The sequence below is a fragment of the Lethenteron reissneri genome, chromosome 53 (genome assembly GCF_015708825.2).
Source record: "Lethenteron reissneri isolate LAM-NWPU_2019-01 chromosome 53, ASM1570882v1, whole genome shotgun sequence".
Lineage (NCBI taxonomy): Eukaryota > Metazoa > Chordata > Hyperoartia > Petromyzontiformes > Petromyzontidae > Lethenteron > Lethenteron reissneri.
This window is the reverse complement of record NC_083831.1, coordinates 471,812-606,027: the sequence shown is the minus strand read 5'-3', so window position 1 is coordinate 606,027 and position 134,216 is coordinate 471,812. Positions and strand designations below refer to the sequence as shown.

The following is a 134,216-nucleotide window of genomic DNA, read 5'->3' as shown; positions in this document are numbered from 1 at the left end:
CACTGTCACTCCCTCCCTCTCACTGTCACTCACCTCCCTCTCACTGTCACTCACCTCCCTCTCACTGTCACTCACCTCCCTCTCACTGTCACTACTCACCTCCCTCTCACTGTCACTCACCTCCCTCTCACTGTCACTCACCTCCTCTCACTGTCACTCACTCCCTCTCACTGTCACTCACCTCCCTCTCACTGTCACTCACCTCCCTCTCACTGTCACTCACCTCCTCACACTGTCACTCACCTCCCTCTCACTGTCACTCACCTCCCTCTCACTGTCACTCACCTCCCTCTCAGTGTCACTCACCTCCCTCTCTGTCACTCACCTCCCTCTCACTGTCACTCCACCTCCCTCTCACTGTCACTCCCTCCCTCTCACTGTCACTCACCTCCCTCACTGTCACTCACTCCTCCCTCTCACGTCACTCACCTCCCTCTCACTGTCACTCACCTCCCTCTCACTGTCACTCCCTCCCTCTCAGTGTCACTCACCTCCCTCTCAGTGTCACTCACCTCCCTCTCAGTGTCCTCACCTCCCTCTCACTGTCACCACCTCCCCTCACTGTCACTCACCTCCTCTCACTGTCACTCACCTCCCTCTCACAGTCTCACCTCCCTCTCACTGTCACTCACCTCCTCTCACTGTCACTCACCTCCCTCTCACTGTCACTCACCTCCTCTCTCACTGTCACTCACCTCCCTCTCAGTGTCACTCACCTCCCTCTCATGTCACTCACCTCCCTCTCAGTGTCACTCACCTCCCTCTCACTGTCACTCACCTCCCTCTCAGTGTCACTCACCTCCCTCTCACTGTCACTCACCTCCCTCTCACTGTCACTCACCTCCCACTCTGTGGCACTCACCTCCCTCTCACTGTCACTCACCTCCCTCTCACTGTCACTCACCTCCCTCTCAGTGTCACTCACCTCCCTCTCACTGTCACTCACCTCCTTCTCACTGTCACTCACCTCCCTCTCACTGTCACTCACCTCCCTCTCACTGTCACTCACCTCCCTCTCACTGTCACTCACCTCCTCTCACTGTCACTCACCTCCCTCTCAGTGTCACTCCCTCCCTCTCACTGTCACTCACCTCCCTCTCACTGTCACTCACCTCCCTCTCACTGTCACTCACCTCCCCTCACTGTCACCTCACCTCCCTCTCACTGTCACTCACCTCCCTCACAGTCACTCACCTCCCTCTCACTGTCACCTCCCTCTCACTGTCACTCCCCCTCTCACTGTCACTCACCTCCCTCTCAGTGTCACTCACCTCCCTCTCACTGTCACTCTCCCCTCTCACTGTCACCCTCTCACTGTCACTCACCTCCCTCTCACTGTCACTCACCTCCCTCTCACTGTCACTCACCTCCCTCTCGTGTCACTCACCTCCCTCTCACTGTCACTCACCTCCCTCTCACTGTCACCTCCCTCTCACTGTCACTCACCTCCCTCTCACCGTCACTCACCTCCCTCTCACCGTCACTCACCTCCCTCTCACTGTCACTCACCTCCCTCTCAGTGTCACTCACCTCCCTCTCACTGTCACTCACCTCCCTCTCACTGTCACTCACCTCCCTCTCACGTCTGTCACCTCCCTCTCACTGTCACTCACCTCCCTCTCACTGTCACTCACCTCCCTCTCACTGTCACTCACCTCCCACTCAGTGTCACTCACCTCCCTCTCACTGTCACTCACCTCCCTCTCACTGTCACTCACCTCCCTCTCAGTGTCACTCACCTCCCTCTCACTGTCACTCACCTCCCTCTCACTGTCACTCACCTCCCTCTCACTGTCACTCACCTCCACTCACGTCACTCACCTCCCTCTCACTGTCACTCACCTCCCTCTCACTGTCACTCACCTCCCTCTCACTGTCACCCCTCTCACTGTCACTCACCTCCCTCTCAGTGTCACTCACCTCCCTCTCATGTCACTCACCTCCCTCTCAGTGTCACTCACCTCCCTCTCACTGTCACTCACCTCCCTCTCACGTCACTCACCTCCCTCTCAGTGTCACTCACCTCCCTCTCCTGCACTCACCTCCTTCTCACTGTCACTCACCTCCCTCTCACTGTCACTCACCTCCTTCTCACTGTCACTCACCTCCCTCTCACTGTCACTCACCTCCCTCTCACTGTCACCTCCCCTCACGTCCTCACTCACCTCCCTCTCAGTGTCACTCACCTCCCTCTCACTGTCACTCACCTCCCTCTCACTGTCACTCACCTCCCTCTCACTGTCACTCACCTCCCTCAGTGTCACTCACCTCCCTCTCACTGTCACTCACCTCCCTCTCACTGTCACTCACCTCCCTCTCACTGTCACTCACCTCCCTCTCACTGTCACTCACCTCCCTCTCACTGTCACTCACCTCCCTCTCTGTCACTCACTCACCTCCCTCTCACTGTCACTCACCTCCCTCTCACTGTCACTCACCTCCCTCTCACTGTCACTCACCTCCCTCTCACTGTCACTCACCTCCCTCTCACTGTCACTCACCTCCCTCTCACTGTCACCTCCCTCTCACTGTCACTCACCTCCCTCTCACTGTCACTCACCTCCCTCTCACTGTCACTCACCTCCCTCTCACTGTCACTCACCTCCCACTCAGTGTCACTCACCTCCCTCTCACTGTCACTCACCTCCCTCTCACTGTCACTCACCTCCCTCTCGTGTCACTCACCTCCCTCTCAGTGTCACTCACCTCCCTCTCACTGTCACTCACCTCCTCTCACTGTCACTCACCTCCCTCTCACGTCACTCACCTCCCTCTCAGTGTCACTCACCTCCCTCTCACTGTCACTCACCTCCCTCTCACTGTCACCTCCCTCTCTGTCACTCACCTCCCTCTCACTGTCACTCACCTCCCTCTCACCGTCACTCACCTCCCTCTCACTGTCACTCACTCCTCTCAGTGTCACTCACCTCCCTCTCACTGTCACTCACCTCCCTCTCACTGTCACTCACCTCCCTCTCATGTCACTCACCTCCCTCTCACTGTCACTCACCTCCCTCTCACGTCACTCACCTCCCTCTCACTGTCACTCACTCCCTCTCACTGTCACTCACCTCCCTCTCACTGTCACTCACCTCCCTCTCAGTCACTCACCTCCCCTCAGTGTCACTCCTCCCTCTCACTGTCACTCACCTCCCTCTCACTGTCACCTCCCTCTCAGTGTCACTCACCTCCCTCTCAGTGTCACTCACCTCTCTGTCACTCACCTCCCTCTCACTGTCACTCACCTCCCTCTCACTGTCACTCACCTCCCTCTCACTGTCACCTCCCTCTCACTGTCACCTCCCTCTCACTGTCACTCACCTCCCTCTCAGTGTCACTCACCTCCCTCTCAGTGTCACTCACCTCCCTCTCACTGTCTCACCTCCTCTCACTGTCACTCACCTCCCTCTCACTGTCACTCACCTCCCTCTCACTGTCACTCACCTCCCTCTCACTGTCACTCACCTCCCTCTCACTGTCACTCACCTCCCTCTCACTGTCACTCACCTCCTCTCACTGTCACTCACCTCCCTCTCACTGTCACTCACCTCCCTCTCACTGTCACTCACCTCTCTCACTGTCACTCCCCTCCCTCTCACTGTCACCCCCCTCCCTCTCACTGTCACTCACCTCCCTCTCACTGTCACTCACCTCCCTCTCACTGTCACTCACCTCCCTCTCACTGTCACTCACCTCCCTCAGTGTCACTCACCTCCCTCTCACTGCACTCACCTCCCTCTCACTGTCACTCACCTCCCTCTCACTGTCACTCACCTCCCTCTCAGTCACTCACCTCCCTCTCACTGTCACTCACCTCCATCTCAGTCACTCACCCCCACTCACTGTCACTCACCTCTCTCACTGTCACTCACCTCCCTCTCACTGTCACTCACCTCCCTCTCACTGTCACTCCCTCTCCTGTCACTCCCTCCTCACTGTCACTCACCTCCTCTCACTGTCACTCACCTCCCTCTCACTGTCACTCACCTCCCTCTCACTGTCACTCACCTCCTCTCACTGTCACTCCCTCTCCTGTCACTCACCTCCCTCTCACTGTCACTCACCTCCCTCTCACTGTCACTCACCTCCCTCTCACTGTCACTCACCTCCCTCTCACTGTCACTCACCTCCCTCTCACTGTCACTCACCTCCCTCTTACGTCACTCACCTCCCTCTCACTGTCACTCACCTCCCTCTCACTGTCACTCACCTCCCTCTCACTGTCACCACCTCCCTCTCAGTCACTCACCTCCCCTCAGTGTCACTCACCTCCCTCTCACTGTCACTCACCTCCTCTCACTGTCACTCACCTCCCTCTCAGTGTCACTCACCTCCCTCTCACTGTCACTCACCTCCCTCTCACTGTCACTCACCTCCCTCTCACTGTCACTCACCTCCCTCTCACTGTCACTCACCTCCCTCTCACTGTCACTCCCTCCTCTCAGTGTCACTCACCTCCCTCTCACTGTCACTCACCTCCCTCTCACTGTCACTCACCTCCCTCTCACTGTCACTCACCTCCCTCTCACTGTCACCTCCCTCTCAGTGTCACTCACCTCACTGTCACTCCCCTCTCACTGTCACTCACCTCCCTCTCACTGTCACTCACCTCCCTCACTGTCACTCACCTCCCTCTCACTGTCACTCACCCTCCCTCACACTGTCACTCACCTCCCTCTCACTGTCACTCACCTCCTCTCACTGTCACTCACCTCCCTCTCACTGTCACTCACCTCCCTCTCACTGTCACTCACCTCCTCACACGTCACTCACCTCCCCTCACTGTCACTCACCTCCCTCTCACTGTCACTCACCTCCTCTCACTGTCACTCACCTCCCTCTCACTGTCACTCACCTCCCTCTCACTGTCACTCACCTCCCTCTCACTGTCACTCACCTCCCTCTCACTGTCACTCACCTCCCTCTCACTGTCACCTCCCTCTCACTGTCACTCACCTCCCTCTCACTGTCACTCACCTCCCTCTCAGTGTCACTCCCCTCCTTCTCAGTGTCACTCATCTCCCTCTCACTGTCACCTCCCTCTCACTGTCACTCACCTCCCTCTCACCGTCACTCACCTCCCTCTCACTATCACTCACCTCCCTCTCACTGTCACTCACCTCCCTCACACTGTCACTCACCTCCCTCTCACTGTCACTCACCTCCCTCTCACTGTCACTCACCTTCCTCTCACTGTCACTCACCTCCCTCTCACTGTCACTCACCTCCCTCTCACTGTCACTCACCTCCCTCTCACTGTCACTCACCTCCCTCTCACTGTCACTCACCTCCCTCTCACTGTCACTCACCCTCCCTCTCACTGTCACTCACCTCCCTCTCACTGTCACTCACCTCCCTCTCACTGTCACTCACCTCCCTCTCACTGTCACTCATCCTCCCTCTCACTGTCACTCACCTCCCTCTCACCGTCACTCACCTCCCTCTCACTGTCACCTCCCTGTCACTGTCACTCACCTCCCTCTCACTGTCACTCACCTCCCTCTCACTGTCACTCACCTCCCTCTCAGTGTCACTCACCTCCCTCTCACTGTCACTCACCTCCCTCTCACTGTCACTCACCTCCCTCTCACTGTCACTCACCTCCCTCTCACCGTCACTCACCTCCCTCTCAGTGTCACTCACCTCCCTCTCAGTGTCACTCACCTCCCTCTCACTGTCACTCACCTCCCTCTCACTGTCACCTCCCTCTCACCGTCACTCACCTCCCTCTCACTGTCACTCACCTCCCTCTCAGTGTCACTCACCTCCCTCTCAGAGTCACTCACCTCCCTCTCAGTGTCACTCACCTCCCTCTCACCATCACTCACCTCCCTCTCAGTGTCACTCACCTCCCTCTCAGTGTCACTCACCTCCCTCTCACTGTCACTCACCTCCCTCTCACTGTCACCTCCCTCTCACCGTCACTCACCTCCCTCTCACTGTCACTCACCTCCCTCTCACTGTCACTCACCTCCCTCTCAGTGTCACTCACCTCCCTCTCAGAGTCACTCACCTCCCTCTCACCTGTCACTCACCTCCTTCTCACTGTCACTCACCTCCCTCTCACTGTCACTCACCTCCCTCTCACCGTCACTCACCTCCCTCTCACCGTCACTCACCTCCCTCTCAGTGTCACTCACCTCCCTCTCAGTGTCACTCACCTCCCTCTCACTGTCACTCACCTCCCTCTCACTGTCACTCACCTCCCTCTCACTGTCACTCACCTCCCTCTCACCGTCACTCACCTCCCTCTCACTGTCACTCACCTCCCTCTCAGTGTCACTCACCTCCCTCTCAGTGTCACTCACCTCCCTCTCAGTGTCAAATACTTATTTCCCTTATTTAAATGCAAATCAATTTATAACAATTTTTGACATGCGTTTTTCTGGATTTTGTTGTTGTTATTCTGTCTCTCACTTTTCAAATAAACCTTCCATTAAAATTATAGACTGATCATTTCTTTGTCAGTGGGCAAACGTACAAAATCAGCAGGGGATCAAATACTTTTTTCCCTCACTGTACCTCCCCTTCGTCGTCAATCCCTCCCCATGCTCCCACCTGTCTTCCTTAACCCTTTGCTTCACCTCTCCCCACGCTCCCTCCCTCTCTCCTCCAGCCCCCCCCCCCCTCTAGCCTCTCGCCCCCCTTCTCTAAATCAGCAGCAGCGAGAGGAGGAGGATGAGACCGCGACTCGAGGCGCCGAAGGCACGGCGCCCATCTTAACTGCTGCGAGTCCGCCTTTGTCTCTCTTCACACATATACACAACGTGCACAATACGCATCCACAACACATATACACAACATACACAATACGCATCCACAACACATATACACAACGTGCACAATACGCATCCACAACACATATACACAACGTGCACAATACGCATCCACAACGTGCACAATACGCATCCACAACACATATACACAACGTGCACAATACGCATCCACAACACATATACACAACGTGCACAATACGCATCCACAACACATATACACAACGTGCACAATACGCATCCACAACACATATACACAACATACACAATACGCATCCACAACACATATACACAACGTGCACAATACGCATCCACAACACATATACACAACGTGCACAATACGCATCCACAACACATATACACAACATACACAATACGCATCCACAACACATATACACAACGTGCACAATACGCATCCACAACACATATACACAACGTGCACAATACGCACCCACAACACATATACACAACGTGCACAATACGCATCCACAACACATACAGCACATACACCACGTATGTTAATACAGTATATACACATACAGGCAGATATACTTGAGATTCAAATATATTACGCATAGACGCACACACGAACATAGACAGTGACAGCCTTGAACAGACTTGGGTCACGTGCTGAAAGCGAATACCTATTAAGGCACGCGAGGAGCTGGGTGAGCAGCTCTACGCCCGGCCGCCTTTGTCTCCCCAGTGCTGATGTTCGCACAGCGCACCGGGTACTCATTTGAAGCTGAGTCGACCTTGGGGAGGCTCAGGACCGGTTCAGTCATTCGCACAAACGCGTACTGTACACGTACTCAAGAGACACACACGAAAATCCCATGCACGCACATAGACATAGACCCGCACGCACGCACACAGACACACGGAGATCCACACAGACATAGACACACACACACAGAGACACAGACACACGGAGATCCACACAGACATAGACACACACACAGACACACGGAGATCCACACAGACATAGACAGACACACAGACATAGACAGACACACACCCAGACACACGGAGATCCACACAGACATACACACACAGACACACGGAGATCCACACAGACATACACACACAGACACACGGAGATCCACACAGACATAGACAGACACACAGACATAGACAGACACACAGACATAGACAGACACACACACAGACACACGGAGATCCACACAGACATAGACAGACACACAGACATAGACAGACACACAGACACACGGAGATCCACACAGACAGGACACGCACACAGACAGACACACAGACATAGACCCGCACGCACACAGACAAGCACACGGAGATCCACACAGACAGACACACACACACAGACACACGGAGATCTACACACAGACACACACACACACAGACAGACACACGGATATCTACACACAGACAGACACATACACACAGACACACGGAGATCCAAAGACAGACACACAGACAGACACACGGATATCTACACACATACACACAGACACACGGAGATCCACAGACATACACACAGACAGACACACGGATATCCACACACAGACAGACACACACAGACACACACACAGACAGACACACAGACAGATACACAGACAGACACACACATAGACAGATACACAGACACACACACAGACAGACACAGACAGACACACACACACACAGACACACAGACACACACACACGGGCACGCCGCGCACACGGCACTGCTGGAAGCATCTGTTGATTCAATTCCCTCCTCACGACTCCCGCGACAAGACGGCTGATCTCCCCCACCCCGCGATGCCCCAGACGCTGATGGAGTGTGGGGGGGCGTGAGGGGGGGGGGGCGTGAGGGGGAGCGCCGGACCCCCCCCCCCCCCCCCCACATTCTGCACAGTGACGCAGCCAGGGGTCGAACCGGGACCCAAGCAGCGGCAGGAGCAGCAGCAGGAGCAGCAGCAGCAGGAGCAGCAGCATCAGCAGGAGCAGCATCAGCAGCAGCAGGAGCAGCAGCAGCAGGAGCAGCAGCAGCAGTAGGAGCAGCAGCAGAAGGATGGACTTCTCATTCAACGGCGCCTCGGTGAGATCACAAACCATCATCCCCATCACGCGACCCCTACGATCACCTCCACCACCACCATCGTCACCACCAGACAAAGATTCCCCGTGTAGCCTGAACAGACTGTCCGGGCAAGTGCTGTGAGCGAGTAGCAGCACCTGTGAAGGCCTGCACGGCACACGAGGGGGTGGGTGGCCAGCGCCCCGGCCGGACGCCTTTGTCTCCCCAGCGGCGATGTTTGCACACCGCACCAGGTACTCATTTGAGGCCGAGTCGACCTAGGTGAGGCCCGGGACCGGGCACAGAATAACCGCCGCTGGTGTTAGCGGTGGTCGTAAGCGGGAATCCAACCCGGGTCGCCTCGGTTGGGATCACGGCAGCTCCCGGGGACGCTCCTCAGAATCATCGCAATCTTTATTTAGACTGCAGCAGGAGGAATCCGATGAGCTATGAAGCTCTTTTCCATAGATGTGCAGTAGGGGGCAGGGGGCTCACGACGTTTTATCAAATCCTCCCTGGCCGCCTCTCGCCCGCCACTTTAGCAGCGCCGACTCGGCACCCGCTCACGGCTCTCAGTCTTGTCGGCCGGTCAAGTGCGGTGGGGGTCAAGTGGTGGGGGGTGGTGGGGTCAAGTGGTGGGGGATGGTGGGGTCAAGTGGTGGGGGATGCCCCCCACCGCTGTCCCAGACGAGCGAGTGGAGGCCAAACCACTGCTCTCGGAGACCTCCTCCCTCGGAGCGGAGTGAGCAGGGAGCGCGCCTTGGCACTGGGGTGTGCCGCCGTGCGGTTTGTCCGCTCGCACGCGCCAATCGGGTGAGTCCGCTATTGACCTGACACTGAACACAGCGGTCGCTATGAAGGAGTTGGTGGTCGTGGTGGTGAAGTAGGGTTACATAGTGGTGGTGTTGAAGTTGGGTTATATAGGAGTGGTGGTGATGTAGGGTTTTAGATTTGAAGCTTTCGTGACTGCAAGGATTCATATTCTTAGGTTTTTTCGGTAAAGTCACGTAGGTAAAAAAAAAATTATTCATAAAAGTAAAAACAGGGCAAAACTGATTCTTCCGCCGTTGCCGATCATTGCTACAACGCTGTGGGCTCTCATGAAATTGTCTTTTCCGAGACCAAGGTACTCTGCAAACCTCCTGGCTACCATCAAAGGTTTGTACACGAAGCCATCCAAATATACAAACACAGACATAATTTCAACCGTGATGATGGGTACAAACTGAGTAATCATTGGAAAGATGTTATTAACCATGCAAAAAAGGTTTAACCACACATATTTGGACCATCTTATTTGACAGGCACTATTCTTCAGTTACCGTACAGTTTCTTCTTTTTTGACACACTGGTTTCCTGCTTTAAGTTTTACCACACATTTGGCAAATCTAGAATTAATCCCAGCAACATAGCAAAGGGCTGTTTCATCTACATAACAAAGGCTCAGTCCCATTTACAGCAGCCGCACCTTAACAACTCTGGTACCTCCCAGTTCAACCAGTCTACACAACAAATGCTCATTCCTAACAGCGGCCTCAGAAGCACCAACCTCACAATAATAATAATACAAAACTCCGATCTAGGTGCCTGCCTTGGCTCCTCCCACCCTCAACCAGTATATATGTGTAATAAAGGTCGTGGAAGCGACTTCTGGAATCCGGTCTTTATTTTTCTTTCGTTCACAACACTCCTGTCTTACTCCTTCACGCTGCTAACAGACAGCGTGAGAGGGAGAGAGACTCTCGCTGCCACGTGGCAGGCCTGGACCCCCCGCTCCAGCATGGCCTCACCCTTCGTTCGTTCCAGATCTGACCACGTGTTGTCCGTCTCCACCCCTTTTAATACCCGGGTCACGTGGTACCTTTCCACCAGTCCTGGTTAACCTCCATGGAATCTTCCAGACTCCATCGTACGATCCCAGGACCACGCCCCCGACTCGTCCCCCCATTGGCTGTGGCTAAAGCCAGCAGATCCAATCATCTACTTACAGATGCCACCTTCCCATTACGTTAGGGCCACGCCCCTAGACTTCTCCCCATTGGCTATGGGCCAGGACCGGTAGAGCCAATCATCGTAACGAGGTGTGATCAATTAACCACCCGGATATATCCTCACATTACATCACCCCCCCCTTCCCCCCCCGGTGTAAAAAGTCAGCCATCTCGGCTGGGAAAAGAGTGACGGCCCCACTCCTTTAAATAACATTTTAGGGCGTCCATGACGCATTAACAAGGTAAGGGGAGTAGGGCGCCAATGCGCAGAGGAATTAAAACATTACAGACATAAAAACCACCGACATACATTAGGGCGTCCCTGTAGCGCAGTAACACCAGGGCGACAGACCGTAAGGACAACAGTATTAGGGAAATGGGAGAGACTTCGACCGCGTACACCACACCGGACCCTCTCCTCCCCTCGCGTGTGGTTGCCTCGCCGACTGTTCAGCAGGAGGCGGGTGCAGTGCAGAAGAAGAAGAATTTTCGCTGTCCCCTGTGGCTGGGACAGGCCCCGTTGGAGGTAAAACATCCGGGGTCTCGTCGACCTTCAAAACCTGTGCGTCTGTGGGGGGTAGAACACGGCCCCGCTGGGGATCAATCGGCGAGGCAAGTGGCACATTCGGCACGCCAGACCCCGGTAGGTCAACAAGTGGGGATGAAGGGCCAGCATGCGGGTCAACATAGGGCTTGAGCCGCGACGAGTGAACATACCAACGACGTTGGCCGTACTGGATGCGAACACTCTGGGGATTCCGAATGTCCACCAACCTCACGGGCCCCCGCCAAGGCCTGTGCAGTTTAGGGGACGTACCCACCGGCACCTGAGGGCAATGGAGCCATACCATATCGCCCACCGACCAAGGTATGTCAGTTCGCGATCGACGCGCACACCTCTCGTTCCGTGCCTGTGTACGGGCCGTCGCACATCTGGCGGCCTCTCGCGCCTCCGTAACCCGTTTAAGCGAGTCCCACACGTGGTCAGGCAAGGAAGGGGACGGTTGTTTCCCCGCTGCACCAAGTTGCACATCAATCGGGGGTACATTCTCACGGCCATAAATAAGGAAAAATGGCGAATATCCTGTGGACGCGTGCGGGACCATGCGGTATGCCACCAGGACGCCCGCTATGTGCAAGTCCCAATCGGTTTGTTTTTCACTCACCGTGTGACAAAGCATGGCCGAAAGGGTGCGGTTAAATCGTTCCACCATACCATCCGTTTGCGGATGGTAAGGGGAAGTGCGGATTTTCTTTGTACCCAAGGCAGAGCACACGTCTTTGAGCAATTTAGAGGAGAAGTTACGTCCTTGATCCGTGAGCAGCCCTTCAGGTGCTCCCTTATCCATGACATACCCATTCAAGAAAGCCTCGGTGATGGATGAGGCCGTTTGGTCAGGTAGAGGCCAGGCCATAGGCCAGCGAGAAAAATATTTGACCCCGACCAAAAGGTATTTATTGCCCCTAGCCGATGGAGGGAATGGGCCCAGGATATCCAGAGCAACCAGCTCATTAATACGGATACCTCGATCGATCGTAGGGGCGGGACATAATTTTGACGTGGCGGTTTCCGCTTCGCACAATCATGGCATGACCAGATAAAGCTGGTGACATCCGCTGTCATGCCTGGCCAAAAAAAATCTTGCTGCATTGCGGCCAATGTTTTCTGCACGCCAAGGTACATCAGCTTGTCGGCGTGCAGCGCGTGGATCAGATCGTGGCGAAGGGACATCGGCACAACCAGGCGTGAACGGTCTGACAACCCATCCGTACACATTAGTAATCCCGCCTGGCCCCGAAACAACTGCCATTTCCATCCTGCCAAATGAGATCTCAGTTTCCCGACCAATTCCCGCAGTGGAGCCAAAGAGGCATCGGCCTCTTGCTCGCGTAGCTACACCGAGTGCGGCAAATGCAGCGTATAGTCGGCTCCAACGGGTATATCCTGGCCTTCATCCTTTGACATTGCCCCCATGACTGGACAGGGCGGAGTAGGCAGCGCCGCACAGCGGTGCGTACCCGTCAGACAGGCGCAGGGAGGGGTCGCGGGCAACCTAGACAGAGCGTACCCTTGCGGTACGTGATCTCGAAGGAAAACTCCTGCAGCGATTCCAACCACCAAGCCAATTGATCGGATGGTTGTTCCAATTTCAATGAATACTGCAAGGCAGCATGGTCAGTGCGCACGAGGAATTCCCTTCCATACAGGTACGGCCGGTACTGGCGAACAAAATGGACAATTGCCAGCAATTCCCGTCGCATCACGCAATTGCGCGTCTCGGCAGGAGACAGAACCCTGCTGCCTTATGCCACCACTCGCTCGACCCCGTCTTTCCGTTGTGACAAAACGGCCCCTATGTTGATGTCGCTAGCATCCGTGTCAAGGATGAACGGCTGGGAAAAGTCTGGGTAGTCGAGTGTCGGAGCGGTGGCCAGGTGATCCCGGAGAGACTGAAAAGAGCGCTCCTCTTCCGGGCCCCATTTAAATCTCTGATTCTTCCCTGTTAGAACATGCAGCGGCTTAGCCAGCGTCGCGAAATACTTAACAAATCGGCGATAGTAGGATGTGAACCCTATAAACCGCCGTACGTCGCTCACTGAAGTGTGCGTCAGCCACTCCAGGACACAAGACGTTTTCTGAGGGTCCGTGGACACAGCGTCAGAGCTGACGATGTGTGCAAGGTAGCGGACAGATCGTTGCAAAAGGTGGCACTTCTTTGGTTAAAATTTTAGGTCAGCCGACTGCATCCTCTGAAAGACAGTCTCCAGCCGTTGGAGGTGTTCTTCGAAGGTGCGACTGAATACAATGATATCGTCCAAATATATGAGGCACGTTTCCCACTACAGCCCCGTTAGCACCAGTTCCATCAGACGTTGGAACGTCGCCGGTGCTGCATTCAAGCCCATAGGTAGGCGGTTAAACTCAAAGAGGCCCTGCGACATGCGGAACGCCGTTTTCGGTCTGGACGTGTCATCGAGGGAAAGCTGTCAAAACCCAGACGACAGGTCGAGGGTAGAGAAGAAATTTGCCCCCGACAAAGCGTCCAACGAGTCGTCCATCCGTGGCAAGGGGTATGCGTCCGCCACGGATATCTTATTCAATCGGCGGAAGTCTACACAAAACCTTGTTCCGCCATCCTTCTTTTTAACCAACACCACCGGCGCGCCCCAAGGACTGTTGGACGGCAAAATTATATCGGCCGCCAACATGTCGTCCACCGCGCCACGCACGTGTTCCCTTTCTGCAGGGCTCATGCGATGCAGGTGCATACAAATCGGTCCCGCCGCACCGGTGTCGATATGGTGCGACAAGAGCGAGGTATGGCCCAAATCCAAATCGTTTCTACTGAAAACGTCAGCGTACTCCGACAATAGTGAATGCAAGGCGCTCCGCTGCATGGCTGACAAGGACGTATTTTCCCGGCACAATTCGGCGATCCATCGATCGTCCGAACAATCAGATTGTGGCACGCCAGCAGCCATTTTTGTGGGTTGGTTGCCCTCAAAGCTGGTGAAATTGGTAGTGGCGTGAGCCAATACCAAGCCAACCGGAACGACCACCTGGTCCGAGCCCCCATTTAACACGAGGGAAAACGATTTAGCCACAGAGTTTGACGGGGACAACAACACACCCGTCGCATCGTCCGCGGCTTCCAATCGCTTCCGGTAATGCAGCGGGATAAGCATTTGTGTGCCCGATGGTATTTCTACCGTGACAGCAACAATAGCATTAATAGCGTTTCCTGGGGGCGAACGGCCCAGCAGGGACGGCAGGAAGGACATTCAAGCAACCTTGATTGAGGAGTATTTTAACGGGCATCTGACGAAGGAAATCGGTGCCCAATAAGCATGGGACGGCCAACGAACGCGAGATCAAAACTAGTCCCAACGCGGTGATATTCCCTATAGCAATGCGCACATCTACTCGTCCCAAAATACCCATGCTACCCCCATTCGCAGCAACGCATGCATCGTTAGCCGGTCGGATCCGCGATGTAGGAATGGACAGGAGATGAAAAATAACATCGGAAATTATGGTTGCAGACGCGCCGGTGTCCACCAAAATACAGACATCGATCCCATCGATAGTACCCCGTCCCGTCGAGGACCCCGACGTGACTGCCATCACCCTTCGAGCCAATTTTTTCCATTGTGTAACCGAGTGCGGCATCACCCCAGGTGACCCACAATTCCCTTCAGGAGTGCAAACATGGCGGCGAGTGGATGCGTGATGTGTCAAGACCTGCCGGGTGTCCGATGTGTGCCGACTTGCCCATGGGTGCCGTGGATCCGCGTCCGGTGGAGGAGATGGAAGTCGGCCCGACGGGAGCTGAGGAGGTTGGAGTCGGCAGCGACAATCCCGGGCGAAATGGCCTCGTCGGCCACACTTGAAACATGTGGCCGCCCCCGCCCGGCGGTCGATCGCCCCGGTCCCCACTCGTGGACGTCCGGCCCCGTCGCGCTGCTCGCGCGGCCGTCGTTTCGGGACCCAGCGAGGAACGGCTGCAACCACCTCGCCGTTGCTGGAGTCGTTGGAGCCGTGGACGACACGACGTGGAGCCCATCCCAACGGTGGCCCGTCTATCTCAGGGTCTCCCGTCCATGCCGCCATCTGGTCCCAGCATTTGAGGTTGAACTTGGCGTCCAAATAGCACGCCGCCCATCGAGACGTTAGCGGTTCGTGGCCGCACACCGGCAATGATATGTTAAGTTCCTGGGACAACTCAATCATTCTAGAAAGGATGAGAGGATCCAGGAGATCGGCTGATGAAAGAGGGTAGGCGGCCATGGCAAGCGCCAACAGCGCCCCACGGTAGGCCAAGGGCGATTCTTCCGCTCCATGAATTTCCTGGTAGCCGCCGTTGGTGGCTCGTAGAACTCCGCCATTTCCGCGAAAGCGTCACGCAGAGTCTTTTTCTTACTCGCCGGGATGCAGTGGAAGACTGCCAAGGAGACGTCGTCCAACAGCGTGGGCAGAGCCTCCAGCGCTTCTGCCTCCGTCCATCGCACCGACCGGAAGGCTGACTCGAACCGCCACGTGAACGCGCTCCAGTCGCCCCCGGCGACAAATTCTTTAATTTGAGGAAGGCGATGGCGGCGGTGAATATCCGAGGCCTCGGGCGTGTCAGATCCCGCTCCCCACGCAGCACGCGGCTCCGTAAAGATGGCGTCTGGCGGCCGCGTGGCAGCAGCCCCGCCCAAGATGGAGGCCTCCCCCTCCGCCGCAGGAGCAATGGCGGACGGCGTTTCCCGCTGAAGATCTTGATCGTCGGCCCTTGGGTGAGTTCCACACGGCCAACCGAGGGCCGCAGATGACGCGACCGCCGTTGCAAGATTTAGCAGGATCGCACGGAGCGATTCTATCTGCTCCGCCACCCAACGCCACCCCTCGTCCGCAGCCGGAGACGTCTCCTCGCCGGCCTGTCGTCGATGCGTGGCGTCGGGGAGAGCGGCAGACGGCGGCAGAGGACCCGTGGCTCCCAGCAGCTCGTCCTCGTCCGCCTCGTCATCTTCATCCGACGGAGGATCCGGTGGGTTTCTTTTCTTGAGGTGCTTGGACATTTTTTAATAATTGTCCAAATGGTCTCAATGTAATAAAGGTCGTGGGAGCGACTTCTGGAATCCGGTCTTTATTTGTCTTTCGTTCACAACACTCCTGTCTTACTCCTTCACGCTGCTAACAGACAGCGTGAGAGGGAGAGAGAGAGAGACTCGCGCTGCCACGTGGCAGGCCTGGACCCCCCGCTCCAGCATGGCCTCACCCTTCGTTCGTTCCAGATCTGACCACGTGTTGTCCGTCTCCACCCCTTTTAATACCCGGGTCACGTGGTACCTTTCCACCAGTCCTGGTTAACCTCCATGGAATCTTCCAGACTCCATCGTACGATCCCAGGACCACGTCCCCGACTCGTCCCCCCATTGGCTGTGGCTGAAGCCAGCATATCCAATCATCTACTTACGGATGTCACCTTCCCATTACGTCAGGGCCACGCCCCTAGACTTCTCCCCATTGGCTATGGGCCAGGACCGGTAGAGCCAATCAACGTAACGAGGTGTGATCAATCAACCACCTGGAATTTCTCTTACTTGATACAGCAATCGTGCTGTGACGATTCCACCTGAAGACGGAAGCTTGTGTTGCCTCCGAAACGTCGTGATTTTTATTAAATTTTTTTATTTTACTTTAATTAATTTTAATTTGAATTACGTGACTTTACCGGTGGTGGTGGTGAAGTTGGGTTATATGGGAGTGGTGGTGGTGGTGGTGAAGTTGGGTTACGTAGGAGTGGTGGTGGTGGTGGTGGTGAAGTTGGGTTATATGGGAGTGGTGGTGGTGGTGGTGAGGTGGGGTTACGTAGGAGTGGTGGTGGTGGTGGTGGTGAAGTTGGGTTATGTAGGAGTGGTGGTGGTGGTGGTGAAGTTGGGTTATATGGGAGTGGTGGTGGTGGTGGTGAGGTGGGGTTACGTAGGAGTGGTGGTGGTGGTGGTCAAGTTGGGTTATGTAGGAGTGGTGGTGGTGGTGGTGGTGAAGTTGGGTTATATGGGAGTGGTGGTGGTGAAGTTGGGTTATGTAGGAGTGGTGGTGGTGGTGAAGTAGGGTTATATGGGAGTGGTGGTGGTGAAGATGGGTTATATGGGAGTGGTGGTGGTGGTGAGGTGGGGTTACGTAGGAGTGGTGGTGGTGGTGGTGAAGTTGGGTTATATGGGAGTGGTGGTGGTGGTTAAGTTGGGTTACGTAGGAGTGGTGGTGGTGGTGAGGTGGGGTTATGTAGGAGTGGTGGTGGTGGTGGTGAAGTTGGGTTATATGGGAGTGGTGGTGGTGGTTAAGTTAGGTTACGTAGGAGTGGTGGTGGTGGTGAAGTTGGGTTATGTAGAAGTGGTGGTGGTGGTGGTGAAGTTGGGTTATATGGGAGTGGTGGTGGTGGTGGTGGTGAGGTGGGGTTATGTAGGAGTGGTGGTGGTGGTGGTGAAGTTGGGTTATGTTGGAGTGGTTGTGGTGAAGTTGGGTTATGTAGGAGTGGTGGTGGTGGTGGTGGTGAAGTCGGGTTATGTAGGAGTGGTGGTGGTGGTGAAGTGGGGTTATGTAGAAGTGGTGGTGGTGGTGGTGAAGTTGGGTTATGTTGGAGTGGTGGTGAAGTTGGGTTATATGGGAGTGGTGGTGGTGAAATTGGGTTATGTAGGAGTGGTGGTGGTGGTGAGGTGGGGTTACGTAGGAGTGGTGGTGGTGGTGGTGGTGAAGTTGGGTTATGTAGGAGTGGTGATGGTGGTGAAGTTGGGTTATGTTGGAGTGGTGGTGGTGGTGGTGAAGAATTTCGCTGCTCACCCCAAACTATGATGAATGCTCTGATTGGTGCATTGTGTTTGTCCTGTTTGTCTTCTCTCTGGTCTGGCACTGGTGTATGCCAATCGGTTTCAAAGACAATGTGCACATTGTCAGAGCATGCTTATTCGCATGTTCACCACAATTACGTGTGATTAATGCAGATTTGCTTCATTGCGAAAGGTATGTATTTGGTGTTTGAACATCTTAACACCTGTTTTATTGCTTGAAAGGGTAAAACCTATTATTTTTCATGCTAGAGGATATTGGGACACCCGGAGAAAACACAAAAACACTGTAAGCCATACAGATGGAACAGATGTGGATTCGTCTGCACTGTCCCGCCTTCTCGTGGCGAGCCAGTGTACGGCTCCTCGATGCATCATCAGTGTGTGGTGATCCACCAACCCTCGCTTTGCCTCCACCTCACTGGGTTACAGCAGCCACATGAAGCAGCGTGGCCACCGGCACCGCCGCCACCATCACTGCCACCACCGCCACCATCACTGCCACCACCGCCACCGCTGCCACCATCACTGCCACCGCCCGTCTATCGCACCGGCCAGCAGGGAGGGATGATTCACTTTCGGTTTTGACTGAGTGAGTGGGCGGGCGGGCGGGCGGGTGACAGCGATGACGACGACCCCTCTCCCCCCACTCTATCCCAGCACATGCCTGTCATGGCCGCCTCCTTCATCGACTTCCCGGCTGGGACCGGCACCTTCGCCAACGATGAGGAGGACGAGGAGGAGGACGAGGAGGAGCTGGCAGAGGTGACCACCGTCTCCAGCGCTCACCACCACCACCACCACCACGGCCACCACCACCACGGCCACCACCAGCAGCAGCAGCAGCACGGCTCCGGCCCCAACACTGTCTCCGGTGCTGGGGCCGCTTCGACCTCCGGCTCGGGGCTGGCGCTACTGAGCGGCCACCGCGGCGCCGAGGACCCCGCCGGCCCCGCCGGGGCAGGGGCCGGCGGGGCAGGGGCCGGCGGGGCAGGGGCCGGCGGGGCAGGGGCCCGGCCCCGGCGAGGACGCCTCGACCGCGGCTCCGTGGGCCTCTGGGTGGCGCTCATCGCCACTGCCGCCAACATCCTCGTCATCGCCATCGTCTACGCCAGCACCTTCTGAGCCACCGCGGAACCACCGGTGGAACCAGCGGTGGAACTACCGGTGGAACCGTCGGTTGAACCATCGGTGGTTCCATCGGTGGAACTACCGGTTGAGCCATCGGTGAAACCATCGTTGGATCCACCGGAGGAATCACTGGCAGAACTACCGGTGAAGCCATCGATGGAGCCATCAGTGGAACCATCAGTGGAACCACCGGTGGACCCATCGGTGGAATCACCTTGGGAACCATCGGTAGAACTACCGATGGAACCAATTGTGGAACCGCCAGTGGAACTACCGGTGGAACTAACTTCCGGTGGAAGTACCGGAGGAACAATCGGTGGAATTTACACTTATAATTCTTCACTTCCATTCCAGGAAGCAAGAGGCATCGCGTTGGGACAAATCGCGAACACACAACAGGGTCCTCGCCGGAAAGCGACCACCAGCAGTTCACCAGCACCGTCTCGAGCAACGCCCACGAGACACTGAATGCCAAAACCGGTCTCGTGTTTGGTGCTCGTGAGATAAGATGCACCGCCGGAAGGAGAGGGGCCGTGTGGCCGATGGGACGTTTAAAGTAATGCTCGCATCTTTGTTTGCACAGGGGCACTGGCAGTTGCCCCGCCGGTTCACGAGCTGCGCAATCCCACCTGCTCCTCCGCAAGTCTCTTAGGTTCCCGTTCCCGTCCGTGACCGACGCCGCGGCGGCGGCGAACACTGATGACCGACGAGTCCACGCGAGGACTACGCCAGCCCGCTGTCTTGTGTTTCGCTGCCCGCCCCCTGTCGTCGGGATGTGGCACGCGCCGTTCTCAACCCTCTGGGTCGACGGTCTCAACGGCGACAAATGGCCACGCGTTCAGTTCTTTTGAGCCGGTGGTCTGGACAAGGCTGAGAAGCTACAAACGCTCCCCCGGGTCACGTGCTGTTGAGGGGGAGCGGTGGGACGGCGGTTAGCGTATTGCATTAAGTGTTTCATTCGGGGTCGTTAGCTGTCGTCGGTGACAAGCGCGTGAACCGTTTCTGGGCCTCCCTACGTCGACTCAGCCTTAAAATAGGTACCCCGTGCTGTGTGTAGACAGTGCGGCCGTGGAGACAGGGAGACGAGGCGCGTGGCCTCGGTGGGTGACGACGCTCGTCACCTCGGTGGGAGACGAGGCACACGGCCTCGGTCGGCTCTGGCGACATCAACTGTGACAGCAGAGCTGCGCGGCATTGGTCCTGTGCTTGTTGTTGTGCGTTGTCAGTAATAAATAGAACAGACGCAAAGCTGAAGGAGTGGCCTCTGTCGAACTCCCCGAGCGCAGGGTGGCCGCATTCTGCTGATGAGGTGCTGAGAAGTTGAGACCGCTCCACGTTTGTTTTGACCTTTCTAATGAGCGCTGCCCGGAGATTCTGGGGCAGGAGAATTGCTGTTCGCGAGCACCTATGATGGCCAGCACGGCACACGAGGGGGTGGGTGGCCAGCACCACGCCCCCCCCCCCCGGCTGCCTTTGTCTCCCCAGAGGGGACGACTTAATACAACGCAGTAGGTACTTATTTGAGGCTGAGTCGACCTAGGGTAGGACCAGGACCGATTTAGATAATCGTCACTGGTGTTGGTGGCCGTGATGTGGGATTTTAACTTGGGTAGTCGGGTTCGTGGTGCAATGCGCCAACCTCTACACGACCACACCCCGCACAACTATCACCAATACCAACACCCGCCATTTACCACGAAGTGATGATGACGTCAATGTGGCGCCTGTGCCAGGCTAGGTGCAATTTGAGGCCACTTGAAGTGTCGAAGGCTCGCTGACAGATCCAGCAGGTGCCACGGGTTGACTGGTAAATTCACCAGCTGTACCCCCTACTGTGCCAACCTGATGCATTTTATCCGCCCGGCACTCCGCTCGTTGTTGTTAGCGTCGCTCCTCTGCCCTCCGTTTTTGCTGGAGGGCGACTGCCTCCAACTTCCCAGCAGCAGCAGCGTCCTTCACGAGCCTCCTCCACAGAGGCCGATCTTGACACCGCTGGTACCAGTCATCGCCTAGTCCACTCAGCTCCACATTGCCCTGTACCGCATCGGTCCACCTCTTCTCTAGCCCATGTCGTGCCCGTTTAGCCCCCTCTATGCGGCCAAATAAAATCTGCTTGGGCATGTGGTGGCTGGGCATGTGGTGGCTGGGCATGTGGGCTACATGACCCAGCCAAGGAAGCCTTGCCTGCTGGAGGAGCTCACTGATGGGAATATGTCCAGATCTTTCAAGGACAATCCTGCCTGCAGGTTAAATCCAGGATGGATCGTAGGCATGCCAGCAGCCTGAATGTTTCTAACCGGCGCAGATTTTCCATCATCACCATCACCGCCACTACCACCAACATCGCCACCACCACCATCATCATCACCACTGCAACGTACTGGTACTGGTTATTCAGACCAAGCCACTGCCTCTCTGTGTGGAGTTTAACACGTAGGCTTTCGCGACCAGTATTATTCATAATAAAGGCTTTTTGGTTAGATTGCGTAATTATAGATGTGTCGCAACCCTCCACCACCCGACACGGCCAATCAAGAAAAAATGTGTCACGTTAACAAAACGCCAAGTAGTTACTTCTTCAGCCCACCGGTGTGTTTGAAGAGTGAATACACAACATTTAGAATTTGAGTACGACGTTTCGCTGGTAATTACATCCAGCATCCTCGGGCGATTTACTAATTAACTGATTACTAATCCATTATATAATTACAATACCCCCCCACCTCCGCCTCTGATCTCGAAACCTGATGGGGTTCAATGATGACGTCGTCCTGCACTATCTAAGACTGGTAGCAGGTGGATGGCTTCACTATTCTGGCAAATCGCCTGAAGATGCTGGATGTAATAACCAGCGAAACGTCGTACTCAAATTTTAAATGTTGTGTATTCACTCTTCAAACACACCGGTGGGCTGAAGAAGTAACTACTTGGCGTTTTGTTAACGTGACACATTTTTTACTGATTGGCCGTGTCGGATGGTGGAGGGTTACGACACATTTATACTTATGCGATCTCACCAAAAAGCGGTATTCTTTCCCCCTTTCCGCGTTGGTTTCCTTCAGGTTCTCCGGTTTCCTCCTCCCTACGCGTTAAACGTCCTCCTCCCATAGCTAAACCCCACACCCACAGTGGCACTGCGATTGAGCCAAAACCACAATCTCCAATGCTGAAACATTCCCTGCAAATCGCTCCGCTGGGATCACGCAGAGCAGCAGCAGCAGTGACATCGCCGCCCCCCTCCCCGGCCACGAAGACTCGGCAGGGCATCTCCTGAGAGAGACGCGGTGAGCCTCTGCCCTCGGGTCAGCGAGCGGCATCTCAACAATTGTCGTCTGAGCGTGTGCGGAGCGGCGGCGGCGGCGGCGGAGTGGTGAGAGCACTGCACCTCGAGCCCGGGGCCATGTGAGTTCGATTCCCACTCACGGCCGCCATCAGTGACGATTACCTGAACCGGTCCTGGGCCACGCCTATGTCGACCCAGCATTAAATGAGTTGCGGTGTGAACATCATCACTGGGGAAACAAAGGCGGCCGGGCGTGGTTCTGGCCACCCTCCCCCTTCGTAGGTGCGCTGTGCCGACCTTAATAGGTGTTCGCTAACAACACTTCCCCCAATAGTTAGAGGCGATATGGGGGAATCTGTGTCCTGTGTGTGTGTTGTGTGTATGTGTCTATGTGTATTGCGTGTCAGTGTCTATGTGTGTCGTGGTGGGTATTGTACACGGCGTGTCTGTAGGCACGTGCATATCCAGGTGTGTATTGTATGTGTGCAAGGGAATGTTGCTGCGCGTTTGAATACGTGATCCATCAACCCCATTCCTACGTGACCCATCAACCTCCAGTGTGTCTGTGGGATGACTCAATCCACACACATCCCTCCCTCCCCACGCCGTCTTTGTCTGCGGCGCTGCCTGTGCGTAATGACACCACTGTGTCAATTGTCCCGCCGGGGTGGTTATTGTGGAGGGGTGAGTGGGGATGAGAGGCCCGCGTTGATCACTGGACAATGGTTGTTTGTTGTGTGGTTAATTAGTCCACACGATCCGACCGCCCCCACCCCCCATCACCCCCAGTCTCAGCATCTCGGCGGCTCCGCGTCCTTCAGAGTTTGTGAGCTCCGAGCGGGGAAGGTCGCGGGAGTCGGCGTCTCTCGTCTCAGACGAGGGTTTCGAAGTCTCGACGGGGAGCGCGGCCGCCCTGGGGTCCACGGCGCCGTAGAAACTCGGCGTAGCAGGCGGCCAAATTGGCATCGGTGCCAAAGGCAACCCAACAGGGACCTCAGTCGCGGCTGCGGGGGTCATCATCGCGACCCGGTGTCTCTTCTCAAACGACCGCCGCAAAGGTACGAGCTCGCGCGTGTCACAGTCTTCTCCCATCTCCTCTGCCGCGCCTGATGATTGTGAACGCCAGTCAGCAGAATGATGGCGATGCCGCCGTTGTTAAATGACCCGTCACTGTGACGCACGCGCTGGCGAGACCCTGCACGGAGCGGTGGCGCAGTGGTTTCCCCTTTCCGCTGCGAACCCAGCGACCCGAATTCGATTCCCGTCCACGGCCACCAACACCAGTCGCGAATATTTTAAAGTTGTCATGGGCCCTCCCCTAGATCGACTCGGCCTTAAACGAGGACCTGGTGCGGGGTGTAAAACACCACCTGCTGGACATCTGTAAAGAAGAGCTCCATAGGTCATCGGATTCCTCCTGCAGTATAAATAAATTGATTTTGATTCAGCACTTAGAGATAAATGTGGCCGTTCCGCCCTTAATAGGTGCTCGCTAATAGCAAGAACCCGATCAGTCTAAGTAGGCTACGGTGGCGGGGGGAGGGGGTCTTTGTGTGTATGGGAATGGTGGTGAGTGAATGTGAGCGCGGGTGTTCAAACAGGGGTGGGCTGTTGATTGGGGTTGTTGAAGGCAACAACCCCAATCAATGTTTTGTGTGTGGGTGAGTGAGTGTTTTGTGTGTGTGGATGAGTGTTTTGTGTAGGTGGGTGAGTGTTTTGTGTGGGTGGGTGAGTGTTTTGTGTAGGTGGGTGAGTGTTTTGTGTGTGGGTGAGTGTTTTGTGTAGGTGGGTGAGTGTTTTGTGTGGGTGGGTGAGTGTTTTGTGTGGGTGAGTGAGTGTTTTGTGTGGGTGAGTGTTTTGTGTGGGTGAGTGTTTTGTGTGGGTGGGTGAGTGTTTTGTGTGGGTGGGTGAGTGTTTTGTGTGTGTGGGTGAGTGTTTTGTGTGTGTGGGTGAGTGTTTTGTGTGGGTGAGTGAGTGTTTTGTGTGTGTGGGTGAGTATTTTGTGTGGGTGGGTGAGTGTTTTGTGTGGGTGGGTGAGTGTTTTGTGTAGGTGGGTGAGGGTTTTGTGTGGGTGGGTGAGTGTTTTGTGTGGGTGGGTGAGGTGGGTGAGTGTTTTGTGTAGGTGGGTGAGTGTTTGTGTGGGTGGGTGAGTGTTTTGTGTAGGTGGGTGAGTGTTTTGTGTGGGTGGGTGAGTGTTTTGTGTAGGTGGGTGAGTGTTTTGTGTAGGTGGGTGAGTGTTTTGTGTGGGTGGGTGAGTGTTTTGTGTAGGTGGGTGAGTGTTTTGTGTAGGTGGGTGAGTGTTTTGTGTGGGTGGGTGAGTGTTTTGTGTGGGTGGGTGAGTCTTTTGTGTGGGTGGGTGAGTCTTTTGTGTGGGTGAGTGAGTGTTTTGTGTGGGTGGGTGAGTGTTTTGTGTGGGTGAGTGAGTGTTTTGTGTAGGTGGGTGGGTGAGTGTTTTGTGTGGGTGGGTGAGTGTTTTGTGTAGGTGGGTGAGTGTTTTGTGTAGGTGGGTGTGTGTTTTGTGTGGGTGGGTGAGTGTTTTGTGTGGGTGGGTGAGTGTTTTGTGTAGGTGGGTGAGTGTTTTGTGTAGGTGGGTGAGTGTTTTGTGTGGGTGGGTGAGTGTTTTGTGTAGGTGGGTGAGTGTTTTGTGTAGGTGGGTGAGTGTTTTGTGTGGGTGGGTGAGTGTTTTGTGTGGGTGGGTGAGTCTTTTGTGTGGGTGGGTGAGTCTTTTGTGTGGGTGAGTGAGTGTTTTGTGTGGGTGGGTGAGTTTTGTGTGGGTGAGTGAGTGTTTTGTGTAGGTGGGTGGGTGAGTGTTTTGTGTGGGTGGGTGAGTGTTTTGTGTAGGTGGGTGAGTGTATTGTGTGGGTGAGTGTTTTGTGTGTAGTTCAAGGCCGTAGCCATGGAGTCAACATTGGGGGGGACCAAATTTTCCAGGGGGTCTGGGGGTCCCAACCCAGAAAAATATCTAAATTTTAAAACTCATTTTCTGCCATTTCCTGCCTAAAATGTTTAAAAATGCACTGACACATGGGATGGACTTATTTTTTTATTTTTTACAATATTGTCTAATAGTGTATCGTATTATATTGTTCTGTTTTTACTTTTTTTACCATTTCTTGTTTCATTGTATTTAATGTTTGAGATTAGGGATTAATAAAGTACAACCATAACCACAATCATATAAACAGAAATCTATGCATTAATTTATATGAAGACAGGTCCAGATATTGTGGCTAAGGTTGAGCTAATTGTTGTTTTCATCTACATAGCATAGCAATTATTATAAAAAAAATTATATTTTTATAGCAATATATTGGGGGGGGACATTTTGAGCATATTTGAATATTGGGGGGGATGTGTCCCCCCCAATATATATTATAATTACGGCCTTGGTGTAGTGCAGTGGTTTACGCACTTGCTGCGCAACGAACCCGGCGACCCGTGTTCGATTCCCGATCACGGTCAACACCAGTGGCGATTATTTGAACCGGTCCTAGGCCTCCCCTAGGTCGACTCAGGTGGCAATGTGTTATAAGGAAATCATCGCCACTGGGGAGACAAAGGCGGCCGAGCGTGATGCTGGCCACCCACCCGCTCGTGAACCATACCGACCGTCATAGGTGCTCTGTAACAGCATTTGCCCCAACAGCCTTTAAGGCTACACGGGGCATCTTTGTAGCTGTCCCAGGACTGGGTCACGTCGCCCGCATACCCAACCACCGCATGGCCAAGCAGCTTCTGTTTGGCTGCATAGAGGGGAGTGCTAAATGGGCGCGGCACGGGCAGGAGGAGCTGAGTGCACTTGCTGAGGACCGGTACCAGCGGTGTCAAGATTGTCCTCGGTGGAGGACGAGACTCGTGAAGGACGCTGATGGGCAGTTGGAGGAAGTGACCCTCCAGCAATAGCGGATGGCAAAGAAGCGACCTCACAACAATGAGCGGAGCGCCGGGCGTCTAAAACGCAGCAATATGGCACAGCTGGTGCATCTGCCATTCAACCCACGGCACTTGGGTCTGTCCCGTGACCTCTTACCAACGAGCCCTCGACACTCCGCGTGGCCTCAAAGTGCACCTAGCCTGTCACAAGCACAGTGGAGACGTGACTGCCACTTCATGGGGAATGGCAGCTGTTGTTGTTGCATGTGTGAATGTGCACAGGGGTTAGCGCACTGCGCCAATAACCCGGCGACCCGAGTTCGATTCCCGCTCACAGCCATACACCAGTCCCGGGATGTCGCGGTGCAGGCCCGAGCCCTGCGAGGCTGTGAGCTGCGATGCAGGGCGAGCCGTCTGTAGTGTCTCTCGCTCGCCGCTCTCGCGCAGAGACGTCGCCATGCAGGCGCCGGCGACTCGCGACGCGCACGTGGCAACGGCGGCGGCGTCGACGGCGGCGACCGTGGCGGCCGTGGCGGCCGCGACCCTGGGGGTCGTCGCAAACGGCACGGACGCGAGCGGCTGCTCCGAGGAGGCCTTCGAGGCGGCGCTGGAGAACGGCACGCTGCCCCCCGACTGCGGGGCCGACCTGTCCGCGGCGGCCGTGCTGCTGCCCGCGGTCCACTCGTTGGTGTTCGCGCTCGGCCTGCCGGGGAACGTGGCGGCGCTGTGGCTGTCGGCGTGGCACGCGCGCCGGGGCAACGTCCTGGCCGTCTACCTGCTGGGCCTGAGCGCCAGCGACCTGCTCTACGTCGCGGCGCTGCCGCTGTGGATCGAGCACGCGGCGCGCCGCCGGCTGCGCTGGGCGTGGGGCGACGCCGCATGCCGCGCCGCCGCCTTCCTCCTGGACGCCACCAACGGCGCGGCCGCCCTCTTCCTCTGCTGCGTCGCCGTCGACCGCTACCTCGCCGTGGCGCACCCCCTGCGCTCGCGGCCCCTCCGCCGCGTCCGCGTCGCCCGCGCGGTCAGCGCCGGCGTGTGGGCGGCCGCCGTCGCCGAGCACGTCCCGGCGCTCGCGCGCCCGGCCGTGTCGCGGGCCCACGCCACCTGCCTCGACCGCTTCCCGCTCGAGCGATGGGCGGCCGGCGCCGGCCTCGCGGTCGCCTCCGTCGGCTTTCTGCTGCCGCTGGCCGGGACGGCGGCCGCCTACGCGGGGGCGGTGCGCGCCGTGCGCCGCTGCCCCGCGGTCGGGCGGCGGCGCGGGCGGCGCGTCCGGAGGGTCGCCGTCGCCGTGGTGCTCATCTCGGCCTTCAGCTTCGGGCCCTTCTACGCGGCGCTGCTCGTGCGCGCCGCGGCGCGCCTCGCGCTGGGCCCCTGCGCGGCTTGCCGCCTCGACGCCCGCGTGGCGCCCGTGTACGAGGCGGCGTTCGCGCTCACGGCCGTCAACAGCGCCCTCGACCCCGTGCTCAACGCGCTTGCCGTGCCGAGCGCCCGCGAGCCGCTGGCGCGGGCGCTGGCGTCGCTCGCCGGGCGGGCCAGGGAGGTGGCGGCGCGGTGGCCGTGGCGGAGACGAAGTGACGTGCCGGACGCCGTCCCCCCGTGCCCCCCACAGAGCACCCCCACGTGCCCCCCACAGTGCCTACCCCCGTGCCCCCCATCGTGCCCCCCACAGAGCACCCCACAGAGCACCCCACAAAGCACCCCCCCGTGCCCCCCACAGAGCACCCCCCCATGCCCTCCACAGTGTCCACCCCTGTGCCCCCCACAGTGCCCCCCACAGAGCACCCCACCGTGCCCCCCATCGTGCCCCCCACAGAGCACCCTCCCGTGCCCCCCATCGTGCCTCCCACAGTGCCTACCCCCGTGCCCCCCACAGTGCCCCCCTCAGAGCACCCCACAGCACCCCACCATGCCCTCCACAGTGCATCCCCCCGTGCCCCCCACAGAGCATCCCACCGTGCCCCCCACAGAGCACTCCCCCGTGCCCCCCACAGTGCCCCCCACAGAGCACCCCTCGTGCCCCCCACAGAGCACCCCACCGTGCCCCCCACAGAGCACCCCACCGTGCCCCCCACAGAGCACCCCACCGTGCCCCCCACAGAGCACTCCCCCGTGCCCCCCACAGAGCACCCCACAGAGCACCCCACAGAGCATCCCCCCCGTGCCCCCCACAGTGCATCCCCCCGTGCCCTCCACAGAGCACCCCACCGTGCCCCCCACAGAGCACTCCCCCGTGCCCCCCACAGAGCACCCCACAGAGCACCCCCCCGTGCCCCCCACAGTGCATCCCCCCGTGCCCCCCACAGAGCACCCCACCGTGCCCCCCCACAGAGCACCCCACCGTGCCCCCCACCGTGCCCCCCCACAGTGCATCCCTCCGTGCCCCCCACAGAGCACCCCACAGAGCACCCCACCGTGCCCCCCACAGAGCACCCCACCGTGCCCCCCACAGAGCACCCCACCGTGCCCCCCACAGAGCACCCCACAGAGCACCCCACCGTGCCCCCCACAGAGCACCCCACCGTGCCCCCCACAGAGCACCCCACCGTGCCCCCCACAGAGCACCCCACCGTGCCCCCACAGAGCACCCCACAGAGCACCCCACCGTGCCCCCCACAGAGCACTCCCCCGTGCCCCCCACAGAGCACCCCACCGTGTCCCCCACCGTGCCCCCCACAGAGCACCCCACCGTGCCCCCCACAGAGCACCCCACCGTGTCCCCCACAGAGCACCCCACCGTGTCCCCCACCGTGCCCCCCACAGAGCCCCCCACCGTGCCCCCCACAGAGCACCCCACCGTGCCCCCCACAGAGCACCCCACCGTGTCCCCCACCGTGCCCCCCACAGAGCACCCCACCGTGCCCCCCACAGAGCACCCCACCGTGTCCCCCACAGAGCACCCCACCGTGCCCCCCACCGTGCCCCCCACAGAGCACCCCACCGTGCCCCCACAGAGCACTCCCCCGTGCCCCCCACAGAGCACCCCACCGTGTCCCCCACCGTGCCCCCCACAGAGCACCCCACCGTGCCCCCCACAGAGCACCCCACCGTGTCCCCCACAGAGCACCCCACCGTGTCCCCCACCGTGCCCCCCACAGAGCCCCCCACCGTGCCCCCCACAGAGCACCCCACCGTGCCCCCCACAGAGCACCCCACCGTGCCCCCCACAGAGCACCCCACCGTGCCCCCACAGAGCACCCCACCGTGCCCCCCACAGAGCACCCCACCGTGTCCCCCACCGTGCCCCCCACAGAGCACCCCACCGTGTCCCCCACCGTGCCCCCCACAGAGCACCCCACCGTGTCCCCCACCGTGCCCCCCACAGAGCACCCCACCGTGTCCCCCACCGTGCCTCCCACAGAGCACCCCACCGTGCCCCCCACAGAGCACCCCACCGTGTCCCCCACAGAGCACCCCACCGTGCCCCCCACAGAGCACCCCACCGTGCCCCCCACAGAGCACCCCACCGTGCCCCCCACAGAGCACCCCACCGTGCCCCCCACAGAGCACCCCACAGAGCACCCCACCGTGCCCCCCACAGAGCACCCCACCGTGCCCCCCACAGAGCACCCCACCGTGCCCCCCACAGAGCACCCCACAGAGCACCCCACCGTGCCCCCCACAGAGCACTCCCCCGTGCCCCCCACAGAGCACCCCACCGTGCCCCCCACAGAGCACCCCACAGAGCACCCCACCGTGTCCCCCACAGAGCACCCCACCGTGCCCCCCACAGAGCACCCCACCGTGCCCCCCACAGAGCACTCCCCCGTGCCCCCCACAGAGCACCCCACCGTGCCCCCCACAGAGCACCCCACAGAGCACCCCACATAGCACCCCCCCGTGCTCCCCACAGAGCACTCCCCCGTGCCCCCCACAGAGCACCCCACCGTGCCCCCCACAGAGCACCCCACCGTGCCCCCCACAGAGCACCCCACCGTGTCCCCCACAGAGCACCCCACCGTGCCCCCCACAGAGCACCCCCCCGTGCCCCCCACAGAGCACTCCCCCGTGCCCCCCACAGAGCACCCCACAGAGCACCCCACAGAGCACCCCACATAGCACCCCCCTCGTGCCCCCCACAGTGAGTGGGGGAGAAGTCAGCCCCAGCACCGCTGTCCAGTGACACGGAGACGGTTGCCTGGAGACGGTTGCAGTGACGATGTCTTCGCGATGTCGGAGTAGCCACTGTGATGACTCTGGTGACGGTGGTGGTGATGCTGATGGTGGTGATGGTGGTGATGGTGGTCGTGCTGATGGTGGTGATGGTGGTGATGGTGGTGATGGTGGTGATGGTGGTCGTGCTGATGGTGGTGGTGATGCTGATGGTGGTCATGCTGATGGTGGTGGTGATGCTGATGGCGGTGGTGATGCTGATGGTGGTGGTGATGCTGATGGTGGTGATGGTGGTGGTGATGCTGATGGTGGTGATGGTGGTGGTGATGCTGATGGTGGTGATGCTGATGGTGGTGATGCTGATGGTGGTGATGGTGGTGATGCTGATGGTGGTGGTGATGCTGATGGTGGTCATGCTGATGGTGGTGGTGATGCTGATGGTGGTCGTGATGCTGATGGTGGTGGTGATGCTGATGGTGGTGATGGTGGTAGTGATACTGATGGTGGTGATGCTGATGGTGGTGATGGTGGTGATGCTGATGGTGGTGATGGTGGTGATGCTGATGGTGGTGGTGATGCTGATGGTGGTGGTGATGGCGGTGATAGCGATGATGGTGGTGGTGATGGTCGTGATGGTGGCGGTGATGGTGGTGATGGTGGTTCAGGGTTAACGTCGAGCTGGGCCATTGATAGGCGGGGTGCGTGATGGGGTTAGGGCCAGGGCCGTGTCTCACGCTGCGATGTGATTGGTCGTGTCGGCAGACAGGGATATCCGTCACGTGTCACTCTGCTCACCCTCCGGCGTCTCCTCCTCGCTCACCCGAGGATCTCCACTCTCGGACCTCAGCCGACGGTGGGGATTTCTCATTCCTATGGCGGGGCCGAGTTTATCAGAATCAGAATCTTGATGTAGACTGGAAGAATCCGATGAGTTGTGAAGCTCTTTTACACAGATATCCAGTAGGGGCGGATCAGAAAGCGCAACAAACAGTACAACAACCAAAGTCTAGGAGAGCTACGTCACTAAATATAAAAACAGTAAAGAAAGCTGACAAGTACAAATTGCATAAGCACTTCAATCCCTGCCGATTATCCAAATGACAACCACTGCTGACTTCCTCAAAAAACGGTGTTCACGTTATCGACCCCAGAGGGAGGGATGGTGATGATGGGCTGCGTCAACCACCAACCAGGATGTGAAGTCTCAACCCCTTTCCACTCGCTCTGCGACCGCGGTGCCGCCTGCCCGTGGGGGGTCCCCACCACCAAAGAAGCTCAACTCACATCGCAGGCGACGCGGTGGCGACACCGGCGCCCCCCACACAGCGAAACGCAACGCCTCGGTTCGATGCCCGACTGGGACGCTGCTCCGTGTGGCGTTTGTATATTCTCGCCCTGTCCTGCGGTGTGAGTGTGTGCGCCATGCCAGCCTTCATAGGCGCTCGCTATCAGCACTTGCCCCAACAGTCTGTTCAGATTATGCGACGGAACTTTGCCTTTGTGAGTGGAGTTTGTATTCTCTCCCCTGTTCTGCAGTGAGTGAGTGGAGTTTGTATTCTCTCTCCTGTTCTGCAGTGAGTGAGTGAAGTTTGTATTCTCTCCCCTGTTCTGCAGTGAGTGAGTGGAGTTTGTATTCTCTCTCCTGTTCTGCAGTGAGTGAGTGAAGTTTGTATTCTCTCCCCTGTTCTGCAGTGAGTGAGTGGAGTTTGTATTCTCTCCCCTGTTCTGCAGTGAGTGAGTGGAGTTTGTATTCTCTCCCCTGTTCTGCAGTGAGTGAGTGGAGTTTGTATTCTCTCTCCTGTTCTGCAGTGAGTGAGTGGAGTTTGTATTCTCCCCCCTGTTCTACAGTGAGTGAGTGGAGTTTGTATTCTCTCCCCTGTTCTGCAGTGAGTTGGTGGAGTTTGTATTCTCTCCCCTGTTCTACAGTGAGTGAGTGGAGTTTGTATTCTCTCCCCTGTTCTACAGTGAGTGAGTGGAGTTTGTATTCTCTCTCCTCTTCTGCGTGGGTTTCCTCCGGCTTCTCCGCGTTCCTCCTCCCAGATAAACACACGCGCACAGTGGAAGCGGTGTCGGCCAAACCACATCCCAATGCTGACACATTCCCTGCAATCACTCCATTAGGATCACGCGCAGCAGCAGTAATATCCCCCCCACGCCCCTACTGTGAAAACTTGGCAGGACCCTCCTGAAAAAGAGCCTTGAGACTCGGTGAAACCTTCCCCGGTAATACAAATAATCTGAGGGTTGGCTTGTGAGCATCAGGTGTGGTTGTTGATGGTGGTGGTGGTGGTGGAATCGAGGAGCGGATGCGCCCTACAATCGGTGTGGGAGGCGGGGAGATGTTAACAACCTCGCCTAGTATACAGGAAGTGGTGGGATCGATCCTGACCTTGACTATGCCTGATGTATATTTGGAATTCGCGTGTCTTTCTCTCTCCCTGTGGTCGCGTGAAATTTTCTCTGGGTCCTCTGGTTTTTCCCTCCACATTCACAATCAACGTGCGTTTCGAGTCCAGTATTTGACTGTCTTCTTGGTTCTTTCGGTAAAGTCACGTAGTCTACGTGACTTTACCGAAAGAACCAAGAAGATGAATCCCTGCAGTCACGAAAGCTTTAAATCAGTATTTGACTGCTTTCAATTTGCATTTGTGGCTTTTGAAAAAAAGAGAGACGGAGCTCAGGGACTCTTACCTGGTTAAAAAAGTTTACTTTTAGTTTAGTTTAAGAGACGTTCATCAGTTAATTGATTTGTTCGGATGACGACGACGACGATGATGATGGTGAAAGGGAAGTGGGTTGTGACCTGCAGTGTGGTGAGTGGGTGGGTGAACGGGTGAGTGTTTGAGTGGGTGAGTGGATGAGGGTGAGTGTATAAGTTGATCCTCGCATGTGCCACTGTGCGAACTCCGCCGTGCCCCAGTGGGGTCCCGAGGCCTGAACCCTTTGACCTTTGACTCTGTCCACAACCACCAAAGGCCTCCCAGGAGGCAGTGGCAAGTCGAGAACGAACGCGCGCTGTGCGCCATCGCCGTTTTGTGTTTTGATAATAAAACTTTTCATTCGCATGCGCCGCGTGCTGTCCCTCCACTGCTAGATGAGTGCTGTGGGTGCGGGTTGTTGTTGTCGCCATGGGGAAGAGCGGTGGCGCAGTGGTTTAGCGTTGCGCTACGAACCCGGCACCGACCCATAACAGTAAACATTCGATCCGGTCTTGGGCCTGCCCTAGGTCGACTCGGCCTTAAATGACTATCCAGTGCGGTGTGTGAACATCATCGCTCGGGAGATAAAGGCGGTCTCAGGCGACAGAGAGTCGGCTGCGGCCAAACCACACGCGGTCGTTCCCTCCCATCGCCGCTGTCCAGCCGCGTGGTGGCGCAGTGGAGACACCCGGCGACAATCGCCTCGGCTCGATTGCCGGGCGCCTCTTTGTGTGAAGTTTGTATTCTCTCCCCCTGTCCTGCGGAGGGTTTTCTTTGAGTTGTCTGGGTTCCTCTCATAGCTAAACCCACACCCACAGTGGAACTGGTAACTCCCCAATGCTGAAACATTCCCTGCAGATCACTCAATTGGGATCAAAGTCGCAACGCCACACCACGGGGTGGGTGGCCAGCAGCCACGCCCGGCCGCATCATCATTATTATTATCATCCCCTAGTGGCGATGTTTACACACCGGATCAGGTGCTCATTTGAGGCTGAGTCGACCCTGAAGAAGGGGGCATTGAGACTCTCGGTGGAGGCTTAGTGGCGATACTCTTCTAATGATCAACATCGATCCACTGCTGGATGAAGGCCTCCCTCCCAAAAGTCTCTGACATTTCTCAGAATCGCACGATGCAAGAATCCCCACACGCAACAAACTTTAAACTGTTTCTTTACTTTACAAGGTCTAAGCCCCACTGAGCTGCGTAGCTCTTCTTCAGAAGCGGCCAGGCTATCGCAAATGATAGACCGACGAAGAGGCCAATCACGTGGACATTTATAGCAGCCGCATACTCTAAACGTCGGGAGAGAGAGAGACGCAAACTCCAACTATACAGCAGCAGCAGGCGTCGTCAGTGTCAGGATGGAACCCACGACCTCCTGTAGACCAGGCGAGGTAGTCAACATCTCCTGGTCACCGTGGTGGTGATGATGATGAGAGAGACGCAAACTCCAACTATACAGCAGCAGGCGTCGTCAGTGTCAGGATGGAACCCACGACCTCCTGCAGACCAGGCGAGGTAGTCAACATCTGGCCACAGTGGCGCCCTCGGCAACCCCGGGACGCTCGTCCACAGCACTGCGTTGTGGCCTTCAAATAAATACTGCGTGTAAGAGGCAACGTTTCGGGCAATGGACCATATTTAGAGCACAGCTGCTGTTGGGCGCTGCCGGGGGAGGGAGTGGAATGGGGAAGGGGGTCGGGGGGAGGGATCGGGGGGAGGGGTCGGGGTGCTGGGGTGTGAGGGGGAGGGGCTGGCGGGGGCGAGCCCTGCGCATGCGCACTCAGCGCGGAGTCCTCGAGCAAGACGAGGCCCGCCAGCCCCGGGTGGACGCGCAGCCCCCCCCCCCCCCCCGGCAGGGGAGCGAGCGGGGGACGTCGTGGACCCCCCCCCCTCACCGCGGGGTGAGTGCCGTGACCCCCCCCCCCTCGTGGTGGTGACTGGTGGTGGTTGTTGTGACGCGTGGTGTTGTTGTTGCTGCTGCTGTTCGGAATTATTGACGGGCAATGCAACTCGGGGAAGGGCGCCACGGTGGCTATGAGATGTTAACTCCATCGCCTGCTGTGCAGGAGGTCGTGGGCTCGATCCCGACCCTGACGACGCCTGCTGCTGCTGCTGCTGCTATTTGCAGGCTACTGCTGCTATTTGGAGGCTACTGCTGCTGCTGTTGCCTCTCTCTCTCTCTCTGTGTGTTTCTCTCTCCGGCTCCTCCACATTCGGAGTCGACGTCACCACGCGCTCGGAGTGTTGTAGCCGCTGCTCTAAATCTCCACGCGGCGACGAGGACGATGATGGTGGTGATGATGACGATGGTGGTGGTGGTGATGAGCCGCCTCAGTCATTTGCGATGGCCAGCGGCGCTTGTGATAAAAGAGCTACGTAGAGCAGCTCGGTCACATTAACAGCGGTGCCGATTCACAGCCATTGCCTCCGGGCTGTTTCGATTCCTCGCCGCGGCGGCGTCGGTGATGTCAAAAGCAGCAACGTCGACTGTTTACACTGGGAGCTTTGTTGTTGTTGTCGTTGTTGTGTTTACAAAAAGCCTCGACCGGCGGTGTCAACCAGACGCAGGCCGTAAGCGGTGCTGTGGATGCACACGCGGGGGAATCGAAATGATCGATTGCGCACGCGCGATTTCACGCGCTGTGTCCTTACGGAATAGGAATCGAGCGGGTCTCGCGGAATCGATCCATGTTGACAAACTCGCAGCTCGGTGATAACGCGTCACGTGTCTGTGTGTGGGCACGTGTCTGTGTGTGGACACTGTGTGTGTGGACACGTGTGTGTGTGGACACGTGTGTGACATGTGTGTGTGTGGACACGTGTGTGTGTGACACGTGTGTGTGTGTGGACACGTGTGTTTGTGTGTGTGGACACGTGTCTGTGTGTGTGGACACGTGTGTGTGTGTGTGGACACGTGTGTGTGTGTGTGGACACGTGTGTTTGTGTGTCTGGACACGTGTCTGTGTGTGTGGACACGTGTGTGTGTGTGGACACTGTGTGTGTGGACACTGTGTGTGTGTGTGGACACGTGTGTGTGTGTACACGTGTGTGTGTGGACACTGTGTGTGTGTATGTGGACACTGTGTGTGTGTGTGACACGTGTGTGTGTGACACGTGTGTGTGTGGACACGTGTGTGTGGACACGTGTGTGTGTGTGACACTGTGTGTGTGTGGACACGTGTGTGTGTGTGTGGACACGTGTGTGTGTGGACACGTGTGTGTGTGGACACTGTGTGTGTGTGTGGACACGTGTGTGTGTGTGTGTGTATGTGTGGACACGTGTGTGTGTGGACACTGTGTGTGTGTGTGTGGACACGTGTGTGTGTATGACACGTGTGTGTGTGGGCACTGTGTGTGTGTGTGACACTGTGTGTGTGTGGACACTGTGTGTGTGTGTGACACTGTGTGTGTGTGGACACGTGTGTCTGTGTGTGTGGACACGTGTGTGTGTGTGGACACGTGTGTCTGTGTGTGTGGACACGTGTGTGTGTGTGTGGACACGTGTGTGTGGACACGTATGTGTGGACACGTATGTGTGTGGGGACACGTGTGTGTGTGTGTGGACACGTGTGTGTGTGTGGACACGTGTGTGTGTGTGGACACGTGTGTGTGTGGACACGTGTTGTGTGTGGACACGTGTGTGTGTGTGGACACGTGTGTGTGTGGACACGTGTGTGTGTGTGGACACGTGTGTGTGTGTGTGGACACGTGTCTGTGTGTGTGGACACGTGTGTGTGTGTGTGGACACGTGTGTGTGTGTGTGGACACGTGTGTGTGTGTGTGTGTGGACACGTGTGTGTGTGTGTGGACACGTGTGTGTGTGTGTGTGTGGACACGTGTCTGTGTGTGTGGACACGTGTGTGTGTGTGTGTGGACACGTGTGTGTGTGTGTGTGTGGACACGTGTGTGTGTGTGTGACACTGTGTGTGTGTGGACACTGTGTGTGTGTGTGTGTGGACACGTGTGTGTCTGGACACGTGTGTCTCTGTGTGTGGACACTGTGTATGTGTGGACACGTGTGTGTGTGTGTGACACTGTGTGTGTGTGGACACGTGTGTGTGTGTGGACACGTGTGTGTGTGTGGACACGTGTGTGTGTGTGTACACTGTGTGTGTGTGTGTGTGGACACGTGTGTGTGTGTGTGTGGACACTGTGTGTGTGTGTGTGGACACGTGTGTGTGTGTATGACACGTGTGTGTGTGGACACGTGTGTGTGTGTGTGACACTGTGTGTGTGTGGACACGTGTGTGTGTGTGTGTGGACACGTGTGTCTGTGTGTGTGGACACTGTGTATGTGTGGACACGTGTCTGTGTGTGGACACTGTGTGTGTGTGTGGGCACGCGTGTGTGTGTGGACACGTGTCTGTGTGTGTGTGTGGGGGTACTGTGTGTGTGTGGACCAGTGTGTGTGTGTGTGAACACGTGTGTGTGTGACACGTGTGGACACGTGTGTGTGTGGACACGTGTGTGTGTGGACACGTGTGTGTGTGTGACACGTGTGTCTGTGTGTGTGACACGTGTGTGTGTGTGGACACTGTGTGTGGACCAGTGTGTGTGTGTGAACACGTGTGTGTGTGTGTGACATGTGTGTGTGGACACGTGTCTGTGTGTGGACACTGTGTGTGTGTGGACACATCGCCACTCGGAAGACAAAGACGGGCGGGTGTATTGCTGGCCACACATCCCGTCGTGCCGTGCCGGCCTTCATAGGTGCTGCTACTCGCTAACAGCACTTGCCCCAACAGTCTGTTAAGGATATACAGGGGACCTTTGTTTTTTTATGTAAAGGTGTCTGACCTCTCACGATATATACACAGGCAGTTCGCCTCCTCCCGTCGTCCCCTTGTCACTCAGCTATTGCTACTACTACCTTGGTCCCTGTTCCCATGATAATCACTCTCCCGTTCATCCTCCACCCGTGTTGAGGACTCTAGGTCACAGCTTGACTCGGCCATCTGTCCCACCGCTCGCGAACTCGCCCACTCACTCGCCTGCTCACAGGCTCACCCGTCACCTCGTCCACCCACTCACTCGCACACTCATCCGCTCACCCTCTCATCCACTCACTTATTCATTCACCTTTTAACCAACTCACCCACTCAATAACTCACCCATTCACTCACCCATTCACTCACTCGCCACACTACAGGTCACACGACTGCACTCTCGGATTCACTCTTCCCATCATCATTATAGTTATCCGGGTACCAAATAAACTCATCAGCGTCTCTTAAACTCAACAGTTATTTTTATTTTACCAGGTAAGGGCCACTGAGCTACGTAGCTCTTTTTTAACAAGCAACCTGGTCACAAATAGTCGCTCAACGACGTGGCTCGTCATCATCATCGTTTGTAAATGTGGAGCCGGCAAACACTCTAAACGCGTGGCGACGTTGATTCTAAATGTGGAGGGATAACACGCGGCCACGGCGAGAGAGGCACGCAAACTCCAACTAGACAGCAGCAGCAGCAGGCGTCGTCAGGGTCAGGATGGAACCCACGACCTCCTGTAGACCAGGCGAGGTAGTCAACATCTCCTGGTCACCGTGGCGCCCTCGGCAACCCCGGGACGCTCGTCCACAGCACTGCGTCGTGGCCTTCAAAGGAATACTGCGTGTTTCAACGTTTCGGGCAATGGACCATATTTATAGCACAGCCGCTGTTGGACGCTGTGTTACACGACACAAGGGTGCAGGGGGCTCGTCTTTTACTGCTTCCCCCCAGTCCACACTCGTCCCCAGCCTTCTCGATCCGGTTTTCGACAATTCTCCCCCTTTTCCCCGCCCGTTCTCTCTCATATCTCCTGCCACTGTCACCGTCCCACTCCCCCTTCCTTTTGGTGGGAATCCTTCCTCCCCTGACATCCCTTACACACTCATATATGCACACGGGTGCTGTCTGTTGCTGGCCGCTTGGCGTTTATGGGACTGGGCCCCGTGCCTCGCAACCGCAGTGAAGAAACAAGCCCCCACGTGACCAATACAGAGGTGGTACAACCTCTGAGCTGGCAACACGTCTGGGCTCGGTTCACGTGCCACGTGGGGGTTGGGGCTGCCCCCCCCCTCTTCCCCTCCGCCCCTCTTCCTCCCAGGTCCCCCATTACAAAGCTCCCCCGTGCAGCCTTAACAAACTTTCCGGGCAAGTGCTGTTAGCGAGTAGCAGCAGCACCGATGAAGGCTGCCGGCACTGGCACACGAGGCGGTGGGTGGCCAGCACCGCGCCCGGCCGTCTTTGTCTCCCCAGTGACGATCTTACCAGCTGCTCATTTGAGGCTGAGTTCGTCTTAGGGGGTGCCCAGGACCGGTTCAGATATTCGCCACTGGTGTTGGTCGTAGCCATGAGCGGGAATCGAACTCGGGTGGCCTGGTTTGGTCGGGCAGCGTGCTGACCACTGCGCCACCGCTCCCCATTACTCACTTCCCCAGCCACACCCTGCCCCCGGGGCCCCCCCTTCCCCCCATCTGCCACTCAAGTTGCCAGACAGAAGGTTTTCCCTCTAGATCCCATCTTGTGTTCGTGTGTTGGGGGTGGTGGTTTGTGGGGAGCGGTGGTGTAGCGGTTAGCGCGCTGTACTACGAACCCGGCGAACCAAGTTCGATTCCCACTCACGGCCACCAACATCAGTGACGATTATCTGAACCGGTCCTGGGCCTCCCTAGGTCGACTCAGCCTCAACAATTAGTATCTGGTGCGGTGTGTAAACATCACCACTGGGGAGACAAAGGTGGCCGGGCGTGGTGCTGGCCACCCACGACCTCGTGTGCCGTGCTGGCCTTCATAGGTGCTCCTCGCTAACAGCACTTGCCCCAACAGTCTGTTCAGGCTACACAGGGCATCTTTGTCTTTGGTGTGTGTAGGAGTGAGCTCGAGCTCTGTGAAGGGGAGGGGACCCCGGCAGGAATGCAGCAGCCACACCCTGTGAATCCACGATCTCATTCATCATTTGTATTCGTTCTGAAAATATTTATCTTTAGATCGATCGTGGAAGATCCTTGGAGAGGGAATCGATTGGTCACCACGATCGTGGTAATAATCACCGCCATCATTATCACTGCCATCATCACCATCATGGTCATAATCACCACCACCGATGTCACCTCCATCATCGCCATCATTACTCCTGACAAGTCGTCCACCGTCCCTCCTGGCCCGTGGCACATCCTGCCCAAGCGCACTCATTCCTGGTCACCGTCCACTCCGCTTGCTCCTCTGTCTCTCGGTGTCATCTCTCCACACTTCCTTGTGCACTCTTCCGCTGTCGTCGTTGCCGCCGCCGCTGCTGCTGCTGCTGAGGCTACCCCACCGGAGGGGGTGGTCCGTTGCCTCCCGCTCACTCTGCTTTCGCTGCTACCACTGCTACTGCCGTGGTCGCCGTGAGCTTCACTCTCGATTGATTGCCCCACCCGTGTCGAGGTCGAGACCAGTCACTGAACTCTGTCGTCTCATCCACCACCACCACCACACTGCAGGTCACAACCACGCACTCACCAACCCACTCACCCACGCACTCACCAACCCACTCACCCACCCACACACTCACCCACTCACCTACCCACACACTCACCTACTCACTCACCAACCCACTCACCCACCCACACACTAACCTACTCGGCGCACTGCAGGTCACAACCACGCACTCACCAATCCACTCACCCACCCACACACTCACCCACCAACCCACTCACCCACACACTCACCCACCAACCCACTCACCCACACACTCACTCACCAACCCACTCACCCACCCACACACTCACCCACCAACCCACTCACCCACCAACCCACTCACACACCCACACACTCACCCACCAACCCACTCACCCACCCACACACTCACCCACTCACCCACCCACACACTCATCTACTCGGTGCACTGCAGGTCACAACCACGCACTCACCAATCCACTCACCCACCCACCCACACACTTACCTACTCGGCGCACTGTAGGTCACTCATCCGCTTACACACACCACATCAGCCACCCACTCGCCACACTGCAGGTCACACCGACACACTAACCCACCCCCACTCGCTACACGACAGGTCTTTGCACTTCTCTCTCGTCTAATTCACCCTGTGAGAGTGCTGATTGTTCCTGGCAGCTTGGCGTTTCGGGAGCTCTGGCCCCGGCGCTCCGCGGTCTAAAGAGCGAGGGGCCGGGTGGAGCCGGGGATCAGCCCCAGGGTGGTGCAGGACTTCTCAGCTCCCCTCCTGCTCCCCTCCTGCTCCCCTCCAGCCCCCCTCCAGCCCCCCTCCAGCCCCCCTCCAGCTCCCCTCCTGCTCCCCTCCTGCCCCCCTCCAGCCCCCCTCCAGCCCCCCTCCAGCTCCCCTCCAGCTCCCCTCCAGCTCCCCTCCAGCTCCCCTCCAGCTCCCCTCCTGCTCCCCTCCAGCTCCCCTCCAGCCCCCCTCCAGCCCCCCTCCAGCCCCCCTCCAGCTCCCCTCCAGCTCCCCTCCAGCCCCCCTCCAGCCCCCCTCCAGCCCCCCTCCAGCCCCCCTCCTGCTCCCCTCCTGCTCCCCTCCAGCCCCCCTCCTGCTCCCCTCCTGCTCCCCTCCAGCTCCCCTCCAGCCCCCCCCCTCCTGCTCCCCTCCTGCTCCCCTCCTGCTCCCCTCCAGCCCCCCTCCAGCCCCCCTCCAGCCCCCCTCCAGCCCCCCTCCTGCTCCCCTCCTGCTCCCCTCCTGCTCCCCTCCTGCTCCCCTCCTGCTCCCCTCCAGCTCCCCTCCTGCTCCCCTCCTGCTCCCCTCCTGCTCCCCTCCAGCCCCCCTCCAGCCCCCCTCCAGCTCCCCTCCAGCCCCCCTCCAGCCCCCCTCCAGCTCCCCTCCTGCTCCCCTCCTGCTCCCCTCCTGCTCCCCTCCAGCCCCCCTCCAGCCCCCCTCCTGCTCCCCTCCTGCTCCCCTCCAGCTCCCCTCCAGCCCCCCTCCAGCCCCCCTCCAGCTCCCCTCCAGCCCCCCTCCAGCCCCCCTCCAGCTCCCCTCCAGCTCCCCTCCAGCTCCCCTCCTGCTCCCCTCCAGCTCCCCTCCAGCCCCCCTCCAGCCCCCCTCCTGCTCCCCTCCAGCCCACGTCTGTCCCCTCGACGTAACGAAACGCACCGACTGTCGTCCTTGCACATCCCATCAACCATAGGGCCCCTTCAGTTGTATTTTGGCTTTTTTCTGCTCTACGACTTCTGCTTTTGCCTCGCTCGTCACGCCGTGGTCGCACGGCACCACTGGCCGTGTCTCGGTGCAGTCTCCACCCCAGTGCGCAGCCTGGTCATGGCTTGCATCAGCGGCGAGGGATGTCTGCAGCGCCACATCCTGAACCCTCTTCCTTCTTAGATCTTCCCTCCACCGCGCCTCTGTCCACCGAGACATTATAGATGGGGGGTGGTGGAAGATTGCAGCCTTTCACGCGTGAGAAATCCGCACCTCCGATTAGCACGGTGCGAGAGAAGTTCAACATACACTACAATATACACTACACACTGCACTATATACTACACCACTATACGGAATTGAAAACTCCGATGAGCGCGGTTCAACATACTACCACTTAGACTCTAAGTCTTAGAGTCTAAGTGGTAGTATGTTGAATCGTCTAAGTCGTAGACCAGGGGTCCTCAAACTACGGCCCGCGGGCCACATGCGGCCCGCCGAGGACATTTATCCGGCCCATGGTCACTAATTGGGCTGCGCTTGTGAGCACTAATTGGGCTGCGCTGGTGAGCACTAATTGGGCTGCGCTGGTGAGCACTCATTGGGCTGCGGTGGCGAGCACTGATTTGGCTGCGCTGGTGAGCACTGATTGAGCTGCGGCGGTGGGCACTGATTGAGCTGCGGCGGTGGGCACTCATTGGGCTGCGCTGGTGAATGGTTCAATGGGCCAATTGACTGGACTTGCCCCCCAGGCCTAAGGCTGCCAGCTCTCCCCTGGCTGCGCTTGACTGGCTCTCCCTCCCTCAGTTCCCTCACTTGCCCCTCGGCTCCACTCCCAGTGATATTCCTGTGTGCTGGGGATGTAGATCCCCAGCTCACGCACCGCTGAGTAAATGATAGAGGGGTAATAACAGAGTGATCTCTGATCTCTGGAGGGGCTGCCTGCTGTTTTCCCGTGCTGGTCAGTGACAGACAGCCGAGGAGTAGGAAACCCAATTTAAATGACAGTAAGTGCATTTATATTCTGATTGCTATTCAGTTGTATGAGGTTATATGTTGTATGTTGTGTAAGCCCCGGTTCATACTGTTGCGATCTCTGAGCAGTGCGAGTTCAGCCATATGCTTGTATGGCTGAACTTGCATTAGATTCGGAAGAAAAAAGGCACATGTGCCTTCTTTTTTCCTGCAGTGGAATCGGATCGCATGGGTCTTCTCCCCCATGCGATCAGATTCCTATGCGAGTTCGCAGATCGCACTGCGATCTGTGAACAAAACTGCAGGTGTAATTAACTTTTTAATGGCACGCGCACCAGTGTGAGCCTGGGGTAAAAGCAGGAGTTCCCCCAATCAGACAGCATTGATGGGCAGTGCAGTCTGTATGTCTCTGTGTGGGCAAAGTTATTGCTGGTATATTGTTTTTGTAGCGCTGTATATATATATATTGGTATTTTACTAATAGCAATTTTGACTCCCTAGGAAACAATGATGTCAAGAAAGAGAAAAATTGACTCGGAGTGTAGGATATTCAAAGAACAGTGGACTTATGATTACTTTTTCATGCAGTACAAGGAAAGAGCTGTGTGTCTGATATGCCAGAATATAGTGTCTGTGTTCAAAGAATACAATTTACGTCGACACTATGAAACTCAACATAAAGATAAATATGATTGTTTGGTCGGAGAAGTGAGAAAAGATAAAATATTTAAACTGAAAAATACATTAACAACTCAGCAAAATAATTTTGTGAAGCAGAAGCAGCTAAATATTTCATCACTGCGAGCAAGTTTTCAAGTTGCCAAGCTAATAGCGTGCACTGGCAAACCATTCGTGGAGGGAGAATTTGTTAAAGAATGCCTTCTTTCTGTTGCCAAAGAGATGTGTCCAGAGAAGGCCGATTTATTTAGTACAGTGAGTCTTTCAGGACCTACAATTACACGGAGGATTGAAGAAATGGGAGACAATTTGCATCAGCATTTGCAAAACTCCACAAAAAAACTTTCCTATTTTTCCTTGGCACTCGACGAAAGCAATGATGTTCGTGATTCTGCACAACTTCTAATTTTTATTCGTGGGACGAATGACTATTTCGAAGTCACAGAAGAGCTTGCTGCACTGCAAAGCATCAAAGGAACAACTACAGGAGAGGATATCTATGAAAAGGTTTGCCAAACTGTGAATGGTTTGGAGCTGAACTGGGCTAAACTAGCCAGTGTGACAACTGATGGTGCTCCTAGCATGGTGGGGTCTAAGAAAGGAGTAATTGCTCGCATTAACCAAGAGATGGACAAACATAACCATTCTCATCCAATAGCCATACACTGCCTCATCCACCAACAAGCGCTGTGTAGTAAATCACTGAAGTGGGACTCTGTTATGAAAATTGTGGTACCTTGTGTTAACTTCATTAGAGCTCATGCACTAAACCAGACAATTTCAGGAATTTCTGTCTGAGCTAAATGTTGACTATGAAGATGTTCTGTACCACACAGAAGTCCATTGGCTGAGTCGAGGGAGAGTTTTGAAACGTTTCTATGACTTACTTCCACAGATTACAGCTTTTCTGCTTTCAAAAAACAAAGAAGTACCAGAGCTCAATGATGCAGAATGGAAATGGCACCTTGCCTTTCTGACATGTAACAGAGCTACTCAACAGTTTCAATGTGTAACTTCAAGGAAAGGGGAAGCTCATCTGTGATATGCAATCACATGTCAAAGCAATTGAAGTAAAATTAGGCCTCCTCATCAAACAAGTGAAGGAGGAAAACTTCTGCCATCTCCCCTCAACTCAAAATCTGTTAGCGGAAAAACCATTGGTTGCATTCCCAAACAAAACATGTGTGGATTCACTGGAAAAATTGCAAAAGGAGTTCCAATTTAGATTTAAAGAGCTTCATCTCCATGAACAGGACATACAGCTTTTCCGTAACCCATTTTCTATTGACATTGAAAATGTGGATACAATTTACCAAATGGAACTGGCTGAACTGCAGAATTGTGACTCTCTGAAAGACGCATTCAAGTCAAGCAGCCTTCATAATTTCTATGCATCTCTCCCCTCTGAGACATATCCTCATCTCAGGAACCAGCACTTATGTCTGTGAACAGACTTTTTCCAGAATGAAACATTTGAAATCTCCAACCAGATCTAGACTAACGGATGCACACTTGCATCACTTGTTACGACTAGCAGTGACAAATACGGAACCGGACATTGACCATCTCATTAGCCAAAAGCAGGCCCATCGTTCCCATTGAAATACTGGCAAGTTTGTTGATTTAACTTTACTTGTTCTTCATTTAAAATATTGTATTTGTTCCCGTTTTGTTTCTTCACTTCAAAATAAGATATATGCAGTGTGCATAGGAATTTGTTCATAGTTTTTTTTAACTATAGTCCGGCCCTCCAACGGTCTGAGGGACAGTGAACTGGCCCCCTGTTTAAAAAGTTTGAGGACCCCTGTCTTAGACGGTTCAACATAGTACCACTTAGATGGCGCGCCCCCACCCCTCGTCCCTAACTCAGCGCGCGTCCCTAACTTTAGACGGAAATCCGCGCGTCTAAGCTCACCCCCATCCCCTCCCTGGCCACACACCACGCAAAGACAAAGGTCTCCCGCTTGGCCTTAACAGGCTGATGGGGCAAGTGCTGTTAGTGAGCACCTTTGAACGACGGCACGGTGCACGGAGGGGGTGGGTGGCCAGCACCACGCCCGGCCACTGATGTTTTCGCACCACACTGAGTACTCGTTTAAGGCTGAGTTAACCTAGGGGAGGCCCAAAACTGGTTCATATGATGGTCCTGTGTTGGTGGCCATGAGCAGGAATCGAATTCGAGTCGCCGGGTTCGTAGCACAACATGCTAACCGCTGCGCCACCACTCCCCACGCACCACACTCCACATGCCACACATTACACGCGCCACGCACTTCACGCACCCTCTGAGCTCCACACGCCCCCCCACCACCACCCCCACACCCTCTCGGTTCCCGTCCTGTACGCCCAGACGTCCCACTTCCTCTATTGGGGCGGTCATGGTGGTGTAAGAGGAGAGCTGCTTCTTTACAACCGGAGCTTCCCACACGCTCCCAGCTCACGAGCCCCCCCCCGCCCCCCGCCCCCCCAAGTAGCCCACGCACGGTGAGGCCGCGCGTGAAACAGTGGCGGCTGCTGACGACTTTGAAGTCCGAGGACGCACAGAGCCTTGCCGAGAAACGGGGCAATCTTCTTCGACCTTGTGGGGGTCACGCTCGCAACACCAGCGTGTTTGTCAGAGGCGCTTACCTGCGCGTGTGCGCGTCTGTGTGTGGACGTGTGGGGAGCGGTAGTGTCGTGGTTAGCGCGCTGCGCTATGAACTCTGCGACACGAGTTCGATTCCCGCTCACGGGAAGCATCAGTGACGATTATATGAACCGGTCCTGGGCCTCCTCTAGGTCGACTCAGCCTCAAACGAGTCCCTGGTGCGGTGTATAAACATCGCCACTAGGGAGACAAAGTCAGTCGGGCGTGGTGCTGGCCACCACCCACCCCCTCTGTCTGTTAAGGCTACACGGGGCGATTTTTGTCTTTGAAGGCGTTAGGGTGCATCTCACGAGGTGATGGCGCAGTTGGGAAAACAGACACACGGAGACGCACACAGACACTCGCAGAAGCCGACACTCGTAAAGGCGCTCACACGAACACCGCGACGTGAAGCGTGTGAGGCTCTCTGCTACCGACAGGTCACGGGGGACAGACCCTGGGCGTTGTGGGTTGGCGACTGACATACACCACGTGCGCTCCCCACCGTATCAAACACCCCCCCTCCACCTCCCGGTGTCTCTCACTCACACTGCCACTTCCCCCGCCTTGTGCGGAAACGAACGCGGTCTATGAATAGGAATCGTTCGGAGAAGTGTCGGTGTGACGTGGCCTCGCGCCCACTGCCCCATCCATACCAGTGGTCAAAACCGTGAGCCACCTCCCTCCCTACTGCCCCCCCCCGCCACTCCGCACTGATGGTGCACTAGCAGCAGCCGTGAGCTCCTCCGTGTGGAGCGCCGACTGCTTCTGATCTGTGGTTCTTGTTTTGTTCCGGTTTGCCTCTGGTTGGAAGAGAGAGATTTGGCGTGGGAAGGGCTGATGTTGCCTGGGGGGGGGGGGGGCACCGACATGGGGCTAATGGGGGCTCGAGTCAGAGTGACGGCGGTCGGGCGGTTGTGGTGACGCCGTCTCGACTCGCCCGGCGTGGGAGACAGCCGTGCGGTGCAGGTCAGTGTCGCGAGCACCAGCGTGTGTGTGTGTGCTCTCAGGCTGTGTGTGTGTGCTGTCAGGCTGTGTGTGTGTGTGTGTGCTGTCAGGCTGTGTGTGTGTGTGTGCTCTCAGGCTGTGTGTGTGTGTGCTCTCAGGCTGTGTGTTGTGCTGTCAGGCTGTGTGTGTGTGTGCTCTCAGGCTGTGTGTGTGTGCTGTCAGGCTGTGTGTGTGTGCTGTCAGGCTGTGTGTGTGTGCTGTCAGGCTGTGTGTGTGTGTGCTCTCAGGCTGTGTGTTGTGCTGTCAGGCTGTGTGTGTGTGTGCTGTCAGGCTGTGTGTGTGTGCTGTCAGGCTGTGTGTGTGTGTGTGCTGTCAGGCTGTGTGTGTGTGCTGTCAGGCTGCGTGTGTGTGTGCTCTCAGGCTGTGTGTGTGTGCTGTCAGGCTGTGTGTGTGTGTGTGTGCTGTCAGGCTGTGTGTGTGTGCTGTCAGGCTGTGTGTGTGTGTGTGCTGTCACGCTGTGTGTGTGTGCTGTCAGGTTGTGTGTGTGTGTGCTGTCAGGCTGTGTGTGTGTGCTGTCAGGCTGTGTGTGTGTGCTGTCAGGCTGTGTGTGTGAGTGTGTGCTGTCAGGCTGTGTGTGTGTGTTGTCAGGTTGTGTGTGTGTGTGCTGTCAGGCTGTGTGTGTGTGCTGTCAGGCTGTGTGTGTGAGTGTGTGCTGTCACGCTGTGTGTGTGTGTTGTCAGGTTGTGTGTGTGTGTGTGCTGTCAGGCTGTGTGTGTGTGCTGTCAGGCTGTGTGTGTGTGTGTGCTGTCAGGCTGTGTGTGTGTGCTGTCAGGCTGTGTGTGTGAGTGTGTGCTGTCAGGCTGTGTGTGTGTGTGTGCTGTCAGGCTGTGTGTGTGTGCTGTCAGGCTGTGTGTGTGTGTGTGCTGTCAGGCTGTGTGTGTGTGCTGTCAGGCTGTGTGTGTGAGTGTGTGCTGTCAGGCTGTGTGTGTGTGTGCTGTCAGGCTGTGTGTGTGTGTGCTGTCACGCTATGTGTGTGAGTGCTGTCTCGCTGTGCGTGTGCTGTCAACAGTCATCGTCATCATCATAATTCAGCAATCATCACGCACACCGCATCACTATTACCATCATCAGCATCATTATCCCTGCTGGGTCACTTAAAGTGATTATCACTTTGCGGGATATTTAAGAATAGGTTTCTACCCTTTATGTCACTAATACAGATAGATGTTAAGATGTTCAAACACCAAATAGACACCTATTGCAAGGCATCATGTCTGTATTAACCACACATACTTCTGGCAAAACATGAAAATGATCATGCTCTGATGATATATCTGCATTGTCTTTGAAACTGATAGAGCTACACCAGAGACAGCCTTCTTTATTGCCTGTTCTAACTCTTTGGTCGCTGCCATGGGAATGTGTAATTTCCACCAGTGGCCCCAGGGCCACACATGGTGTGCGTAGTTGAGGGCTTGTTGGGCCGCCTTGTGGATGCGGCTCTACCGTGTGCCGTGAGCGGCCTTCGCGGCGATGCCTCCAGCTCCGCTCCGTTTGGGTTTTTTCGCGATGGGAGGAGGAGAGCGGAGAAAACCGGAGGAAGCCCGTGGAGAGAGGAGACTACAAATACCACACGCACGAAGGCAGCGGCGTGGTCGAATTAGCACAGCGGTTGTCGCAGTATGTTGCAGCGGTGGTGGTGGCGTTGATGGTGGTGGTAGTCACAATGTTGGTGGTAGTAGCGATGATGGTGATGGTTGTAATGGTTGTGATGGTGATGATGGTGGTGGTGAAAATTGCGTGGGGTGTGGTAGCGTAGCTGTTAGCGCGCTGCGCTACGACCCCGACGACCCAAGTTCGAATCCCGCTCACGTTCCTGGACCTCCCCTAGGTCGACTCAAAATGAGTGCCTGGTGCGGTGTGTAAAAGCATCCCCTCTGGGGAGGAGAGGTGCCCGAGTCGGGGATCGAACCCAGGGGCTTCTTCCTACGAGGCGCTGCGCCTCCCTGTCGTGGTACAAGGCCGTGAGGGGTGGCAATGGCTTGGGGAGGGCATCATCCAGCAGTGGGTTGGAGCGTTGGCGATGGTGCAGATATTGGCAATCGGCGATCGCTTCAGGGGTGTTTCTCAACACTTCGACCGTTGGCGATGGGGAGGAGACACGGGCGGGGGGGAGACAAAGATAAAGATCCCCCGCGTAGCCTTTACAGACTGTCAAGTGCTGTTAGCGAGTAGCACCTATGAAGGCCGGCACGGCACACGAGGGGTTGGGTGGCCAGCACCACGCCCGGCCGCCTTTGTCTCCCCAGTGGCGAAGTTTACACATCGCACCAGGTACTGATGTTAACTCCCTCGCCTGCTATGCAGGAGATCGCGGGTTCGATCCCGATCCTGCTGTCTATTGTATATTTGGAATTTGTGTGTCTCTCTCTCGACCCGTAGTCACGTGGACTTTTCTCCGGATCCTCCGATTTGTTGTGTGGGGTGTGGTAGTGTAGTGGTTAGTGGAGTGGCAGGGTGGTAGTGGCACAGTGGTGACGCCATTCTCTCTCTTTTTTTTACGATCAGTGGAAACAAGAAGATGCTCGGTGTATTTGGCACTTTATTTCGTTCATCATTTCGTAAAATGTTTTTTTTTTAAACGGGGCTTTATGTAACCCTCGCTCGCTCGCTCTCTCGCTCTCTCTCTCTCTCGCTCTCTCACTCGCTCGCTCTCTCTCTGTCGTTCTGTCGCTCATTCTCTTGCTCACTCTCTCGTTCTGTACGTAGCCCCCCTCGCATTCTCTCTCTTTTTTTTACGATCAGTGGAAAAAAGAAGATGCTCGGTGTATTCGGCACTCTGTTTCGTTCATCATTTCGTAAAATGTGTTTTTTTTTTCTGTTCTGCAGTGAGTGAGTGGAGTTTGTATTCTCTTCCCTGTTCTGCAGTGAGTGAGTGGAGTTTGTATTCTCTCCCCTGTTCTACAGCGAGTGAGTGAAGTTTGTATTCTCTCTCCTGTTCTGCAGTGAGTGAGTGGAGTTTGTATTCTCTCTCCTGTTCTGCAGTGAGTGGAGTTTGTATTCTCTCTCCTGTTCTGCAGTGAGTGAGTGGAGTTTGTATTCTCTCCCCTGTTCTACAGTGAGTGAATGGAGTTTGTATTCTCTCCCCTGTTCTGCAGTGAGTGAGTGGAGTTTGTATTCTCTCCCCCTGTTCTGCAGTGAGTGAGTGGAGTTTGTATTCTCTCCCCCTGTTCTACAGTGAGTGAGTGGAGTTTGTATTCTCTCCCCCTGTTCTGCAGTGAGTGAGTGGAGTTTGTATTCTCCCCCCTGTTCTGCAGTGAGTGAGTGGAGTTTGTATTCTCTCCCCCTGTTCTACAGTGAGTGAGTGGAGTTTGTATTCTCTCCCCCTGTTCTACAGTGAGTGAGTGGAGTTTGTATTCTCTCCCCTGTTCTGCAGTGAGTGAGTGGAGTTTGTATTCTCTCCCCCTGTTCTGCAGTGAGTGAGTGGAGTTTGTATTCTCTCCCCTGTTCTACAGTGAGTGAGTGGAGTTTGTATTCTCTCCCCCTGTTCTACAGTGAGTGAGTGGAGTTTGTATTCTCTCTCCTGTTCTGCAGTGAGTGAGTGGAGTTTGTATTCTCTCTCCTGTTCTACAGTGAGTGAGTGGAGTTTGTATTCTCTCTCCTGTTCTACAGTGAGTGAGTGGAGTTTGTATTCTCTCTCCTGTTCTGCAGTGAGTGAGTGGAGTTTGTATTCTCTCTCCTGTTCTACAGTGAGTGAGTGGAGTTTGTATTCTCTCCCCTGTTCTGCAGTGAGTGAGTGGAGTTTGTATTCTCTCTCCTGTTCTGCAGTGAGTGGAGTTTGTATTCTCTCCCCTGTTCTACAGTGAGTGGAGTTTGTATTCTCTCCCCTGTTCTGCAGTGAGTGAGTGGAGTTTGTATTCTCTCTCCTGTTCTACAGTGAGTGGAGTTTGTATTCTCTCCCCTGTTCTGCAGTGAGTGAGTGGAGTTTGTATTCTATCTCCTTGTTCTGCAGTGAGTGAGTGGAGTTTGTATTCTCTCCCCTGTTCTGCAGGAATAACTGTTAATCGAATATAGGAATTAGATGTTAAAAGCGTGAATCTGTTCTAAAATAATCACAAATTGACCTTAACAATGTCCTGCTTTTGTTTTAAGGCTGATTACTTCCTACTCCTCTTTTCCTTTTGCCAATTCACTTTAGCAGCCATTGCAATAATTATAATTTTTTTAAAAAGTGGAAAATTAAGTCTGAGTCGCCTAGTCTGCACGAGAGGCTGTCTCCACGGCCACAACAGACAACGCGAGGCAGACGAAGCCAGTCGAGGTCTAGACGCTCATAAATGAGCGTCGCCACTTCGCTGAGCGCACGGCTCAGCCCCAGTTACGAGCGTTCGGATCGGTCGAATTGGTGCCCGTGTGCATAATGTAACACGGTGATGGTAGTCACATTTCTAACGTCAGTGGACACCATGGGGTCACCACGGGGGGCGAAACGTTCACCTAAAAACCGTTCACCGATGTCACTATTAACCGAGGGTCTACTGTACCGTACTGCGAACACTGAGCAGCACCCGTCAGGGAAACAAGAGTTGTGCCTGTTGCACCCAGCCCGTGCCAGGCTAGGTGCACTTTCAGATAACCTGAAGTGTCAAAGGCTCGCTGCTGGTACGGTCAGACCCAGGTACCATGGGCTGACTGACTGGGATGACGCCTGTGCTCTCTACTGTGCCAACTTGCTGCTTTTTAACCATCTGGTGTTGTGATGCCTTGTGACGGTCCATCGCCGTGACGCCCCGCGTCGTCGTCGTGACGCCCTGCGTCGTCGCCGTGACGCCCCGCGTCGTCGCCGTGACGCCCCGCGTCGTCGCCGTGACGCCCCGCGTCGTCGCCGTGACGCCCCGCGTCGTCGTCGTGACGCCCCGCGTCGTCGTCGTGACGCCCCGCGTCGTCGCCGTGACGCCCGGTCATCGTGACGCCCCGCGTCGTCGTCGTGACGCCCCGCGTCGTCGTCGTCGTGACGCCCCCCCTCGTCGTCGTCGTGACGCCCTGCGTCGTCGTGACGCCCCGCGTCGTCGCCGTGACGCCCCGCGTCGTCGCCGTGACGCCCCGCGTCGTCGCCGTGATGCCCCGCGTCGTCGCCGTGACGCCCCGCGTCGTCATTGTGACGCCCCGCGTCGTCGTCGCCGTGACGCGTCGTCGTCGTCGTCGTGACGCCCCCCTCGTCGTCGTCGTGACGCCCCCCTCGTCGTCGTCGTGACGCCCCCCCCTCGTCGTCGTGACGCCCCCCCTCGTCGTCGTCGTGACGCCCTGCGTCGTCGTGACGCCCCGCGTCGTCGTCATCGTGACGCCCCGCGTCGTCGTCGTCGTGACGCCCCCCCTCGTCGTCGTCGTGACGCCCCGCGTCGTCGTGACGCCCCGCGTCGTCGTCGTCGTGACGCCCCGCATCGTCGTGACGCCCCGCGTGTTGTTTCAGCTACGGGCGCCCCAACGACCTCCCGGGCTTGGCTAACGATGGCCGCCTCACGCGACGCTGTAGCTGACTCGGAGCAGCTCACGGGGCAGCAGGAGCCCGGATTCCTGCGGGACGGTGGAAAAGGTGGAGCAGGAGATGGTGGAGGAGGAGATGGTGGAGGAGGAAGTGATGGAGGAGGTGATGGAGGTGGAGGTGATGGAGGTGATGGAGGTGGAGGTGGTGGCCTCTATCGGATGACGGTGACCACGGTGGAGACGGTGAGGGTTTTCATACGGCTCACGCTCACCCCAGCTCACCCTCGCACTGATCTCGCACTGATCTGCCCGCTGATCCCCCCCTGCTGATCCCCCCCCCCCCCGCTAATCCCCCCCCCCCCGATCTCCGTTATCCCAAAGGAGCTGCTTACCACGCGGGTGTTGGTGAGAGGGGGAGGGGTCGGAGCGGATTTCCACCAGAGCGGAACGACCCGCTCCTTTGACTCCGCGTTCCCCACAGAATCACCGCTCCACCCCGGGCTCCATGCCTACTCCGGTGAGACGACTCGTACGCTTGCTAACCACTCGCTCGCTCGCCACGAGTCACTCGCTCACCACTCATACGCTCACCACCACTTGCTCATCACTCGCTCGCTCGCCACCCACTCGCTTCCCACTCACTCACCCGTTCATTTGCTCGCTACTGTATGAATAGTTGACGTTGTTGTTGTTGACGTCGTTGTTGATGAAAACGTTGTTTTTGACGTCGTCGTTGTTGTTGACGACATTGTTGTTGACGTTGTTGTTGATGCTTTCGTTGTTGTTGCTGTTGTGTTCCAGGCGCCCGCGAGGCGCTGCGCGCGTGGCTCCATGGCACGCGCCTCGCCGTGGAGCAGCATGACGGTTTCCATGGCGACGTCGCCGACACGCAGCGCCACATCGACGCGCTGCAGGTGCTGCCCCCCTCCTCTCACCCACGACCTCCGACCTCCTAGACGACCCTTGACCTGCCACGACTTCCCCCAGCCGTCCCCTGCTCCCCTGACGTCTCGCAAATGACCCCTGACCTCTGTGTATTCGCTCACATGATGTCCCCGTATCTTCGTCTCCCCATGTGTGTCTCTCTCCCCGTGTCCCCGCGTCTCCGCCGTCCTCCGCAGGCCGTGCTGGACAATCTCCCGGAGGGGCGCTCTCTGCTCGAGCACTCGGCCGTTGAGCTGGAGACGCTGGCGCTGGCCCGTGGGGGTGGGGGGGGCGCCCCCCCCCACGGCCCCCCTACCCCCGGTGCCCCGCCCCCCGTGCCGCCGGCTGCCCTGGAGGAGGCGGAGCGGACGCTGGAGGGCGACCGGCAGGCCCTGGGCCTGGTGAGCGCGCGTGCCCACGCGGCCTGCCTCGCCCTCGCCCAGCGCCTGCAGCGGTTGCACAGGTGGTTCCCTCGACGCGCCGCTCCACACTCCACTCGCTCCCAGCGCCAGAAACACACAAACAACACGCGGACAGCATGCGTACACCACGCGAACGGCACACGAACTACACACGGACACCACGGGAACAGCACGTCAACAGCACACACTCCTGGCACCAGAAACACACGTTCATTGTTTCATCAGCGGTGGTTCACCAGTAAGCCCGACTGCCGCTGACGAGACATTTGAGTCCCACTCACGGCCTTCTCTTGGCTTTCCCCCGAGCTCGACTCGGCCTTAATTGAGTACCCGGTGTGGTTCGTGCAACGTGTCGGCACCGGGGAGACAAAAGCCACCGGGCGTGGCGTCGGCCATGCCGCCCCCTCGTAAGTGCGCCGTGCCAGCCTTAACGACCGCTCGCCCGCCGGCACTTACGGCCCGACGGCGCCTCGTGGACTACACGGGGTCGACCCTTTGCCTGTGCAGGAGCGGCGAGCGGCTGCTGGAGTTTGAGCGCTGGCTCCGGGGCGTGGAGACGGCGCTGGGCCATGGAGCGGCCTCGGGGAGGCCCGGCGAGGAGAAGGAGGCCATCGCCTCCGCCATGGAGGCCCTGCTCGAAGACATCAACCAACACAGGTCTCCCGCACACACACAGACGCACAGACAACGATCCCCCGTATCGCCTTAACAGACTGTTGGGGCAAATGCTGTCGGCGAGGAGCACCTATGAAGGCCGGCACGGCACACCAGGGGGTGGGTGGCCAGCACCACGTCCATCTGCCTTTGTCTCCCCAGTGGCGATGTTTAGTATACACCGCAACCTGGCACTCATTTGCGGCTGAGTCGACCTAGGGAAGGCCCGGAACTGGTTCAGATAATCGTCACTGATGTTGGCTGTGAGCTGGAATGAAATTCAGTCACCGGGTTCAAAGAGCAACGCTCTAAGCATTACGCTGCCGCTCCCCATATACACATACACACAGACGTAGACAAAACAAACATGGACAAAGATCCCCCGTTTAGCCTCTACAGACCGTCGGGGGCAACTGCTGTTAGCGAGCACCCATTAAGCCCTGCGCGGCGCACGAGGGGTTGGGTGACCGACATCACGACCGGCAGACTTTGTCTCCCCTGTGCCAACCTGTCACCACCACCTTCATCACCATCACCACCATCATCATCATAACCATCATCATCGCCACCATCATCGACCACCACCATCATCACCATCATCACCACCACCGTCACCACCACAACCATCATCACCACCACCGTTACCACCATCATCACCACCATCATCACCACCATCATCACCACCATCATCACCACCATCATCACCACCACCACCATCATCATCACCACCATCATCATCACCACCGTCACCACCACCACTACCATCACGACTATCATCACCACCACCGTTACCACCACCGTTACCACCATCGTCACCACCATCATCACCACCACCACCATCATCACCACCATCATCACCACCACCGTCTCCACCACCGCCGTCACGATTGCGGTGTCACCGTTGCCCAGGCCGCAAATGGACGAGGTGACCGGCGCGGGCGACGACACCCCCGTGGGGGAGGCGGTGGGGGGCGGGGGGGCGGCAGCGGCGCCCCTCGCCCCCGACGCGTGTCTGCGCGGGCGCTACGACGCGGCACTGGCGGCGGCCGCGCTGCGCGCCAGGGAGGGCCGCGTGCGGGCACAGCTGGACGCGGCGTGGCGCTCTGCGCGCGCCGACCTCTCGCGCTTCTGCGAGGACGTGCGGGCACAGCTGGGCGCCGTCGACTGCGTCGTGGGCCAGCGCCACGAGCTGCACGCACGCACGCAGCTTAGCAAGGTGGGCGCCCGCTCGCCCCCGCTCGCTCACGCCCGCTCGCCCCCGCTCGCCCTTGCTCGCTCACCCCCGCTGGCCCTCGCTCGCTCGCCCCCGCTCACCTCCGCTCACTCACGCCTGCTCGCCCCCGCTCGCCCTCGCTCACTTGCCCCCGCTCACCTCCACTCACTCAGGCCCGCTCGCCCCTGCTCGCCCCTGCTCGCCCCTGCTCGCCCTCGCTCGCTTGCCCCCGCTCACCTCCGCTCACTCACGCCTGCTCGCCCCCACTCGCTTAGGCCCGCTCGCTCGCGCCCGCTAACTCGCACTCCTGTGTAGCCGATTCCCGACTCGGGTGCCTCTTTCCGTGAAGTTTGTATTGTCTCTCCCGGTCCTGCGTGGGGTTATCTGGGTTAATCTCATAGCTAAACCCACATCCACAGTGGAACTGGTATTCGCCAAACCGCATCCCCAATGCTGAAACATTCCCTGCAGATCACTCAATTGGGATCAAAGACAAAGATCCCCCGTATAGCCTGAACAGCACCAATGAGGCCCGGCACGGCACACGGGGGGAGGGTGGCCAGCAACCACCCCCGGCCGCCTTTGTCTCAGGTGCTCGAGGCCGTGTCCATCTAGGGTAGGTGGCCCAGGTGTGTTTGAGATAATCCATTGCAGGTGTTGGCCGTGAGTGGGAATCAAACTCGGGTAACGGGGGTTCGTAGCGCAGCGCGCTAACCACCACCGCACCCTCGCGCACACGCACGCCAACTCGTAGGATCGCTCGCGCGCCCGACTCGCGCGAGCGGTACGTGAGCGTCGGAGATCACGGGCAGGCCGGAGCCCCCTGCACTCACCCAGGCGGTCTCTGCCCTTCTCCCTCTCGCCCCGCGAGCCAGCGCCTGCTGGGGTGCCGCGGCGAGGGCGAGCGCCTGCTGGCGTCGCTGCTGGGCGCCGGGCGGCTGGTGCTGCGCGCGGCGCTCTGCCCCGTGGAGCGTCGCGCCGTCCAAGCGGCTCTGCACGACGAGCAGTCCGCCTGGGACGAGCTGCACACGAGCTGCGTGCACGCACACGGGTACCCCCCCTCCACTCCCTCCCCTCCCCCACCCCTCCTGGCCACAGTCCCTCTGACTGGATGGAATCTATCACGTGGCTTCTTTCACAGTAATTCAGTCACTTTATGTTGGTCTCTGCATCCCCAGCAGCTGGAGTGACTGTCTCTGTGTCTCTGTCCCCCGTGTCTCCCAGTCAGCTGGAGTGACTGTCTCTGTGTCTCTGTCCCCCGTGTCTCCCAGTCAGCTGGAGTGACAGTCTCTGTGTCTCTGTCCCCCCGTGTCTCCCAGTCAGCTGGAGTGACTGTCTCTGTGTCTCTGTCCCCCGTGTCTCCCAGTCAGCTGGAGTGACTGTCTCTGTGTCTCTGTCCCCCGTGTCTCCCAGTCAGCTGGAGTGACTGTCTCTGTGTCTCTGTCCCCCGTGTCTCCCAGTCAGCTGGAGTGACTGTCTCTGTGTCTCTGTCCACCATGTCTCCCAGTCAGCTGGAGTGACTGTCTCTGTGTCTCTGTCCCCCGTGTCTCCCAGTCAGCTGGAGTGACTGTCTCTGTGTCTCTGTCCCCCGTGTCTCCCAGTCAGCTGGAGTGACTGTCTCTGTGTCTCTGTCCCCCGTGTCTCCCAGTCAGCTGGAGTGACTGTCTCTGTGTCTCTGTCCCCCCGTGTCTCCCAGTCAGCTGGAGTGACTGTCTCTGTGTCTCTGTCCCCCGTGTCTCCCAGTCAGCTGGAGTGACTCTCTCTGTGTCTCTGTCCCCCGTGTCTCCCAGTCAGCTGGAGTGACTGTCTCTGTGTGTCTGTCCCCCGTGTCTCCCAGTCAGCTGGAGTGACTGTCTCTGTGTCTCCGTCCCCCGTGTCTCCCAGTCAGCTGGAGTGACTGTCTCTGTGTCTCTGTCCCCCGTGTCTCCCAGTCAGCTGGAGTGACTGTCTCTGTGTCTCTGTCCCCCGTGTCTCCCAGTCAGCTGGAGTGACTGTCTCTGTGTCTCTGTCCCCCGTGTCTCCCAGTCAGCTGGAGTGACTGTCTCTGTGTCTCTGTCCCCCGTGTCTCCCAGTCAGCTGGAGTGACTGTCTCTGTGTCTCTGTCCCCCGTGTCTCCCAGCCGTCTGGAGTGGCTGTACCTGCAGTGGCGGAGCTACTCGGAGCGACGCACGGCGCTGCTGCGTGCGCTGGCGGCGCACGTGAGCGCAGTCGACGCCCTGCTGCTCCCCCAGCCCAGCCTGGCCGACAAGGAGGCAGCGCTGGACAGGTGGCGCCACCCACACCCACACACACCCACACACTTCACTAAATCACCACACGCTCGCTCACTTACACACCCACACACTTCACTCAATCACCACACACCCACACACACCCACACACCCCCACACACTGCACTCTATCACCACACGCTCGCTCACTTACACACCCACACACTTCACTCAATCACCACACACTCACTCACTTACACACCCCCACACACTGCACTCAATCACCACACGCTCGCTCACTTACACACCCACACTCTGCACTCAACCACCACACGCTCGCTCACTTACACACCCACACACTTCACTCAATCACCACACGCTCACTCACTTACACACTTCACTCAATCACCACACACTCACTCACTTACACACCCACACACTGCACTCAATCACCACACACTCGCTCACTTACACACCCACACACTTCACTCAACCACCACACGCTCACTCACTTACACACCCACACACTGCACTCAATCACCACACACTCACTCACTTACACACCCACACACTTCACTCAATCACCACATGCTCACTCACTTACACACCCACACACTTCACTCAATCACCACACACTCACTCACTTACACACACTGCACTCAATCACCACACACTCACTCACTTACACACCCACACACTGCACTCAATCACCACACACTCACTCACTTACACACCCACACACTGCACTCAATCACCACACTCTCGCTCACTTACACACCCACACACTTCACTCAATCACCACACACTCGCTCACTTACACACCCACACACTGCACTCAATCACCACACTCTCGCTCACTTACACACCCACACACTTCACTCAATCACCACACGCTCACTCACTTACACACCCACACACTGCACTCAATCACCACACTCTCGCTCACTTACACACCCACACACTGCACTCAATCACCACACACTCACTCACTTACACACCCACACACTGCACTCAATCACCACACACTCACTCACTTACACACCCACACACTTCACTCAATCACCACACTCTCGCTCACTTACACACCCACACACTTCACTCAATCACCACACACTCACTCACTTACACACCCACAGACTTCACTCAACCACCACACACTCACTCACTTACACACCCACACACTGCACTCAACCACCACACACTCGCTCACTTACACACCCACACACTGCACTCAATCACCACACACTCACTCACTTACACACCCACACACTTCACTCAATCACCACACACTCACTCACTTACACACCCACACACTTCACTCAATCACCACACACTCACTCACTTACACACCCACACACTTCACTCAATCACCACACACTCGCTCACCCACACACCCACACACTTCACTCAATCACCACACACTCACTCACTTACACACCCACACACTTCACTCAACCACCACACACTCACTCACTTACACACCCACACACTTCACTCAATCACCACACACTCACTCACTTACACACCCACACACTTCACTCAATCACCACACACTCACTCACTTACACACTTACACACTGCACTCAATCACCACACACTCACTCACTTACACACCCACACACTGCACTCAACCACCACACACTCGCTCACTTACACACCCACACACTGCACTCAATCACCACACACTCACTCACTTACACACCCACACACTTCACTCAATCACCACACACTCACTCACTTACACACCCACACACTTCACTCAATCACCACACACTCGCTCACCCACACACCCACACACTTCACTCAATCACCACACACTCACTCACTTACACACCCACACACTTCACTCAACCACCACACACTCACTCACTTACACACCCACACACTTCACTCAATCACCACACACTCACTCACTTACACACCCACACACTGCTCTCAATCACACTCACTCACTCACTTACACACCCACACACTTCACTCAATCACCACACACTCACTCACTTACACACCCACACACTTCACTCAATCACCACACACTCACTCACTTACACACCCACACACTGCTCTCAATCACACTCACTCACTCACTTACACACCCACACACTTCACTCAACCACCACACACTCACTCACTTACACACCCACACACTTCACTCAATCACCACACACTCACTCACACACCCACACACTGCACTCAATCACCACACACTCACTCACTTACACACCCACACACTGCACTCAATCACCACACACTCACTCACTTACACACCCACACACTCACTCACTTACACACCCACACACTGCACTCAATCACCACCCACTCACTCACTTACACACCCACACACTGCACTCAACCACCACACACTCACTCACTTAAACACCCACACACTTCACTCAACCACCACACACTCACTCACTTACACACCCACACACTTAATTCAACCACCACACACTCGCTCACTTACACACCCACAGACTTCACTCAATCACCACACACTCACTCACTTACACACCCACACACTTCACTCAATCACCACACACTCACTCACTTACACACCCACACACTTAATTCAACCACCACACACTCGCTCACTTACACACCCACACACTTCACTCAATCACCACACACTCACTCACTTACACACCCACACACTTCATTCAACCACCACACACTCACTCACTTACACACCCACACACTGCACTCAATCACCACGCACTCGCTCACTTACACACCCACACACTTCACTCAATCACCACACACTCGCTCACTTACACACCCACACACTTCACTCAATCACCACACACTCACTCACTTACACACCCACACAATTCACTCAATCACCACACACTCGCTCACTTACACACCCACACACTTCACTCAATCACCACACACTCGCTCACTTACACACCCACACACTGCACTCAATCACCACACACTCACTCACACACTTACACACCCACACACTGCACTCAATCACCACACACTCACTCACTTACACACCCACACACTGCACTCAATCACCACACACTCACTCACTTACACACCCACACACTTCACTCAACCACCACACACTCGCTCACTTACACACCCACACACTTCACTCAATCACCACACACTCACTCACTTACACACCCACACACTGCACTCAATCACCACACACTCACTCACTTACACACCCACACACTGCACTCAATCACCACACACTCACTCACTTACACACCCACACACTGCACTCAATCACCACACTCTCGCTCACTTACACACCCACACACTTCACTCAATCACCACACACTCACTCACTTACACACCCACACACTTCACTCAATCACCACACACTCACTCACTTACACACCCACACACTGCACTCAATCACCACACACTCGCTCACTTACACACCCACACACTTTACTCAACCACCACACGCTCGGTTACTTACACACCCACACACTTCACTCAATCACCACACGCTCACTCACTTACACACCCTCAACCACTTACTCAACCGCTCATCCACCTACATTTACTCAACCAAAGACAAAGATCCCCCGTATAGCCTGACAGACTGTTGGGGCAAGTCCTGTTGTCTGTGAAGGCCGGCACGGCACACGAGGGGGTGGGTGGCCAACACCGCGCCTGACCACCTTTGTCTCCCGAGTGGTGATGTTTCCACACCGCACCAGGTCCTCATTTGAGGCTGAGTCGACCTAGCAGAGGCCCAGGACCTGTTCAAATAATCGTTTTTGATGGTGGTTTTGGCTGTGAGCGGGAATCGAACACAGGGTAGCTGGGTTCGTAGCGCAGCGCGCTAACCACTGCACCACCTCTCCCCACAACTCGCTCAACCATCCACCCACTTACACAGCCGCTCAGCCACTTACACATTCCGCTGTGTCTATCGATTGGTGTCGTGACGTTGACTGTGCTGTTTGTGGGGAGAAGTGCTACAAACCTGGCGACCCGAGTTCTATTCCTGCCCTTGACCAATAAGCAGTTGAACCGGTCTTGGGCCTCCCCTAAGCCGACTGGTGCAATGTGTAAACATCGCCACTGGGGAGACAAAGGCGGTGGGGCATGGTACTGGCCACCCGCCCCCTCGTGTGCCAAGCCGCCCTCCATAGGTGCTCCTCTCTTGTCCTGATGGTCTGTTAAGTTGTATCATGTAGGCTTCAGCCAATTAGTAAAGGTGAGTAAAGGTAAATTGTAAATGTTGTGGGTTTACTCTAGTAACTAATGGGTACATTTTGTTTACTTGACAAACCTTACTAATTGGTTGTGTCGGATGGTGACGGCTTTAACGACATATTTATATTAACGTGATCTTCCCAACAAAAACCTCTTATGGATAATAAAGGTTTGTCACGTAACCAAAACGTTCCAATTAGTGACTCCCTTCAGCACACACCGGTTGAGCGTAGGAGAGTTAAACCCCACAACATGTACAAAATTCGAGTACTGTGACGTTTCGTTGGTGATTGCGACCACCAGGTCCTGTTAAGGCAACACGGAGGTGGGCCTTTGTGATTGTGTTTGTGTGCGTGTGGGGGCGTGGGGGTGCAGGTGCCGCGAGGTGGACGGGGCGCTGCGAGCGCTGGGCCCCGCGCTCGACGAGCTGCAGGAGGCGGCACGCGCGCTGCTCGACCGCACCGAGGACGCGGAGCTGCACGGAGACGCGGAGCGCGACGCGCTCAGGGCGCCGCACCGCGACGCGGCGCAACGTGTGCAGGTGGGGGGGGCAGCCACCACGCCCCTCGGCGTGCCGTGGTGGAGGCTGAGTGCAGTGCGTGTGTGTGACTCGGTATGCTAAGTTTGTGTGGGAGGCCCCGGGGAGACAGGCATCTGTGACGTATCCTGGCCAAACCCCATTTGGCAGAGCCACGAGACTGAATCCTTACCCTCAGGGTTCCTCAAGAAATGGCAAAAAGCCACTGCGGGTGGCCACGTGGAATGTTAAAATGCTCACTGCAGAGGAGAAACTGTCACTCCTCTGTCGGGAGCTGGACTGATACCGCCTGGATCTCTGCGGTATTCAGAAGGTCCGGTGGACTGGCTCTGACTCCAACCACAATGAGGGGTGGACAGTCCTCTACTCAGAGCAGAAGACTGACAAACAACAGGGAGTGGCTCTTCTGAACAAAAGAATGAAAGGGTCCTAGAAGCATGGCGGTGAGGTGTGGGAAGCTGTAAGCCCCAGGTTATTGTGGGCTCACCTTCCCATCAACCAGAGGCGAGGAGTGGTGGTTACTTTTGCCCACACCGAAGATGAACATCAGTGGAGGGATTCGGGCAAGGCCAATGAGTCAGATATCTTCTATGACCTCATGTCACAGATGCTAAAGTGGCCCCATCGGGCTAAAGTCAACCTGTCATAATGCTGGCACCTGGGCTGGAGTGATTGGAAGGCATGGGCCAGATCAGCTCAATAACACCAGTAGGAGGCTGCTAGACTTCTGTGGAGCCCATGGGCTTGCAATTACCAACAGTGATGGTACAGCGGATGTGGACCCATATCCTTGACACCAGGACCTACTGTGGAGCTGATCTATCGACTGACCATCGGCTTGTCATCTGTAAGATGGGTCTGCCATTCTTCCACTCCGGTGGTGGTGTACACCCAGGACCCCATTCAAACCCACAGTGGCCTGGTCTCAACTAGTCGATGAAAGTTGCAAGCGAGAATTTCATCATCACTTGCACCTGAGGTTGGCATCGTACCCGCATCCTCCTGATGCCAACGGGAAATGGGTGAGGTGTAGGACTGGCTCATGTAGCTGCAATGGCTGCTTTGGGTGCACGGCCTAAGCCTCCCCAGTTACCCTGGCTGACAGATTAGGTTTTTCCGGCTGGCTGAGAAAAAGCGACAGGCCCACTCTCACTGTCTTCAGCACCCTACGTTGGAGAATGAGGTTTACCGCAGCCTTCGCTCGGAGGTTCGGAGAGCCGTGCGGCGCTGCAAGTATGGGTGGTGGTCGTGGGTTGCTAAAGATATGGAGTCTGCCTCAGCAGCCCGCGATCATAAATCACTATTTCACTCCATCAAAAAAGTAACTTGCAGCGCCACATGTATCACCATCATTAGGGGAAAAAACGGTGATCCAATCTCTGACCCCCAGGAACAGGTTTGCAGATTTGCTGAGCATTTCTGTGAGGTCCTGGGGAGGGGAAATCCCTCAGCCAGGAAAACATCATGGCACAAAGTGGGGATAACCCTGCTGAGGCTGCGGTGCCTCAAATATTGGAAGAGGTCACCCCCTGTGAGTGGCTGGCTGAGGTGCCATCTATTGAGGAAGTACTGAAGGCGATCCGGAGTCTGAGACCAGGAAAGGCACCGGGCAGAGATGATCTCCCAAGCGGAATGCTGAGGGAGGGTGGCGTTTGTGCACAGACTGCCCTATATGACATCATAACAACAGTCTGGACCACTGGATGGGTTCCGCAGGATTGGAAGGATGCCCTGGTGGTCCCCCTCTTTAAGAAGGGGGACCGCACAGACTGTAACAACTATAGGGGCATCTCACTCCTCAGTGTGCCGGGAAAGGTCCTGGCAAGGATTATTTAACATCGCCTTGCTTGGCACGCTGAGGAGAGGCTTGCGGAGCCCCAATGCGGTTTCAGGAAAGGGCGGTCCTGCACAGATGCCATATTTTCTGTCCGTCTGCTACAGCAGAGGTGTAGGGAATTCCAACAAGACCTACATCTCTGCTTTATTGACCTGGTCAAGGCCTATGATACCATCAGTAGGCCTGGGCTCTGGGTTGGTCTTCGTGCTTTCGGAGTCCCTGACCCTCTGCTCACGATCATTAAGGACCTTCATGATGGTGAGCGGGCCCGGGTAAAACTACGTGGCCGGGAGTCAGAGCCTTTCCCTGTACACCTTGGGGTGCGACAGGGATGTCCTCTGGCTCCCACATTATTTTACATCTATTTTGACCACGTAGTTTGTGAAGCCTTCAATAGCTGTACTGGGGGAATTTCCATTTGGTACAGATATAATGGGAGGCTGATTGACGCCCGGGTGCGATCAAGGGATGGCTCCCTATTGGTCAACCACGTTATGTATGCCGATGATTTGGTAATAGCTGCTCATTCAGAAGAGGAGTTGGAGACGCTGCTGCTGAGACTGGAGCGTGCCACTAAGAGGTGGGGCTCACAAATCCTTGAAAGATCTGGGCAAAGTCCCATTGGTGAGCTCCTCCGGCAGGCAAGGCTGCGTTGGCTGGGTCATGTAGCCCGCATGCCCAGCCACCGCATGCCTAAACAGCTTTTGTTCGGCCGGATCGAGGGGGCTAAACGGGCGCGGCACGGGCTAGAGAAGAGATGGAGTAATGTGGTACAGGAGGACGTGGAGCTGAGTGGACTTGCCGATGACTGGTACCAGCGGTGTCAAGATCGGCCTCTGTGGAGGAGGTTCGTGAAGGACGCTACTGGGCAGTTGGAGGCAGTCGCCCTCCAACAACAACGGAGGGCGGAGGAGCGACGCTCACAACAACGAGCGGAGCGCCGGGTGGCTAAAGCACAGCCAGTTGGTACAGTAGGGGGCACAGGTGGTGCATCAGCCAGTCATCTTGGTCATCTCAGTCAGTCGACCCGTGGCACCTGGGTCTGCCCCGTGACCTCCTGTCAGCGGGCGTTCGACACTTCACGTGGCCTCAAGATGCACATGGCCTGGCACAAGCATCGTGGTGACGTCACCGCCACTTAGTGGCGAATGGCGGTTGTTGTTGTTGTGGTGGAGGCTGAGTGCGGTGTGTGCGTGACTCAGTGTGTTGTGGAGCAGGCTGAGTGCGGTGTGTGTGTGACTCAGTGTGTTGTGGAGCAGGCTGAGTGCGGTGTGTGTGTGTGTGTGACTCAGTGTGTTGTGGAGCAGGCTGAGTGCGGTGTGTGTGTGTGACTCAGTGTACTGTGGAGCAGGCTGAGTGCGGTGTGTGTGTGACTTAGTTTGTTTTGGTGGAAGCTGAGTGCGGTGTGTGTGTGTGTGACTCAGTGTGTTGTGGAGCAGGCTGAGTGCAGTGTGTGTGTGACTCAGTGTGTCGTGGAGCAGGCTGAGTGCAGTGTGTGTGTGTGACTCAGTGTGCTGTGGAGCAGGCTGAGTGCGGTGTGTGCGTGACTCAGTGTGTCGTGGAGCAGGCTGAGTGCAGTGTGTGTGTGTGACTCAGTGTGCTGTGGAGCAGGCTGAGTGCGGTGTGTGTGTGTGACTCAGTGTGTTGTGGAGCAGGCTGAGTGTGGTGTGTGTGTGTGACTCGGCGTGTTGTGGAGCAGGCTGAGTGCGGTGTGTGTGTGTGTGTGACTCAGTGTGTTGTGGAGCAGGCTGAGTGCGGTGTGTGTGTGTGTGTGACTCAGTGTGTTGTGGAGCAGGCTGAGTGCGGTGTGTGTGTGTGTGTGACTCAGTGTGTTGTGGAGCAGGCTGAGTGCGGTGTGTGTGTGTGTGTGACTCAGTGTGTTGTGGAGCAGGCTGAGTGCGGTGTGTGTGTGTGACTCAGTGTGTTGTGGAGCAGGCTGAGTGCGGTGTGTGTGTGTGACTCAGTGTGTTGTGGAGCAGGCTGAGTGCGGTGTGTGTGTGTGACTCGGCGTGTTGTGGAGCAGGCTGAGTGCGGTGTGTGTGTGTGTGTGACTCAGTGTGTTGTGGAGCAGGCTGAGTGCGGTGTGTGTGTGTGTGTGACTCAGTGTGTTGTGGAGCAGGCTGAGTGTGGTGTGTGTGTGTGACTCGGCGTGTTGTGGAGCAGGCTGAGTGCGGTGTGTGTGTGTGACTCAGTGTGTTGTGGAGCAGGCTGAGTGTGGTGTGTGTGTGTGACTCGGCGTGTTGTGGAGCAGGCTGAGTGCGGTGTGTGTGTGTGTGACTCAGTGTGTTGTGGAGCAGGCTGAGTGTGGTGTGTGTGTGTGACTCGGCGTGTTGTGGAGCAGGCTGAGTGCGGTGTGTGTGTGTGTGACTCAGTGTGTTGTGGAGCAGGCTGAGTGCGGTGTGTGTGTGTGACTCAGTGTGTTGTGGAGCAGGCTGAGTGCGGTGTGTGTGTGACTCAGTGTGCTGTGGTGGAGGCTGAGCGCCGGGTGAGCGAGCACCGGATCTGGGTGGACTCCGAGCAGCAGCTGCAGAAGTTGGTGGAGGACGCCAGGGAGGAGCTTTCTCACCTCCCCCCTGGCACCCTCACCCTCACCACGCTCACCCCGGTGAGCAATGCACACATGACCCTACACCACGTGTGTGTCGCAGCGCTACGAACCCGGCGACCCGAGTTGGATTCCCGCTCATGGCCAACACCAGTGACGGGTTATCTCAACCAGTCCTGGGCCTAACAGCACTTGCCCCAACAGTCTGTTGAGGCTACACGGGGGGTGGGGAGGTCTACACGAGTACGAGAGTGTGTACGCAAGTGTGTGTGTACACGAGGGTGTGTATGTGAGTGAGTTTAACCAGGCTGGATTTTGTGAGGAGCTCACAAATCCTTGAAAGATCTGGGCAAAGTCCCATCGGTGAGCTCCTCCGGCAGGCAAGGCTGCGTTGGCTGGGTCATGTAGCCCGCATGCCCAGCCACTGCATGCCTAAACAGCTTTTGTTCGGCCGGATCGAAGGGGCTAAACGGGCGCGGCACGGGCTTGAGAAGAGATGGAGTGATGTGGTACAGGAAGACATGGAGCTGAGTGGACTTGCCCGATGACTGGTACCAGTGGTGTCCAGATCGGCCTCTGTGGAGGAGGCTCGTGAAGGACGCTACTGGACAGTTGGAGGCAGTCGCCCTCCAACAACAACGGAGAGCGGAGGAGCGACGCTCATAACAACAAGCGGAGTGCCGGGTGGCTAAAGCACAGCAAGTTGGCACAGTAGGGGGCACAGGTGGTGCATCAGCCACTCATCTCAGTCATCTTAGTCAGTCGACCCCTGGCACCTGGGTCTGCCCCTTGACCTCCTGCCAGCGGGCGTTCGACACTTCACGTGGCCTCAAGGTGCACATGGCCTGGCACAAGCGTCGTGGTGACGTCACCGCCACTTAGTGGCGAATGGCGGTTGTTGTTGTTGTACGTGTGTGTGTCACTGTGTGTGTGTCACTGTGTGTGTGTCACTGTGTGTGTGTCACTGTGTTTGTACGCTTTGTCTCTGTGTACCGGCGCGCACCCCCAGTCTCTGCGCGATCTGCACGAGCGCGGCAACGTGGCCGTCTGCACGGCGCGCACCTGGGGGGGGCGCGTGGGCCCAGACACGGGCTCCCCGGGGGGTCCCCTCATCACCCGTCGCCTCCACGCACTTTCCCGCGAGTGGGAGAGCCTGTGGGGCGACCCGGCCGCATCGCCCGCCCGCACCCCCTCCTCCGCCATTGCCCCCTCCTCCTCTTCGTCCGCCATTGCCCCCTCCTCCTCTTCCTCCACCGTCGCCTCCACCGGCGCCTCCACCGTTGTCTCCGTCGCCTCCACCGGCGGCTCCACCGGCGCCTTTGGAATTGTCGGCAGCTTCCGCGGCGGTGACTCGGTCGACTTGGTCGCCCGGTCCCCAATCGAGCCGGCAGCCTCGCCCGTCCGCTCCGCCGCCCCGCCGGGCAGCGGCGACATCGCCAACATCACCAACATCACCAGCATCATCTCCAGCGCCACCAACATCACCAACATTTCCAGCGCCACCAACATCTCCAGCGCCACCAACATCTCCAATATCTCCAGCACCAACACCTCCAGCACCTTCAACAGCAGCAGCAGCAGCATTGACGACAGCAGAAACCATAGCAGCAGCAAGATTGGCAGCGGCATCAGCGCCATGCAGGTAAGCGCCGTTGCGTGTTTGCACACCATTCCATTTTCAACTCGAGAGTGAAGTGTAGACCCCATGTGTGTGTGTGTGGTCACCTTGCTGCGGGAATAACTGTTCTGATGAGCCAGTGTCTTGTCAGGTGGGACAACCACAGCAAGAAGAAACTGCTGAAGTAGGCGAGAGATCTGCCGTGGCATGAGGTTATATAGTAGTGTATAGTGTAGTGTATAGTGTAGTGTATAGTAGTGTATAGTGTGTAGTGTAGTGTGTAGTGTAGTGTATAGTGTAGTGTTTAGTAGGCCTCGGCAGTAGGGGGGAGAGAGGGGGGGAGGAGGCAGGGCAGAAAGTGGACCCCGCAGTAGACCCGCAGTAGACCCCGCAGGGTCACTGGAGTAGAGTGGGCCACCGCAGTAGACCCCGCAGGGTCACTGGAGTCGAGTGGGCCACCGCAGTAGACCCCGCAGGGTCACTGGAGTAGAGTGGGCCACCGCAGTAGACCCCGCGGGGTCACTGGAGTAGAGTGGGCCACCGCAGTAGACCCCGCAGGGTCACTGGAGTAGAGTGGGCCACCGCAGTAGCACTGGAGAGGTCGGCTGCAGGGGGGGGAGAGAGAAGGGGGGGCGGAAGCAGGGCAGCACAGAGAGAGAGAGAGAAAGACACAGAGAGTCGGAAATAACAGCTGACATGGGCAGGTAAGATGGAGACATCACAGTCAGTTAAGACTTTACCTGGTTAATAATGTCCTTCCAATGATTGCTCAGTTTGTACCCATCTTCTCGGTTGAAGTTGTGTCTGTGTTTATATATCTGGATAGCCTGTGGGTTTGCAGAGTACCTTCGTCTTGGAAAAGTCATTTTCGTGTGAGCCCATTGCGTTAAAACAATGATCAGCAACGGCAGAGGTATTGGTCCTACCGTGTGTGAGATCTGCCTTGTGTTCGCGAACGCGGCCCGATGCATGTCGTTTTGTTTCCCCAATGTAACTGCTGCCGCAGCCACAACTCAGTTTGTAGACACCAGGGTATTGCATATCAGGAATCACATCCTTTACAGATGGGATCAAATCACGGATTTTGTGTACTGTGTTGAAACGAACCTAGATCTTGTGTTTGTTTAAGATTTTTGAGATATTTTTTGTAACCCCTGCTATGTATGGCAAAGTGATGTTTTTGGTTGGATCCTCAGATGGTTGTCTCCCCAGCTTTGCGGATTGTACGGTCAGAATATCCGTTCATCCTGAGGGCTTGGTGTACGTGCTCCAACTCACTGGCTAGGTGGTGCTGGTCAGAGATGCAACGGGCCCTATGGTGTAGTGTTTTGATGAGGAAATTATTCTGGGCTGGATGGTGGTAATAATAATAATAGTTCAATTTGTAACGCGCGCAAATTTGCAGATGTAGTGGCCGCAACTCAGAGGCGCGGAGCCAAGCTCAGAGTCGCTCAAAAGCATGATTGTAGAGGTGAGTTTTTAAGGCTCTCTTGAAGGAGGCGATTGAGGTGATGCTGCGAATGTGCAGAGGGATATCGTTCCAGAATGTTGGGGCTGCCACCGAGAAGCGGCGCATAGACATGACCATCCTGGATCTTGGTATCAAGAGGAGGTCGTGAGTCGCGCTGCGCAGGCATCTGGCGTGTACTGAGCTGCAAGTTGTCAATAATGAAGAAAGGTACGGCGGGCAGGCGGATATGAAGGCGTTGTGGCAGAGGCAGGCGATCTTGTATGTGACCCTACTGGCGATCGGGAGCCAGTTGAGAGCACGGAGACAAGCTAGTGAGTCGAGACGGGGATGAGTGTGGGCAATGACGACGCGTGCTAGGTTATTTTGTAGTCTTTGAAGTTTCTTTAGGTTGCCAGCAGAGGTCCGGACTAGGACGGAGTTGCAATAGTCAAGGCGAGACCCAACTATGCAACATGCCAATGTGTTGGCAATTTCAGTAGAGATGAGAGGACGTATGTGTCTAAGAGCCTTCAGGTGAAAGTTACATGAGCTGATGATATGGTTGGTTTGACGGTCGAAGGATAAAGTTGAATCTAGGATGACACCGAGGTAGCTGAAGTGGTCGGTAAACTTGATGCTGTGACCGAAGATGTGTATGTGTGTGGGGAGTGCTGCTGAATTGAGACGTTGCTTGGTACCTAACATGATGGCCACTGACTTTTTCGGATTAAGGGCTAGGTTGTGTGCAGTGAACCATTGTTGCACGGCGGTGGTACATTCCGAGAGCTTCTCGAATCCAGATGCATTGCTGGAATCGATGGCGGTGAATAGAATCGTGTCATCCGCGTATGAGTGATGCTTAACACCAAAGCTTGCAATGAGCCGGCCGATCGGGGAAGTGTAGGCTGTGAAGAGCAGGGGACCTAGAACAGAGCCCTGGGGAACCCCGCATAATGCTGTTGTTTCAGGCGGTGGACATGCCCACCCTGACTGAAGATTGCCGGTCAGAAAGGTACGAGGCTATCCACTTAAGTGCTGAGACGCATATACCGAAGTCGGATTTCAGGAGGGAAGTAAGGAGCGAATGGTTGATGGTGTCGAAGGCTGACGAAATGTCCAGACTTACAAGTGCAACAGTTGAGCCGGAATCAATGATCGTTAAGATGTCATCGAGCACTCTAGTGAGTGCTGTTTCTGTGGAATAGTTTTGACGGTAAGCTGACTGGAAGCAGCAGTAGTTTGCGGAGGAGGTGATGTGTGGTTTTAGCTGGGCGAGGGCTAGTCGTTCAAGGAGTTTAGAGAGGTTCGAGAGGTTAGTGATGGGACGATAACTAGATGGGTCATCCGGATCTAGACTTGGTTTCTTTAACAAGGGAGAAACCAGGCCATGTTTTAGGTTGGACGGAAAACACCCTGAAGAGAAGGAGGCATTTGCGATGTTCCTGATCATGATGGCGAGTTCTGGAGGACATTGCTTGAACAAGGAACCTGGGAGCACGTCGAGTGGAGATGACTTCAAATGAAGTGATTCAATTAAAGAGAAAACGTCTTTTGTAGACACAGGCTTTAGCGTAATTAGAAGAGTGTCTGGGTTAGTGCTTACAATTTTAGGTACCATGAGCGGGGTACAATGGTGCGATGTGTCGGTAGACGTGCACGAGTTTGCGACGGTGATTAGCTTGTTGGTGAAGTGAGTATTAAAAGAGGTGGCAAGTTTCAGTGAGGCAAGGGGATCGCTAAGGTGAGGGACCATGGTGCTACCAGGATGTAGAAGATCTTTGAGGGTTTTCCATAGAATGCGCGGTTTTCCGGTTGCTTTTTTGATGCGTTCTTCAATGTAGGAGCAACGTGAGACTAGGATCAGTTTGTTAGTTTTCCTGCAAGCGACTCTGTAAGCAAGTCGATCAGCAGGTAGACCACTGCGGGATGCGATACTTTCAAGGCGCCTCCTGGTTCGCTTAGCAATGATGGCATCTCTTGAGAGCCAGTGAGTGTCGTGGGAAGACTGCCTAGCGGTTCGTGATTTTAAAGGAGCTAGTTTGTCCAGCGCCACCCTCATGTCAGCTTCTAGTTGGAGAGCGCAGACGGTTGGATCCGATGATGGGGATAACATTGAAAGCGAATTTGCAAGGAGGTGACGAAAAGCAGAAAATTCGATACCCTTAAAATTACGCAAGTTGCGGGTGAATTTGATGGTGATTGGTTTAGGAAATTGGAGGGAAGAAAGTATGAGGCGGTGGTCGGAGTAACCAGTTTGGAAAACTCCCAGTGCAGTGATGCGTCGGTGCTGGTCAGGTTCCAGAACCAGGTCGAGCATGCTGTCAACATTTGTTGACGAAGCTCTGGTGGGGCCTGAGTTTGTGATGACCAGGTTATGGTAGGACAAAGTTGACTCAAGGCTTTAGATAGGCATCCGTGTGGGTGGCTTTCCTGTAGACAGAGTGTCCCAACGAGCCATCAGGTCTCTTCTCGATCAAAACATCCAGGAATGGTAGCTTGCCATATATTATTTTTCTACCTACGTGACTTTACCGAAAGAACCAAAGAGTATGGATTCCTGCAATCACGAAAGCTTCAAATCAAGATTGGCTAGGAGATGTTGACTACCTTGCCTGGTATACAGGAGGTCGTGGGTTTGATCCCAACCCTGACGCCTGCTGTCTATTTGGAGTTTGCATATTCTTTTTCTCCGGATCCTCTGATATTTCCCTCCACAACATCATGTGTTTAGAGTATTTGGCTGCTATAAATTTCCACATGATAAGCCACGTCGTTGCACTATCATTTGTGGCCAGGTCGCTTCTGAAAAAGAGCTGCATAGCTCAGTGGGCCTTACCTGGTAATATAAAAAATAGTTTAAATAGTCTTCCTGAGAGGGGTGACGGTTCCCTCTCTCCCCGTGTGCATGCGTGCATTTCCCAATCGGGTGATTTTGCAGTGTCAATTTGTCAGAATAACCGGCGTGGCCTGCCCGATGCAAACCCCCGAGGCTCTGCAATGATTAGCGGGTTGCCGTGAGCGGCCCTGAGCCGGCGCGTGCGCTGCCGCCTCCACAGGGGCCGGCGTCGGCATGGACGGCGCTCGGTGCGAGTGGCAGCGGAGTCGGAGGCAGTGGAGCTCGCGTGGAGAGAGTCCCAGCGACATCGGCAGCATCACCGGCGGTGGCAGCGGCGGCGGCAGCAGCGACGGCGACCGCGCCGGTGTGGGCATCGCACAGAAGTCCCCAGGGCCCCATGGCCCCGGCAGTGACGGCCGGAGACCTGGCCATGTGGCTGGACCATGCGGAGGCCGTGGTGGGACGCATCGCCGCCACGCAGCCCGACCTGGCTGCCAAGAGGGTGGCGCTAAGGGCGCATGAGGTGAGTGGGGGGGGGGCCCACTGCTGTCGCCACTTGTCGTCGCTCTTGAGCGGCCGTAGGAAATTCCAAATTTGCCATAGCGAGGGTCGGTTTCCACCATGGGAGAGTTTGTCACGCACGCATTTAACCTTGCCAACCAACGCTGTCTGCTCTCCCACCACCACCAAACACAAAGTTCCCCCGTATAGCCTTTAACAAACTGTTGGGGCAAGTGCTGTTAGTGAGTAGCACCTATGAAGGCCGGCACGGCACACGAGGGGGTGGGTGGCCAACACCACGCCCGACCATCTTTGTCTCCCCAGTGGTGATGTTTAACACACCGCATAGGGTACTCATTTAAAGCTGAGTCAACCTAGGGGAGGCCCGGGTCTGATTCAGATAATCGTCGCCTGGTGTTGGCCATGAGCAGGAATCGAACTTGGGTCGCTGGGTTCGTAGCGCAGCGCGCTAACCGCTACACTATTGCTCGCCACCACCAACTCTTCCTCCACCATCCTCATCCCTCTGTAATGAGAGACGAGGGGTAATGGCATAGTCACTGCTGGGTAACTAATATCCAATGAGAAGGAAGCTGTACGGGAACCATCGGGAAGGTTCCACGAGGGGGCGTGGCTAGAGGGGGAGCTTAGCTCCGCCGAGGGCAATATAAGGAGAGGCAGTGAGGGGACTCTTGGTCGGTGTGGGAAGCCTGGAGTCCGGACTACATCATCGCCTACCTCTACTCGCCACTGGCCATGTGGCGGGCTCGGCCAGCGAAGCCTTCTCTCCTCCAAGCGTGCCGCCAGCCAGCGGCGAGCGTGGAGAGAGAGAGAGAGACACACCGCGACGGTGGAAGAGGGAGAGCGCACGTTACGGCAACAGAGAGAGAGGGAAGCCATCCGGAGAGAGAGAGTGGAGCTGTGCAGTCGTTGTTAATAATAAAAGACGCCAGTCAACATTCGTCGTGGAAGTGCTTTGTTACACTTCTATTACAGGTAGGAACAACAGGTTCCACACTGCCCACCAGGGATTATTTGTCTGTCGTGCATACCACGGCCCCGCCCCACCAGAGCCCTCCCATTGGTTCGGGGGCGCCAAATACAATTATTTAATTAATGGAGCTCGGCGGGGCTTCGCCGACCAATGGGAGCGGTGGGTTGGGGTTGGTAGAGGGGGGGGGTTAGTGGTGGGGAGGGGGGGCACCACCGCGACTTGGGCCAATGAGGAGACGGGCGATGTTTAATTCACAAAATGGAACTGGGGGAGGGTGGCTCCATTGATAAAATGGAAGCCTTGAAAAGAAAAAAGCGGATTAATGGCAGCACTCAGCTCCTGTGATGGGAAAGTGGAATTTCTACGGCTGGCTAGGGGTGGCTAACCGCTGCTCTCTTGCTGACTAGCTTGCGCTGTCTGTGATATGACGTAGCCAACCGCGCTAAGCGGAGGTGCGGGTACGGTGTCCGGGCTGTGTGGTGTGGCACGGTGTGGTGTCCGGGCTGTGTGTGGTGCATGATGGTAGGGGTCATGTGGTGTGGCACGGTATGGTGGTGGCGCTGTGCGGCTGCAGGTGCTGCTCGAGGAGGCTCGGCAGTACGAGGGGGCGGCCGTGGCGCTGGGAGAGGGGGCGGCCGTGAAGGACCCCGGCGCGGACGCCCTGCGCCAGCGTTACTGGCGCTTCCGGGAGTTGCTCGAGGTGAGAGAGGCGCTTGCCGGCTCACCGCGTCGCCCATCATCCGTCGCTCAGCTCCCCACCTACCTTGATCGTCTCGTCAGCCGTGTCGCCTACGCAGCCGAGACGTGACCGGGATCACCGGACCGCTCTTGTGATTGTGGTGACCCAGGTCGGTGACCCTTCTACGTGAGACCTATGGTGGCGAGATGTTTAACTACCTCGCCTAGTATACAGGAGGTCGTGCGTTCAATCCCGACCCGGACGCCTGCTGTATATTTGGCATTTGCGTGTCTCTCTCCCCATGGTCACGTGGATTTTTCTCCGGGTCCTCTGATTTGTAACTCCGCGTTTAGAGTATTTGGCTGCTATAAATTTCCACATGATAAGCCACTTCCTTGATCGTCTGAAAAAGAGATACAGTAATCCCTTGTTAATTCGACACATATGGGCCTCTGGCCTTACCGAATTATCCAGTATTCTGAATTATGTTAAATGGCACTCCCCAGTGCCTCCTGCCCCAATAAAAAAAAAATCCAAATTTGTTTTCCAAAAATTATTTTACACAAAAGTAACACTTCCCATGAGTCACAGGCAGGGCAGGCGAAGAAGGAGGATGCGGCAGGTTCCGTGTGCTCGGTGACGGAGGTTGTGGAGGGGGGCTTAATGCACTTGGTATGCACTTACTGTACTGTGTGTTCACTGTATCACTAAATTATAACTTACACACCAAATTATAACTTAAACACCAAATTACACGAACTTAGACTTCATATTTTTTATTTAACAATTAATGTTTACTTAAAGACTACATTATATTTCACTTTTAGACGACATTACTCGCTGTCAGACGACATCAACTGATGTGGCACTTCACTGCTGACAGGTGTCTGTAGAAGAATATTTCAAGACTGAAGGCACTACACTGGAAGCTTCACTGCTGGTAGAATGTAGCTTACGCCTGGGTGCTTGTGACATGGGCTTATGTAAGTCAGAGATTTTTCCATGTTTGTAATATTGACGCCTGAGGACATCTGCCCTGACATCCCTCAAAGTAGCAATAGTGCTGGGTCCAAAGCAACATCTCTGCACTAACTCCCACCACGCGAGTCGCCACTGGGCTGTCGTTGTTTTGGTCGTGGCGCTCGCCGTCACTCCACGTGCGTGCCGGAATTGGACCGACCATTCAGTACGGCAATTCGGCTCGTACACTGTATATATGCCGAAAGCGCAGCCGTGCCGATTTATCCACAATTACGAATGATCAAATACCGAAATGATGAGGTTTTACTTATATAGCTCAGTGGACCTTACCTGGTAACATACAAAATGGTTACATTTTTTTAAAGTAAAATAGATCTTGTCTCTTGAGTTCTCACGTGGTCAAACGAGATCGTGAACCCTGACCCTGCACGCCCCTCCCCACTCTAGGCCTCCACCCAGCGTTGGCGAGAGCTCACGGCCACCCACAACGACTTCCAGCAGCGCCACTACGCCTTCCGCACGTGGCTCTCCCACGGCCGGCGCCAGTTGCAGGACACGCTGAGCCCCCAGGGGGGCGGCACGGGGGTGCGGACGCGGGCGCAGGCGGAGCTGCGGGGGGCGCTGCACGAGCGCCGCTCCGAGAAGGAGGCCGAGCTGGCGCTGCTGCTGCAGCTGGGGGCGGCCGCGGCCCAGGACACGAGCGCCGCCGGCGCCGCCAAGATCCGCGCGTGGATGCGGGAGATGAGGCAGGGGTGGGACTCGCTGTGGAGCATCCACGCGTCGTGCGAAAGGTGCCCCGCCTCCCTTCCTGCAGTGCCGCCCCCCCACCCCCCCTTCGCTGCGCTGCCGCCATCTTCTGAGTCGTGCGCAGGCTTCTAGTGAGCGGCTTGACATGAAATGGCCGTATCGGCGGTACACCGGTGCAGCATACCACACCGGTCCTCGTAAAACAGCCTAAAGTCAAGGTTAGGCCCGAACTGACGATGTCGCTGTTGCCCTCGAGTGAGCTGCAGACTCTCCATCAGAAGTTGCACTACTTAGACTCAGCAGCTGCTTTCCCACTGGAACGTGTGACACCACGAGTCGCAAGCTTTGGGTGCCACCATCCGCCAATAAATTATTCCAGAAACGAACCGAGGAACCGTCTGACCAAGTTTAGGGCACGAGGAGTCAAGTCTGCCTTTGTAACAGGGAGCAGCCAATCATCGTCAGGCATACGGCAACAGACTGAAGCTTCGTGTTCAGCCGCTCATAACGTTCATTTTCCGACTGCTTCGACATCACGTGAACCGATTTTGACGCATCACCACCATCACTACCATCACTACCATCATCACCACCACCACTCCGCAAGACTTTCTCACCGAGGTTGCGAATCGAACGAAAATAAATAATGATTGCGCAAAAATTTGATGTCATTTTTTTTAATAGACCGTGCATCACCGGTGTAATACTTCCAATACGTTCAAGTGGGGCTTTCAGAAAGCTGTTGACTCCTTGGCCCGAAAAAGTAAAAATGACGAGAGCGGCTGCACCGAGTGCATCCGTGATGAGTGCCGTCGGGCGTTGGGGCAGCGGCCGCTTGCGGGCTCCGTTGACTCGATGACGGCCTTCGGCCCGGACCGAGCCGATGGCCCCCAGACTAACCAGCCGTGGTGCTCGCCCCCACAGGTCGGAGAGAGGTCGCGAGGGAGCGGCGTGGATCGCACGCGAAGCAGAGACTGCAGCGTGCACCGCCCAGCCACAGATGGTGGGTGTCCAAGTGTGTGGGTGTCCACGTGTGTGGGTGTCCGAGTGTGTGGGTGTCCACGTGTGTGGGTGTCCGAGTGTGTGGGTGTCCATGTGTGCAGATATCCAAGTCTGCTGGTGTCCAGATGTCCAAGTGCCTTGAGTGATAAGCGATGGCCGTTTGGCACAGGAGCATTAGCTGTGTTGCAGTACGGGTCTGGGAATGCGTTGGCAGGACAGGGTAAGAAACGTGAATGTTGGTAAGAGGAAGACGTAGTGATGGGTGGGACACATGTGCAGGGTGGAGGGTGGATGGCCCAGACGAGCATTACTGCGGCACCCAAATGTCGGCGACCAGGGAAGAGAAGACCTAAAGCCAGACACGTAGGCCCAAGACTGAGAAATACCCAGACCCAGGGATTGAACTTCCCCCCTCCCAACCCACCCCGTGCCACGCGCGAGTGCAGGAGGTGGCGCGAGTGGAGGCTGAGGTCACGGCCGCACCAGAGCAAGCCAACACGGCACTGCGCTACAGGAAGGTGCGGCCAGCTCACACCGCTCACCCACCGCTCACCACCCAGCCGCTCACCCATCCACCAACCTGCCTACCTCACCTACTCCCCCATCCACCCACCCGCTCCCCCTGCTTTCCCCCTCCCTCCTTCACACCCACCACTGGTTCACCAACCCACCTGCATATGTCAACGCGAGCGCCCACTCGATCTCCCTCCCATTCACTCACCCTCCCAATAACCCACCTACCCCTGCCCGCTTCCTCCACACCGTGCCCACTGGCTGTGTGTGTGTGTGCACGTGCATGTGTGTAACCCGTGCGTGCGCGCCTGTCACGCTTCCTGTGCGTGTGGTTCACTGCTGTCCTGGAGACCACAGCGGAAGTGTGCAGCTCCATGCCGATAACCGCACCGCACATCCCACCCCTCCCCCGACCTCCGCACCCTCACCCCCAACACGTCACCCCCACCCCCGCCCGCCCCCCACGTCCCACCCCCCTCACCCTCAACCCAGATCTCGGTACACAAATCAGTTCCTCCCACCGATATTGCCGAGACCTGTGGTTGCCAACGGTGACCACGGGAATAATGACTGCCGTGCGTTCCCTAACGCTCGCCACTGTCCGTGTATCGCCCCCTAGCAGCCACCACCACGCGCCGAGTCGTCCGTGCTGACGCGCGACAAACGGGGGAGGTGAGTAACTTGCTCGCTCGCCCATTCAGCCCACTCCCACACGTGTTCACCCGCTCACTTGTGTGTGTGTGCGCGCCGACGTGTAGATCGGCAGTGCGCGCTGCCACTATGAACCCGGCACACCAGAGTTTTATTCCTGCTCGCAGCCAACACCAGTGTATAATACTTGAAACGGTCCTTCGCCTCGCCATAGGCCGACTCAGCCTTCACGGTGGTTAGGAGATGTTAACTCCCTCGCCGAGTATACAGGTCGTGAGTTCGATCCCGACCTTGACGCCTGCTGAATATTTAGAGTTTAGAGTTTGCGTGTCTCTCTCTCCCCGTGGTCGAGTGGATTTTTCTCCAGGTCCTCCTGTTTTTCCCTCCACATTTAGAATCAACATTATACGCTTCCAGCATTTGACTCCTATACAGTTGCATATGATAAGCCACTTCATTGGGCTATCATTTGTGATAGTCAGGTCGTTTCTGAAAAAGAGTTACACAGCTCAGTGGGGCCTTACCTGGTAAAATCAAATAAAACATAGTTTAGTTATAAGTTTACCTGGTGCGGTGTGTAAACATCACCACTGGGGAGACAAAAGCAGCTGGGCATGGCACTGGCCATCCACCGCTTCGTGCAGCCTGCCGGCCTTCATCGGCACTACTCCGTGAACAGCACTTGCCCCAACAGTCTGTTTGAGGCTATCGGGAGGATATTTGTCTTTGTGTGTGTGTTCGCAGCAGGTGGTGCGCGTTTGTGCGCCGCGTGCTCAAGGCGGCGGTGCCATTCCTGCTGCTGCTGCTGCTCCTGGCACTGCTCGTGCTGCTGTGCTGGATCCCGGCCGCTCAGCGCCACCACAGCTGCTCGCTCGCCAACAACCTCGCCCGCTCCTTCCAGCCCATGCTCACCTACACCAACGGGCCCCCGCCCACATAAGAGTGGGCAGACGCTCACCACTTATCTACCCAGCTGCTCACCTACCCAGTTGATCGCCTACCCAGCCGCTCACCTACCCACCTGTTCACCTGCCCAGCCGCTCACCTACCCATCGACTCGCACATCCACTTTATCTACCCACTCACCTACCCACCCACTCACCTACCCACCCACTCTATCAACCCACCTACATATTCACTCACCTACTCGCCTACTCTTGCACCTGTTATCTTCACCTTCTCACTCATCCACGCTACTGAGAATAGGGGTGAGCAGAGGGTGTGTGGTGAGGATGGAGTGAGGATGGGGATGAGGTGAGACGCATACTCACCGTTTCTTTTTCCACCAAGCTAAGGGGCAGCGCTCGACGCCCTGAGTCAGTGGTGGAAATTCCACATTCCCAGGGCAGGGACCAACGTTTTGTATAGAGCAGTCACCGTGGACTTCCCACGTGGTGCGGTACTCAATTTAACAACCCCAGACGGGTGATGACCCCCCAAGGGGGAATTGAACTTCGTGTGACCTGAGACTGAGAGTCCAGGTCACGAAGCCCAGGGGCACCTCCGCTGGCTGTTGGGCGTCTGGCTGTGTAGCCCACAGGTACTTGGTGAGCGAGAGAGAGGCGCTGGTGTCGTCACATAGAGAGGTCGTCCACGTGCCGTGCGAGTGTTTGCCGACACGTCCACGCCGTGGTGCCTCGCTGCCCAACCTGGCCCACTCACCTGCCCTCGCGGCATGGGGGGGGGGGGGGTTGTATGTATGTAGTGGAACTTGTGTATAAAAGTTATTTCACACCGTACGTAGCCAACCTTGCTAATCGGGAGTGGCGGGGGAGATCATCGTGAGATCCAGTGGGCAGCGCCAGAAAGAGTCGCAGGGCTACCAGGTCTGGCCAGGAAGGCCCAACTTGAGATTCGGCACCACCCGGGACGAGGGAGGCGTTGCTGGATAAGACCAAGATTTGTCGCAAGTCCATTGAGCGGCAGCATTTGTGAAACTCATCTGTGGAGACCCAGCGAAGGGGAACATCGGTTCGTCAAGGTGGGCGGGGGGGGTTCAATGAACCCTAGCAGGATGACCGATGTTATTACCTCTGGGTGGTGGTGGTGCGGTTTCTCTCGGGTCAGCAACTGTTTTGAGAATCGGTAACCGGTTACCAGCAGGGCGTTGGTTGGTAAATGCACCGGCCACCCTCGTTTCTCAGTCCCAAAGTGCAGGCGCAGCCGTGCAGTGCCTCTCACGCCGCTGCTGGCGGAAGGGGCCTACACAAGAGGGAACTCTGGGGAGCCGCTTTAGGAGCTCTACCCATCCCTCGAGGGTGTTTGGCCTACTCCACACTCGCCACACGTCATGGAGGGTGTATGCCCACACTTTATTCCTATCAAATTTAAGAAGCCTACGCCGGTGTTTCAACTGCCGTGTCAGATGATGGACGACAAGGCCAGGGCGCTGCTGACCACTAACCCTACAGCGAAAAGCACAAACATATATACACATTTTAACGAGCCTAGTTTGTCGGGGCTACCCTATTTCCTCTAACGTGAGCTATTGTCCTTTAAAACAATCTGCCAAACATCCCCGTGTGGCAGGACCCTCCTTACAGGGAGCTCTTGAGACTCGGTGAAGCTCACCCCCCTGGGGTCAAGGGCAGTGCTGCGGCCGCCCCTCCCACCCCGCAGCGCATTTGCGATTGTTACATCGGCGCTGCCGCGTTGAGAATTGAGGCGCCCGCTTTTGCGGGCGCTGAAGCGCCAGCGGCTTTGTCATGGCGCTCGCACTGCCAGGTGTAAGGCGCCAGATGTAAGCTGCCCGCTTCACGACTCGGGCCCCCGACTACCGGTACGTAGCAGCAGCAGCAGCCGCGCGCCGTCGCCCTCGTCGGGCGGTGTGCTTACACGTGGGTTTATTTGTATTTTTTTTCTTACGCTTTTAAGACGCCGGTGGCTATGTCAGCAATAACGTGAAATAATAAATTCTCTAACCACATTGTGTGTGACGGCTGCCCCAGGGCTGTGCTGTGACGGCTGTTCTCATTTTTGCTTGAGCTACAAAACAACCCTCGTCCTGTCGCGGTCGGTCGAGACAGAATGTCCCCACGTGTTGCGAGGCGAAGCTCTGTGTTTGTACGCGGTGGGCCCGCGAAAGCAAATATTGCGCAGCTCCTTACCGCGATCCTTTCCTCTTCGCGTGACCTCCGTTTCCACACACAGTTCAGTCGACAGCAGTGCTACCCCCACCCACTCTGCCACGCTGAGAGGAGTCGCTCGAATTTGTCTTTGCCAAATTAAACGTCGAACCAAGCATAGGGGTGCCACGGTTGCGAGATGTTAACTACCTCGCCTGCAATGCAGGAGGTTTGTAGGTTCGATCCCGACCCTGACGCCTGCTGTATGTTTCCGTGTTCTCCCCGTGGTCATGACCTGGCCACAAATGATGGCCTAAATTTCCACAATAACACATAATTATCAAAATCAACTTCAAATTAAATTTTGAATATATAAACAGTATACAATTCATTAATTTACTTATGTAACGATATTCATATTAGCTTTAATCTATACAGCTAGGCTGATCACTGTGGTGAGATCTTAATTACCTCACCTGGTATACAGGAGTTCACAGGTTCGATCCCGACCCTGACGCTGTAAATTTGGAGTTTGTATGTCTCTCCCCGTTTTTCCCTTCACATTTCAACTCAAACACAGTGCAATATCAGAGTCTTGAGAGCTCGGGGTAAGCATTTACACTATTAGATATCTTTTACCAGTGGCAAAATATAGTAGTAGGTTTTTACCCTTTTAAACTGGTACAAAACTGACACCTTTATTCAAGGCATCATGTTTTGCAATAACCACAACACAAGTAAAGCTCTCAAGACTCTGATATTGCACTGTGTTTGAGTTGTACGCCTTCTGGTGTCATCCGGTCCAACGCCAATGGGACTAGGCTCTAAAGAAAGCCGTCTCGGGTGTGGACCAATCAACTTCAAGGACAGTGCATATTATTATCATCAGAGTTGCTTATTTTTGTTTGCTTTTTTGACTACTTGTGTTGTGGTTATTGCAAACATGATGCCTTGAATAAAGGTGTCAGTTTTGTACCAGTTTAAAAGGGTAAAAACCTACTACTATGTGGAGCTGGTTGAGACTGGTGAAGAACTACGGCACAATGGGCTGTAGGATGTCCCTCAAAGTCCATATCCTTGATGCTCATCTTGATCAATTCAAAAAGAACATGGGAGCGTACTCGGAGGAGCAAGGCGAGTGCTTCCACCAGGATATACTGGACTACCAAGGACAGTATAACGAGAACATGATGAGAGACTACATTTGGGGGCTGATTCGTTAAAGTGATTTACAGTTTTAGCGTAAATCTCGAAAAACTACTCACTTCTAAATCTTTTGTAGTAATTTTTGTATTACTTTAGTATAAATACATGTTAAGTTGGATTAATGTTGTTTTTTCTGACTTTGTGAACGAAAAGACAAATTCGCCAGTTTTCTCATTGAAAATCGGTAAATTATAAAATGTCACTGTCCTGATCACAAATGCAAAGTTTGTGGGGAATAATAGGCATTTTCTATACTTTTTAGGCATAAGCAATTACGAAATAACACTTACTACCCAGGAACAAAAATTGTGTTACATAATGTAATCCGTCACTGGTCATGATGGCCGTGAGGGTGAATCGAACGTGAGTCCGCCGGGTTTGTGGCGCAGCGCGTGGACCGCTGCGCCACCGCTCCCCACACACCGGAGCTGTCGTGCGTGTCCGTGCCCCGAGACGATGCCACGCGTGGCAGGGTCGCCGGGCCGGAGGGTGCAGCGCCACCCATCACAGAGGAACTATTTTAACTTTATTATTTTATTTTACCAGGTAAGGCCCCACTGAGCTGTGTAACTCTTTTCTGATAGCGACCTGGCCATCACAAATGGTTGCTCAACCAAGTGGCTTGTCATCACGTTCAAATGTATAGCTGCCAAAATGCTCTAAACGCGTGTTTCTAGTGAGGAGTCACAGCCTAAGCCCGGCCTAGAAGTCCAACTCGAGAACATTCCGTTCAACACGGGGTAGGCTTTTGCGACAAATATTTTCAATGAGTTTTTTGTTTGTTAGATCACGTAAAAATAAATGTGTCGTTAAACCCTCCACCATCCACGACACAGACAATTCGTATGGTTGTGTCGCGTAAACAAAACGTGTCAATTAATAACTAGCTCAGCACTTATACCGGTTGTGTGTTGGAGAGTAAACCCACGACAACATTCACAACTCCGAGCGACGGGGGCGAGCCGAGGGAGAGGGTGACAGTCCCCCGGGGCTGTGCAAAAGCACCGCACCTGGGAGCGCTTGGGGCGCCCGTGGTCTGGGTCATATCCACCGGGGTCACCTCTTTCGCTTGGAGGCGGTGGCGTTGGTCTTACTGCCGCTGCTGATGCCCGTTGTGTTGAATGCGAGCCCGGGGTTCCCGTGGTTGACCGGTTGCGCAACGTTTCCTCTCGCAAGGGGACGTACATAACTAGCAGACAGCGGCCGCTGTGTTCTGGCTCTCAGCCCCGGTGTGTGCAGGCGCACGCACGCACGCACGCATGACCGTGGCATGTAACTGCGCGCGTGCGTGCGCGTGTTGCCACAGTGGGGAAGCGGTGGCGTAGCGGTTAGCGCGCCGCGCTACGAACCCGGTGAACCAAATTCGATTCCCGCTTACGGCTAACCAGTGACGATTATCGGATCCTGGGCCTCCCCTAGGTCGACTCAGCCTCAGTGAGTACCTGGTGGGGTGTGTAAAAGCATCGCCACTGGGGAGACAAAGTCGGCCGGGCGTGGTGCTGGCCACCCACCTCCTCCTCGTGTGCCGTGCCGGCCTTCATCGGTGCTCCTCGCGAACAGCACTTGGCCCCAGCAGCAGCCTGTCGAGGCGACACGGGGGGGGGGGATCTTCTTGTGTCTACGACGTCTCCTGACCAAACCGGATTTGGTGGAGCCAGGAGAATGAACCCGGCCCCTCGGGCTTCCTCCAGAAGCAGCAGAAACCCACGTGGAGGTGTTGGAATGATCGAACTCTCACTGTGGACGTTTTTTTATTAACCATTTACACTGAAAGTTACTTCACATTAAACTGAACTATCCTAATAATGCCTTTCAAATGTTATGAATGGTACCAAAAAAGCATTTGATCACCTTCCGCTTGCTATGTTTACGCATTAATCCACCTCAGATTTTTACAAAAATATTGTTAAGCGACCTCAACAACGACCTCTCCGACGCCATTCAGAGGCGTTGCTTCTGCGGCTGTCTGGAACGTTCCTCCCAATATAAGAAAGACGCTGTGGGGCTATGCACTTTTAAATCATCTACATTGACAAACTAATCTATTTGAACGCTTTCCACAAACATCTCTCTCGTAGCTCGCAACGTCGACCACCAAGACACAGACGGCATGATTTCGGAATCATCACATTTACCTACACTGGAGGGAATCCGATGAGCGATAAAGCTCTTTTTCACAGATGTCCAGTAGGGGCACGGGGTCAGAACGTGACAACAACAAACAGCACACAAAGACGACAGGAGTGCAAAGTATAGTAAAGGTAAACAAATCATTTAAAATATTTCTACACGTAAAACTAAACTTTTAGTTAGTTTACGTGTTATCTTACTAGATAAGTCCCACTGAGCTGCTATATTCGCTTATTTTTCAGAAGCGACCTGGCCACAAATGACGACCCAAATCGCCACAACTATAACATACAATTATGCATATATTATCAGTATCTATTAATCATGATTTGAAGCTTTCGTGACTGCAGGAATCCATACTCTTTGGTTCTTTCGGTAAGGTCACGTAGATAGCAGGAGAACTGCTAACGCATGGGGAGAGAGGAGAGACACCCTGACGCCTGCTAACGCAGCTCTCCTGCTGTGTTTGTCTCACCTGATGACGGTTGCTTGTGTTGCGATCGAAACGTCGTGATCTATACAATTTTCTGTCTACGTAACTTTACCGACAGAACCAAAGATAATCCATTAATCAGTTAACAATTATCATGTAACGCTATTCATATCAGTTTTACTTTGTACATCTCGGCCGATCACTGGCGAGATGTTAACTACCTCGCCTGGTATGCAAGAGGTTCTGGGGTTCGATCCCGATCCTCACCCTGACGCCTGCTGCTGTATATTTGCAGTTTGTGTGTCTCTCCTCTCTCTCCATGGTCGCGTGGATTTTTCTCCTGGTCCTCCGGGTATTCCCTCCACATTTAGAATGTCACGTTTAGAGTATTTGGCTGCTATAAATGTCCACACGATGATGAAAAGCGACTTCGTATAGCCAGGTCGCTTATAAAAAATGTATAATAAAAATTGAAAGGGTAAAACCTATTCTTAAATTTTTACTTAAAACTTTCGTGACTGCAGAAATCCATATTCTTTGGTTCTTTCGGTAAAGTCACGTAGATAGAACAATAAAGTGAATAAAAATAAAATGAAAATAAAAAATATAAAAAAAAACACTGTGGACTGTAGCCTGGTTCTTAGTCGGAGTGAGCGTACTGACAGTCTATAATGTAAACTGTAGCCTGGTTGTTAACCTCGGTGAGCGTACTGACAGTCTATAATGTAGACTGTAGCCTGGTTGTTAACTTTGGTGAGTGTACTGGCAGTATATAATGTAGACTGTAGCCTGGTTTTTAAGCTGGTGAGCGTATTGTAAATCTATAATGTAGACTGTAGCAATGGTTATTAAACTGAGTGAACGTACTGGCAGTCTATAATGTAGACTTATTCTGGTTCTTTCAGGAATAAAAATAAATAAGAATAAGAATGCAAATAAAATAAAAAACCAAAACCACGACGTTTCGATCGCAACACAAGCGGTCATTATCAGGAAAAAGGGGATTAGCATCTAAAGGCAAGCTGTTTATAAAGGTTTGGAGATGGGCGTAGCCCAAATGTTTCAGCAGTATGGGCGGGGCAGCTAATGTTCATGTAGGAGAAAACAACGACACCGGCAGTGGGTCGACACCAATCAAAGGGCCGCTAGGCAATCATTGCGCCTGACGGTGGAGGTTGACAAGAAAACACAAATCAAGTCATGACCCAAAGTGGTTGATGACATCTTTCCAATGATTGCTGAGCTTATAACCATCCTCTCGGTTGAAATTGTGTCTGTCTGTATATATGGATGGCTTCATGAACGAATCTTTGTTGATAGCCAGTAGGCTTGCAAAGTACCATCGTCTTAGATAAATCGATTTCGTGTGAGCCAGCCGCATTAAAGTAATGATCAGCCACGGCAGAAGTATTGGTCCTACCGTGTTTCAAATCTGCCTTATGCTCACGAACATGGTCCGAGACATGTCGCTTAGTTTCCCCAATGTAACTACTGCCGCAGATACAGCTTGGCTTGTAGATGTCAGGATATTGCATGTCAGGAAACTTGTCCTTCACAGATGGAATCAGATCACGAATTTTATGTACCGTGTTTAATCGGACGTGGATCTTGTGTTTGTTCATGATTTTGGAAATCGTTTTAGTTACCCCTGCTATGTATGCAAGGTGATGGTTTTTAAATTGTTATTTTCATTTTATTTTTATTACTTAACCAGAATAAGTCTACATTATAGACTGCCAGTACGCTCTCTCCGATTAAGAACCAGGCTACAGTCTACATTAGTGTTTTTTTAGTTTTTATTGTTTTAATTTTATTTTTATTCTTATTTTTCTATTTACGTCACTTTACGGAAAAAAACCAAAGAATATAAAAACCTATTATTCTTTTTCATAATTTTGCATAATGGCACAAAGGTCCTATCGATGAAAATTTTTTTTTTGTGTTTTGGTTGGGGGTGGGGGTGGCATAATGTGCCCACGTGTGGCCGGGTGTCCAATCTGAATATTTAGACTGGACGAATTCGATGAGCTATGAAGCTCTTTTTAACAATTGTCCAGTAGGGGCGCGGGGTCAGCTGAGTAACAACAAAAATGCAAAACAAACCGATAGGATTGCAAAAGAGAAAAAAATCTAAGCGAGTCAATAAACATAAATTATATATTTTTTTACGGAAAAAGAAGTCCGATTTTTCAATTTTTGATGGGTCACGTGGTGTTCCACCCCCACGTGCAGGGAGCGAGGGCAAGATGCAGGTCAAGAAGACTGCTACTGGGCACCTCTGCATTGCAAAGTTCACAGACAATGACAAAGACCCCCCCCCCCCTCCGTAGCCTTAACAGACTGTTTGGGCAAGTTCTGTTAGCGAGCACCTAGGTCGACTCAGCCTCAAATGAGAACCTGGTGCGCAATGTAAACATCGCCACTGGGGAAACGAAGGCGGGCGAGCGTGCTGCTGGCCAACCACCCCTTCGTGTGCCGGGACCGGCCTTCATAGGAGCTCGCACAGTTATACAAAGACAAACCCACTCGGCCTACACCACTAAGAATCGGGAGAAAACTACTCAGGGATGGGGCCTTACCATCAGCTCCACCAAAACCAAGCACGTGGCTGGGTATTCTATGTTATCAAATACTTCACCCTCTCAACTCTCCATGAGTGATGCGGGCAGTTGTGTAAAGAGTAAGAGACAGTTCTGTACCTAGGCAGTGGGCTTATGACCAGCTCCGGTTTAGGAGTGGCGGTCTCGCTCCAAATCAGTCGGGCCGCATTATCTTCTCATCGGCTGCGTGACGCTGTTGTAGCTACCTGGTCTGTCGCTCCGCATTAAGCTTCGGGTCTTCTCTGCCACGGTCATGCCCTCCCTTCTCTATGCTTGCGAAACGTGGACGTCTCTAATGGAAGATCTGTGCCGGTTTGAAACATTCAGGATGGCCTGCCTACAATTATTTTTGGGGTTAACCAGACTGGATTGTGCGAGGAGTTTACAGATCCTTGAAAGATCTGGACAGAGTCCCCATCATTGATGGCTGGGTCATGTAGCCCACAAGTCCAGCCACCGCATGCTCAAGCAGCCTCTGTTTGGCTTGATAGAGGGGGCTAAACGGGCACGGCACGAGCTAGAGAAGAGATTTGAGCTGGTGTGGTACAGAAGGGTAATTGAACTTGCCGATGACCGGTATCAGCGAGGACTGGTACCAGATCGGCCTATATTGAGGTCCGTGAAGGTCGCTTCTGGGCTGTTGGAGGCAGCCGCCCTCCAACAATAGTGGGGGGCAGAGGTGCTCAACTCAAGACGGCACAGGTGGCGGTGCATCTGCCAATCATCTCAGTCAACTCATTGCACCTAGAGCTGTCACGTGACCGCACACCAGCAGCGAGCCTTCGACACGTCACGTGCCCTCAAGATGCACCTAGCCTGGCACAAGGGCCGTAGTGACGTCACCGCTACTCAGTGGTGAATGACGGCTGCTGTTTTGTGTGTGACTGCGTTTGTGTGGGTACGGGGAACGATAGCGCAGTGAACCCGGCCATCCGAGTTCGATTCCCGCTCACAATCAATGCCAGTGACGATTATCTGAATCGGTCCTGGGCCTCCCCTAGGTCAATTCAGCCTCAAATGAGTACCTGTTTTGGGCCTCCCCTTAAACGAGTACTCAGTGTGGTGCGAAAACATCAGTGGCCGGGCGTGGTGCTGGCCACCCACCCCCTCGTGTACCGTGCCGGCATTCATAGGTGATCGCAAACAGCACTTGCCTCAACAGTGTTACAGACTATACGGGGTATCTTTGTCTTTGTGTTGATCCGTGTGTGCGTGTGGGTTCGTGTGTGAGGAGTTGTGGCTGTGTGCTCAGCACAAACGCGCGATGTTTGCACAGTGCAACAGGAAACCAGAACTTTCCGTGTTTAGGCGCCGTCACTTCCCCATGCACACGTCTCTCTCATCTCGCGTCTCCCATCTCTTCACGTCTCCCATCTCCTCGCCTCCCCCTCCCCGAGGACGGCCATGGAGGGCTCTGTGTGGAGTCTCCCCTCACCACCCTGAGCGCCTCGACCGCCACTTGAGGGAGGAGAGTGAAGGCGAGTGGCGGCTGCGCGATGGGCCTCGTGTCCCGTGATGATGGTGTTAGTGGTGATGATGGTGTTAGTGGTGGTGATGATGGTGATGATGGTGTTAGTGGTGGTGATTAGGGTGTTAGGTGGTGATGATGGTGTTAGTGGTGATGATGATGGTGACTGACATTCGTGGTTATGTTAGTGGTGTTGGTGGTGATGAGAAATGTAGTGGTGGTAATGGTCACTGTTGCTGTAATGTAGTGTTGATGATCACGATGGTATTCGTGGTGATGATCACGATGTTAGTGGTGATGTTTTTGTTGTTAATGGTGATTACTGTAATGCTCGTGATGATGATGACGATGAGAGACGTTAGTGGTGATGATCGCACTTCACATGGCCTTCAAGGTGCACCGAGCCTGGCACAAGCGCTGTAGCGACGTCACCGCCACGGCTGCCGCTGCTGCTATGTACGTGCATAGTGTTAGTTTGTGTCAGCGTGTACCCGCTTTGTGTTAGCGCGCTGCGAACCCGGCGACCCGGGTTTGATTCCCGCTCAAGTGACGATTATCTGAACCGATCCTGGGGCTCCCCTAGGTCGACTCAGCCTCAAATGAGTACTTGGTGTGGTGTGTAGTCAACATCGCCACCGGGGAGTCAGAGGCGGTCGGGCGTGGCGCTGGCCACCAAACTCCTCTTGTGGCGTTCTGTCCTTCATAGGTGCTCGCTAACAGCACATGCCCCCAACAGACGATGTTCAGGCGACACGGGGGATCTCTCTTTGCAATTGGTAGTTTGGCCAATTGGAGCGAGTCTGTCTGCGACTCAAAAGGCGCCACAGGCATGGAGAAGGGTGGGGTGATCTCGGGTAGCGAACCTGTGGAGCAGGGGAAGTCGTCCGACTTACAGCGAACTGCAGGTGGTCAACTCCCCGGTAGGAAGCATCAGCAAGGTCCCGATTCCTTTGGGAGCTTCAACTCGAAACACGCTCGCGTGGTTCCCATCGTCAGTGAGCGAGAACCGAGCGACTTTGACTGCCGCAGAGAGCAACAACGTAACGTTGATGTCGACGCACACACGTGACCTCCGCTCCTGATCTTATCGTGACCTCACATCACGCACTGCTGGATGGCGAATGTATGTGGAACTTTTTTCGCACCTTACGAGGCCAACCGTGCAAATCGGAGGTGCGATGGTAAGGACAACAAACTGTACACTAAAAGCAGCTCTAAAGACACGATTTATTTATTTATTTAAACGTGCAGAACAGCTCCAATGGCTTCCTAATAATAGATGCATTGCATTACCCGATTGTGGCCAATCAATAACAGTTTAAACATAACAGTTTTAATCTTGATTTGAAGTTTTCGTGACTGCAGGAATCCATACTCTTTGGTTCTTTCGGTAAAGTCACGAAGGTTGAAAAATCAAATAAAACAAAAAATAATATATCACGACGTTTTGAAGCGGTCGTCCTCGGGCGGGAAAAAAGAATCCAGCAGTGGAACTGCTGAACCAGCAAGAGAGCTGTTACAACAACAAGAGGTTGTTTATGTGGCGATGGGCAAGCAAGCGGGGTCTGAGCTGGAAAGGAATTCCATCCCCGGACGCAAGCACGTCAGCTGTGTTAATGGCGGAGATTAGGGAGAGAGATTAGCATAAAATGAGCTTCCGTCACCGCATAAGAGTATCATCCACACATATGCACACAACAGCAGTGTTAATGGGAGATCAGCACTATGTTTATGGGAGAGATTGGGCAGGGAGATTAGGGGGATTAGTAAGTTAATGTAAATTCTAGATTTGAAGCTTTCGTGACTGCAAGGATTCATATTCTTAGGTTTTTCGCTAAAGTCACGTAAGTAAAAAGTTAAAATTAAAATTAATAAAAGTAAAATAAAATGAAAATAAAATTCACGACGTTTCGGAGGCAACACAAGCTTCCATCTTCAGGTGGAACCATCACAGCACGCTTGCTGTATCAAGTAAATGTGAAATTCCAAGAGATACTACCCCGTATATATACGTCGTGATTTTATTTTTTATTTTATTTTACTTTTATTAATTTTTATTTTAAGTTAATGTCAAGTCTATGTGTAACACAAGCTGCGGCGCTGCCAACTGCACTGCGAGGCAAGCGCATCCACGCGCCAGAGAGACACAAAGCCCATCACACAGCCAGACATGGAGGCTAAGGGAGCAGAGGTGGCCATGTTAGTGAGACCCCAGCCCGTTAATGCAGAGGCACCTAACAGGGAAATGCAACTCAGAGAGTCGGAGATAACAGCCAAACGGCAGGGAAGAATGGAAGCACCACAGCAAGTTAGGACTTTGCTTGGTTAATAACGTCCTTCCAATGATTGCTCAGCTTATACCCATCTTCTCGGTTGAAATTGTCTGTGTTTATATATCTGGATAGCTTCATGGACAAATCTTTGATGGTAGCCCGAAGGTTTGCAGAGTACCTTGGCCACTGACGTGCTTGCATCCAAGGATGGAATTCCTTTCCAGCTCAGACCCCGCTTGCTTGCCAATCGCCACAAAAGTAACAGCTCTCTCGCTGGTTCAGCAGTTCCACTGCTGGATTCTTTTTTTCCACCCGAGGACAACCGATTTGTGTTGCAATCGAAACCTCGAAATATATATTATTTATTTATTTAATTTTTCTGCCTACGTGACTTTACCGAAAGAACCAAAGAGTATAACGATTTTATTTTATCTTCTTGGTTCTTTCGGTAAAGTCACGTAGAAGGGAAGTAATAAAATAATAAAAATAATACTTAATAAAATAATTCTCACGACGTTTCGGCCACAACGCAAGCAGCCGTCCTCAGGTGAAAAACATGTCTGTCGATAAGACAGAGTCTGAATGACACGTCCTAGGCTTGGAGCGTCTATTTAAGCTGGGAGGAAGGAGGAAGAGCGCCTTGACAAAATAATTTGCATATGAAGAGGAATTTAGCATATTTATGGGAAATGCAGGAATGCGAATAGTGCTAATTGTGAAATGCGTGGGAGGTGGGCGGAGGGTTTTCAAAGTCATATTATGCCCATGCGTTATGCAGGATTAGCAGCATCAAAGGGAGGGGGTAGGGGTAGCATTAATAAAGGGAAGGAATGTTAATAGTATGTAGCTGCAGTAACTAAACAACCACGTAAAAAGCTGAAGTATAAACTACATAGTATCATCAGTATGCTAAATATACTCTCAATAAGCTGAGCTACTAACCGTAAGTAATACATTACAATTCTAGGTCGCAAAAAATATAATATGCTTCCAGCTAAACTTTTTAAAACGTTTTCCTTACATCACACGGGTCTATCCCGTACTATATGCTGCCATAGACAAACCCAACATTTAATTGTATACTGTATTACTATACACTACCCTATGTCTTAGAATAATACATAGTGTAATATTACACTATGTATTATTCTACCCACCCAACTGTATACCACATTGCTGTATATTCACTATACAATTACGATACTATATATTATCTTATACATTGTATTAAACATTACACTTTAATACTATTTATTATTATACAATATGCTATACACTATACCATTGACCGTCGCGTGAAAGGTACTAAAAGGAAGCAACGAAATATGTCAATGGGAGAGTGGTGGTAGGAAGCTTGCAGCGGAGCAAAGAATCCATTCCCTGCGGAGAATACAAGATATATAGTCAATGCCAGTGAGTGGAACGCGGTCTGAAAGTCACCGTAAACGTGGACACAATCAATTAAGATCCGAAATGGTTTATTACGTCCTTCCAATGATTGCTAAGCCGGAATCCATCTTCTCGGTTGAAATTGTCTCTGTGTTTGTATATGTGGATCGCCTCATGAACGAATCTCTCATGGTAGCCAGATGGCTTGCAGAGAACCTCTGTCTTGGAGAAGTCAATATCATGTGAACCCACTGAATTGTAATAGTGATCTGCCACGGCTGAGGTGTTTGTCCTACTGTGTTTCAAGTCTGCTTTATGTTCACGGATGCGGTCCGAGACATGTCGTTTGGTTTCTCCAATGTAACTGCTACCACAGAGGAAACTTAGTTTGTAGACGCCAGGGTACTGTACTTTAGCTTTTTACGTGGTTGTTTAGTTACTGCAGCTACATACTATTAACATTCCTTCCCTTTATTAATGCTACCCCTACCCCCTCCCTTTGATGCTGCTAATCCTGCATAATGCATGGGCATAATATGACTTTGAAAACCCTCCGCCCACCTCCCACGCATTTCACAATTAGCACTATTCGCATTCCTGCATTTCCCATAAATATGCTACATTCCTCTTCATATGCAAATTCTTTTGTCAAGGCGCTCTTCCTCCTTCCTCTCAGCTTAAACAGACGCTCCAAGCCTAGGACGGCTGCTTGCGTTGTGGCCGAAACGTCGTGAGAATTATTTTATTATGTTTTATTTGTATTATTTTATTACTTCCCTTTTACGTGACTTTACCGAAAGAACCAAGAAGATAGATCCCTGCAGTCACGAAAGCTTTAAATCGAGATTTTATTTTATTTATCATTTTATTTCAGGAGGAGTCTCAAGACTCGTTTTCAGGAAAGGCACTTGGCCACGAATCCCACGAGTCGTGGGAGCTTGGCTTCGTGTGGGAGGAGGAGACCGCAAGATCTCGGAGACAACCCCAAGGACGAAGTCCACTTCGCCCACCTCCTCCTGTAACGACTCGTCACCACCCGGCCATATCGCACGCAAACCCCTCCAAAATTTGCGCGGTTCACAAATCTCCGCGTGATCCATCAATGCACAGCATCCAGAGGGCTGGATCACAGGCGTGCGCACTACCACACAAGTGTCCAGGTTGGATCGGGAATCTATGTTCACGGGTGGAACTTTGTCGCATGGAACTACTGCACGGTGTTGAAGGACCCAGGCTGAGAGACGTTCCCAGGTTTGGTACACCGCTACTGCCGATGTAGATGCAGAGCAACAACTGCAATGTTACATTCAGGTGGTCAAGCCGCAGATACCCGCATTCAGGAGTAGCGTGAGAATAATTTTATTATGTTTTATTTTTATTATTTTATTATTTCCCTTCTACGTGACTTTACCGAAAGAACCAAGAAGATGAGTAGCGGAGTGTATCGCTGTAATGTCTCCTTCGTATTTGTGGATTGGCGCATTGTGTCGTTATACATTGTACAGTCTGTTCTGGATGACCACAGTCGCACACTACTGGAGAGTTTTCCATTTTCCATTTGTGCATCAGGTATCATCCGCATCCACTGCCATGGTTTGTGCAGTGGATGCAGTTTAGGGTGGACCATGAGCTTGTTCGCGGTAGTCCGGTTCTGATTTTCACTCCCACCATAACCACGACGCTCCGGGTTGCCCGGGCCGAGTTCCACCCCTGGTGGCGACCCTGGCACCACACGTCCATGAGCCATTGCATTGAGGGACTGCTCCTGTGTGGAGTTATCTTGGTGTGGTCTGGGACTGTTGTTTGTTTTTACCGACTTTCTCAAGCTTGGTAAATCGGAGTTATATAATAAAAAATATTTACGTATTTATATTTAGAGACTTGATTACCATTTTCTCTATTTTGCACTATCGTTTTTGTTGTTGAAAAAGAGCTTCATAGCTCATCAGATTCCTACTGCAGGCTAAATAAATTGATTCAGATTCTGATTGGCGATGCTTTTTGTAAACAAACCCGTGGGGTGGAATCAACTCGTTTGCAATGGTTCCACAGGGTGTTAATAGACACACAAACATTGGGGATACTGGCCTTATCTCTAGGAACATGGAATTTCCACCACTGGTCCAGAACACGCAAGGATGTAAACGTCTCTGTGCTTTGGCCCGCGTCTCACACTGTGCCCCCACCCCACCTCCCTCCCCAGCTCTCGAGGTGGGGGAGGGGGGCGGATCGCATGGAGCCTCTCGTTGGACACTGCGACCCCCTTCGACCCCCGGGCTCATGCTCCCCACCAGTGACCTCGGCACCTGCTCTGGGTGCAGCACGAAACTGCTGGTCCCGGAGAACGGTGGTGCACCGGCCCTGCAAGCCCCGCGCAGCGACGCTCACGACCCCCCGTGGCGGTGGCGGCAACATCGGGGTCGCATGGGGTACGGGCTCCTGGAACCACCTCGACCTCCCCGAGGAGCCCTCGGCCTCTTGGAGCACGTGGCGGCCGCTGTGCCGGGCCCCGTCTCGGTCCTGCGAGAGCCTTCCCTGTGGCGAGGGGAGCGGCGGGAGAGGCGAGACAAGGAGACGGACGGCGAGGCGCTGGAATAGTGGGGGGGAGCGCTGCTTGTGGTGCTGGTGGCGGTGAAATAGGTGGTTTCGGTGGACGTGGAAGACGAGGTGGTGGTGATAGTGGAGGAGACAGTGGAGGTGGTGAACGTGTTGTTATTAGTCATAGGAGTGGAGGAGATGGTGATGCCGAGGAGGAGTCGGTGAGGAGCTCTCACACTGCCGTGCGCGGTTCGCTCGTGAGCTGGCTCGTCCAGGAGATCCCCTTGGAGCCAAACCCAAGTGACCCCTCCGCCCCGAGCACCAAGCAGGGCTCCCCGCACAACTCCAACCTCACCACTGCGCCGCCCATCCCCGACATGCACCTCCTTCACCTCCCATTATCGCGCGCATCTTCCACCTCGTCGTCGTCATCGTCGGACGACGACGACGATTATTCCGGGACCCCCGCGGTGGCAGAGAGGCCCGCGTCAGCTTCGGGGCCCAGGGTTGGAGGGAAGAGGGCAGCCCTGGGGCGTCTGGTGAACGGGGTCCTGGGGGCCCTGGTTTCCCCCGAGCGCCTCCTCCACCACAGGGTCAGGGTCCTGATGCGGGACCCGGCCACACGGCTCGGGGAGCTGGCGTGCCGCTTCAGGGCCCGCGTAGGGCAGGAGGTCGCCGCGGTGGAGGCGACGAAGGCAGCGGCCACGCCAAGCAGGGCCAGCGAGGACGAGCAGAGGGGCGAGGAGCGTGGGGACGAGGGAGATGGCGAGGTGGAGGCGGCTGAGGAGGAGGAGACAAGCACCACCTTCTTGCAGGAGTTGGGCGCCGCGCTCGCCGACATCCGGGAGGAAATGTCGGCGTCGCAGGAGCTGGAATCCGGAGTCTTGCAGCTACTACCGGAGGAGAGCCGAGGTGAGCGGCGATCTCCCTCCTCCGCACAGCGCGGAGACGAGGAACTACTTTTTGGAACGGCGACTCTCTTCTTCTTTGGTGCCTCGGCCTTAACGCTCGGTTCCCTGCCTGCAATGTTCCCCATCTGTCCACTGCTTTCAACATCCTAGTTCTTGAGTGACTGGAGGACTGCTCCGAGAGTTCTCGACGGGCTATCAAGCAGGAGGCCGTGCGCTCCACTGCTCTGCTCTGTGCCCGCAGGCCAAACTCTGTTTTACCCTCCGCTTGTGTGGGAGATGGATGCTATGGGCCGTGCAACAATGTCCCAGTGCGACGAGTCACTGTAGTCCGGAATTTATGAGAAAGCGACAATGTGAATAACTCTTTTGTACTTGTATGGTACACTCCACCGTGAGCTGTTTTTTACAAGAATGACCTCGGTTACAAAGACTTCGGTTACAAAAAAACAAAGCAGGTGTCAGGGGTTGGGATCGAGCCCACGATCTCCTGCATACCAGGCGAGGGAGTTAACATCTCTAACAAACGCAATCCAGGAAACCAACATTCAAGTCATGCACAACTGAAGTCAATGCTAGCAGCTAACTCAGAAATATAAAGCTAGGTAGGGGTCACTGATGAAGACCTGGTCACTTTTGCACTGGGCCATGGGGATACGAGATACATGGGGTCATGGAGTCATGGAAAGTGAGACACGGGGCACAAGGTGTGAGGACACAGGACATGAGACCTGAAAGCCTCAGTCTCAACCCTTTTTCTTAGGAGGCTTCTGAATTGGGACGTTTTTTTTAAAGCAATTGGAGCCCTTAGTGCCGAGCCGAGTGGTTTGGCCGTGTTCTCGGAAGAGGCTGGCATTTTAACGGAACTCAAGTTCTCATTTAGAACGTTTTTTTTCTTTCTTGCTTCGGCATCGGTGCCCACGAGTTTCCGGGTGAGGTTCACGTTGCTTGCTGTCTTGGTGCAGACTTTCTGCAAACATTTCAGCAGCTCAGGCCTCATCCCCGAGCCGGTGTATATTTTTACCGTACGGCTGGTTTCTGGACCTTCTCATCGCAGACGCGTTGAGCTCACCGTCCGTTTACGTGGAACTCCACGGGTCTCGGGTCATCGATTTGAACGTATTGGCGGTACATCGGCGGAGCGCGGTATAAAAAAACAAGATCACATTTTTGCGCAATAAATATTTGCTCACTCGATTTGCAACTGAAGAGGCTTCGCAGTCCTATAGCAACTCAGCCCTGATGACGATCGGTTGCTCCATGTTCCAAAGGCAAGATTTGACTCCTCGTGCCCTAGACTTGGTCGGACGGTTCCTCGGTTCATGAGGAATAATTTATCGGCAGACGGTAGCATCAAAAGATTACGACTTGTAGCATCACACGGTTCGAATGGGAAAGCGGCTGCTGAATCTAAGTAGTGCAACTTCTGATGGAGAGTCTACAGCTCACTCAAGGGCAACAGCGACATCGTCAGACTGTTTTATGAGGACCTAGCGTACCGCCAATACGTCCATTTGGCGGATGTTGCACAATATCCCAAAAAATATTCCGCCATCAAGTTCTAGGTCCTGTGCAAGGCTTGGCCTCACCTCTCTCCGAGCTTGGTGGTCGTGCACCGGCGGGACGCTCTCGATTTGGCGACACACACAGGTGTGCAGCACCACGTGTCCAGACGCTTTAAAGCCCTGTCCAGACCACCAACTCTAAACAACCGTGTGGTAATTTTTGTCATTTAGACCAGTGACTGGCGGAGTAGGAAATATGGCCGTCCCAACAGCAAGCAGTGAAACAAGGACACACAACCGAAGACCGGTTTAGTCCTCATTAGGACTCATTGGGACGGCGCAGCCACCAATGTTCTTTGTCACCGTCCGCCACCGGGATGTCCGGATTTTCTCCTAAACGACAAAATGGCCTCGCATTTAGTTCCATTGGACTGGTGGTCTGGATAAGGCCAAGGGCTTTTGTGATTGGCGTAGTGCTACACAATTCTACAGCAAGCAGCCCATGGGCACATCGCCACCGCGGCTGGAATGACCCCCTATCCATGCTCTGCGGTCAGAGAGCGCGAGGTTCGAATCCTCGCTTGTCTCGCACTGCCTTCTGGGAGTCGAGCAGCAGAGTTGTGCGGACGAGCGCTATAGGAGCGGTACCGGAGCGGTACAGGAGCGATATAGGAGCGAACGATAAAGGAGTGGTATAGGAGCGATATACGAGCAAGCGGTATAGGAGCGAGCAGTTTAGGAGTGATATAGGAGCGAGCGGTAAAGGAGCAGGATAGGAGTGTGCGATAATAGGAGTGAGCGGATTAGGTCAGCAGCTTGTGAGGCGCACAGAGGAGCACTGTAGGCCGGGCCACGGTGATGATAACCCGACATCCCGTTACTCGTTTTATACACCCAATGTGACGATCATCACCCCCCACCGTGCCCCCCCACCCCACCCCATCCAGAGTCGGTGCTAGAGTCGTGCCTGGCCGCCTGCCTGCTGCGCCCGCTTCACGGCGCCATCGTCGCCTGCCTGGAGGCCCGGCGAGGTCTCGACGGCTCAGCTTCCCGGTTGGCCCGGGGCCTCCGGGCGGCACGCGGCGGGCCCTGCCCCTGCATGTGGTGCGGTGGGGAGCGGCCCCTGGCCCCCCCCAGCGTAGAGGGAGTGAGGAGGACTCTGGCGGCGATGGGGCAAGCGTACGCGCCGCACGGCAAGGTGGCACGTCTGCTGGCGGCCTGCAGGCTCGTGTACGACGCCATGGGCACGGCCACCAGTGGGTGATACCGGCAATGGCATCATCAGCACCATAAGCAGCACCATCATTATCAGCACCATCAGCAGCATAATCAGAAGCACCATCAGCATACTACTGAGCCAAGAATGTGTCCTGCACGTGACGTCACTCCATGAGGCCCACCCCCCTCATTAATATTCATAAGTGGGTGGAATTTTACACTAACGCAGAGGAAGGTCAAGGTAAAAAATAAATCTACGCAGCACAGTGCGACATCCGTGCGTGACGTCACTGCTAAAGAGCCCCCCCCCCCCCCTTTATTAATATTCATGCCCGCGTTACGCACTCCACATGCTGCACCCATCCACAATAACCATTAGCGGGTGACGTCACTCCACATGGGACAATAATAATGAGCGGAACAATTTTATATTGAATATTTCAGATTTACTGCAATATACACCCATCCTAGGACAGGCAAAAAGCTAGTCAAAAGTAACAAAACAATTATAAGCATGGTTGTGAAAAATTATGCCTGTGTTAGTCTATCACACCCAACAAAAAAAATTCCACATCCTATCAGCTGCTGTCGATACAATGAATGTTGAAAACCGGTCCACGCTTTTGCTCGTATTGAACCAATGCTCGTGCGAAGATGATGCACTCATGGTATGACGAAGGAGCGTTTGTCGCACTTACGTAATCATCCTTGATCGCGACCAGCGCTGAGGCAGCCACCGCCCCTCGGTGCGTGTCCTTCCATCGTGTCGATGTCAGCGAAGCACCACGCGGTGCCGCTGCCGCCGCTGCGACGTTGCCGGCGCATTCGTTTATTTTTGTTAAGTTGCTGCCATCGCCGTGACCACGATGACGTTTGCGGTGCCATTGCCAGGCCGGGGGGAGGCGCTGGGCGCCGATGACTTTGTGCCGGCGTTGGTGCACGTGGTGTCACGCGTGGAGCTGCCGTCACTCATCGTGCATGTGCTCTACGCCATGGAGATGATGAATCCGCTCGCCCTGCACGGGGAGGGTGCGCCACTCACCCCACTCCGATTTCACCACTATACCCGCGTCAACGCTCACTCACTCATGTCACTGCTCACCCGTGTAAACACTCGCTCACCCAAAGCAACGTTCACGAACCCACGTCAATGCTCGCTCACCCGCGTTGCCACCGACTAACCCGCATTACCATTGGCTCGCTCTCAACATCCCCCATGACTCTGCTCTAGCAGACCGACAGAGAATATAGCGTCTGTATTTAATGTGGGGGCTCTGCAAGACTCTCCTCAGCGCACTGCCTAGGAAGGGGGAGATGCGGAATAACCCTTGCCAATACCTTTCCTCGCCTCACACCCCCCCATCCCCTCCCTAGAAAGAGAATATGGCAATCCTGCACACAGGCGAACACACACTTCCGCCTCCCCCTCAATCCCTGGGATGTCTCCCTCCATCCTCCCCCCTCCCATCCCCTGCCCCCCCAGGAGGCTACTACCTGACTACGATCTACGGGGTCCTCTTCATGCTAGAGCGGGAGCCGAGCGGTGGCCGCTGCGAGCGGCGGGGCCTCAGCCGCCGGGCCCAGCGCTCGCTGCACAGCTGGGAGCGCAGGCGCACCGCCAGGCTGGCGCGCCGCTGATGGGGCCCCACTGGCCGTGATAGTGCGGGGCGGGGGACACCCCCGCCCACAATCGCGACAATAACCGGTGTCTATTATTTATGCAATAAAACGTCAAGACAGTCTCGCGTCTTGGTCTTGTTTCCAGGAGTTTGGCGGCAATGATCAACACTTACAGGCCAGTGCTCCATCATCTTGTGCTGCCCTCCTCCCCCCAAGGCTAAATAACTGCACTCAAGAGATGCTTCGTTTGGATGTGGGCGCAATGCAAATGCAAGCAGCAGGGTTATGGTTTATAATCCTGGAATCCGGCCAGGTGTTTCAAAGGTAGAGCGGCTCACGTTCGGAAGCTTGCGACTTTAGATCCTGGTGGGGGGTTAACTCAGGCCAATTGCCCCACCTTGGTGGATAACACGAGTCCCAGTGTGGAAAGACTTGCCCCGCACCGCTCCCCTTCCCTTCCCCTGCCATAGGAATGTGGCATTTCCACCACTGGTTCAAGGGGCTGTAAAAACAAGATGAACACTTCCTCAAAGCTCATTTGAGCAGCAGGACATCACTTGGGACTTGAAGTTTTTTTTTTAAGTTGAGTGTGTGCGTGGGGCCGGCAGATCATCAAGCTGCGATTTGGGATTGGAACGATTTCCGCACACGCGAGAGGGGAGATGCCGCTCGCGGAACGCCACAGCGGTGGAGTCGAGACGCACGCAGAGCGAACTTCGCCCCTCTTCCGACGGCGGCAACGAACACAGTTGCATGCGCGCGCGTTGGGCCGGCGCTGTGTTCGTGCCACCGCGAGCGGCCATCCGGCACCGTGGCGCTACCAGCGTCTGGCTCGCCGCGTGCTGAGCTCGCTCGGTGAGAGGTACCCGCATGGAAAGACGCGGCCGTGTAAGCTGTCGACAAACCGGGGTTTATTTTTCTGGGTTTCAGTAACGGACGACAACGTTGATCCCCAACCCTCCCACCCTCCCCCCAACTCTCCCACCCTCCCACCACACTTCTCAACTTTGACCCCCGTTTGCCGACCCATGAAACTAAAAACCCACGTCAACTGTTTTTTTTGTTCCTTCCAGCATAAAAAAAATCTCAGCTAAAAAAATTACATTGCAACGTTGTGCTCACATCCGACAGCCGCCGCACGACGCCCGCAGTGTACAACTGTAATTTACCGCGTGACATTTTAAACACTCAATTTCTGTTCCGGCATTTAATGACAAAAAAAATACATGACCATCATGGGGGATTAAAACTATGAAAAACGGTGGACAGAGGAAACGAAGTAAATGGGGACGGAGCGCTCAGAGACGGGGGTCACCGGGACAAGAGAGGTCGGCACGAAGCTATGATCCTGGGATACCTGGGTTCGACACCCCAACGACGACGGACAAGGTGCGAACCGCGACGTGCGAACTTGCCCGGGAAGACCCTCCCCCCCCCCCCCCCCCGAGGTCAACTCGGCCTTAAAATGAGCCCCTGGTCAGGTGGCCCGGCGGCAGGCCGTGGTCCACGTGGAGGAGTTGATGCACCACCCCTACCCCGTGTCCCGTGTCTCAGTAGCGAGAGTAGCGGGAGGTTGGGGGGGGCATGGGAAAGCTGCCTCGGCCCGGGTAGGAACCCTGGTGGGAGGGGGGGGTTGATAAAGGGGAGCACGGGGGGGGGGGGGGTGGGGGGGCGTGAGCCCCCATTCCTCAACAACACACACACACAAACTCCGCCAAGTAGGGGCGAGTGCTGTTAGCATGTATTAAAGACAGAACTACAAATACACCTCCCTCCCCCGGACCCAACACCCACCAAACCACACAAACCACTGACCACACCCAATAAACTACCACCACACCCAACACACTATCAACACAAAAATCACAAAACCCAATCACACGGCACAGAAACACACCAATCACCGTGCAGCCTTAACAGACTGTTGGGGGCAAGTGCTGCTAGCGAACACCCATGGAGGCCGGCACAGCAGACCACGGGGTGGGTGACCAGCACCATACTCTGCCGCCTTTGTCTCCCCAGTGGCGATGTTTATACACGGCGCACTAGGTACTCATTTGTGGCTGAGTTGGCCGAGTTGACCTAGGGGAGGCCCAGGACTGGTTCAGATAATCATCACTGGTATTGGCCGTGAGTGGGAATTGAACTAAGCTCACCGGGTTTGGAGTGCAGCGTGCTAACCACTACACTACCGCTCCCCATCGACACGCGCACATGCACGCATACAGACGCATGCACACACCCGACCTCTTGACTTACACGGGGTGCTCCGTGCCGCGGCTGGAACATCTGCTGCTGCTGCTGCTGCTGGACCCCCCAGCTGCCGCCTCCACTCTGCTGGAAGTTGCCCCCCCCCGCCGGGGGGTAGGATCCCTGCGACCAGGCCCCCTGGCCCCCAGAGCCGCCCCCTCTCTGTGTGGTCATCCTGGGTGGAGCAGAGGGGAGAGGGTCGCAGGCGTTCACGCACAAACCTCCCCCCAAAGGCAACTCTGTCCGTCACGGTCTTAGAGACACCAGCAGAGTTGTCCAGGCGAATGTATGGGGAGCTCGTGGGGTGAGCGAGTGAGCACGTGGGTGAGCACGTGGGTGAGCGAGGCGGGTGGAGGAGGTGGGTGGAGGATGTGGGTGGAGGAGGTGTGCAATTGAAGCAGACGCCGGCCCTCACCGGTTGGAGAGTGGGGGGTTGTAGAGCTGTCGGGGCTGTGGGTTAAACCACTGCTGAGAGTCTTGCCGCGCTGGCACTGGGTCATACAAACATCTCAGATTAGCATGGTTGACAGCGTAAGGTGCGAATAAAGTTCAACATACATACACACAAATACAAAGCTCCCCCATATAGAAATAACAGACTGTTGGGGCAAGTGCTGCTAGCGAGCACCTATGAAGACCGGCACGGCACACGGCGGGGGAGGCCTGCACCACGCCCAGCTGTCTTTGTCTCCCCAGTGGCGATGTTTACACACTGCAATAGGTACTAATTTGAGGCCGAGTCAAAAGACAGGTTCAGATAATCGTCACGCTGGTGTTGGCCGTGAGCGGGAATCGAACTCAGGTCGCTGGGTTCGGAACGCAGCCCGCTAACCACTGCACCACTGCTATCATAGAATACTCGATAGAAAAAGTTTCAGTCCAACGAACAATCAGGGCGCAGGAACGCACTACGTTATGGAGCTGTGGGGTTCGGTGGGCAATGCTACCGCATGCCTACATGGAAGACTGCACACTGTTGAGTGTACAATTTGTAAATTTTATTTAAGTAAGTTTTTTTATATACATACTGTACAGTATAAAATGTTATTTTGAATGTACATTTTCTTTGTTTACAATATGAACGGCAAGTTATGAAGTGTTTACAGTGTGAAATGGTATCTGATGAAGGCTGGGCACGCATACTCATATTATTGTTATAAGTTATTCAATCTACGAAGTTTCGACATACGAACAAAGCTCCAGGAACGCATCTGCTTCGTATACCGAGGCATTGCACGACCACACAGTTTCAAGCCGTAACTTGCACAGAATGAATTCAGACAATCAACATCACAAGGCGCACACGGTTAGACAGAACACGCCGCCGGTTGCAGGTGCCGTGCATTGTACCGTGTGTGCTCCCTGCGTTTTTTTACCGCAGGTGTGCACGAGGTGAGAAACCGACGGCGTGGCCTAGCGAGTGTGCAATATCTTTCTGTGCTGATGTTACCATGTCGTGGGCCAAAGAGCATGGACTGTCAGCGTAAAATAATCGATGCGAGGATGAAACGGTCAGGTCCGGGGTGCCACCCAGATAATTAATTATTTCATTAATTCACTCTCTGGGTCATTCACTCGGGCACTCGGTCGCTCATTCCCCCAGGACTCACTCTGCCGGTTGCTGGGCTGAGGCTGCCCCTGGCCATAACCTCCGTGAGCCTGGGGCCAGCTGTTCCGAGAGGTCGCGGCCTGGGCAGTCGAGTGCCTGTGGTGTCGAGAAGGCAAAGTGTTCACATCCACACCACACGGCCTCATCACCTATACGGTACAAACTCACCACGCACACCACAAGGCCTCACCACCTGTACAATACAGCCTCACTAACCACACCACATTGGCCTCACCACCTATACGGTACAGCCTCACCAACCACACCACATGGCCGCATCACCTATACAGTACAGCATCGCCACTCACACGCCTGCAGATTTAAGAGTCACTCAAGAGTCACACACAGACTCTCTCAAACACTGTCACTCACCACTCGCACAAACAGACTCTCACCGTCACTCGCTCACACCGACTCTCCCAGACACCAACCCCACCGGTGCCCCTCACGCACCGCAGCATGTTGAAGGAGGCCTGGCCCAGGTGCTGTTGCTGCCGATTGGGGTTGAATCCGAGCTGCGGCTGGTAGTTGCGCCCGGGGTTCCTTTGTTCCCAGTCGCCCGGCTTCAGCACCTTCTCCGCTTGCCTGGGGTCACGCGGGGGTCACGCGGGGGTCAGTACGCATGCGTGCATATGTGCGCGTACGCGTGTGTGTACGTGCACGAATACATGTGTGCATACGCATAGTGACGGAACGGTGGATGCAGGCCCATGTCCTTGACATCAGGACCTACCGTTGAGCTGATCTGCCCACTGACCATCGACTTGTCATCTGTAAGATGCGCCTGCCATTCTTCCACTTCGGTGAAATTTCCATTTGGTACAGATACAATGGGAGGTTGATCGATGGCCAGGTTCGGTCAAGGGATGGCTCCCTATTGGTCAACCATGTTATGTATGCTGATGATCTGGTAATTGCTGTTCACTCGGCGGAGGAGTTTAAGTCACTGCTGCCGAAGCTTACCACTTAGAGGTGGGGCCTTACGATTAGCCCAATCAAAACTTAGCACCTGCCTGGGAATTTTGCACCATCGGACCCTCCACCCCCACAACTCCCAATTGGTGATGAGGCAGTTGTGGAGAGTGGAGAGAGTGGAGAGTTTTCCATACCTGGGCAGTATGCTCATGACCGGCTCCGGTTTGACAGCAGAGGTCTCACTCCGAATCAGTCGAGCGGCATTATCTTTTCATCGGCTGCGTAACGCTGTTGTAGCTACCTGGTCTGTCGCTCAGCACGAAGCTTCAGGTCTTCTCGGCCACAGTCATTCCCTCCCTTCTCTACGCTTGTGAAACATGGACCCCCCTAATGGAACATCTTCGCCGGTCAGAAACATTTAGGCCGGCCTGCCTACGATCCATCCTGGATATAACCAGCCTGGATTGTGTAAGGAGCTCTCAAAATCCTTGAAAGATCTGGGCAAAGTCCCATCGGTGAGCTCCTCCGGCAGGCAAGGCTGTGTTGGCTGGGTCATGTCGGCCGCATGCCCAGCCACCGCATGCCTAAACAGCTTTTGTCCAGCCGGATAGAGGGGGCTAAATGGGCACGGCACGGGCTAGAGAAGAGATGGAGTGATGTGGTACAGGAGGATGTGGAGCTGAGTGGACTTTGCGATGACTGGTATCAGCAGTGTTAAGATCGCTCACAACTAGCGGAGCCCCGGATGGCTAAAGCACAGCAAGTTGTCACAGTAGGTGGCACAGATGGTGCATCAGCCTGTCATCTCAGTCAACCCGTGGCACCTGGGTCTGCCCCGTGACCTCCTGCCAGCGGGCGTTCGACACTTCACGTGGCCTCAAGGTGCACATGGCCTGGCACAAGCGTCGTGGTGACGTCACCGCCACTTAGTGGCGAATGGCAGTTGTTGTTGTATGTGCACAAGTACATGTGTGTGCATGCGTGTGCATGCGTGTCACGACGGCCGAGCGAAAGCGTTTGGAACTCACTTGGCCCCCGGGAGGAACTCAGCCTTGAACACGAATCCTTCCTCATACTGCGGGTCCCGGAACAAGATGCTGCCACACGGAGGGGGCGGAAGGGGGGGGGGTCGGGGACTCTGAGACGACGGCGAAGAGGTAGGGGGGAAGGGGAGGAGAGAGAAAGGAGGAGTGCCACGAGCTCTGGTTGCAGCAAGAGCGGGGGGCAAGGCACGCCCAGGGCCGTCCATAGGGGGGGAGGGTGTGGGCCCCCTGACGCCTTCAAACTAAACCGAAAGGGAGTATTACATCTGACACCACCGTGACATGAAAGCACAGAGGCCCTACCCCCCTCCCCCCCCAATGCACGGGGCCCGGGGCGGTCGCCTCAATTTGCGGCTCTCGGTGTGAGGTGAGTCGGGGGGGAGGGGCAGTGACACGATGAGGAACTGATGATTGCTGACTGAGAACTGAGAAGTTCCAGGTCGGGGTTATCGGGGGCCACGGTGGATGAGTGGCGTGGGCGATCGAGGGGGTGGGAGATGGGCAACGGAGGGGTGGCTGGTTGCGATGTCACCACTGACCTCACACAGCTGTTGTGCTTCACGTCAGGCAGCGTGGGCACAGGGGACTGCACAACCCTGTCAGACACACAAAACACACACAAAATACAAAGTTCGCTCATATAGCACGAACAGACTGTTAGGGCTAATGCTGTTAGCGAGTAGCACGTATGAAGGTCAGCACACGATGGGGTGGGTGGCCAATACCACGCTCGGCCGCCTTTCTATCTTTCTATCCCCAGTAACTTCTATTTACACGCGGCATCAAGTACTCATTCGAGGCCAAGGACCAGTTCAAATAGTCGTAATTCTTATTGGCCGCGACTCGAACTCGCCGGGTTTGTAGCATACTGCACTAACCATTGCAGCACTGCTCCCCACTGTGTACAAACTTGCGCGCGGACACACGCACGTGCGTACGTCAGTACCTGCCAGGCAGGATAGAGTCCTGGTCCAGACGTAGTTTACTCGTCATGCCGTGGCAGAGGTTGGGGGGCAGATCCACCTCCTACGGAGGGGGGAGGGGGAGATATGGTGAGGAATGGTGAACAGGGATTGGACCAGTCCAAGTGACGACACCAGATAGCGTTACAGTTCACCAGGATTGCTCCAAGTGAGCCTGACTGCTGATGAGAAACCAAACGTTAAAAGCGGCCCAGAGTTCTGTACATGTCGATGCAGTGGTCCTTTACACAAACGCCAAGCGGAGGGGTTGGGGTCAGGTGAATGCCACCCCCCCCCCCCCCTCTGGACCCATGACACCCACACTCCCCTACAAGGACCCGTGACCCCCACGCTCCTCCCCCCACCTGGACCCGTGACCCTCGCGCCCCCCACCTGGACCCGTGACCCCCACCTGGACCCGTGACCCCCACGCCCCCCACCTGGACCCGTGACCCCCATGCCCCCCCACCTGGACCCGTGACCCCCACGCCCCCCACCTGGACCCGTGACCCCCGAGCCCCCCACCTGGACCCGTGACCCCCACGCCCCCCACCTGGACCCGTGACCCCCATGCCCCCCCACCTGGACCCGTGACCCCCACGCCCCCCACCTGGACCCGTGACCCCCGAGCCCCCCACCTGGACCCGTGACCCCCACGCCCCCCACCTGGACCCATGACCCCCACACCCCCCCACCTGGACCCGTGACCCCCGAGCCCCCCACCTGGACCCATGACCCCCGAGCCCCCCCACCTGTCCGTTCTCAGCTCCGCCGCTGTAGAGCTCCACCATGAAGTCCTGCAGCGGGTGGTACTGCCCCACAAACAACACGTCGCTGCCGAGGCTGTTCCTACGAACTGAGCAGGGTGGGGGGGGTGAAGGGTTGGTGAATCATGTAAAGATCTGTGAGACTCCGAAGCCAAAAAGACGGAAGGACGGCCAGACAGCGGCTCAGGTCAGAGACGTTGAGCTGGCACTTTCATTAAACTGGGTCCTCACCAACGACTTGCATAGGGACCCATAGACTCACAGGGAGACCTATAGACTTCGCATGGAGACCCAAAGAGTCACGTAGAGACCTTTAGATTTACACACACTGGGTTTATGATTAAACCGAGTTCTCAAGTATCTGTCAAGAGTCACCAATGGCTACGCAAAAAAATGATTGCCTTGCATATGGTTCGATGCTTAATTGGAAAAATTCCAGCTCTGACAAAATCTCGGATTGACCACCACATGACTGCGAGCGTTACTCTCAGCGGCAGAGCGGGTGGGGTGGTTACTGTACTCTATTTACTGTGTGCGGAAACAGAGGTCACGTGAAGAGGAATTAATCTCAGAGGTAGCTCTGCAATATCCGCTTACGTGGGCCCGTGTCCACCACGTAGGGCCACAAGACAAAACGCCGATCGGGACAAACACAACTTGGACTCGCGAGGTGATCATGAGGGGGGGGGGGGCATCGGGGGCGATCGGGGGGATGCAGGGGAGGGGAGGCCTCACTCTCGTCCTCCGAGAGGTCGGGGTAGACGTCCGCGAGGGCCGCACGCAGACGGCGCTCGTCCACGAAGGGCAGCAGCGCCACGCCTATGGGCAGCACAAGTCACACGCATTACACAAATACACACACACAACTATCCCCCTGTATAGGCTTAACAGACTTTTGGGGCAAGTGCTGTTCGCCAGTAGCACTTATGAAGGACGGCAAGGCCCACAAGGGAGTGGGTGGCCAGCACCATGGGAGACAAAGGTGGCCAGGCATGGTGCTGGCCACCTTTGTCTCCCTAAGTGGCGATGTTAACACATCGCACCAGGGACTCCTTTTAGGCTGAGTCTACCTAGGCAAGGCCGAGGACTGATTCAGATATTCGTCGCTACACCATTTCCTTAGTTACTCCATCTAAATGATTGAGTGAAGATGTTTCAGCAACTCAATTTTACCGTAAGTCGTTTAAACGTAATTTTTCTGAACTGACTTTTGTGAGGAAATTAATTTAGTTTTTTATGTGAGCTGTTGTCCATTTTTTCTGCAACGAAGCTGTTTTTGTTCCAATTTCTATTTGGCTGTTTTTATTAATCCTGTTCAACTCATCATCAGCTGTGAAATCAACTTCAACCATCATTGGTGGGTGGATGGTGGGGCTCACCCTGCCAGGCGTACTTCTTCCCGTTGAGGTCGATGGAGAAGTCGTCGGGATAGAAGTCGATGATTTTCGAGTCCTGTGGGAGTGAAAATCACGGACACGTGTGTACAAAGACAAATTCCCGCTGTATAGCCTTAAGACTGTTGGGGAAAGTGCTGTTAGCGAGCACCTATGAAGGCCGGCACTGCACACGCGGGGGTGGGTGGCCAGCACCACGCCCGATCGCCTTGGTCTCTTCCCTAGTAGGGATGTTTACTACAGACCGCACCAGGTACTCGTTTGAGGCCGCGTTGACCGAGCGGAGGCCCAGGACTGGTTCAGATATTCGTCAGCGATGTTGACCATGAGCGGGAATCGAACTCGGGTCGCCGGGTTCATCATGCAGCACGCTAACCGTTACCACGACCGCTCCCCCCCGGGCACATGCACATATGCACACACGCATGTGATTGTTGCTGTCAGGCTGTAACATCCCAGAGCTGGGTGAAGACCTCCCCCACTTCCCCCCCCCCCACCTTCCGTTGCCTCTGCTGCAACTCCGTTTCACCGCTATCTCTTCCGCCCCCCCTCTCGGTCTCTGCTCCATCGTTACATTTTGTCCATTTTTGTTCTGAAAAGTTCGGGTGAAGGTGGTGAGGTGTTGGGGAGGGGGGGAGAACTGATTGGAGACTCACCGGGTTGGACATGAGCTTGCGCCACGTCACCGGCAGGAAGTTGCCGCTGGCCTCCGGGAACACCCCCATCAGCTGTTCTAGGGGCTTGAACTGCAAGGGGGGGGGACAACCACGTTTCAAGTTTGAAGTTGATTGTGTGTAACCAGATGACAATTTAAGAGATCAGGATAGAAGTATAATTTGCAGGAGTGACTCATCTAGGTCACCAATATGACAATAGAAACATAAAAAAAAACTCTGTTATTCGGCATCCATGGGGAATGGAGGGTGCCGTTTCATCAAATATGCGGGTTGTCTGACAGTTATAGTTAACGAGCAGGAAGGACCCGGCGTTGCCTGGAGGAAAAATATATTTCAAATCTTGTCTTCTCTTAAAAACATAACATATACATACACAAATACTAAACTATTGTGAAAGCCCGGCGTTCCGTTTTCCGTTTGTCTGTTCATTTGTCCGTCAACAAAATTATAAGAGGCTTGCAGAAGTCCTGAATCAAAAAGTAATAAAGTGGGGGGTAAATAGTTGATCTAAAAGGATTCCAAAAATTGTCGACGCTCCCCTCAAAAATGTTTTTACCCCCCTGGAGGCATAAATACCGCCACACCCTACGTACAATAGAATGAGTATCTAGTGACTCTAAATCAGAGTATGGCTCTACAGTAGTATCTACTGACTCATAGTAGTATCTATTGACTCTATAGTAGTATCTGCTGACTCTGGAGTTGTATCTGACTGTACAGTTGTATCTACTGAGTAGAGTAGTATCTGACTGCCGTAGTATCTACTGACCGTAGTAGTATCTACCGACTCCATAGTAGTATCTACTGACTATAGTAGTAACTACTAACTCTATAGTCGTATATACTGATGCTGCAGTAGTATCCACTGACTATAGTAGTATCTATTGACTCTATAGCAGTATCTGACTCTAGTCGTATCTACCGACTCTATAGCAGTATCTACTAACCCTACAGAATGCCGTGGCGAGGCCTAGTCCCGCGGAGTGCCGCCAGCCTCGGCTAGATTGCCCAGCCGGCCGAGGTGGCACCTTGGCCGGCTGGGGCTGGGCTGCTGCCCCTCCCACTATCCCCGGGCCGCTCTACAGTCGTATCTACTGACTGTATAGTAATAACTGCACACATTGGGGTGGGAGAGGAGAGAAGAGGACGTCACACTGTTAAGAATTTACCTCAGTGTTCCGTTTTTATTTTTCATTTTGAACGCGATAGAGAATTCTCCCCCCCACCGTCCCCACCGACCGCGTGTGCGTTGCTAGGGGCAATGACGAGTCAGCGTTTCTGCTCATGCGCAGATGCGTGCTTTGGCACCGCGATCAGCGTAGTAATATAACAATAATAAATTGACGGATGAGAAAATCAAATAGCGCTTTTTCGTCCGGGGGCTTATTGTGTCGTATCGGTGTACTTTGTTGAAACGTAAACCCAACAGTTTGTCAGTTAAAAGCATCACAAGGCGTATGCGCAGACTGACAGACACACAGACAGACAAAAAATTCGTTTTATAGGTAAGATGGTTCACCACATTTTTCAAGTACATAAAATGTTTAAAGAAAGAAACCCAGCCTACATTTTAACTATGATATAAGAAATAAGATAACTCTCTTACAGAGTTACTCACTGGTCAGTTATAGAGAATTCTACGTTGATTGTCGAAGCAGTGAGGCCATTTAGAGTAGAGTATACAGTATTAGAGTACCGCGTGTACAGACTGGCGGTAGCGCCACCACTCGGCAGTATCCTGAAGCTTCTAAACTACAGACCTACGATACGCACACAGCAAGATGCTAGATGGCTGTTGTAATTTTTTGTCTATGACAGATGCCGGTTAATAGAGCATTTGCTGTACCACCAAAAAAGTACAACAATGAAGCAAATAGAAATCAGAGCAAAAATATCCAAACAGAAATCAGAGCGCCCAGGGCGTGGTGCTGGCCACCCACCCCCTCATCTGAAGATATGAAGCCGTCCTCCTGAAGAAGCCCCGAAGTCAAGACCAGTACTCGAGTCGGGGTCCGGGCTTGACGGCCTCCCCCAGTTGTGTTAGGGCTAGTTAGCTCAGAGGGACTACACTCCCCCAGGTTACCTGGTGGAAGGGGCAGCTACCCCTTTGTGTTAGCGAGTATTGTTATATTTCAATTTAAAGCTTTCGTGACTGCAGGGATTCATATTCTTGGTTCTTTCGGTAAAGTCACGTAGAAGGGAAATAATAAAATAATAAAAATAAAACATTAAAAAATAAAATTCTCACGACGTTTCGGCCACAACACAAGCAAGAACAGAGCTGCCAGAAAGACAGCGTCTCAATGAACACCAAGCTTAGCGGTGTTCATTGGGACGCTGTCTTTCCGACAGCTCTGTTCTTCACCCGAGGACAGCTGCTTGTGTTGTGGCCGAAACGTCGTGAGAATTTTATTATGTTTTATTTTTATTATTTCCTTTCGACGTGACTTTACCGAAAGAACCAAGAATATGAGTATTCTTAAAATAAACGTGTTGCCTCCAGAGAAACCTCGTTCTCCATTTGCACCCACTACATTTGTAAATGGCTTCACACGTGCCAATCGCATCTCCAACAGCGGTATAATTTGTAGCGTGCGGTTTTCGCAAGGAGATGCGCACGAAATCACAAGCGAGAAGGCACGGTGACAAACGGTGCCAACAACTGCCCAAGCTCTGCGGTCCTATACTCGGATGTTTGGCCAACGCCCGCGAGTGTTCCTACACATGGGGAGGGAACAGAGTGGCCGCGACTCGGTGGGGAATGGCGGCTGTTGTTGTTGTTGTTGTGCGTGTGTGCGTAGGTGCGCGAGCTCTCACGGGTTTGGTGTCGATGGCGAAGTCGGACGGCATGCTGGCCACGTTGTGGAAGTCAGAGGCAAAGGGCGCGTAGTGGAACGGGTAAAACCACTGCCACGACGCGCAGCCCTGAGACCAGTCACACCAGAGGGAGGAGGGTGAGCGGCGTTAGGGTGAGAGGGAGGAGGGTGAGCGGCGTTGGGGTGAGAGGGATGAGGGTGAGCGGCGTTGGGGTGAGAGGGAGGAGGGTGAACAGCGTTAGGGTCAGAGGAAGGAGGGTGAAAGGAAGGAGGGTGAGCGGCGTTGGGGTGAGAGGGGGGAGGGTGAGAGGGAGGAGGGTGAGTGGCTTCGGTGTGAGAGCGATGAGGGTTAAGCAGCGTTGGGGTGAGAGAAAGGGTGAGCGGCGTTGAGATGAGAGGGGGGAGGGTGGGCGGCATCTGGGTGAGAGGGGGAGGGTGAGCGGCATCGGGGTAAAAGGCAGCGGAGCGACGGGAGCGTGAGAGGGAGCAGGGTGAGCGGCGTTGGGGTGAGAGGGAGAAGGCGTTATGGTGAGAGGGAGGGTGAGCGGTGTTGGGGTGAGAGGGAGAAGGCGTTATGGTGAGAGGGAGGGTGAGCGGTGTTGGGGTGAGAGGAAGGGTGAGCGGCGTTGGGGTGAGAGGAGGCCGAGCGGCGATGGGGCGGTGGGCACCTGGTAGTAGTAGCGCAGCACCCAGCACAGGCCATGCACATACGCCCGCGCCACCTTGTCGGTGAATCCGGTGTCGCCGTCATCCACGTCGAACTTCTGGCGGTAGTATCGCTGCTTCCAGCCGTCCTCCCACAGCCTGCGTCGCCACCGCACACAAAGAGATCCCCCCCCGATAAGCCCACGCGGGCCATTGGGGATGAGGACCGTTAGCGAGCGGCACCTACGAAGGCCATCACGTGGGGGTGGCCTTGTGGACGGAACCACGCCTGACCGCCTTTGTCTCTCCGGCGTTGATGTTTTATAGGCACGGCGCCAGTCAGGCTCGCTGTGAGGTCCGTGGTGGGGAGTGGGGGGCCGTGGTGAGGAGTAGGGGGCTGTGGTGAGGAATCGGGGCGGTGGTGAGGAGCGGAGGGCCGTGGTGAAGAGCGGGGGGCTGTGGTGAGGAAAGGGGGGCCGTGGTGAGAAATGGGGGGCCGTGGTGAGGAGTGGGGGGCCTTGATGAGGGGGACCGTGATGAGGAGCAGGGTGCCGTGGTGGGAGTGGGTGGCCTTGGTGAAGAGTGGGGGGCTGTGGTGATGAGTGGGGGGCCGTGGTGAGTAGTGGGGGGCCGTTGTGGAAGTGGGGGGCCGTGGTGACGAGTGGAGGGCCGTGTTGAGGAGCGAGGGGCTGTGGTGACGAGTGGAGAGCCGTGTTGAGGAGCGAGGGGCCGTGGTGAGTAGCGGGGGGCCGTGTTGAGGAGCGGGGGGCCGTGGTGAGGAGCGGGGGGCCGTGGTAAAGTGTGGGGAACCGTGGTGGGAGTGGGGGGCTGTGGTGAGGGAGTGGGGCACCGTGGTGAGTGGGGGGCCATGGTGAGGAGTGGGGGGCCGTGGTGGGAGTGGGGGCCCGTGGTGAGGAGTGGGGGGCCGTGGTGGGAATGTGGGAGCCGTGGGGGGCCGTGGTGAGTAGAGGGCTGTGGTGAGGAGTGGGGGGCCGTGGTGAGGAGTGGGGGCCATGGTGAAGTGTGGGGGACTGTGGTGGGAGTGGGGGGTAGTGGTGGAGTGGAGGGGCCCTGGTGGGAGTGGGGGCTGTGGTGAGGAGTGGGGGGTCGTGGTGAGGAGTGGGGGGCCATGGTGATGTGTGGGGGACCGTGGTGGAAGTGGGGGACCGTGGTGGAAGTAGGGGGGCCGTGGTGAGGAGTGGGGGCCGTGGTGACGAGTGGAGTGCCATGGTGGCAGTGGGGGGCCGTGGTGAGGAGTGGGGGGCCATCATGAAGTGTGGGGGACCGTGGTGGGAGTGGAAGGCCGTGGTGAGGAGTGGGGGGCCGTGGTGAAGTGTGGGGGACCGTGGTGGGAGTGGAGAGCCGTGGTGAGGAGTGGGGGGCCGTGGTGAGGAGTGGGGGTCCGTGGTGGGATTGTGGGGGCCGTGGTGAGGAGTGGGGGGCCGTGGTGGGATTGTGGGGGCCGTGGTGAGGAGTGGGGGGTCATGGTGAAGTGTGGGGGACCGTGGTGGGAGTGGAGAGCCGTGGTGAGGAGTGGAGGGCCGTTGTGGGAGTGGGTGACCGTGGTGAGGAGTGGGGGGGCGTGGCAGGAGTGGGGGGCCGTGGTAGGAGTGGGGGCCGTGGCAGGAGTGGGGGGCTGTGGTGGGAGTGGGGGGCCGTGGTGAGGAGTGGGGGGCTATGGTGAAGTGTGGGGGACTGTGGTGGGAGTGGGGGGTAGTGGTAGAGTGGGGGGGCCCTGGTGAGAGTGGGGGCTGTGGTGAGGAGTGGGAGGCCGTGGTGGGAGTGGGGGGGGCGTGGCAGGAGTGGGGGCCGTGGTGGGAGTGGGGGGCCGTGGTGGAAGTGTGGGGGACGTAGTGAGGAGTGGGCGGCCGTGGGGGGCCTAGGTGAGGAGTGGGAGGTCGTGGTGAGGAGTGTGGGGGCCGTAGTGGAGTGGGGGCCAGTGAGGAGTGAGCGGCCATGGTGGGAGTGGGGGGCCATGGTGAGGAGTGGGGGGCCCTACACGCACCTCACGTTGTCCTCGGGCTCAGGCTCATCATCGCTGTCTTCGAGCGGCCGCTTCCCCGAGGGGGAGGGAGTGCCCCCCCCCGAGCTGAAGCTGCTGTTCCCAGAGTGGGACGGAGCCTATGGGACACAGAGACACACGGAGACACAGGGTCACATGGACACGTATGCCATATGTGCATGGAATGTGACCACCAAATTGCACGTACAATGCTCTCAGACTCGTCTAGACCACTAGCTCAAAACAGTAACGAGACGACAAGATCTATCTTTCTTTATGCCCGTTACAAAAGAAAAATCTCACCGAGTCCAGACTTTTTTTCCGGAGGGTCCTGCTACGTTTTCACAGTAAGGGGGGGGGGGAGGGGGCGATGTTGCTGCTGCTACAGCTGTGCGATTCCAATTGAGTGTTTGGCAGGGAATGTTTCAGCTTTGGGATGTGGTTTGGACAACACTGCTTCCACTGTGCACGTGTGTTTAGCTATGGGAGGAGGAAGCCGGAGAACCCTGGAGGAAACCCACATAAAAGAGGGGGAGGGAATACAAACTCCACTCACTCCCACACTGCAAAACAGGGGAGAGAATACAAACCCCACTCAATCACTGCAGGACAGGGGGAGAGAATACAAACTCCACACAGAGGGGCACCAGAAACAGGATTCAAACCCAGGTGCCACTCACTGCACTGCCATCTGCCGCCCCCTAATCAGTGATGATTGATGAGACACCGATTGCTCTGAGTTACCAGAACTCACCGGGCTCTGTCCGTACATGGAGCTCTTCAGAGACTGAGCAGCGCTCTGCCAACAGATACACCACAAACACACACCACCCACACCGCCCATACACCATACACACCACCCATACACCACACACCACACCCACCACACACCACACCCACCACACATCACACCCACACCTCCGATTAGCACAGTTGGATACATACGGTGTAAAAGAAGTTCAACATACATACACACCATTCACACATTTACCATGTGGGGTAGTGTGGGGGCCAAGTACCATTATGTGTAGTAGAGTGTGGGAGTTACGTACCATGATGTGGTAGTGTGGGGGGCCACGCACCATGATGTGGTAGTGTGGGGGGCACGTACCATGATGTGTGGTAGCGTGTGGCAGTGTGGGGGGCCACTTACCATGATGTGTGGTAGTGTGGGGGCCACGTACCATGTTGTTGTAGTCTCGTCCCTGCGTGCGCATTTCGTACGCCGTCTGCCGAGGGTTGTGGATGGGGTTGCTTCCCCCCCGGCCCCCCCTCCAACCGCCGCCACCACCACCACCCAGCGGTCGGGGAGAAAACTGCCCCCCAGGGATGAAGGCCGGACGATCCTGGTCCAACCGCGGGCACAGAAGGGCAACGTCAGGTGAGGGAGGAATTCTCGCACACACTACAGTCATCCCTCGGTAAACAGCGACTTTGGTTAACGGTTTTTTAGGTTAACATTTCGCATCACATAAGGACCCCATGGTTTCGACTGACATTAACATGTTTACTAACAGTATGTTTACGTTATGCATGTGGGCGCCAATTTCGACCAATCCGAGCACTCGTGACTGGAGCTGAGCCATGCCCTCAGGCAAAGAGTGTTTGGGCCTCGAATGGTTTTGTTTACATCGTGTTTTATGTTTTGGAAGTGGAGACAGCTATCTCGCAAACTCAGTGACTCACTTATTTTAAAATATATAAGTTAATTCGATTCACAGTTATTTCGGTTAGCAGTAGTTTTCATGGAAAAGATTAAACACATTAACCAAGGAATGACCGATTTATTTATTTATTCATTGTTATTTACTTATGCTCGTTTACCCAGTAAACAGTCTCAACTCTTTTTCAGGAGAGTCCTGCCAAGTTTTCCGCAGTAGGGGGCGATGTTGCTGCGGCTGCAAATTGAGTAATTTGCAGTTAAGGTTTCAGCATTGGGATGTTTGGCCAAGAGGTCAAAATCTGTCTAACGATGGGAAGAAATTTCACCCAGCGGAAACCCATGCAGAACAAGAGATCCTACAAACTCCACACAGAAAAGGCGCCCACGTTCAGAATTGAACCCAGGGCACCACTTTGCCGCCAATAAATAATATTGTTCCACACATCCCATCGGCCACACAACCTTCTGGGAGTGAATCCTATCTGGAATGTTGGTTCAACACCATAAAAACTCTCGAATGGTTTTGACTTTCAGCGTCTCATCAGCAGTTAGGTTTACTTGCTTAAACCGAAGCTGCCCGCCGTCTGGTGACGCTTATGAAGTTCACTCACCCGCTTCATCCGCTTCTTTCTGTCCTTCTGACGCCGTTTGAAATCCAACTGTGGGCGCACACGCACACACAAAGACAAAGACCCCTCTCAAATAGCCTTAACAGACTGTTGGGGTAAGTTCTGTTAGCGAACACCTATAAAGGCCGGTATGGCACACGTGGGGGTGGGTGGCCAGAACCACACCCGGCCGCCTTCGTCTCCCCAGTGGTGATTTTTACACACCGCACTGGGTACTTGGCAAAGGCCGAGTCGATCGAAAGGAGACCTATGTCCAGTTCGGCTATTCGTCACGGATGTTGGCCGGGAAAGGGAATTTGAACGCGGGTCACCGGGTTCGTAGCGCAGCGCGTTAACCACCGTGCCACCACTTCCCGGGGAAACGCTGTGGTCAGTGTGCTCACGCACATCGTTTGCAATCGCGACAAGGAGCTAACAAGGTGGGGAGGGGGGTGGGAGCTCACGTCGTCAGTGCGGCGCTTCTTGAAGATGTTGTCCTCCATCTCCCCCAGCGCCTCCATCACGAGCTGCACGCGCTCCAGGTTCACATAGCCACTGTTCGTCAGGTAGCCCTGCACGCACACACAAAGATTCCTCCGTGTACCCTCAACGGATTGTTGGGGGAAGTGCTGATAGCAGCGAGTAGTACCTAAAAAAGGCCAGCACGGCAGACGAGGGGGTGGGTGGCAAGCACCACACCCAACCGCCTTTATCTCCCGAGTGGCAATGTTTACACATCGCACAAGGTACTCATTAAAGGCCGAGTCGACCTAGTCGAGGCCCAGGACCGGTTCAGGTCATCGTCACTGGTGTTGGCCGTGAGCGGAAATAGAACTCGGGTCACCAGGTTTGTAGCACAGAGCACTAACCGCTATACTACCGCTCCCCACAGGCAGCCCTACATTCACACACGCATAGGCAGACAACAGACGCTGTTTCGCCACTAAGTGGCGGTGATGTCACCACAGCGCCTGTGTCAGGCTAGGTACACTTTGAGGCCACGTGAAATGTGGGTGGCTCGCTGTTGGCAGGTTGGACGTGGAACAGACCCAGGTGCTATGGGATGACTGAGATGAACTACCTGTGCTCCTCGCTGTCCCAAGACGTTGTTTAAACTTCTCGGTGCTCTGCTCATTGTGAGCGTTGCTCATCTGCCCACAATTAGCTTCCGTCTCCTCCACAGAGGACGATCTTGACACCGGTGGTACCAATCATCGGCAAGTCTACTCAGCTCCATCTCTTCTCTAGCCCATGCCGTGCCCATTTATCCCCCTCTATCCGGTCAAACACACAGACCCGTGCACACACGCAGGGCTGCCCTCACCCCTGTGCGGTGAACCACGTTCTTGTAGATGCCAACGAGGCGATCGATGGCTCCCTCCCTGGCACACAAGGAGACATCACCACCATCATCATCACCACCATCAACATCATCACCAATACCATCAACATCACAACCCCAACCACCTTCAAGAACAACCGCCATTCACCACTAAGTGGCGGTGACATCACCACGGCACTTGTGCCAGGCTGTGCGCACATTAAGGCCAAGTCAAGTGTCGAACGTCTGCTGGCAGGTCACGGGACAGAAAAGCGGCCTCACCGGATCTCCAGGGAAGGCAGGTGCGGCAGGAAGTCGTTTCCGACAAAGAAGCACATGAAGACCCAGTCGTCGATGCTCCTCTCCAGGTCGAAGGGGAAGGGCAGGCTCGCCATAGTGAGCTCCCGCTCCAGGTACTAGCGGACGGGACACAGGGCAGGGGTGGCAAGCGTGAAATGATGCTTAATAATACACTAATAACATAATAATGACTTAATTATCTAGGTGAGCTGCACTGGACTCTTTTTCAAGAGGGTTTAGCAATGGGTTTTTTTATTTTAAGATGTTTTCAGCCAAATAATTGGGAGTGTTTATTATGCATGTGGGAGGAAACCGGAGCACCCCACGTGTGCGAGGGAAAAACACGCAGAAACGTGGTCACCACATCTACGCCTCTATATAAGGAACGAAACAGGAAGACTTCTCCACAAATCTGTCTGTCGCCTGATGAAGCTACTTGTAATTACTGGCGAAACGTCGTACTCAGATTGAAAATGTTGTGGCTTGGCTCTCCAACACACCGGTGTGCTGTACTCGTGACGAATTGGCATGTTCTGTTAACGTGACAACCCTTACTAGTTGGCTGTGGCAGGTTTTAACGACACGTTTATATATGTACGCGCTCCAACTAAAAAAAAAAACCTATATTATGGATATTGGTCGCAAAAGCCTACATGTTAAATTCACATCTGTGGGATGACCCACCAACCCTCGCTTCTGCCTCCACAGTACTGTCTGTTTTCCTATAACACAGTAGTAGTTGCATTCCTGAAGAAATCCCCGTTATGGAAAAATCACGTTGGAATATATAATATAGGATAAAGTACAATGCGCAATAACACGTGAGATGTGTATGCAGGCAGAACAAAGACTGAGGCACATGGGTAGAATCTAGAAGGTCCCAGCAGCATCCCGTCTTGTGCGATGCTACGCCAAGACAGACGCATGACCGCTTACTCCGCCTCAAAGTAGTTCTGTTCACTCGATTGTGTTATATCCAATTTGCATCCGCGTCATAAAGAAGTGTTCCCTATACATTAATCGCGTTATATCCAATTTGTGTTATGAAAACAACACGCGGCATTATAGAAGAACAGACAGTACTGGATTACAGGCGGCCACGCGCACAGCCGACACTGCACGACAGCCGTCGTCGGAAAGAGTCACCTTGGCGGTAACGCGGTTGAGCGGCAGCGCGTTGGCCGCACGTTGGAGAGGTTCGGGGTCAAAACCATGCACACTGGTGAGTATAATGACAAAGATTCCCCGTGTAGCCTTAATCGACTGTGGGGCAAGTGCTGTTAGCGAGTTGCACCTATGAAGACCGGCACGAGGAGTTGGGTGGCCAGCAACCACGCTAGGCTGTCTGTCTTCCCAGTGCTGATATTTTGCACACCCACACTAGGTACTTATACTGGTAGGAACGAAGTGAACCAGCCTACAATAGATTATATCGTCCGTCCGTGTAGCAACATCGCCCCCTACTGCAAACACTTGGCATGACCCTACAAAAACCTTTAGACTCAGTGACGCTTTCCTGGCTAAACAAGTGTAACATTCCCTTATAATTCCCTCAGATAGCTTTTAATTAAAACATTTAAATTAATGAGGCTTTCCTGGCTAAACAAGTGTAACATTCCCTTATAATTCCCTGAGATAGCTTTTAATTAAAACTTTTAAATTAAAATTTAACTCACAGCGGCCTAAAGCCTACAGCTAGGCCTAAAGCCTCGAACTACGCCTCAAACTCTCCCTTCGTATCGTACCCCCGCGTGTGTGCAAGGGAGTTAATGTTTAACAATGTTACATTCCCTGATGTTTTTAAATAGAAACATTTACATTTAAAGCTTTTACATAAATAATTAAAACATTTAAATTAAAAATTAACTCACAGTGGCCTAAAGCCTACAGCTAGGCCTAAAGCCTAGAACTAGGCCTCAAACTCTCCCTTCGTATCGTCCGATTAGGTGTAGCAACATCGCCCCCTACTGCAAACACTTGGCAGGACCCTAGAAAAACCTTTAGACTCAGTGGGGCTTTCCTGGCTAAACAAGTGTAATAATACATTATGTTTATATTCTTTGGTTATTCGTTCCTACCAGCCCACCCCGCAGGGTCCTGTTTTAAGGGCGAGTCTACATGGGGAGACCCAGGACCAGTTCAGATATTCACCGTACACACGTGAGTACACAAACACTTGAGTACACACATGTGCATACAATAACAACTGCCATTTGTCATTTAGTGGCGGTGACTTTACCACGGCGCTTCTGCTATGCTATGTGCACTTTGAGGCCACGTAAAGTGTCGAACGCTCGCTGGAAGGAAGTCAGGGGACACACCCAGGTGCCATGAGTTGACTGAGATGACTGGCAGATGCACCACCTGTGGTCTCCACTGTGCCACCTCGTTGCATTTTAGCCACCTTGTCTTCTGCTCATTGTTGTGAGCAGTGCTCCTCTGCCCTCTTTTGTTGTTGGAGGGCAACTCCCGGCAACTGCCCAGGAGCGTCCAAGGTGAAAAGGCTCCGATTCCAGGCCACATTAGCTTTTCGCAACCCTGCCCACAATCATGAAGGTCTTTAATGATTGTGAACAAAGGATCAGGCTTATCACACACAGAAACACATGAACAAATGTGCAGACACAGACGCATGACCAGGAGCTGCGAAACCCCACCTCGCGCAGAATGTTGAGTCTCAGGAATATGAAATCCTGCTCCGAACCAGGTGGGAGGTCAGCAAACTCGTCATGCTGTCACGGGGAAACACAGGGGGAGACAACACAACACGCGAATGGTTATGCTTAACCACAACACAGCATACACCTGTGTGCACTGCATGAGTGCACCTATGTCCCCAGGTGCCCATGTTTTTTCAGGTGTCCACTTTTTTTCTTGTGTCCCCCCCCACCGCATCTCCGCAAGTTGCCTCTCGCAGTCCTTCATCTTGTGTCTGTGTGTCCCCCCATGTGTCCCCTCTGTCCCATTGTCTTCACCTTGTACCTATATCCCCCGCTACCACCCCACCGTGTCCTTGTGTCTACCCCCGTGTATCCGCACCTTGCCCTGCTTTTCGCGGGGCAGCCCCTCGCAGTCCTTGAGCTCGTGTCCGAACTGAGAGCAGAGTGCGCACGGCCGCTGCTGGTTGGGCTTGAACTCCTCACGGATGATCGTGAATTTGGGCTCATGCGTTGCCAGCCCCAACATGATGAGGTCCGCTATGTGGGCAGAGAACCACAACTCATTCACCATGGACAAACACACACACACCGAGCACAGATACACAAGACACACAGCCCAAGCACAGACACCCAGACACATAATCGAAACAGACACCCAAACCAAACACACAGACACAAAGAGCCCACGTGCGTGACTATAAGAGACGGTTGTGATGATGGCTGGCTCTTGCTTTGGTTTTTAGGCGGGGGGGGGGGGGCGGCGTCTCACCGTCGGCTCCGCACAGGCAATGGTGGGTGTTGGGGTCGTGGTTCGGTTGAGCTGTAGGGAAAGCAGACGCAGCAGAGACATCAACAACACACCCACCCCCCTTCAGCCAACAGAGGCGCTACCATTCATTGCAATGTATAAATACGTGCGTATCTGTGTTCACATGTGTGTATCTGTGTGTATGGGGAGCAGTGTTAGTGCTTAGCGCACCGTGCTACAAACCCAGCGACCAGAGTTCTATTCAGGCTCACTGCCAACAGTGGTGAGGAGTGCCTAAACTAGTAGTGGACCTCACCTAAGTCGACTCAGCCTGATGAAGCTAGTTGTGTAAACATCAGCACTGGGGAGACAAAGGCAGTGGGGCGTGGTGCTGGCCACCCAACCCTCATGTGTCATAGTTCTCGCCTTTATAGGTGCTCGCAAACAGCACTTGCCAAGTCTGTTAAAGGGGATCTCTGCATTTGTCTTTATATACATGTATCTGCGCGTGTACATTTGCATGCATATGCATGTAAGTGGATCCGAGTGTATATCTGTGTGCACGTGTTTACGTGTGCCTATGTGAGCAGTGGTGTTACGGTTAGCGCGCTGTGCTATGAACACAGCAACCAGAGTTCGATTCCCGCTCGTGACCAAAATCAGTGACCAATATCTGAACCAGTCTTAAGCCTCCCCTAGGTCTACTCAGCCTCAAATGAGTACCTGGTCCCGTGTATAAACTTCGCCACCAGGGACACAAAGGCGACCAGGCATGGTGCTGGCCACCCACCCCTCGTGTGCCATGCACGCCTTTATAGGTACTCGCTAACAGCACTTGCTCCAAAAGTCTGTTAAAAGCCTACATGGGGGATCTTTGTATGTGTTCGTATGTGTGTGCGTGTGTACAGATGTATGTTGTGTACACGTGTGTACGTGTGTGTTTATACGCATGTATGTGTAAGTGTGTGTTAACAAGTCTCTATTGGGCCTCACCTCTCTGCCTGCGAATGAAGTCCATGATTTTGTGCTCCCCCTCGCCTGGCACGCTGGCATCCGACAGGATCACCTGCTCACGCCACACCGTGATACAACCACACCGCACGTCAACCACATCGTAACACTGACACACCGCGAGTCTAGCAGATAATGGCACAGCCGCATTGTGACACAGCCACAGCACGGCGGTTGCCGTATCATGGAGTGGTGGGGTTGATAGGAGTTCTGAGGCTGTCAGAGAAGGGTGAGGCTGCCAGGGAGCGGTGTGATATCCTTACCGCGATGTTGCGCCAGCCCGGATCACTGTTCAGTCTCTCAGCCACATAGTAGCGCAGACACTTGGCCAAGTTGGACATGAACTCTGTGCCCTGTGGGGAGGGGGGGGCATGGGGGGGGGCAGGAAGAGTATGACCAACAGTAGAGGGGGAATGAGGTCGTGTCACCACCCACGCTCACCACTTCCCCCCCGCCTCACACACTCACCACTTTACGAACCCACATTGATCAACATGAATTGCGGTCAACTAACCCCTACGATCGGCATGGTGTGGGGGAGGTGCTCGTCCATCAGTGGACTGACAAAGCATGTCGAGTATTTAAGAGCTAATACATAAAAGTGAAACAGGTATTGGCCAAACCTCCCACTGCTGAAACATCGCCTGTTTGAGAGGAGGCCTGACGGATCCTTGGGACATTCTGTCTACAGGAAAGCCACCCACACAGATTCCTACTTGAAACCGGATTCCCACCACCACCCATCTCAAAAGAATTCTCTCATCAAAACGCTATACCACAGAGCCCATGGCATTTCTGACCAACACCACCTGGCCGGTGAATTAAGACATGTACATCGGGCCCTCAGGATGAACGGATACTCTGACCGCACTATCCGCCAAGCTGTTTCTCCCACCACACAGAAACAGCCACATGAAACTCCGACCAAAACTATCACGTTACCATACATAGCAGGCGTGACCAAAAAGATCTCCAAAATTCTAAACAAACATAAGATCCAAGTCCGATTCAGTACAGTGCATAAAATCCGTGATCTGATTCCATCTGTGAAGGATGTCGTTCCTGACTTACAGTATCCTGGAGTCTACAAATTGAGTTGCATTTGTGGTGATTGCTACATTGGAGTAACAAAACGTCATGTTTCTGATCGTGTCCGCGAGCACAAGTCAGATCTGAAACACGGCAGAACTGATTCTTCGGCCGTTGCCGATCATTGCTACAACTCGGTGGGCTCTCATGAAATTGTCTTTTCCGAGACCAAGGTTCTCTGCAAACCTCCTGGCTACCATCAAAGGTTTGTACACGAAGCCATACAAATATACAAACACAGACATAAGTTCAACCGTGATGATGGTTACAAACTGAGTAATCAATGGAAAGATGTGATTTTACCATGCAAAAAAGATTTAACTACACTTATTTGGCCAATCTTATTTGACAGACAACTATTACAGGTTTACCATGTTCAGTTGTTTTCTCCTTGTCAAAGGTTGAGTCACAAACCGTACCTCTCCATAACAAAGGCTCACCCTCTTAAGCCTCACCTTACCATATTAATAAAAAGTGTGCTGTACTTGGCCCTTCCCCCCTCTCCAACCATTATATAAACGGAGTGGTAGCTCCTGCAATCTTTCATTTACTTGATACAGCTGTCGTGGCTGTGACGGTTCCACCTGAAGACAGAAGCTTGTGTTGCCTCCGAAACGTCGTGATCTTTATTTTATTTTTTATTTTACTTTTATTAATTTTAATGTTTTACCTACGTGACTTTAACGAAAAAACCTAAGAATATGAATCCTTGCAGTCACAAAAGCTTCAAATCTAGAATTAGGACTCTTGAGGACAGTGGCCATCAATGTTCACCGCCACCACATCAGGGTTAATGAAAGGGTGAATGGAGTTCAGGCAGTGAGTCCTGGTGGCAGGGCAGGACTCACGGGGGTGATGCAGTTGCTGTCGAACCTCTCCTTGGCCTCTTCCGGAGGGAGAAAACCACCTGGGGTAGCGGGAAAAGAGACGGAGATTATCCTGGCAGTGCTCCGAGTCAACGGGTTGTGGTAGTCACTGCGCGTAAGGTGAAGGGATATAGGGGTAATAGCGGTGTCATGAGCGTATAGAGTTAATGTCGTGCAACCGGGGAGGGGGGGGTGGTGACGTGGCCGAGCGTTCGCACATTCGCCAGTTGTTGTAGAGGTTCGTGGCTTTTAATCCTGCAGGCCACCCTGGTTATTACAGCCAGTGTTTAATAACCATAAATATCCGAGTTGTCTGCTCGCAGTGAACGTCGAAGGTTCCCTGACATCATTCACAAAGGTAGGCCATTGTGCGACGGCATCATGGTTCAAATTTGAAAACTTATCCGCAAATTACTCAATTGGAATCACACTTAGCAACTATTGGCAAATGACATGCGCCTGTAAAACCACGCCTTCGTAATTATTATAGGTTGGCTGATGTGTATGATGGATGGGTCTGTGTGTGTACATCTATGTGCGTCCTTGTACGTGTATGCGTGTGTCTAGGTCCTCGTGTCCATCTCTGGGTGTCCGTGGATGTGCCAATGTGTCTGCGTATGTGTATCCGTGCCTGCGCATGTGTGTCTGTGCATTTGTATGAATGAGCATCCATGTGTGGTAGTGTGGGGAGCGGTAGTGTAGCGGTTAGTGCCCTGTGCTACGAACCTGGCGACTCGAGTTCGATTCCCGCTCACAACCAACATCGGTGACGGTTATCTTTACCGGTCCTGGACCTCCCCTAGGTTGACTCAGCCTAAAATGAGTACCTGGTGCAGTGTGTAAAGATGGCTACTAGGGAAACAAAGCAGGGGGATTTTGTCTATATGTCCGAAGGTTGTGTAGTGGTTAGCAAGCTGCGCTACGAACCCGGCAACCCGAGTTAGATTCTCGCTCACGGCCATCAACACCAGTGACGATTATCTAAACTGGTCTTGAGCATCCTTGAGGTGGACTATGCATCGGCGCTGAGGAGAGACAGCCATGCCTGGTGCTGGCCACCCATTCCCTCATGTGCCATTCCAGACTTCACAGGTGCTAACAGGACTTGCCCCGAAATTTATGTTAAGGCTACACGGGGGATCTTTGTCTTCGTTTTGTGCATGCGTGTGTCCATCGCTCGTCATCCATGTGTGTGCCTTTGCGTGCGTCATTCCGCACCCTTCAGGAGGATCTCCTCCCGGATTCGCTTCTTGTCATCCGTCATCTCCTGCCCCTCCTTAGAGGCGCGAAACCGGCGTGACCGCTGCTGGTTCATCTTGGCCCGGGGAGCCTGAGACACACACGCGTAGACACACGTAGCGATATCCATAAACACACACACACCAACACATATCTAGGCAGTCACACACAAAGACAAAGATCCCCATATACCCTTAACAGACTGTTGCGGGAAGTGCTGTGAGCGAGCACCTATGAAGGCCGGAAGGGCACACGAGAGGGTAGGTGGCCAGCACCACGCTCAGCTGCCTTTGTCTCCCTAGTGGTGATATTTACACATCGCACCAGGTATTCATTTTAGGTTGAGTCAACCTCGGGGATGCACAGGACCGGTTCATATAATAGTCACTGGTGTTGCCCACGAGTGAGAATCGAACTCGGGTCACCGGGTTCAGAGCACACCGCGCTACCCGCTATACTACAGCCCGAGACATACACGCGTAGACACATGTAGAGATATCCATAAACACAGACACACAAACACACAGCTAAACAGTCCCACACATACACACAGCCACACACAATTCAGCCAGACAGGCCAGCCTGAATCTTACAAGCTGGAGCAGTAGATACACTAACACACAGAAATATAATCACATACAGCCATTTCCAGTAATGCACACAGAAACAGACACACATGAGTGGGTATATAAGCAAGCAACTACCCCGTGTGTAGGCGAGCCAACAACAAGAGAGCCATTTCCGGTTACCTGATCTTATCCTGCCGATTGGAGGATAGAGTAGAGGGCTGCACCCACCTCATTGTGAGAGGAGCCAGAACTAGTACACCTATATTCCAGAGATCCAGGAGGTACCGATTCAGCTCCCGACCGAGGAATGATAGCCGGTCACTCTCCTCCCTTCCCTTGGGAGCGTTCGGACGTTCCCAGCGGGCTGGCCATAGCGACCGCATGTTGTTTCTAGAGAAACCCCAAAAGGAAGTTGTCTCCTGGCTCCGCCACAAGAAGTTTATTAGCCAGGGGACGTTAAGAACCCTCATCTCCTCGGGGCCTCCGGAAAATGCTCCCGTTAGCAGAGCCCGCGAGAGCGGCCACCGTGGTGCCTGCGAGCGCGGTGAATGGAAGCTCACTCACTACGCCATCGATGGCCATGTACAGCAGGCGGCGGGGCCGCACGATGCTGAAGAGTCGGTCGATGTACTCGAAGATCGCCACCATCATCTCATCCTCGTTCTTGGGCGCCGGCCTGGGTGGTGGGGGGGGATAAACGTGGTGTGGCTCGTCTTGGTTGAGTACGTGTCGGTGCAGGTCGCTGCGATTCCATGGGAATTGGCGCGACTTGGGTGTGATGAGAGGTGGCAATACTCTGCATGACACAGCATGGTGAGCCTTTGACGAGGGTCGTCCTGTGTGGCTCGGCTTTGAGGTGGAATGGCATTGGCTGTGCTTGGTGTGGGCTCTTACTTGTCCTCGGGGTGCGTGCACGGGTGGATGATGCCATTCATGTCCAGGTAGAGGTTGTCGAACTCGACCTCATTGGGGTTGGGCTTGCTCGTGTCCACGGGGATGCGGACACCATTGACCTCCCGCAACTGCACGGCACGCACCATGGCGAGATCGTGGTCACGACGTACGTAGCCCAACACACGAGGTACAGCGCCACGACTTCACGTACATTTCACACACTCTGGTCCATATCTAGGCAGGAGCACGCAGTCCCTACTTCAATGGATGAGATAGAATTCAATGAAAAGCAGCCAGGATGACTTGTACTCCAACACTCACCGATTTACTTTGGCCACTCGCCCTCTGGCAGCCAGCCACCTCCTTATCACTCTTCTATGGCTACTACCTTGAACTTCACTCATTTGATTCCCATGCATTTAGCTCATTGATTACTCAACCGATGTTGAGGACAATCTACGAGACCGACTGCTTTTTTTCACCCGTACCGTGTTCAACACTTAAGAGATCACAACACACTCACTCACAAAATACACTCAAGTCACTTGTTCACCACACTGCAGGTTACGACGCTTCTATTTCTGCTTCTTCCTTCACACTGCTTCACTTTGAAACTCCCTCCCAGTCTCGTTTCCCAAACTCTTATAATAATAACCTCGGTTCAATAAAAAAGTGTTAAATCTTGTCTACGAAAAATAGACAGTGCTGTTTGTTACTGACCATTTGATATCATGGGCCTTGGGCCTGTGCTGAATTGCTATCACAACTATTGCCAAAGACAAAGATCCCCCTGTTGGGGCAAGAGCTGTTGCGAGTACCTATGGAGGCCACCATGGCACACGAGGGGGTGAGTGGCCAGCATGATTCCTAACCGCCTTTGTCTCCACAAGGCGATGTTTTACACACTGCACCAGGGACTCATTTGAGGCTGAATCAACCTAGGGGAAGCCCAGGACCAATTCAGATAGTCACCTGGTGTTGGCCGTGAGTGTAAATCGATATCGTGTCGCCAGGTTCGTAGTGCAGCGCACTAACCGTTGCACTACCGCTCCTCACACAACTATCACCAACCACTACCATCATGACCATCAACATCATAACCACCATCAATCACGACTATCATCATCGTCGCCGTCTGTGTCTACCACCACCATTCGGGCCGGTTACACGGTCGCGTGTTCGCCGCTCGTGACAGAGGTTCGCGGTTAAAGACCCACGGTCGCCACGGTCAATAGTGTGGGCCTTTGTGTTCCCGCGTCACTGTACACTTTTTTAAGTATTCGCAAATTATGTAAACTGTGAAAACACACAAGACCGTTGGCCCCCCGAATGTGAAACGAACGCAAATTATAGTCGTCTGTGAAACGCAGCAGCCAGGGGCGAAACTCCCGATGACAACGGGGGGGGGCAAGATCCGACTGTGGCCCCGCCCCTCCTCTCCCGACTCACTTTTACTGAAATAGCTACGGATGGTTTTACCCCTATACAGTAATACTGTAGGCCATCACTATACTGTATATATTATCTTAGTTGCACCGAATATGGGGTTGAGAGGAAGAGTCTCACAGTGGCAGTGTTAATAAAAAACAAAGTTAACAATACTCACAATCAAGTTATCATGCGTCTTGCTTTCATGCGTATGTCATTGAGCAAACCAGCCTGGTCGGTGTTCAGTAACAAACACCAGCAGTAGCGCTACCATATTTTAAGCTGTGTATATTTCGGAAATTTTTTTCATTTGTAACAATGTTGTTTTTTGGCATCTATGGTTAATTGTTGGAATATTTTTTATATAATAAATGTTAACATTTTTGTTACTTGTTTATCTGTTGATTCGGGGCCTCCTTGTGGCCCACTGGTCCCCGATGTGTCGCATTACGCTGCCACAAACCCCCACCCCATCGTAGGGGCCCTCACAGCGGCCCCTTGCTTCGTCACGATAGCCGTGCGCTCCGTATAAAGCAGTGGGGTTCTTTACTGCAGCCTTGCACCCCTTTGGTTCTCAATCTTTAAAAAATGTGTTAACAAATACATAGGGTTTGATGAAACAAGAGCGTTGTACCTACGTGCCCGTGGTTCATTTGTTTCGAGGATTACCTACTAAAACAAATCTGCCAATGTCTCGCACCCCCAGAAAGGACATCTCGCTCCCCCAGGGGGTGGCGTGATGGGTTAAGAAGAACCGCCGATGTCAGGGATGGCGCGACTGTCAAATTGCACTCCATTCTCCACGACACCAACGATCGTGCGGTGCATTTTGCGTCAAACTCGGGACCCCACATCGACAACATCTGGGAGGCCACCAGCATTGTGTCCACGCAAGCCCAACTCTGCTGATGAGGCACCAAATGTCGAAACCGGTCAAGCGTTTTTCCCTGCGCAGAGCCAACGCTTGCCGGAATTACGGCACTCGGAAAATGAGGCCCGGCGTGGCCGACGGGATGCGTAAATGAACGCCCTGCTGATGTTTTAGTCGGACACGCGTCTGTGGGAAGGAGGCGAGTCGCCTTCGGCGCGACTGCGTCTGTTCGCCTTCCTTCGCGAGGCAGGCGCCGTTCTTATTTCGCGGGACGCCCCCGTCGCGACCACGCCGCCCACGGAGCCTAAGAAACCGCCTGGGCCTAGCCGCCGAGGCGTCGGTGGGCGCGGTGCTCGCTCACCTTCTCCTCTACGCAGTTCACCACGATGGAGGGGTACTTCTTGCTGAGCCACCTGAAGAAGGCCGGGACCCCCATTGCTGCTTCCCACTGTGCGAACGAGCTTCTCTCTCGGCGCCGCTGTGACCACCCCAGGCCGGAAGAGACGACCTCACCTTTGACCCGCAACCTCCGCCCGCAACCCGAGGCTTTGACGGGAAATATATTTTTTTGTACATAGATTAAAAATTACGCAATTAAAACCTTGAATTACAACGCTGGCTTTGAAATAATATTTTCGTATTAAAAATAACATTTCTGTTCATGCCTTGAGGTAATAAAAAAAACTATTTTGAAAGAGGCTCATGAATAAACATGAGCCGGCTGAGACGTAACGCCATTGGTCATCGCCGCCGTCTTAATTGGTCACGATTTCCCCTCCAACTGCCCAATGAGCTCCGCTGGCGCGGGGTGCCGCGTGGCCCTGACGGCGGGGCAAACAACGCAACGACGACGACCAATCGGAATACAGCATTAAATACACTTTTAATAAATGTTTTCTAGTACAACATCAGAGTGCAGCGCCACACTGAATACGCTCTACAATGACAATAGTTTAAAGCGATTTGAAGCATGTTTTATTTGAGGGGGGTCTGCCTTTTTGTGACGCCGTGTGACGAGGGGGGGGGGTCAAAAATCGTCCAAAATCGCGTGACGTCATTTATGGACGGCCCCTGAGCTAAAATCTATTTTTCCACAGAAGCCCACTAAGGTATCAACTTATTTTTCATAAGCGACCAGCCCACCACAAATGATAGCCCAACAAAGTGACATCACTTGGACATATATAGCACCAAAACAATCGTTTCAATCTCAACGCAGCAGTTTGAAGCACCTCCAGGCCGAGACGCAGCGCCCTCCGTCCCTGCGTGGAAAGCCTTGCGCTCGACGAATGGCGCCAATACTCCGTGTCGGCTGTGGTCCACAGCGACTCTCAGTGGTCGCGTTGCTGTGCATCGCAGAGTTCAGTGTCCAACCGGGATGCCTATCCAACAATGAGGGACCGTGCCAATAGCCTACACATCAAACCAGTTCAGCATTAAATTTCAATTTAAAGCTTTCGTGACTGCAGGGATTCCTTCTTCTTGGTTCTTTCGGTAAAGTCACGTAGAAGGGAAATAATAAAATAATAAACATAAAACAATAAAATAATTCTCACGACGTTTCCGCCACAACGCAAGCAGCCGTCCTCAGGTGAAGAACTGGTCTGTCGGAAAGACAGCGTCTGAATGAACACCACCAGGCTTGGAGCGTATATTTAAGCTGGGTTGGAGGGGGGAAGGGGCGCCTTGACAAAGGAATTTGCATATCAAGAGGAATTTAGCATATTTATGGGAAATGCAGATAAGAGATTAGTCACTACTTGTGGAATGCGTAGGAGGTGGGGGGGGGGGTTTCAAAGTCAAATTATGCCCTGCAGTATGCAGGATTAGCAGCATCAAAGGGAGGGAGTAGGGTTAGCAGTAATAGAGGGAAGGAATTTTAATAGTAAGGAGCTGCAGCAGCTAAACCACCACGTAAATAAACGAAAATATAAACTACATCAG

At 54.6% G+C, this 134,216-nt stretch overlaps 3 protein-coding genes and 1 pseudogene across 12 annotated transcripts; 3 read left to right on the top strand and 1 right to left on the bottom strand.

Moving 5' to 3' along the window:
- Positions 1-26,770: 26,770 nt before the first annotated feature.
- LOC133356185 (mucin-2-like) lies at positions 26,771-30,354 on the top strand (annotated as a pseudogene).
- A 4,671-nt stretch (positions 30,355-35,025) lies between these two features.
- Positions 35,026-82,498, top strand: LOC133356383 (uncharacterized). 6 transcript variants are annotated; one of them, XM_061573868.1, is made up of 19 exons: positions 35,026-35,132; positions 53,062-53,318; positions 53,457-53,592; positions 53,877-53,989; positions 54,197-54,462; positions 54,929-55,078; positions 55,985-56,291; positions 57,164-57,339; positions 58,408-58,554; positions 63,056-63,221; positions 67,514-67,660; positions 68,610-69,242; positions 73,725-74,027; positions 75,574-75,699; positions 77,107-77,450; positions 78,331-78,409; positions 78,855-78,926; positions 79,541-79,593; positions 80,317-82,498. In XM_061573868.1, the coding sequence occupies exons 2-19, from the start codon at positions 53,100-53,102 to the stop codon at positions 80,510-80,512; spliced, it is 3,633 nt and encodes a 1,210-aa protein (XP_061429852.1). In that variant the 5' UTR covers positions 35,026-35,132; positions 53,062-53,099; the 3' UTR covers positions 80,513-82,498. The 6 variants fall into 6 exon arrangements, with proteins under 6 accessions (XP_061429852.1, XP_061429851.1, XP_061429850.1 ...); XM_061573867.1 differs by lacking the exon at positions 35,026-35,132 and adding an exon at positions 47,280-47,612; XM_061573866.1 differs by lacking the exon at positions 35,026-35,132 and adding an exon at positions 49,816-49,925 and having other exon boundaries at positions 79,544-79,593; positions 80,320-82,498.
- A 12,516-nt stretch (positions 82,499-95,014) lies between these two features.
- Positions 95,015-102,007, top strand: LOC133356239 (ras and Rab interactor 3-like). Of its 4 annotated transcripts, none has more exons than XM_061573620.1 (5): positions 95,015-95,154; positions 96,340-97,586; positions 100,035-100,343; positions 101,197-101,334; positions 101,789-102,007. In XM_061573620.1, exons 2-5 carry the CDS (start codon positions 97,052-97,054, stop codon positions 101,941-101,943), a joined length of 1,137 nt encoding a protein of 378 aa, XP_061429604.1. In that variant the 5' UTR covers positions 95,015-95,154; positions 96,340-97,051; the 3' UTR covers positions 101,944-102,007. The 4 variants fall into 4 exon arrangements, with proteins under 4 accessions (XP_061429604.1, XP_061429605.1, XP_061429606.1 ...); XM_061573621.1 differs by having other exon boundaries at positions 95,015-95,387; XM_061573622.1 differs by lacking the exon at positions 95,015-95,154 and having other exon boundaries at positions 95,429-97,586.
- A 913-nt stretch (positions 102,008-102,920) lies between these two features.
- Positions 102,921-132,814, bottom strand: XRN2 (5'-3' exoribonuclease 2). 2 transcript variants are annotated; one of them, XM_061573539.1, is made up of 31 exons: positions 132,634-132,814; positions 129,974-130,101; positions 129,644-129,755; positions 128,490-128,601; positions 127,254-127,312; positions 125,580-125,669; positions 125,299-125,371; positions 124,327-124,377; positions 123,937-124,094; positions 123,555-123,629; positions 120,880-121,013; positions 120,601-120,658; positions 119,741-119,848; positions 119,280-119,327; positions 118,190-118,351; positions 117,760-117,804; positions 117,009-117,124; positions 115,027-115,162; positions 114,360-114,467; positions 111,522-111,611; positions 110,851-110,923; positions 110,207-110,290; positions 109,457-109,560; positions 108,689-108,768; positions 108,282-108,338; positions 107,728-107,796; positions 106,238-106,369; positions 105,786-105,880; positions 104,591-104,666; positions 104,185-104,350; positions 102,921-103,541 (listed from the first exon to the last, which is right to left on the bottom strand). In XM_061573539.1, exons 1-31 carry the CDS (start codon positions 132,706-132,708, stop codon positions 103,476-103,478), a joined length of 2,940 nt encoding a protein of 979 aa, XP_061429523.1. In that variant the 5' UTR covers positions 132,709-132,814; the 3' UTR covers positions 102,921-103,475. The 2 variants fall into 2 exon arrangements, with proteins under 2 accessions (XP_061429523.1, XP_061429524.1); XM_061573540.1 differs by lacking the exon at positions 117,760-117,804.
- Positions 132,815-134,216: the final 1,402 nt, after the last annotated feature.

Excerpts from the sequence above, each read along its gene's own strand:
- LOC133356239 (XM_061573620.1), top strand. The coding sequence starts at position 97,052 with ATGCACCTCCTTCACCTCCCATTATCGCGCGCATCTTCCACCTCGTCG. Across the intron at positions 100,344-101,196 it reads CGCCATGGGCACGGCCACCA|GCCGGGGGGAGGCGCTGGGC; the intron begins GTGGGTGATACC and ends TGCCATTGCCAG. Across the intron at positions 101,335-101,788 it reads GCTCGCCCTGCACGGGGAGG|GAGGCTACTACCTGACTACG; the intron begins GTGCGCCACTCA and ends CTGCCCCCCCAG.
- LOC133356383 (XM_061573862.1), top strand. The coding sequence starts at position 49,832 with ATGAAGGCCGGCACGGCACACGAGGGGTTGGGTGGCCAGCACCACGCC. Across the intron at positions 49,926-53,061 it reads AAGTTTACACATCGCACCAG|CTACGGGCGCCCCAACGACC; the intron begins GTACTGATGTTA and ends GTGTTGTTTCAG. Across the intron at positions 78,927-79,540 it reads CGGCACTGCGCTACAGGAAG|CAGCCACCACCACGCGCCGA; the intron begins GTGCGGCCAGCT and ends ATCGCCCCCTAG.
- XRN2 (XM_061573539.1), bottom strand. The coding sequence starts at position 132,708 with ATGGGGGTCCCGGCCTTCTTCAGGTGGCTCAGCAAGAAGTACCCCTCC. Across the intron at positions 129,756-129,973 it reads TGCACGCACCCCGAGGACAA|GCCGGCGCCCAAGAACGAGG; the intron begins GTAAGAGCCCAC and ends CCCACCACCCAG. Across the intron at positions 125,670-127,253 it reads ACAGCAACTGCATCACCCCC|GGCACAGAGTTCATGTCCAA; the intron begins GTGAGTCCTGCC and ends CCCTCCCCACAG.